At 33.1% G+C, this 144,179-nt stretch overlaps 2 protein-coding genes across 2 annotated transcripts; one reads left to right on the forward strand and one right to left on the reverse strand.

Moving 5' to 3' along the window:
* Positions 1 to 37,930: 37,930 nt before the first annotated feature.
* LOC127728954 (uncharacterized) lies at positions 37,931 to 102,628 on the forward strand. Its single transcript, XM_052236533.1, has 16 exons — positions 37,931 to 37,943; positions 39,780 to 40,487; positions 42,403 to 42,812; positions 43,282 to 44,022; positions 45,811 to 46,051; positions 46,416 to 46,668; positions 49,375 to 49,515; positions 53,793 to 53,839; positions 55,542 to 56,231; positions 61,921 to 62,417; positions 65,033 to 65,685; positions 76,387 to 76,471; positions 81,919 to 82,153; positions 93,850 to 94,102; positions 95,836 to 95,961; positions 102,443 to 102,628. Exons 1-16 carry the CDS (start codon positions 37,931 to 37,933, stop codon positions 102,567 to 102,569), a joined length of 5,220 nt encoding a protein of 1,739 aa, XP_052092493.1. The 3' UTR covers positions 102,570 to 102,628.
* Positions 102,629 to 120,774: 18,146 nt separating this feature from the next.
* Positions 120,775 to 123,593, reverse strand: LOC127728955 (uncharacterized). The gene is made up of 4 exons (XM_052236535.1): positions 123,329 to 123,593; positions 122,956 to 123,103; positions 122,701 to 122,743; positions 120,775 to 120,789 (listed from the first exon to the last, which is right to left on the reverse strand). Exons 1-4 carry the CDS (start codon positions 123,591 to 123,593, stop codon positions 120,775 to 120,777), a joined length of 471 nt encoding a protein of 156 aa, XP_052092495.1.
* Between the last annotated feature and the right edge of the window lie 20,586 nt (positions 123,594 to 144,179).

Genomic DNA, 144,179 nt, shown 5'->3' on the forward strand with positions numbered 1-144,179 from the left:
AGCTCAAACACATCAAACGAATGGATAACAACTGTCATATTCCTGACTTGGTACAGATATTCTCTTATGTAGAAAATGGTGGATTAAACCTGGTTTTATAGATAGCTAAACCTCTCCCTTGTATGACAGTCGCATAAAATTCCATTATATTGACAACGGTGCGACCAAACAAACAGACATAATAGGTAAAAATGTCAAAAATAGGGGTACAGCAGTCAATATTGTGTTATAATCTTAATAATTTTCTCATTGTTAATGTGTGTGAAAAGCAGATCTTTAGAAATGTCATTTAAATGTCACAATGCACACGGTTTGGTAAACTAAATGCTACACAAAGACATACCAATGGCACTATGCCTGCCCTTTTCTGACTTGGGACAGGCTCATACAAATGTGGCGGGCTTAAACCAGTTTTGCTGACCTCAAACGTAAAATACATTATAGTTACTGGTTATCCTTGTTCTTTGGTCGAAAGATTGCAATTATACCACATGTCCTTGTTTTTATAACCAAATTAAACTATAGATTATACAGTAGTCCACATCAAAACTGTTAATGTATAAGCAGTAACGCGTGGTCATAATGATTAGGCTGTGTACTTGTTTGGACCACTTACACTGCAAATGAAGTCTTAAATGTAAAGTTCACATATTTCCTTAATAGATAGAACTTTTTTTTTCTAGCATAGGCGGATCCAGGGGGGCCTGGGGGGCCCGGGCCCCCCCCCCCCCTTTCGTTGGAAAAATTTGGTTGATTATATAGGAAATCACTGAAGCATGACTGAAGCGGCCCCCCCCTTAGATCAGTCAGCGCCCCCCCCCCCCTCCCCCCTTATGAAAAGTTCTGGATCCGCCACTGTCAGGTACAATGACTATTTTGTATTGTTATATTTTCAAAGTTACTTTTAAGAAAGTACACACCTTTCAAGGTCTCTTTACATACTAGTAAGTCTTGGCCAAGTTTAATCAATTTTAGGATAACACATTTAAAGTGACAGACGTCGTCCTTTAACATTTTATTGTCTAATCTTTGCAGAGTATTTCCATGGATTATTTTCCGCAGACGATACCCATGTTGACTCCATATCCATACAGATGAAGTTATCATAATATTTTTGTTATGAAATTAAGCATGCAAGGAGAGCTTGACAAATTTAAAAAAAAAATGTTATTATGTTCAAGATTACTTTGCATTTCAGATAGCTGACAATTGGTTAATTTTGTACAAGAACTCCTTCATATTTTTTAAAAATGTTTTAAAATACTCCATATTGATATTTTGTATTCAACGAGAAGAAATTGTAAACTGAACTTGATGTTTTTTCTTTTCTTTTTATTTGTGTGGATTTAATTTTGACAGCAGTAGATTTTGAATGAAGAGCTGAATAATTTTTAGGGTATCAAGGCATAATTCCGTTGTACTAGTAATACATAATTTGAATAAAAGGAAATGCTAGGTAAATGTACATACACGTCCTCTTTTAACCAGGGCATTTAAGTCAATTACTTCTAAAGGTTATTGTACAGTTTGAAGGCATCCAGACTATGCAAGGTCTTGAATGTCCACATTTGAGGACAGTTGTAAAACAAGCATCAACATGATTAAACATCTTAGATGACATTAATCCAAATAGTCCAACAACAATTTGTTTCTATTTTCTATTGTTCTCTGCCCTCCCTCCTTATAAATCCTTGGTAGAGAGAAAGTCTTCTGTCTTTTTCCTTCCCCTCAATCTCAGTGTAAAGATCTTCTACTTTTCTCCAAAACGTTCCTTTCAGAGGATTTTCTCTATGAAGAAGCCTCTATAAAATAAATGAATACAAGAATTGATTTAATTCCTACTAAAAAAGAAACAATGTTCCGGCATAACATTTTAATAAAAATAAACTGTGAAAGAATTTTGCAAATGTTTGAATAGATTTGTTATCAAAATATATGACTTAATCATTTAACAGTCATTCCAAGACTGCGTTCAATGAAATCCGAAAAATCGCTGCATAAACAGCATAGCGAACACAATGTGAAATCTACATATCGTAAAAACGGATAAAAGGAACATTCCAATCTCAAAATGAATAATTAACAATTGGGAATGAAATATAAATTCTTTTGTAGTACCACACAAGGGTGACTTGGGAATAGAAATATGGTCACTTCAGACTTCTGACTGGCAGTTAAACCCTAGTCTAAGTGAGGCGTCCGTTTGGCTGTGCGGGATGCACTTGTAAGTACGCAGTCATGCACGTCCGGCCAGAATGGGGACTTTAAATCCGATGCCTCGTGTAGAGAGAGAGTGAAACGCTTTCTGCACGTTCAGAACCCTGGAAACAACTCTTTGAGACGTGTCGCAAGGCAACATTTCTGTTCCTATCAATTATATCCTCATTTTCCGGTGGAACTCTTAATTGTCAAGTCTATTACAGGACCTACCTATATTTGTTCTTGTCCGGAATATGCATGAAATATTTGCCACTGGACGTTAAGCAAACAATCAATCAATCGATATTTGGTGTAAATTTTAGTTTCGCGTCTGTCTTATGCAACAGAAATAATCATAAAAGAAAAGTCATTTTTGTTTGTCAGTACATTTTATATATGATTGATTTTGCTACTGGATGTAGTGGAGTTTTTTTTATGAAAAAGTCTTCTTATTTACCATTATAAGCATCATTTCTTTTTCTATAGTCAACCACTTCGTTGTCTGAATTAGATGGATCTGTATAATTTCGAAAAAGATGTTTCAACTGTTTCTCCTTGGTTTTGTCCATAGTTGCTCTTAGCTATAATACGAAATTTCAAAATTGATCATGTGACAGCCAATATGAAAGCAATGCTGATTATTGAATACATAACAGATTTAGCACTTAGCAGTCAAATGAGTTTCTACGGTTTTTTTTTCTTCTTCAGTTCGAGTAAATGCAGGTCAACGGATGTTTTGCTTAGTCTAAGCTCAATTGTAGCTTTCATTGTTAAGTGCTAATTAAATTTAGTCTCAGTTGATTCAGATAATATTCAAAACATACATCATTTGGTCTTGTGTGTTTTTTAATTTTAGTTCATTTATATGTTTTGGAGTTTAGTGTGATGTCCATTTTCACTGAGCTAGTACACATTTTTGTTTAGAGGCCAGCTGAAGCCCGCCTCCGGGTGCGGGATTTTCTCGCTGTGTTGAAGACCCATTGGTGGCCTTGGGCTGTTTTCTGCTCTTTGGTCGGGTTATTGTCTCTTTGACACATTCCCCATTTCCATTCTCAATTTTATCATGTTATTGTTTGGTTTATTCAATTTTGTTGCACATATCAGATGTGTATTATTCATGACTTGTAGGATAGTAACATAAACTAGTTTTATTTAAACTACATTTGCCGTCATATAAATGGCTGGCCTGTATTCCGTAAAAAATTTTCTTTTCATGAAAGACAAAGCTGTCTTTATGTCAGACATTTTAGCTGGCCTGTCTATTTCCTCACGAATTAATTCACTAACGTCAGTCTATAATAAGTAGAGAAAGTTTTCCTCCTTATCTTAAACAAGAGTGCACACGCTGAAATGTCTCGCCTTCCTTACTGACCTTTGATTGTATGTTTTATAGTCCTATATAAAGCTTTACTACAACTATCACATAAACTTACATGTAACATGATCCAATAAAATGAGGTCAAGGTCAGATAAAACAAACTGGAAATACATGTACACCTTACAATATTTTCATACACCAAATTTGCTTTGAATAAAGTTGACCTGTTGCACATAGTATCTAAGAAACAAACTTTTAACCAGAAAAATTTAACATTGATCTATGAATCATGAAATTGAGGTCAAGGTCAGATGAACCCTGCCAGACAGACATGCACATCTTATAATCATTACGTGCTTTAAATATAGCTGACCTATTGCATATAGTATCTTAGAAACAAACTTAACCAGGAAAATTTAAGATTGACCAATGAACCATGAAAATGAGGTCATGGTCAGATGATAATTGCCAGACAGACATATAGACCTTACAATCATTCCATACACCAAACATAGTTGACCTATTGCTTATAGTATTAGAAAAACAGACCAAAAAAAAAACAAATTTAACATTAAGCAATGAACCGTAAAAATGATTTCAAGGTCAAATAAAACATGCCAGACTGTACATCGTAAAATATTTGTATACACCAAATATAGTTGACCTATTGCATACATTATTAAAAAAAACCAGACCAAAACACAAAATCTTAACTTAAACCACTGAACCATGAAAATGAGGTCAAGGTCACATGACACCTGCCAGTTGAACATGTACACCTTACAATCATACCATACACCAAATATAGTAGACCTATTGCTTATAGTATCTTAGATATAGACTTGACCACGAAAACTTAACCTTGTTCACCGATCCATGAAATGAGGTCGAAATGAAAACTGTCTGACAGGCATGAGGACCTTGCAAGGTACGCACATACCAAATATAGCTATCATATTACTCACAATAAGAGAGAAATTAAGAATACGAAAACTCTTAACTTTTTTTCAAGTAGTTACTGAACCATGAAAATGAGGCCAAGGACAATGGACATATGACAAACGGAAACTTCATAATATATGGCATCTATATACAAAGAATGAAGAATCCAGGTCTTCTACCTTCCAAAATATTAAGCTTTTAAGAAGTTTGTTAACGCCGCCGCCGCTGGATCTCTATCCCTATGTCGAGCTTTCTGCGACAGAAGTCGCAGGCTCGAAAAAAAAACATTTTCTATATTTTGTACTTATATTTCAAACATCCATAATAAATCAACAGAAGTCATTTCTTTAATTACCGGTACAACTCTGTATTGCGTGATGTATATATCAACGAAGTCATACTTGAAGCACCAACAGTTCCTTTTCTTTCCCCTACTTATATAGTCCTTGTTACGTTATGAATGGGGACTGTAAACATAACTAAAAACGAATAGCGGGGTAGCTAATTGGTCAAAGAACCAAAATATCGTAAACCTCAATACATCAATCGGAAACATATTATCAAATATATGCAGTGAATAAACTATTATTTTGAACGTTTTCCAATAAGATCAACTCCGAGAAGTTGTTGATACTGGCCAGAATTCTACATCTAAAAGGGTCAATGAGCACTTAGGCACAAGGTACTTTCAAAGACTGGCAAAGCTGACAAACCACTGGCACTGTCATGTCTCCCATTTAAAAGCTGACAAGGTTCCGAACACTATAATATTTATGTGTAAAAGAAACTGCATCGACTGTTTGATGAAGCATTGACAGTCCTTTTGAAAACCCAATGTTTAGCCTTATAAGTTAACCAAACGAGGAGACACTGAAAAAGCACACACGGATTTTGTTATCTTTTGACTTTTCGATGGACCACAATAACAATAACTTTCATCCATTTATTCGACCCGTTAATTACACAAGTCCCCCTAGAACCACCGCTACTGTAGAGTTTGCCTTCAATATAGTATATAACTAAAAGGTACAACACAAACCAATGACATTATCAGATATCAAAGTCCTGAGGAAAATACTCGAACAAGACAAATAACAAACCAGCATACAAATAAACAAGCAGATACGTGTACGAACAGCGAACATTTCAAATTAAAGATTTAGGCAATACGAAGTGAAATAAAAAAATCTGCATTGATACAGCGTGTTCTGGAAGAGTATGAATATCCTGTTTCGAATACAACACCCGTCGTGACTTTATTGAACGAGCAAGGATATAGAAAAGTATACAGTCATTGCTCATGCAATATATCTAGCCTCAAATAAAGTAATCCATCGAACAGTTTTACAATCAGATGTATAATTAATATAAAAAAAGAAGATGTGGTATGATTGCCAATGAGGCAATTCTTCACAAGAGACCAAATGACACAGAAATTAACAACAATAGGTCACCGTACGGCCTTCAACAATGAGCAAAGTCCATACTGCATAGCCACCTGTAGAAGGCCTCGAAATGACAAATGTAAATCAATTCAAACGAGAAAACTAACGGCGAAATTTATGTACTAAAGAATGAACGAAAAACAAATATGTAACACAGCAACAAACGACAATCACTGAATTACAGGCTCCTGACTTGGGACAGGCACATACATACCGAGTACGGGTACAAAACATCCCACTATCAGCAGATGAAGGTAAAATTGACAGAGAATTAAGACAAAGAAACATAGAGGTTCTCACTTTAAACAGAGAAAGACTTAGGGTTGATAACTTGATTACCAACTGCTAGACAGGAGACAGAGTAGTAATATGCATAACATTTGACAAACCGCTCCCAACGTTTCTTACAATAGGTCAATACACAGCAAGAATATATCACTTTGGTCAAATGAAAGACACAGACATGGTCTTGTGCAACAAATGTCAATTGAAAGGGCATAATATAAACAACTGTCCAAATGAATGGAAATGCAGACTATGCAATGAATATGGTCATAAGATGTTTGACTGTCCTACCTTTTTAACTTAGAAGATGGGAAAAAATTCTGAAACAGAAAGAGATGAGCAACAAGAAACAACAACAGCTAATGTTGATGAAAATACAAACACTGAAAAAAGACAACAAACTCAAGCTCTTACAGAAAATGACAAAAAAGATGATGCTGATGAACAACCTGAACTAACAGATGGAGATGAGAAAGACAACCTGACACATTATATGTCATTAAACAAAGAAGCACCATCAGCAAATGCAAAAAAAAAAAAGAAAAAAAGAAAAAAAGAAGGTAAAAAAGTCTGCAAAAAAGGAAGGAAACAAAAATTCAACTGATACTTCTAAACAACAGACATCAAAACCGGCAGAAACAAAAAGAGATTCTTCATCAGCACAATCTGACATTTCAAATTTTTTAACCCCAAACAATAAAACAAAGGCAGCTAAGGAAAGAACCCCACCTACTCTCAATCAACCAGATGGGAAAAGACAATCGGTGCATCTATAAATGATAAAAACATTTTATTTATAACAAAACAAAAATAACAAAAAAAAATATGTATGTTTATATGTCTTGTCTCTCCTTGTATTTATGTTTGTGTGTATTTAGTATTTATAGAAAGATAATTGAATGGAACAAAGATTCAAAGCAAAATGTTACAAGAGTAAATATCAAAAAAAGGAAAGTGAAATTTTGCACATATTGCATTATAACATATATTTTCATGTTTATGCTACTATTAACAGATATATATTTGATAATTTTCAAAACAAAAAAAGGCATCCATAACTATTTTCCTAATAGAGTTAAAAAAAAAACTTATATTAGAAAAGTTAAACAGTCTTTTTTCTATTTTAAACCCTTTGTGTTTACTACTTTTTTCTATAGTAGACGTACACACGATCAAATCAAAAGTAAAGATTTACTCACCTTGATAGCTATTTTTACATCGCGATGACCTTGGGGTCATTCAGATGTATTGCTATCGCCTAGATTTCCATTATGTAAATTAGTTTTGGGTTTGTAACCGATCTATAAACATGGTAAATATGCGCACATAAACGAATGCAAAATAACATTCCTTATCGTTTGATATAAATACATCTCTTCAATGAATACTGATAAAAATATTTTTGTTTACAACATAAATTAATAATATGAAAATGTTTTGTAGTTAGATATATATATATAAGTAAAAAATCATTGATAATATCAATGCAGACGTACCGAAAAATTGTGTTAAAGCATGCGGAAGAATATCTCAGAGAACTTTTTGCGAGGACCGGTAACTCTGTAATTGTTTTTGCGGGAAAATATGAATGCCTTCTCGTATCCAATCTTAGAAAAATCGAATTTTTACAGAAAAGTGTCCACCATGTATACTGATTTGTATCACTACAATATAATAGTTATTACGGTGAAGTTGAATTTCCTGTCATTTATTCATCATCCACGCACGAACTTGTCTCAGAAAAAAATATATCTCTGTACATTAACCTCAGTTTCAGGTAAAGAGATATGTTGTTTTTTTCTGAGACAAGTGCTTTTGACCATCCTCAAGAACTTGTGGTCATCCGATGTTCAGTACTTCAGTACTTTGATTAGTACATCTTCACAGCATAAATCCCATAAAGTAACTGAAAATAGAGAAAAGGAAAATAGTATACAAAAAGCAAATAAACAATGTAAAGATGTTATGAAAAACAAAATATCAAAAACAAACAGATCCGTTACATCAGAGTTTCAAATATATGACCACATTACTAGCTGAGAAAATTAGAGACAGTATATTATTTTTTTTTTCAGTTAAAACCATACATCTGTTTTATTTTGTCCAAAGCAAAAAGATGTGTTAATTTGTAATTTCATTAATAGTTCTATATGTATGTTGTGTGATTTGTATATCAAGTATGTAGTAATTGTGTATGAGTATATATTATATATGTTTCAAAATCATCTCAATATTGCATTGTTAAGAATCAGTCCGGTCTGTAATGCGCATGCGTCACTGGCCACAGCTTTTATCCGTATCGAATCGATATATAGAATTGAACGTGGAATATATTTCAATTGACGATTTAAACATTTTCTTCTAACAAATAGTTTTGACCTTTAACGTTTTTACGTTCTTCAATATTTTAGCAAACAGGTGATATTTTATATTTTTATCTCGGATTTTTCTTTCTTGATTCCAATTTTACTTTAGAAACAGTCATTAAGGCTACATTGTTGTAAATACCAAGGAATTGCATATTTAAATATACAATTCCTTGTAAATACTTACATAGTAAAAAGTAATTGATAACCAATAAGGTCACATCTTTAAAAAATATTTTAAAATACTTAATCAATGTACATTTATTTGACTTTAACTTCATATAAAAGTAGAAACATTGCAGAATCTTTTAATATAAGTTTCGACATTTAAAAAAATTCTTGCTTCCAAGTTTAATGCAAATGTGAAAATTTTACCATATTCAATGAAGAGCATCACGATTAGTGTAAAAGGATACACACAAGAACTAAGATGTCACGCGGCGCTGTATATCATTATTACAAAATAGATTTGTCGTATCAGAAGTCCATTACTAGTCTAGTAATGGACTTCTGGTCGTATTCAACATTAATACTTTTGTAAAGTTTTAATTTGTTATTTTTTTTTATTTTAATACACACGTTATCTGCGTTGTAACTTAAATAATATACACATGTATAAATATAATGAAAAGGTCGATTTAAAAGTAATAAAATTAAGGATAATTGAAAAAAATAATACTTTTATTACTATAATCATATCAGAAATCCTTTAAATATAAATCGTACATTTTAATTTTGAAAGTTGCACGGCTGATTACTCTACTTTCTCAATTATTAGTTGGTTAATAGCTACACCAAAAGTCGTCGATGCGCTTTAAATCGCGTTATTAGATAATTAACGAACAAGACTTACAATGAGATTTATTCACTCCCGGCATGCAAAAAGACTTAAACTACGTCACATAAGTCAGGAAGTTCGAATAAATTAAATTATTAATTCCCAATTTTCTTCTTTATTAGTGTTCATATCCAGATAAAACTTGGTGAATATGTTTTTTATGGTATTATGGACATAATAAGATGAAAAGTAAAAAATCGCGAATTTTCCCTTTAAGATCTTAATTTTTTTCTTTGCGAGGAAAAGACAAGTTTTAATACACAATTAATCCATGATGCACTATGATATTCAAATTAAAATAAAACTTAAAATAGTCGATGTGTTTAAAATTTATTTAGATGAACATTTTATTAGCATCTTACTATACAAATCCTTGAGATTACCTCTATGATTAGACTCGCACACAAACCAACAAGTTGCCCTTTGTCTTGAAATTTTGACAATTTTTAGCTGAAAAGTGACAATCTAAGCCCTCCGTAGATATCGAAGATGACATTTTTCTGAGAAATCCTTTTGATACAATCTTTAAATATACAGAGTCTATGAATTCGTCGAATTTTATGGACATTGAAAGAACAGGGGGGTCTCACCGTCATTTAAGCGGTCTCAGGTAGGTTTTCGCTATATATTTTGAATATCCAACTGGCACTTTGGGCCCTCCGTAAACATAGAAGACAGAAAGTGTACCCAAATTCCTTTTATTAACGTTTGTATCTACCTATTAACTAACTCTCTGCTTAATATTAGGCAGATTGAGAGATCAAGGGGCTCTCATCATTGCCCTGTGCCCTTTGTCTTGAAATTTTGACAATTTTTAGCTGAAAAGTGACAATCTAAGCCCTCCGTAGATATCGAAGATGACATTTTTTTTCTGAAAAATCCTTTTGATACAATCTTTATTTATACAGAGTCTATGAATTCGTCGAATGTTATGGACATTGAATGAACAGGGGGGTCTCACCGTCATTTAAGCGGTCTCAGGTAGGTTTTAGCTATATATTTTGAATATCCAACTGGCACATTGGGCCCTCCGTAAACATAGAAGACATGAAGTGTACCCACATTCCTTTTATTAACATTTGTATCTACCTATTAACTAACTCTCTGCTTAATATTAGGCAGATTGAGAGATCAGGGGGCTCTCATCATTGCCCTGTGCCCTTTGTCTTGAAATTTTGACAATTTTTAGCTGAAAAGTGACAATCTAAGCCCTCCGTAGATATCGAAGATGACATTTTTCTGAGAAATCCTTTTGATACAATCTTTAAATATACAGAGTCTATGAATTCGTCGAATTTTATGGACATTGAAAGAACAGGGGGGTCTCACCGTCATTTAAGCGGTCTCAGGTAGGTTTTCGCTATATATTTTGAATATCCAACTGGCACTTTGGGCCCTCCGTAAACATAGAAGACAGGAAGTGTACCCAAATTCCTTTTATTAACGTTTGTATCTACCTATTAACTAACTCTCTGCTTAATATTAGGCAGATTGAGAGATCAGGGGGCTCTCATCATTGCCCTGTGCCCTTTGTCTTGAAATTTTGACAATTTTTAGCTAAAAAGTGACAATCTAAGCCCTCCGTAGATATCGAAGATGACATTTTTCTGAGAAATCCTTTTGATACAATCTTTATTTATACAGAGTCTATGAATTCGTCGAATTTTATGGACATTGAAAGAACAGGGGGGTCTCACCGTCATTTAAGCGGTCTCAGGTAGGTTTTCACTATGTTCTTCTTTTTTGGGGGCTTTCCATATATATTTCTATTTATATTTCTAAATTTTTTTTAGAGTGATCGGTTTTTGTTTTTTTTTAAGAAATATTAGATATAAAATTACAGTTTTGATGTCGTTTTATTGTTAAAAATCTATATTACATAAAGACAAATATGCAAATTACATAAGCATTGATAAGGGTTTATATTTGAAGGGGTCATAAAACGATTTCCTACGTATCTTTTCACTCCTTTCAACTATAAAAATCATGCTTTTAATGTTATCAAATATTATATTTTTTATGATTTTCAACTAAATTTGAATATCGAACCGACTGCTAGCAGCCGGTTAGATATTGAATATCGAATATCGAATAACGAACCGGCTGCTAACTTCACATCCATGATAGAGCAGATTGTTACTCTGAGAAAACATTGTCAACCGCGGCGAAGCCAAGGTTGACAATGCTTTTTCGAGGGGTACCAATCTGCTCTATCACCCTCTCAGCTATGTGTTATTTAATTTATTATACTGAATGTCCTATCATTATTGTCTTTTACAGATGAATTTTATTTAAAAGTATTTTCTATGACGTCACGTACATAACACATTATTGGTATTAGAAAAATCAACAGAATTGAAGCGATGTTTTATTTTTTTATTTTGACAGTCAAATAATAGAATCTGAGCCAAAATGTAGAACTTAAGCATTGTCTTTAATAACTTGATGTAAATTCAATTCATTGTCCTTTAACTTATCGATTTTTGATTGGTCTGGACGAGAGGGTGACATTCAAAAAAAATGTCACCCGCTCAGCCATGTGATAGAGTAAATTAACACCCTCGTATCAGCCAATCAAAATATGGCATTTTAACGTGAAGTATAATAAAATTAATTGACACACAGGTGAATATACTTTAAAGATTCTCAACAAAATAGATTTAACTGCATTTGTTAAATTAATTCTTAGAAACAATGAATTTGAATTTAATGGACTGTTATACAAACACATTATAGGAGCGCCCATTGGTGGTATATTTTCACCAACATGCACAAATCTGCATCTGTCTGTCCTATTCATTAAAATCTTAGATAAGTTCCAATGGAGAGAAAACATCAAATTACACTGTCAATAGGGATGACGATTTTATGGTCTTCACAGGCAAATTCGAGCAAGTTGAAGATTAATTTTCTTTAACCTAGCAAACGAAATGGACCATCTACTTTAGTTCTAATATTAGGTGTCGACATCTAGTATGACCTATTTAGAGGGTGGTAAAGGGTTATTTTCGTGCAACGTTTTCGGCCTTTTTATTTCACGTGATTTTGTGTTTCGACGTTTTATTTCTCGTTTTCTCGTGTTTGCTTCGACGTGCGTGCTTCGTGTTTTCCTTTAATTATTTTCCGTGTTTTGTGTCGGTACTCTTATTTTCTCGTGCTTGTCCCGCATTTGATTAAAAAGTAAACCGGGACTAATTCAAAGTCAGCCCAGATATTGTTTTAAATTATAAACTAATTAACTGGTCCCAAGATATTTATTAATAGCCTATTGTATTACTATGATAAATCGTATGCAACTAGAGGACGCTAAAAAGTGACCACATGCAGGGTCGCCATGTCAATTTATAATGACTGCATGATCTCCAAGAACGGCTGAGTAATAACTTTTGGTACTTTTTTCCTAAATATTTACGATTTTATTCCTTGGCTTCTTTTTTCCAGAGTGTTTTTTTCCGTGCAACGTTTTTACGATTTGTTATTTCACGTGTTTCCGTGTTCAGACCCCCCGCCCCCTCCCTTGTTTTACCACCCTCTATTTAGATACCGAAGTGTACAAAGGTGATCGATTCCATGATAATGGAATTCTTGATGTTAAGTCACGTATATTAAAAACACAGAAACGTATCAATATTTACAAATCACTAGTACACATCCAAAACACACATAAATTTAAGAGTTACTGTATTAATTTACAGTGTGTTAATAATATAAGAAATAATAGTGACATCAATGAATTAAATAAACATTTAATTAGCTTACAAGATAACTTAATTGATAGAGAATACTGTAAAAAGAAAACAGAAAAAAGTTGTAAAAAATGTATATTAACGAATAGTCTTTAAAAATTACTTGTTTTATTTTCATTTGAAACAGATTTTTTTTTATCTGATTTGTCAAAATGACAAGTATGCATAATGATTTTATTGTTATAAATCAAATCCCAAAGCCCACTATAACTCATTATGTAGAAGCCACAGCACTATTTTAAAATATCTGTGAATATCTAGATAGAGATGTTTGATACCATATGCATACATGTAGGTCATATAGTTAAATCTTGACCATTTATCTTTCACTTGTTTATCAATAGGTACAACCGTCAACTTTGCTCAAGTCAGTAAACCCTTGCAATGCATAAAATGTAGCTTTACAATATATATACATGTTTGAAAAGGATCTATAGATTGTTTATTATCATATATCAGAAAAGTGAATTAGCGATCTGTGAAAATTCTTTATTGTCATGTTTTAAATATCTTAGATACCCCGTATGGAGGTGCTCTTAATTGCAGGAAGCTAATACAGATAAGATGAATAGGTGTTCCAAATGAACAATAATTTAGCTTCCGATTATTCCTCCATAGACTATATTTCTAACTAATTTATATGCGTGAACCCTCAGGGGTTCACGCAATAAAGTTAAGATGTGTAAATTAAAAAGATGTCAAAGAGAGCTGCAGGTACATGTAGACATACTAAACAATAGTAGGTGGTCGACTCTGGTAGAGAGTTGTCTTATTGGAAATCATACACCATCTTATATTTATATTTGGTCAAGAGATTCGGTGTACGGATCAATGAAAATGATAACATAAATGACTGTATATTTTTCTCAGAACTTGTTTAAAATGGTGACCAAACAGCACTGTATATTGATATAATAATAATTTAGAGCTTCTCGGTTACCGGTTATACAATATGGTAAACGGACAGAAAGTCACAGGACAAAAAGTCACAGGACAGAAAGTCACAAATTTGATAGGACAAAAAGTCACAAATAATTTGTTGACAATTGTTTGAATATTTAAGAGAAAGATCTTGAAATAATTCCTTTTTATTACATATATTCATTTTAAAGTTTTGGAAATTATTCATTAGCCTTGATAAATGAAAAATTATTAAATTTTGTTCATGAAAAGGATATATTCCTTGGCACAATAAAGCCGTTTAAGTACCAAGCCACTTTGACGTTTTGTCTTCTCAACAATTATTTGAACATTATTGATATTTATTAAATAAATTTTAATCACAATGATGCCTTATATATAATAGTTCAAGCAAAATTTAAAAAAAAACAGTTTTTTAAAAATAAGTATTTTCTTATTGAAATAGAATAATCTCAAAACTGTCCTGTGACTTTTTGTCCTGTGACTTTCTGTCCAACCAAAAATATAATAGCCATATGGCTATTATATCTATGGTCCTACATTCATACAATATATAGTGTCTCCTTCAAATATATGAGAGTTTTGCGAACGAATATCTTCTTAAATGTTGTCATGATAGAAAAACAAAGGACATGGGGTATCCATCCATGACATAAAATAAATAGTTTAATGACAAATTTCTTGAAAGAAATGATTTGTTTCAAGAGGAGAAAAAAAATAAATACAGCATTACTCTTCACAAAAGAAGAATCGTTTCTTTAAAATTGTTAAGAAGAGTACGTTTGTCATTTATTTAATACTTTGTAGCATGTTTTGTAGATCACTTTATATGGAATGGTTGACCAGTTTATAGAATACCCTTGTATCTGTAGATGGAAGTAAAATGTCAATATATTACTTCCATGATCTGTACACAATATGCCATATTTATTTGCATTGTCCACTTGTGATATTATAAAGTAAGACCTTTGATAACCTCCCGCGGATTACATGTAAAATAAGGAGATAAACCACATGTAGTCGATCGATACAATATTAATACTTTTTGCTATAATAAAGTTTTCAAGGCACCACATCTCATATATTTGTATCAATGTGAGGTTTTTTTCGTTCTCTACTATGCACAATAAAGATTGTTTGGTGTGGAAACATAACGCGTATATTCAATAAGAGTTGTTTATAATTATGCAAATATTTTTATAAATATAAATTGTGAAATTCTTTTGTCCAGATAACAATTCTCTTCGTTGGCGCTTTTGGTATATATAGAACCCCAACCCCCCTTTCCCCCATTTTCTCGATGTAAACATTTTGCATGTAAATTTTCTTTCTTATTTCAACTAATTTATGCCTTGTTTGCCATGGCGTTGTCAGTTTATATATATAAAAAAAATCGACTTGTGCGCATAAGTTTTGGGTGTCCCATTGGTGTCTCCAGTCTCTTTTCTTTTTTTAAAGAAAGACCCCACGGACTACACCATCAAAATAAGAATATAAAATATGATTTGTCATTTTCATCAATCAACGAAGGATCATGGCTTTGCTTATGACCGGCACTAGGCTTCTTAATATGTTATGATCTATAGAAGTAGTTGAAAAAGTATTGTTCCGACTTCTCGTGTATCCCACAACCATTTTTAAGTATATTTTGCATACTAGTATTCACAAAGTGCAGAGGCTTAAAAGATATAAAAGTTTGAACATTGTATATAATATTGTACTGTTATGGTTATAGCCCCTGGATAACCTTAGCTTGCGTTCATATCAGAAAAAACTCAGTGTCTTTATTGTCACCAGCCGACCATTTTTGGTCGTAAGCATTGCTTTATATACATATATAGACATTTCTTTTATAACATTTTTTAAAGTTAATTCTTAAAGCTTTCAATGGGATGAAATTGTAATATCATAGATTACCAATGTTTCCTACATTAACATATAGTCTTGGATTGGGTTAAAACATTGTCGTAGAGAAAAACATACGTATTTTCTTAAATACCCACTTATGTTTATGAACTATTTATATAAATAATATAATTGCATTACATATATATCCGTACCAAGTAAGGACCATCGTCAGTGTCCGTTTTCGTATGTCATGTGTCAATGTTTTTCGTTATTTTTTATATATATATTTAGCGGTGATGATAGTTGTTTTACGGCAGGTCATTGATTTGTTCTTGTTAACTTCTTTTGAAACTTTAATCGACTTGGGGCTATTTAGGGCCTGGTATATTGTGCAGTATAGACTATTGTTGAAGACTGCATGTTGCCTCTAGAAGTCTTTTGATTATTTCTGTCGTTGGGTTGCTGTCTCATTGACGTACCCATCATCTTTTATTCTAAAATCAAAAAACACATACAACTATATCATGCTTGTGAAATGCAGACTTTGCTGAATGTTGCTCGGGTAGACGGAATGCTTTATTGGATAAGCTATAGAAGGAGAGCTATAACTATAAAAAAAACACTTTATTAACCATACCTTAATTCAAATTATGAAAGAAAAAACCCGACAAAAACCGACCTACAAATATTACAAACGAAATGTTAATGAATATCAAACAAACGCACATATAAAATTATCATATATACAAAACAAATCACCATCATTCCTCGAAAAACAGACGTTAATAAAAAAGGTATCAAAGTTATATAAAAAATAACATTTGTAAAAATTTTAAATAAAAGACACACTGTAAATTGTTAAAGCAAGTTTACGTATCAAAACCGAAAGAAAATTGAGAAAGAAAACGAGGAATGTGTCAAAGAGACAACAATTTTTTATTCTACGTCCATGAACGGTTTTTTAGAACTTGCATGCTATATCCAGAAACAGAATCGGTTCTTGATATATCACCAATTTCCATGATAATATCAGCAAATTAGTTTTGTGTGTTCAGTACATGGATTTAAGATAAGAGACAAAAAGTACAAAAGAGGGACGAAAGATACCAGAGGGACAGTCAAACTCATAGATCGAAAACAAACTACAAGGTGCTAATTGTCAGACCTCGCTATTTCACCACGCACGCTGGGATCGATTGATAACAATTGATATCCTTTGAATAAATTTATTGACAAGATTGGATTACCTCCCTTAAACCGGACTAATACTTGGCAATGGGACAAAACTCAATTGTGAAACAGACTATAACAATAGTGTTGCCATCCAATTACACAAAAGAAAATTGATAAACGTAATCATTTTCATAGGTAACTCCCACGCTAAAAAACGACGATGAAATGTAGATGAAATTAAGTGTACTTTAAAAATGCGACCCAAATATAAAGTACATTCGCTAATTTAAAGTAACATAAAAAAATCAACTTATTTTTTTAATTAAAACATGTTGAATTATAACCTGCACCCATATATGCTCCGAATATAGAATCTGAACGAAATATTTTTTACAAAAAATTAAATGACTTTATAAACAAAAACGCAATAATTTTAGGAAGAGACACGAATGATGCCCTTAAAAATGTAGATAGAAAAAATTCAAATATTCGTAAAAAAGTAAGTAAACAAGTCAATAGCCTAAAAAATTTAATAAAATCAAATGACTTAATAGATATATGGAGTCACAGGCGGAAACCCAGTTGAAATAGAACAAAAGAATCGAAGCTCTTTGTTAGAGAAGGCGATAAATGCTTACTGTAATGTTTACTATAGTAACAAAATTTTCAAAAGTTAATAGAAACAAATAAAATGACATTTTTCGGCTAAATTACGAAGTATTTTATCATAAAAACACAATTTGCATAAGTTTTCAATTTATCTATTACATAATTAAGCAAAACAATTAGATATCAAGTCGACGACATGGGTGTCTATTCAGTTGGATCTAAAAAATGCATAACCTCTGATGGTGGAAAAATTAAACATAAAGGGCCAGATTATACATTTATTAATAAGACATCAATGATTGATTATATTCTTATGAATGATAGTATATATAGGCAGCTTAAGTCTTATGAAATACTTAGCGAGGGTTCGGTTAGTAGTACATCCGATCATTTACCAGTTTTAGCCGAAATAGTGTTGCAACATAATCCTCATCAAATATTGAATTCATTTAGTAAGCTACCAGCATGGCACAAAATAACGGATGATCAAATCGAACTGTATAAACAATTTTTTCACGAACCTTTACAAATTTTGATAAAGAAAATGGACTCGGATAATGCAGATATTGATACTATATACAACGATATGGTGACTATTTTACATTTTGCAGCTGATAAAAAAGTCCCGAAGTGTGGATTTAATCCTTTTACTAAACCGTATTGGACATCTGGTGTTAAGATTGCCCACGAGAAGGAACGATCATTACGAAAAGCCTGGGTTATTGATGGTCGCCCTAGAGGTATGCATCACGATTCATATAGGTTATACAAGAGAGCAAAACATGAATTCCGAAATATACAACAGGCTGCGTATGAACAATATATACAACAAACTAACGATGACATTAATAAGGCAGCTGAATGCGATATCCGTCTTTTTTAGAAACTCATTAAACGTAATAAAACTGTCTCGTCCAAAATTTATTCTGAAATAATCCAAGATGACAATATATGCAACACTCCCGAAAGCATCGCTAATGCGTTTATGGACTACTTTTCGAAACTCTACCAGCCTGACAGTGATTAACTGTATGATAATGACACGAAACAACAGATTGAACTTGATTACAATAAAATATTAAAATCTTGTTATGAACAAAACGTGTATTTACCAGGTGGTATTATCCAAGAAAGTGAAGTCGATGGTATAATTAAACTCTTAAAGCGTAGAAAAGCTAGTGGCCATGACAAAATTCAACATGAACATCTGTTGTATGGTGGAAATACTTTAGTTCGATGCTTAACATCGTTATTCAATCTTGTTGTGAGTAAAGGTCGTATCCCTAATGGCTGGAAACTTGGTCTTCTTGTTCCATTATTTAAAGGCAACGATAAACCTAAGACTTCACCGGACAGTTACCGACCAATCACCTTACTTCCATGTGTACTCAAAGTGTTTGAGCATGTTATTAAGTCAAGATTGTTGTTATATGTCTTCGATGAAAGTGTCTTTCCGAACCCTCAGCAGCAAGGTTATCAGAAATATCTCGGATGTCTTACTGCATCCTTTAATTTACATGAAACTATATTTCATAATATTGAATTGTTTAGTAAAATTTTTGTAGCATTCCTGGATAGCAGGAAAGCATTTGATACGGTATGGAGGCTATGTTTAATGTACAAACTGTTTAAACTTGGTGTAAATGGCAAGCTATGGTTAATAATTAATGACTGCCATTATAATACGAAAAGTACAGTTGTTGTCAATCAATTTCAATCAGATTTTTTCTCTGTATTAGAAGGTGTACGATAAGGAGGTGTGCTCTCAGGTTCATTGTATTTAGTATTTATAAATGATTTAATTTGTGATCTGGAAAAATTTAATCCAAATACAGGTATTTTCAATATCAATTGTTGTGCACCAGCTCTTGCAGATGACATATCATGTATTGCCACATCTCCAGTATCCTTACAACGTATGCTTAATGTGTGTAACCAATATTCAAAGAAATGGCGTTTTCGTTTCAATGCAAATAAGTCGTGTATTATTCAATTTTCTGTAAATACAAGAGAGATCAATGTCAATTTTCTATGGTTAATTGGTAATGAACGTATCCCGATAGCAAATAACTATCTGCACTTAGGTATAGAACTAAACTCTAGATTTAAATCAAATCAAAGAACTGAAAGTTCATGCAGAAAAGGCAGAAACGCATACTTTGCGTTGAATGGTATAAAGACAAACGCAACGAATCCGTGTGTATTACTCAAACTATATACAACTGTGATACTACCCAGTGTTTTATACGGTTGTGAGATGTGGAATAACATGAAATCTTATGACAAAGCTACTTTAAACCGGTTTCAACATTTTATAGTGAAACATATTCTCAACTTGAAAACGTCGACACGATCTGATATGTGCGAAAGTATTCTTGGTATTCATCCAATAACAGGATGTATTGACAAAAGAAAACTCATATTCCTACAAAAACTGTGTATCTTAGACATTTCCTCTCTTTCCAAGAGAATATTTCTCACCAGATTGTTTACTTTCTTTGTAGACTCTCAAAGGAAACACTACGGATTTATTCCTGATATCATTGACATTTTAAAACAGTATGGACTTATTAGTTACCTTCTTGACTATATTGAAGATGGAACATTCCCATCAAAACAAATTTGGAAGTCTATCGTTTATAGCGCAGTTGATAGTATACAGTTAAACAATTGGTTAAACCGTGTTAATTCTGATGACAATTTCACACGTTTCAGGAATATTCACACGTCAGTGACTATTACGGAATTTTGGAAACACTCAAATTCTTTTAAGGAGATTAAAAATTCCTTCACTAAATTACTAACTGAAATACCAAATACAACAAGTAATACATGTGATATATGTACAATGAATTTCAAAGATGTTTATGTACACGCGTGTTGCAATTGCCCAAGTACTAATGTACAGCGCGAAGTCTGGTGGGACATTTTAGGTGACAATTTTCCAGTGCAGCTTTACTGTGAATTAAGCATGTATGACGACGAAATCCTGTTTCAAATGTTACTCGGTTGAAAACCACTGACAATTTTTTCAAACATAGATGGCTCGGTTCAGTTTCTCAAGCTGTGTCATGCACATGTTATCCAGTGTGTAGCAGAATATAGTCGATCTCTTAGACAGTGTTATTAGATGTGCCAATACATGATGTGTCATTGCATCAGTATTTCAAATATTGCTTGTATAAACAGTCATTTATCTTTTGTGTATTTACTTTATTATATTTTGCTCTTATACTAGTATTTTGTGTGTACTTATGACGTTTACTTATATTCATTAATTATATGTTCATTGAATCTCATTTATGAGGAATTAAAGATATGAATGAATGAATGAATTATTTAACTCAAGAAAAAAAATTAAAAAATGGGTAACAATTGCATCGAAAAGATAAAATCGAGTGCACCTTTTTATGTTAGGGCATATTTGAGTGAAATATACTGTCTTGAAAACGTATAATGCAAGAGTATTTGATACATCATCTCGCTTCAGATTCTATTATTTTTATATATCAAGGCTACAGGTTGACTTTATAACATCGAAAGTTCACAGTACTAAAAAATTAAATATATATGGGTTAAGTGAAATACCTTTCTAATAAATCACAAAAGCAGAGTAGGTTTGTTCGAATAGCAAAATTTTTACTAAAAGTACTTGACGACTGACTTTTAAGTTGGATCTTAAAAATGCATATCTTCGAAAAAACTTCATTTTTTGTGTGTGATAATTAGGGTTTATAGTCTTCAACCACTGAAAATTTTTAGTCTGCCCTTCCACGAAATATTTAATTAGAATTTTTTTAAATGTTTATGAATTTCCGAAAATTCGACCTGACAACCGATCCGACAATAGTTTTAAGTTGACTGAATGCAGACAAGTACATTAACTGATGCTCATTAGCTAGTAGATACATTTGTCTTTTAAAATACACCTGGCATATAAGGATCGTAATGGTGCTATGTGGATAAATTTATCGGTTTTCAAGAGCTGAATTGGAAGTGCGTCATCCCTACAATGGCTTCCATTTTTACGATTGTAAAAATGAACTGGCGTAATGGGGAGATAATTTTGACGAAGTAGAATCCTGAATGGTCACTTAAACCCCCAAAAGATTTAATATACATGGAGAAATCCAGTCCAGTCTAGTTGAATTGACATGTTCCTATTTAAAAAGATTTCGTTTTAAACGTTAAGTCGTGTGACATTAGGCCTATTCTTATTAAAAGCACTGACCACCAAGCAGTTTCCATACAATTACAATATGTCTCAACTGAAACTAGAGGCCCGGGATACTGGAAAATTAATAACGATATTCTCGACGAGCAAGAGTATGAATGCGATATACGTAAAATAATACAAAAACATGGTAAAAAGATAGAAAAAATGAAATAGATCCAAGACGTCTGTGGGACTCCTTCAAATTAGAAATAAAGGAATATAGTATTAAGTATAGTTGAATTAAAGCAAAAAATAGAAAAAATGTAACACGTAATTTAGAATCACAACTAAAAATATTATATAAGAAATCAAATAATGAGGAAAATAATTTTATAAAAGAAAAAATATCCACATTAGAAAAAGAGCTAGAAAACCAATATGAATACAAAGCTATTAAAGGAGCACAAATAAGATCAAAACAAGGAGACAAAAATAACGCAATTTCCTAGATCTTAAAAAATCTAAACAAACGAAAAAGACAATACTTAAAGTGAGAAACAATAAAGGTGAAAGAGTAACAGATCAAGATGAAATATTAAAGCTTGAAAGGGTTTTTTATGCTAATTTATACGACACTAAACAAAAACCGGATATAGATGTTCAAAAATACATTACTGAAACAAAACTTAATTATAAATTATCAGAAGAAAGTAAATCTTGTGACGGATACGTAACGCTAGAAGAATCAACTATTGCAGTCATTAATCTAAAACTAAACAAAAGTCCAGGAAAAGACGGGATAAGCATTAACTTTTATAAAAAAATTTAGGATCTTCTTGGACCTCTACTTGTAAAAATTTTTAATTTTAGCTTTGAAAATAAACAACTGCCATTTACGCAACGACAAAGCTTACTGAATCTAATTTATAAAAAAAATGATCCGTTGGAACTTGCAAATTACAGACCAATATCATTATTAAATAGCGATTATAAAATACTCTCCTACACTTTAGCTTTAAGAATAAAAAAAATCCTTAATCTAATCATTTATGCTGATCAAACAGGATACATCAAGAACAGATTCATAGGTTTTGATCTACGCCAAATACAAGATGTAATAGACTACGCAGATAAATTTAATATAGAGGGTGCTATTTTATTCATAGATTTTTCGAAAGCTTTGGACACATTAGAATGGAATTTATGTATCATACTTTAGAATATTTTGGTTTTAATAAAACCTTCATAAATTGGATAAGAACCTTGTATACAGATATAAATAGCTCTATATTTAATAACGGGTGGATACTGCCCCTTTTAGACCCCTCAGAGGTATCCGGCAGGAATGCCAGTGCTCTTCTCTACTTTTCGTAATGTCAGTAGATATAATGGCTAACCAACTAAGGCAAAACAAAAATATAAGAGGCATAGAATTAAAAATTGATAGTAAAACACATAGCTTGAAAATCACGCAAGTTGCTGATGATACAACTCAATTCCTAAAATCGAAAAAAGAAATCCGAACAGCTAAAATATAATCGAAATTTATGGAACTTTTTCCGGACTACATCTAAATAAAAATAAAACAGAAGGAATCTGGATTGGTAAACTCAAACATTGTAGGGATAAAGTAGATGAAATTAATTTCACAGATAAATCCGTAAAAGTGCTAGGAATATATTTCGGCATTAATAAAAAAGATTGTGAAAAAATGAATTGGGATACTACAATGTAGACATGAAAAGAGTAGAAATCTAATTACATCGTGGAAAAAAAAAAGTAACAATCTTAGGTCAAATTCTTATAGTTAAAACACTCATTATACCACAATTTACCTTTTTAGCGAACGTTACAGTTTTAAGTAACTCAAGTATACTTGAACTAGAAAGAGAAATCTTTAGTTTTATATGGGATGGTAAAAAAGATAAAGTTAAAAGATATACATTGGTAGCAGATTACAACCATCGAGGGCTAAACATGACCGACTTAAAAAGCTACTTCTCCTCTCTTAATATACGATGGGTATCTACCAGACTCAAGCTGGCAGCCACTTTTAGCAGCCAATCAAGATAGCAGCCACTTTTTTTCCAGCAGCCAATTTTAATGATATGTCTAAAAACCAAAAAACTATATAAGACTCAAACGTTCCAAAGATATCAAAATCTTAGTTTAATATAATAGCACCTCTTTTGACACCGGGATTCGACATTTTCACGGCTTGTCGTGATTCTCAAAAGATGACAATCCGTTTTATATAACAATGATGCTAGCAGCCACTTATTTTTCGGAGGACACTGACTGTTTAATAAAATAATGTACAATTTAAAATCGGTTTTTTTTCCGTTCTTCTTCTCGTTTTTTGATTCATTATGATTAGGAGGAATAGAAACAATGTAGGAATATAAACTAAAATATGAAAGCATAACTACCATTGTTTATATTTGATTTAAGTAAGATGTGAGGAATCGTGTTTTATATGGCAAGTCCCTACGGCAATATTCCGAACCGTACCTTGCTCATTTCAAAGGTGTAGATCGAGGTTATTCGCCACTTAAATATCTATCTGGGATCCGGGCCCGTCTGGACACCATAGGGATTCAAAGTTATCCCTTAACGCATTTCCCTTACCAAACACACATTCTGTACTCCTTGGCAAGTCCCTACGGCAAAGTTCCGAGCCAGACCTAGCTCATTTAAAAGGTATTGAGCCAGGCTATTCTTCACTTAAATATTTTTCTGGGATCCGGGCCCGTATGGCCACAACGGGGATTCAAAGTTGATATTTAACGTACTTCTCATATTAACCACACACTCGGTACTCCTCGGCAAGTCCCTACGGCAAAGTTCCGAACCAGACCTAGCTCAATCATCATTGAGCCAGGCTATTCTCCACTTAAATATTTTTCTCGGATCCGGGCCCGTCCGGACACCACAGTTTTAGTTGTATGTCAATTATTTGTACGGGCACATTTGACATGGAAAATTTTAGTTATAAATTAATAAATTGGAATGTCGCATGCCGTACAAAATAGTCCACGTAGGATTTTTATAGAAAATACTTGTTCACATTAAAAAAAAGATTATCATTACATGTATATCGAAATGTTTTCATTTGATATATATAGAAATTGATATTGAAAATAGTTTCAACTGAAATGTTGGATATATGAGGATGCCAAGTGTATGGAAAGCCTGTATGTAATTTTTCTGTCGTACATTGCATCTTTTTTTATTCAGTTCATGGAAATATATATATAATATCAATTTAACCCATTAGCTAGAGATTGGTTACTATAAATAGGAAGATGTGGTATGAATGCCAATGAGACAACTATCCATCCAAGTCACAATGTGTAAAAAATAAACAATTATAGGTCAAAGTACGACCTTCAACACCGAGCAGCAAGCTATAAAGAACCCCAAAATGAATAGTGTAAAACAATTCAAACAGGAAAACCAACGGTCTAATCTATATAAAAAAACGAGAAACGAGAAACACTTACGCATGAATAAGTCTTGTTCAGCTATTAAAGGGAAAAGAATGTCAACATTAAAAGTGAAACAAAGGTGAACCATTTTGATGACTGATTTGATCCACAAAAATTCATTTTCATACAGGTAAAAACGTTGATATATTTTTTTAACCTATAACATGGAATCAAACATACCTAGAAAAGTCCAATTGCAGGTCGAGATCTATTCATATTTATGTTTATGTTAATATCGGATTATGTGACCGTCGGAAGTCTTCGGAGGTCATGTCGATGGTTAATTAGATTAAGATTCACACGAAATGCTGATATATATTATCGATTCCATGCATTGTTAATTGTTTATTTCAGACTTATTGTAATTTGGATATACGTTTTAGTATGTTATGAATCAAATATGAGAATTTGAGTCAAATCGATGAACATGAATTTGACAGCTAATGCCCCTATAAGGGGAGATTGAAGCATTGTATTTACATTTGAACCAAAATTATTTTTTCCAGAAGCCATAAGACAACCACTTGCAATATTCCCAAATAGGAAAATGCATGTGAAAGCAATTTATACAGTAGGCAAAGATATTTGAAGTTGTATATAAAAGTTTCCAATGAAACACCTATTCACCAGTGTCCAAATTTACAAAACAATGCTAATCGTGCTACTAGCAATATGATGCTAGGTGGTTTCCCAACCCTTTTTCCCAACATCTGTACTGCCTACTGATGAGTCATGAGTGTAAATGGTCATTCACTGATACATTATGTTTAATTCTGTAAAAGAAAAGGACAAAATTCACAAGGCCTAATCGATTTCTATGATTATCTTTTATTGTTCAACATTTATCATTCATTCATTAATTTCTAATCTGTGTAAACGTTAATTATAGCACTGTTCATTTTTATACCACAACAAAACTGCATCTTATATATTATATTATAATTACTGTACCGGAATCACTTATATTTTTATCCATATTGTTATGATATTGTAACTATCATATTTATTTAGTTGGCCTTATTTGTTTTGTGTGGTCTAATAATATGTTAACATAATTTGTACTTGTTTACAAAATGATATTGTAACTGTGCAGTTTAGAAATCACTGGAACAATCATAGAGACTGATGAAATGATTAGAACTTTCTATTTTACTCACATAACGTTTCCAGAATGATCATAATAAAAGATGCGTAATTTAAACGTCAACAATGTTCGAGAAGTTTCCGTTTCAAAGTTTTTGAGTAGTTTCCTTTCTACAATGTTCTAGGTTTGATTTTATTTGATTTTTTGGTGTTTTAACGCCACTTTTAAGCACCTCTTTTGGGCTATTTTGTGGCGGCCAGTTTTTATTGGTGGAGGAAGCCGGAGTGCCCGGAGAAAACCACTGACCTTCGATAGGAAAACTGACAATCCTAGTCAATTAAGATTGGATTCGAGTGCACAATCTCAGTGTCGACTGGCTAGTGATTACAGTTGTAACTACTCATACCACTCGGCCACCGAGGCCCCTATCAAATTAAAACAGCTTGAATTAGAACATGAATTTAAATTAAAACAATTTGAAAAAGAAGTTGAATTAAAAAAATTGGAAAAAGAAGAAAGGTTAGCGATGGAGAAAAAAGAAAAAGAAGATGAATTTAAATTAAAACAGACAGAACTTGAAACGAGGGAAAGGTTATAGATGGAGAAAATAAAAATTGAAATGGCCATTGAAAAAAGCAACACTTAGGTAATGTCAAAATCAGAACATTTTGATGCAGCAAAAAACATTCGTTTGGTTCCCAGATTTTGTGAAAAAAAACAGTCGATAAATATTTTCCACAGTTTGAGAAAATTGCTCATAATCTAAAATGACCAAAGCCTTATTAGACTACAATGCTGCAAAGTGTTTTTCATGGCAAGGCCGCTGAAAATTACTCAGCACTTTCGTCCGAAAGAAGTTCTTATTATGACACGGTAAAACAGGAAGTTTTGAAAGCTTATGAGCTAGTACCAGAAGCATATAGACATAAATTTAGAGCCAATAAAAAGTTTGATTCACAAACCTATGTTGAATTTGCTAAGGAAAAAGAAGATATATTTGATAAATGGATTACATCAAAGAAAATAGATAACAATTTTGACAACCTAAGACAATTGATGTTATTATAAAAGATCAAACAATGTGTTCATTTGGACTTAAAAAACACATTTAGATGACAAAAGTGTGGAGACATTACAAGATGCAGCTGTTATTTCCGATAATTATACCCTTTCACATAAAAGAAGTTTCAAGGGTCAAAAATTTAATACTTCGAGTGGAAATTTCATGAATCAAAGTACTGAGCGTACTGAAAGTAAGCCTGTTGCACTCATTAAGAGTCAGTCTAGTTATAATATGTCTAGTCTAAAATTTGATACTTTTGAGAAGAAGTCACTGACTTGTGCTTATTGTTAGAAAAAATGGTCACCTTATGGCTGATTGACTTGTTTTAGACTCAAAAAGAAAAATGAAAGAGATAATAAGCCCAAGACTAGTGCTTCTACGACACCCCGTGTTACCAATACGTTGGAATTTCCTGCGAGTAAGGCTTTTAAGTCCTGTTTTGTGATTACATGGAGGATTATAAACCTTGTATGTCTGATGGGTTTGTTTCTATTGTTGATAATACTACTCCTCAGCCTATTAAGATTTTACGGTACACTGGAGCTTCTCAGACTTTATTGTTTAAAGGTGTGTTACCTTTGTCCGAGGAGACTTTTGTTGGTGCCTCCGTTTTGTTACAAGGTGTGGAGTTAGGTTGTAAAGATGTTCCCGTCCATCGTATTTATCTGAAGTCAGATTTGATTACTGGACCATTTGTTCTGGTTGTTCGTCCTAATATCCCTGTTGAGGGTGTTTCATTATTGCTAAGAAATGATCTACCTAGGAACAAAGTGGTTGCTGAACCAATTGTTACATGCAGTGTACCGGGGGTGGATGTTAAATAACCTGAAGATGATGCTGAACTGTATCCAGCTTGTGTTGTTACTAGGGCGATGGCTAGAAAACAACAAAATGCAGATTCGCAAGAAGACTAGTTTGATTACATGGACCTTTCTGACACTTTCCTAGCCGACATTGAAGGTCCCAGTAACTCAGAGAAGGCCATAATAAGACCACCTAGTATTAACAAGAATGTACTAGTAATTGTGCCATGGCCAGACGTGAACAGCCATTCATTAGACCGACAGAAATTTGTCGAAGAACAAAATAAAGACCCTGAGGTTCTTCAGCTACTCAAGAAGGCTCAACCACTGGAGGAAGCAGACAAAGTGGCCGAATTCTATTACCATCAAGACGGCATTTTAATGAGGAAGTGGAGGATCCCTGATGCTACCCCAGAGGAGGAATGGAGAGTGGTATACCAAGTGGTGGTGCCTAAAGTTTATAGGCAAGACATTATTGGTCTTGCCCATGAAACCCCCTTGGCTGGACACTTAGGTATAAGAAAGACATGCCTTAAGATCTTGCAGCATTTCTACTGGCCAAGACTTAGAAATGATGTCGCAGAATATTGCAAATTATGCCATATATGCCAGGTTGTTGGTAAGCCTAACCAGAAAATACCACCAGCACCACTTCTGCCTATTCAAGCCTTTGAAGAACCTTTCAGCAGAGTACTAATTGGCTGCGTTGGACCTTTACCAAAGACCAAGACTGGAAATGCGTATTTATTGACGATAATGTGTACATCCGCTCGCTTTCCTGAGGCTATTCCGCTAAGGAATATCAAGATACCAACTATTGTCGAAGCTATTATCAAATTTTTCACAATAGTCAGACTTCCGAAGTCTATACAGTCCGACAGGGTTCAAATTTCATGTCAGGTTTATTTCAGCAAGTCGTCTACTAGTTAGGGATTGCTCAGAATAGGTCAAGTGCTTATCATCCAGAATCTCAAGGTGCCTTAGAACGTTTTAATCAAACATTGAAGAACATTATTATAACTTTTTGTCTTCAATTTGACAGGGACTGGGATGATGGTGTTCACTTTTTACTTTTTGCGGTTCTAGAGGCTGTTCAAGAATCCCTTTGTTTTAGTCCCTTTGAGTTGGTATTTGGTCATACTGTAAGGGGACCTTTAAAATTGGTTAAGGAAAAGAGGCTTACTGAACACAATGACTTGAATCTTCTAGACTATGCATCTAGATTTAAGGAAAAATTGTATACTGCTTGTCAAATTACTCAGAACAATTTAAAAACTGTTCAGAATAAGATAAAAATATGGTCAGAATAAGATAAAAATATGGTAAGATAAAGAGTCCACGGACAGAGTATTAAGCCTGGTGATAAGGTACTTGTATTTTTTGCCAGTCCCTGGACATCCTTTACAGGCTAAATATTGTGGTCCTTATACAGTAGAGAGTAAAATCAATGATTTGAATTATATTGTAAAAACTCCAGGTCGGCGCAAACAAAGTAGAGTGTGTCATATTAATATGTTAAAACCATGTTTTGAGCGTACTAATGAAGGTGAGAGTAAACCAGTTACCACTTTAGCCATGGTTAAATTGCAGAACAATCATGACAAACCAGATATAATTGAACAATCTTTTAATTCTAAAACTATGGAACAAACAGTAAGATTGAAAAATTCAGAAATTTTGTCAAATTTATACTCCAAACTTGTACATCTGACTTTTGATCGTAGAGAAAAATTGAAAACTTTGGTATTCTCTTTTAAAAATCTTTTTCCAGATGTGCCAAACAAAACCACTGCTGTTTGTCATGATGTCGATGTAGGTGATGCTTCTCCAATTAAGCAACATCCTTACCGGCTCAATCCACTCAAACTTGAATTTATGAGACAAGAAATTAGATATATGCTTGACAATGATATTATTGAGCTGAGTAACAGTCAGTAGAGCTCTCCTTGTCTCCCTGTGCCCAAACCAGATGAAACCTTTCGTTTCGTGACCGATTTCAGAAAAGTAAATTCAGTTTCAAAATCTGATTCCTATCCGATTCCAAAGATAGATGATTGCATTGATGATATTAGGCAAGCAAAATTTGTGTGCAAATTTGATTTATTTAAAGGTTACTGGCAAGTTCCATTGACACAGAGAGCTCGTGAAATATCAGCTTTTGAAACACCAGACGGCTTATTTCAATATACCTTCATGCTGTTTGGTATGAAAAGTGCTCCAGCTACATTTCAAAGAATGATCAATAATGTTATAAAAGATTTAGACTGTTGTTATGCTTATATTGATGATCTTATTGTATGTAGAGATAGCTGGAAAGAGCATTCAACACATTTATATGATACTTTTGATAGATTGTCACATTCAAATTTGACTGTAAATCTTGGTAAAAGTGAGTTTTGTCAGGTCACTGTTGATTATATAGGGCATGCAGTTGGCCAAGGTCAAGTGAAACCTATTATGGCTAAAGTGGATGCAATTACCAAATTTCCATCTCCTACAAATAAAGAACAACTTATGAGATATTTAGGCATGATTGGATTTTACAGAAATTTTTTTCAAATTTTGCTACTGTGGTTCAACCATTGACTCATCTTTTACGGATAGATTCTAAATTCATCTGGAGTGATAATTTTCAAAACGCTTTTGAAAATAGCAAATCACTTTTAATTAATAGTCCAGTTCTGATCACTCCAGACTTTGAAAAACAATTCAAACTTGCCGTTGATGCAAGCGATGTAGGAGTTGGAGCTGTTTTGTATCAAGAGACAGATGATGTTGAAAAACCTATATCATATATTTCTAAGAAAACTGATCATAATCCTCTCACCTTCATACATAAAATGAGAAACAAGAACCAGAGGTAGACTAGGTGGAGTTTATTGTTACAGGAATATGATGTTATTGTAAACATATTAAAGGTAAAGATAATGTAATAGCAGATGCTTTATCTAGACCTTATTAACACAATGTATACATACTATGTATTTTTGTATATATTGTTCATGAAAAGTTCTCGTTACACTCAATCTTGTTTAAGAGGGGAGGTGTTATGACATTGTAACTACCATATTTATTTAGTTGGCCTAATTTGTTTTGTGTGGCCTAATAATATGTTTACATAATTTGTACTTGTTTAAAAAATGATATTGTAACTGTGCAGTTTAGAAATCACTGGAACAATCATAGAGACTGATGGAATGGTTAGAACTTTTTATTTTACTTACGTAAAGTTTCCAGAATTATCATAATAAAAGATGCGTAATTTAAAAGTCAACAATGTATTAGAAGTTTCCGTTATAAAATTTTTGAGTAGTTTCCTTTCTACAATGTTCTAGAGATTTCCGTGACAACTATATATATATATACAGACACTAAAGTTAAACTTTCAGACTTAGACATAGACATTGATATACATAAATATTCTCAGCAGTTGGATTGACACTTTTATTTACAAACTACATCATACTAGAGTGTGATCTATTGGACGTAATATTCTGCGTGGATTCCCGAGAAAATTTCCGGATAAAGAAATTCCCGAGAAAATTTCTGGATAAAGAAAAGACAAAAGATCGGACATATATTTTGACAGTTAAGTGGACATTTCTTTTTGTGCAATACTTCTTGAAAACTTGTGTATAATAAATCGATAGGAAAACTGACAATCCTAGTCAATTAAGATTGGAGTCGAGTGCAACCGCACGAGCGGGGTTCGAACTCACAACCTCAGTGTTGACTGGCTAGTGATTACAGTAGTAACTTCTTAGACCACTCGGCCACCGAGGCCCCCACAATGTTCTAGAGATTTCCGTGACACATATATATATATATACAGACACTAAAGATAAACTTTAAGACATAGACATAGACATATACATCGATATACATTAATATTCTCAGCAGTTGGATTGACACTTTTATTTACAAACTACATCATACTAGATTGTGACCTATTGGATGTAATATTCTGTGTGGATTCCCGAGAAAATTTCCGGATAAAGAAAAGACAAAAGATCGGACATATATTTTGACAGTTAAGTGGACATTTCTTTTTGTGTAATACTTCTTGAAAACTTGTGTATAATAAATCTTGTTAAATTTTATTATTGATTTGTGTCTTTTGTTGGCTACAATTAAAAGGCGATTTTCTGGCCGTAACAATATAACAATGAATGATCATGAAGCAAGAAAAATAAATCAATACTTTTTTCATTTCAAATACTAAAGAATCATAGTTGATTAGTCCATATTTCTTCAAGTCTACACTATTTGTCATAATTTATTTCTAGAAATTAAGAAGTATAAACATATTCATTAGATTTACCAAGTTGTTATACCCCACACAACAAAGTAAATAAGTTTTTTGACCTGTCAGTCTGTTTGTTCATCAGTCCTGTTCTTTTTATTGCAACTCCTCTGAAATCATTCAACAGAATTTCAAGAAACTTTGTAGATAATTAGAACATATTATGTAGATGTTCATATCTACAAGAAGTTTTATCAGTTGACTTTTGTAGGAGTTTTGAGTCTTTGAATCATGATCACTTAGGTTCTTTTAATAATTGATATCATTTTTACACTGGTCATTTTTTTTTTACTTCCACCAGGCTTTGGAGAAGACATTTAAAAAAAAGAACTAAAATAACACAGTAGTGTACTTTCTAGCTTATCTAGCCCCAAGCGTCATGCCAGGTATATTGTCATCACCTAAAACTGTTAGATATCTTTGTATTTCTCTAAATTAATTCTTATCTTATCATTGATACTTCTAAATTCTTCAATGATATAATTATGTTCTATTATGAAGTTGAAATATATCAATTTTTGTTTTTTAATTATTTATTGTTCTTAATTTGCACAGTAGGTCAACAAAATATCACAAAAACAAATTAAAATATGTGAATACCATCTTTTCTCCATTTGATTGATTACCACTTACACAAATAAATTACAATCAAAACGATTGTCCAACACTTTAACTTCCCAATTGTCCAACAAACATCTTCCAAATTGACCCACATAATTTCATAACTTTCTTACCTGTAATTTTTTAAAGTGGGACAATCGGGAGGACAACACTGGGTCAATAGAACTGAGGACAGGTCTCTCTTGCACACTTGAAATAGTTACATAAATATTGTGTATTGGTATTGTTTTGTGTTTGTCACATGCTTGAGTTATTTAGTATCATAACAATAAAGATTTGTTCAGTAAAATATACTACAGTATATAACTAGAATATTAGTTTGATCGTCATCTGTGCTAATTCAAACGTTACAAAAAGTAACAGTTTGTAAAATAAAATACATTAAGGAATATTACACAAATATAAATTTTGCATAACAAATATTTACCTTACGGTGTCAAACTTTTTAGAAGTAGTATACCGTATATTTGAATATGGTGACTTGTGTACATTAATCAAGTTGACTGGAAACCAAACAATTTTACTTCGTACATGTTGATATATCATTGTAGATCTGCAGTTCTTACAATCGTTTGGGTGAAAGGTCAATACTGTGGAATGTATTCTCCCATTTCATCCCTGCTATAAATACGTTGCTCTAAGTTTTTTTCTTCAATATCCATCCCTACACTGGAAAGAACATGACACATGGGATTAAGATTTCCTTCATTATTGTATTGCTGTATACAGGTAAGACTTGGTTTTAAATCTATAGACAAAAATATTGAAGTTATCACTCGTATGGTAATTAATAACCTTAATCATTGGAAAGTATTATTTCGTACTTAATGTGTGTATTAAAAAGATGGTTTTTGAGCAGAGATTCCTTTATCACCGTTAAATATACAATGTTGCACATACCTATACACGTCTACCAGTTTGTGAATCTGAAGAATATGCTTTGCTAACTTTTAAACTACACAGAATATTGTAAAAGGCTGTAAAGATAGTCATAAAAACAAATTAATCGGCAAAAATATACCCAGGGTTCTCTGTTGTGCAACATAGAACAATATCATTATGAAATTAATTAATAACGGATTTGCCTTTAGAAAAACAACAAGTAACGCTCAGTAACATTTATCTGAACACATGTCAACGTGTATGACGTACTCTCATATATCATTGTTTAAGCGATGTTTTCTAATGATAATGCACCATTAATAACTGTTGGGGAATATTTTATGTTTGTTTATTTAAAACAATTTTTAAGGTGGCACTATAGTATTTCTGGGCCATAGGGATAATGATAGCCTTTTCAGAATTTTCACTTTCTAACACTGCCCAAGAACCTACATACACAGTTAACTGAAGTAATTTCATTATAATATTCAGAAATAAATTTGAATATGTATGATAGCCGTTTATCTTTTCTTGTATCTTTATGAACCTAAGATTATTCTACACCTGATTCATCCCTCAGCTTGGAAAAGTACAATGTATGTTCATTAGATACTGTAGTTTTTGTCGAACCACAGTGTTCAGTACATTGACTTAAATAGGGTACACAAAAAAGCAACCTAAGTTCCGGAATGTAACTACTACAGTGCCACCATAAACTAAGTTGTATATATAAAAGGAGAAAAAAAATAGTCGGAAGATATAAAAGGACGAAGCAAAACGGGGCAGCCCCGTTATTCCGACACCCCATTAGTCCGACTCCCGCAATAGGACGACACTCCAATAGTTCAACATCCCACTATTCCGACATCGGAATATCTAAAAAATATATATTTTTCTTAAATAGAAAGTCATATAAAAGGTTCGTTCAATATTAAGAGGAGGGTATTGTCCTTCAACGGAAACACAGCATACTTATTAAAGTGTTGTCCAAAAGGGAAAGACTACTGTTTTTCTTCTGATTATTATTAAGGTCTTTCCTTTTCCAAAAGGGAAAGACCTTACTGTATTTCTTCTGATTATTGTTACGGTCTTTCCTTTTCCAAACGGGAAAGACCTTACAGTATTTCTTTTGATTATTATTATTAAGGTCTTTCCTTTTCCAAAAGGTTACTGTAAACCTTCACAAGTTATGTCTCTATGAGATGAAACATAGAGATCATATCTGGGAACCAGTACGTAAACAAAAAAAAATATCTATGAATATTATATATCTCCCCAAAAGAGGCGTGGTTTGTGAGACAGCTTTATTTAGAAAGTGCAACCTATACTAACATTTATTCAAAAAAACCAATTATCTTGAAAAAACAATTTTTCTCTCAACAATACTTATTTATCAGAGTCATAGTATAAAAGAAATCACTGCATATACTTTAACTTTTCTTTTACAGTACATTTAATACCCCCACCCCTGTTTCAATTTTTAAAGAATTTGAAAACAAGACTTTAATTATTGTAAGCTTATCCTATGTGCATGTTTTCTGACATGAAATGCCTAGAACCTGTATGAAACTATTCTGATAACAAATTGAAAGCATTTCAGAATACTATAAATGTAAAGTTTAGTAGTTAATCATTCCAACATTCAAGATTATATAAAGTATCCAATCCTGCCTCTGTCTCCAGTCCATATCTTACTGTATACCTATTTATATATAAAAGTTCACAATTTCTACCTCAAATGATCAGTTTTAAAATCTTGTCGCAATAATATCATCTCAAACCATATATCTAACATAATTAGGCTAATATATGAACTAGAAGTGATTTAACCAAGCCATATTTGCAAATGTTATATGTATGAAGTTACTAGCCTGATATAATATAATACTGGTAACATTCCCAAGTTATGTCTCTATGAGATGAAACATAGAGATCATATCTGGGAACCAGTACGTAAACAAAACAAAATTTCAATGAATATTATATATCTCCCCAAAAGAGGCGTGGTTTGTGAGACAGCTGTATTTACAAAGTGCAACCTATACTAACATTTATTCAAAAAGAACAATTATCTTGAAAAACACTTTTTCTCTCAACAATACTTATTTATCAGAGTCATAGCAAAAAAGAAATCACTGCATATACTTTAACTTTTCTTTTACAGCACATTTTATACCCCCACCCCTGTTTCAATTTTTAAAGAATTTGAAAACAAGACTTTAATTATTGTCAGCTTATCCTATGTGCATGTTTTTTGACATGAAATGCCTAGAACCTGTATGAAACTATTCTGATAACAAATTTAAAGCATTTCAGAATACTATAAATGTAAAGTTTAGTAGTTAATCATTCCAAGTCTCCAGTCCACATCTTACTTTATACCTATTTATATATAAAAGTTCACAATTTCTACCTCAAATTGTCAGTTTTAAAATCTTGTCGCAATAATATCATCTCAAACCATATATCTAACATAATTAGGCTAATATATGAACTAGAAGTGCTTTAACCAAGCCATATTTGCAAATGTTATATGTATGAAGTGACCAGCCTGACATAATATAATACTGGTAACATTCCCAAGTTATGTCTCTATGAGATGAAACATAGAGATCATATCTGGTAACCAGTACGTAAACAAAACAAAATATCTATGAATATTATATATCTCCCCAAAAGAGGCGTGGTTTGTGAGATCACCCCCAGTTTTTGGTGGGGTTCGTGTTGCTTAGTCTTTAGTTTTCTATGTTGTGTCATCTGTACTATTATTTGTCTGTTTGTCTTTTTATTTTTGCCCATGGCGTTGTCAGTTTGTTTTCGATCTATGAGTTTGACTGTCCCTCTGGTATCTTTCGTCCCTCTCTTGTGAGACAGCTGTATTTACAAAGTGCAACCTATACAAACATTTATTCAAAAAGAACAATTATCTTGAAAAATACTTTTTCTCTCAACAATACTTATTTATAAGAGTCATAGCATAAAAGAAATCACTGCATATACTTTAACTTTTCTTTTACAGTACATTTTATACCCCCACCCCTGTTTCAATTTTTAAAGAATTTAAAAAAAAAGACTTCAATTATTGTCAGCTTATCCTATGTGCATGTTTTCTGACATGAAATGCCTAGAACCTGTATGAAACTATTCTGATAACAAATTGAAAGCATTTCAGAATACTATAAATGTAAAGTTTAGTAGTTAATCATTCCAATATTCAAGATTATATAAAGTATCCAATCCTGCCTCTGTCTCCAGTCCACATCTTACTGTATACCTATTTATATATAAAAGTTCACAATTTCTACCTCAAATGGACAGTTTTAAAATCTTGTCGCAATAATATCATCTCAAACCATATATCTAACATAATAAGGCTAATATATGAACTAGAAGTGCTTTAACCAAGCCATATTTGCAAATGTTATATGTATGAAGTTACCAGCCTGATATAATATAGTACTGGTAACATTCCCAAGTTATGTCTCTATGAGATGAAACATAGAGATCATATCTGGGAACCAGTACGTAAACAAAACAAAATATCTATGAATATTATATATCTCCCCAAAAGAGGCGTGGTTTGTGGAGAGCTGTATTTTATATTTACAAAGTGCAACCTATACTAACATTTTTTTCAAAAAGAACAATCTAGAAAAACACTTTTTCTCTCAACAATACTTATTTATCAGAGTCATAGTATAAAAGAAATCACTGCATATACTTTAACTTTTCTTTTACAGTACATTTTATATCCCCCACCCCTGTTTCAATTTTAAAGAATTTGAAAACAAGACTTTAATTATTGTCAGCTTATCCTATGTGCATGTTTTCTGACATGAAATGCCTACAACCTGTAAGAAACTATTATGATAACAAATTGAAAGCATTTCAGAATACTATAAATGTAAAGTTTAGTAGTTAATCATTCCAAAATTCAAGATTATATTAAGTATCCAATCCTGCCTCTGTCTCCAGTCCACATCTTACTGTACGCCTATTTATATATAAAAGTTCACAATTTCTGCCTCAAATGGTCAATTTAGAAAATTAGGCTAAATATATGAACTAGAAGTGTTTTAACCAAGCCATATTTGCAAATATTATATGTATGAAGTTACCAGCCTGATATAAAAAAAAATACTGGTAACATTCCCAAGTTATGTCTCTATGAGATGAAACATAGAGATCATATCTGGGAACCAGTACGTAAACAAAAATTGACAATACGAAAATAGGGGTGGCGTAGTACCTTAAGTTGATTTTGGAGCGATTTATAGAATTTGTGACGGGCAACAACGATCAACAACTGCATATTATGATGTAGAGGAAACATTGGCGTATTTATTAGGAAAAACTCCAGAATGGTTTATTTTCAAAAATCTGAAGTTAGGGTAGAAAACTGAAATTGACGAAACGAAAATGAGGGAGTGGTGTACCTTAAAATGATTTTGGACCAATTTATAGCGATTGTGACGGGCAAACTATACAGGTGATGTAGGGACGACATTTATGTATCGTTTATGAAAAACTCCAGAATGGTTTATGTTCGGCTACGTAGGGGAAAGACCTTATTAAATAAAAATTTCCTCAAAGCTGGATTATAAAGTAAAAATATTAAAGCAAAATCATGATGTTTAGAAATACGGAAGTACACATATAATTGATGAACACATTATAATACAAGAACCTTTGTACAAAATAAATGTATTCATGTATTATTCTGAAAACTAATGTTATTAATTTTAATGCATCAAAATGAGGGTTTAACGTTATCAGTTATGTGAATACCACAAGGTCCTGATAATAAATCAATGTTTAAAATGCCCGAACCGTTTATAATACAGTGACCTACATTTCGGTACATTTGTACATCCGAACGCGTGATGAATTCCGTTATCCAACATAATTATGATTATTTTCTCAGCAATGCATAATATGTAATTTATGAATTTAACCTCTACCCGACGTATAATCAATTATTCATTAGAAATCATGATCTCAAAGCAACTATGAACTTATGAAATACAGCGTTTGGTTTGCGCAGGGGTAGGCCGTTCTTTGATTTTTCGGTTGTAAACCGGTACGGCATTAAAAACCAAAAAGTAGTGTGTAAAGTCTTGTTGATTGAATTACTACGGATTTTATCCTCGTACAAAGGCATATCCGAAGAGTCAATAAAAGTACCTAACACGGAAATAATAAATATAAACTAATATCGCATTGACTCGAGTTTCCCGAACACAGGGTGTATTTGTTAAACTGTCTATATTTACGAACAACGTACAGTCACTGGCTATATTTACTCTATAGCGATTTGAAGTAATTTCGGGTTAACAACAGTAAATCACCAGACAAGCTTTGCAATACGGAGTAAAATAGGATTGTTATATATATGTTTACTTCAATAAAAATCTAGAAAAGCGCATCGGACTTTTAAACAGCGTTACATGTATTTTCATTTTGGTGCAACATTTTTTCTTACATAGAAACAAAAGGGATTGTGTATTGCTCACCTGTTACATTTGAGATTGATTACGGCATTTATATGGACATGTACTTATCAATTCCAGTAAAAATGTTCCCTTAATGTTTAGTCAAGAATTGATTACATTTTTTAATATATTCAATTAATACTGAATGTTAAATCACTTTCTTAGTATATTTTTATGTCATCTTTTTCATCTTACAGATTTTATATATGGCCAAGTGTCAACTCAAGAGGAATTAGATGACATTGCTAAGAATTTACGAGTTGAAGTTCACGTTGTTGACAATTTGCAATTCAATGGGAATAAGCACCTTTTCCGAATAATATTTGAAAATAAAGGGTTCCATTCTTTATCAGGGTTAAACTGGAAAATCTACTTCTTCAGCTTTTTCCTTATTGAAGCAGAACATATTTTATCACCAGATGGACACAACATTTTACCCGGGGGATACATACTTCATGAATCAAAACTTAGAATCGATCATGCAAAAGGTAGTTTGTATTCACTCACCCCAGTTGAAGATTTTTCGGAAATTAAACCTAATTCTACAAGAGAGATACGTTTCTTTGGGTCGAACTGGGCAATATCAAAATCAGACATACCTCCAAACTGGTATATAACTGTCGATGGGTTATCGCCTCGTGTCTTTGAAAGTACATCAGGTGATTTTGTTGGGAATTTTGATGAACCAAATCAATGGAAGAGAATAAAAACTGATCTTTACAACCCTTACACACCTTTAGACCGGTTTGAAAAATATAAGGATATGAGGAAAAATCCTAAGAAAAAAATTGCAATACCAACGCCTAAATCTGTGACTCATCATTACGCCTCGGAAACATTAGATATGAATGGAGACGTTAATATTGTTCACAATGGATTCACAAATGAGGCATCATACCTAGCAAGTAAGTAATCAACGATTTGTACTGGTATCATATATTATTATGTCAAGATATTTGAATATAAATTATTGTAACGTGTGGGAACCCAAATTGCACCTATTTTGACAGTTTTTTCACCTACGTTTATTTATCCATACAAAAGTTTCCATTCTGTGTTTATTTTGTAGATGTATCCTTATTTACTATATAGTTACAACAATTTAATTTTGAATCCATCTTGAATCATAGAAAAATGGGTTTGAACCATCCTCCAAACGATCTATGATTCTGTAATGAGGAGTACCCAAATTGCATCCACGCTTAAATTCACATCCTTAAAAATCGATTAACAGATGTTTTGTTTTATTTCTTCAAATATTTAGAACAACTTGACATTAGTCCATGTTTATTTATTTTTTAAGAAATGGATGCTTGTTACATATTTTATTTGCTCATTTTTAAAAGGTGACTTTTTGTGGACGTCGCATGGCGACGTTCCGTAGATTTTACTTTTCTAGTGAATACATCATCTGTTGATATATACTATGAACGTTTTGTGTATATTCAAATATAGCCTACCTATGTTGAAAGACGTGTATAATGTCAAATCATGAAAATACAAATTGTTTAGTTTCAAGAAAACTTGTAAGATTCCCGCTGCTATTTTTATTGAATAGGTGTAGTTTGGGTACTCGGCGCAATTTGGGTACTCTGACGTTAAAGTGTTTCTGCGAAGAGAAATCATATACAAATAATGTGTTCTATTTGAAGAAGAAAGTTTTGATTTAGACTCGATCTCTGTTAAATTGAGAGAGCGGCATTAGTTATTCATTTACTTACATTTGTATGATGAGCACAAATAATAGAGAAGTATACATTTGATAAGGCTTTCCATGCTTAATCGGAATGACATGTGAATCATACTAAGTTTCTTATCAATTGGTAACGACATGGAATATAACCAGTATTTTGTAGCTAATTTCACTCAAAAAGATTGTGTAACAAATACAGAAGAACATATCCGTCGTCTTATTTTTAGCGTTTTTCTGTATTGATGCCCCGGTTTCAGTGTTTCTTGAAAACTGTCACCAGGTATGCTCTAGATTAAATTTAAGGAAGCAAAAAAAAAAATAGAAGACAATATAAAGCCTTTTTGCATTTAGTAAATTAATAAGGGGCCTTAAGAGAATAGCAGAAACAAACCGATTCCAGGTTTGACCGAGGGAGTGAAACCCTGAGCTTTTGACCGGTATTCACGAATAGTCGATTTACAAAATATAACATTTGCTACATGGGAGATGGTATTTGAAGCCAATTAAGTAATGACTGTAATAACATAAACGGTACCAATTTTTCTGCACCAGATGCGCATTTCGACAATCAATGATGTCTCTTCCGTGGTGCTCGAGGCCAAAATATTTGAAAATCCAAAGCTTATTAAAAAAAGATGAAGAGCTATAAACCAAAAAGGACAAAAAATTAACATTTTTTCTGCCTATGAAGAAATAACCTCAAAAATGTGGTGCACACTGAATAACCCGCGTACCGGGTATTTAAAAGTGTGCACCACTTTTTTGAGGTTATTTCGAATAGACGGAAAAAATAGAACAGTCATTCCTTATAATTTAACTCAATTCCATTTTAAGGAGTAAATCATGAAAAAACGTTGATGACGTCACGGTCACATGTATAAATTCTACTTTATAACATAAAATTGTAAACCACAGATATGAAGAAAAAAAATATATCGAGAGAATAGAGTTTGCACTTACTGTCTAAAAACTTAGAGCAAAGAGTATTCATCTCAGACCACAATAAAATTAGAAAGGTATGCACGGCGTTAAAAACGTGTTTGCAAAATGCACAAACAAATTCAAACTATATGCATCGTTGAATGCACGGTAATGACGACAATTAACATTCCTTTATTTATAAACAGATAAAACAACATTCAAACCTGTGAACACAATTGTGACAGGCACAATAAATATACATCTTTCTGCTAACGGAACGATGACTGCATTAGAGGGATATACTCTGGAAATTGATCCTTCATCCAAAACCATACGTATAACTGCTAAAACCCATGCTGGGATATTTTATGGAGTTCAAACCTTATTGAGTATACTTGCTGATGGATATAAAATACCTAAGCTTCTCATAGAAGACGAGCCTAGATATGAATTCCGTGGTATGCATCTTGATATTGCAAGAAATTTCAGACCAAAATCAACATTGTTAAACCTTTTGGATGCTATGGCAACATATAAATTGAACAAACTTCATCTTCATGCAACTGATGACGAAGGTTGGAGGTTAGAAATCAAAGATTTACCCGAGTTAACGGAGGTAATAAATTTGATTACCGTTTACTGCCAAAAACTTAACTCTTTGTCCGCATGGAAAAAAACAGTTCTGCATATCTAGTCTTTCCTTTAGTTACTTATCTATATTTTTTTCAGAGACAAAAAATAAAATAATGTATCGTATTTTTAATATTAACTTATGTTGGTAATACTTACGACTAATTCCTTTTGTCAGTTTACTTTGTTCGCTTTGACAAATCTCTTAGAAAAAAAAGTATAACAAAAACTCCAAGGAAAAATCAAACTAGGAAAGTCCATAAAACTGACAGAAAAAGTGAAAATTAACCGCCACATTCTTGGCTTGGTACAGGCATTTTCCGAAGAAAATGGTGGGTTGCACTTAGAACTTAGACAACATTGTTGTTTTTGCTTTCCATACATTTTGTATTCTATAACTTGGGTAGAATATAGATCAAATCCTCAAGTTGTTTATGATATTGTGTCTTCTTCAGATTGGTTCTAACCGTTGTCATAGTTCATCTGAAAATGACTGTCTAATTCCACAGTTAGGGTCAGGGCCTGATAACAGTACTTCTGGGAGTGGATATCTTTCAATTCAAGATTACCAAGAAATACTAAAATATGCCAAGGATCGTCATATTGAAGTAATACCAGAAGTTGACATGCCAGGACATGCACGCGCAGCAATAAAAGCAATGGAAAGTAGATACAAACGGCTTATGCAAAATAACCAAAAGGCAGATGCTGAAAAATTTAGACTTTTCGATCCATCTGATTCCTCAACATATTTATCAGTTCAAAATTTCGGTGACAATGCTCTTAGTCCCTGTATTGAAACTACTTTTAATTTCGTTGACAAAGTGGTGAAAGAAATAAAAGCTATGCATGAAAGTGTAGGACCACCATTAAAAATATTCCATTTTGGTGGAGACGAGGTTGCCAAAAATGCATGGTCAAACTCGGCATCGTGTAGAAGGCTTGGCTTTAACAGCACGAAAACAAATGAAATTCGAACGAGTTTGAAAAAAATGTTTGCACAGCGTGTTGCCAACATTACACACAAACACGGATTAAATCTTTTAGGTTGGGAAGATGGTTTTTTGGAAGGAAATGGAAAGCCTTTTGACAGAGAGTTATTTCCTAACGCTGATGTCTATAGCAACGCTTGGGATAATGTATGGGAATGGGGTGAAGCAAGGAGAGCTTACAATTTTGCAAATGCTGGATATAAGGTAAGCATCACTGAATATTATATTTTATCCTGCATTCTACCTTTTAACTATACAAATACAGGTGTACAGATAACACGAAGCGATAAACGTATAGTTATAGTCTCCTGGTATCCTGCTTCTGTTGCGAATGAACCATTAGGTTCAAATTAATGTTTCCTCTACAGTTCACTTTTGGGTCCGCATTTAATTCATAGATATAAGAAGATTATTTTGTGGTATGAGTGCCAATGAGACAACTCTCCATCCAAGTCAAAATTTAAAAGAGTGAACCATTATAGGTCATGTCGATTTTATTAAAAAAACAAAGTCATAGGTTGGAATGGAAAAAAACTATACGTTTAGGCTGAAAGCTGAATTGCAGGATAAAAACAACATTTGTACAGTGTAGGAAATATCAAATTTATTTGTTGAATCAAGCATCTGCTTCCTTTTTGTGGTTACAAATGTACCATGAAGTATTATTAACTCTATCGATTTACCTGTCGAATTGGCCAGTCTTTAAGTGTTTTTAAAAACATTTTCTTGTAATGCATTTGCTTTTGCACTCTACTGACCCTGTTTCCCGTTGGGTTTTGAAAGAAGTACTTTACAAAATACACGAGTTCAGAACGATTAGTGATCCCTCACTGCAGGCGCTCGATGAAAGAAAATAAATGTTACAGCCACCCTCTTCTGTAGATAAATTAGTCCTCTACCGGCAAAGCTGAAGAGTACTTTAGGTTTGCACTCCGTCCGTCCGTCCGTCCGTCCGTCTGTCTGTCTGTCTGTCTGTCCGTCCGTCCGTCCGTCCGTCTGTCTGTCTGTCCGTCCGTCCGTTCGTCAGTCCGGCAAATTAGTTTTCCACACTTGTTTTCTTCGTGCTAGATTTGATATTTGCTATATAGTTTTATCATAACAAGATACAGATCAAGTTTGAATGTTGTTCCAGTCTGATTATTTTGTGCAGAGTTACGATCCTTGGATTAGAAAATTCATGCGAGTAATCAGTTTTCCGCACTTTTTTCGTCATGCTTGAAGATATTGATTTGATATTTGGTATACAGTTTAACCATGACACGTTACAGATCATGTTTGAATTTTGTTCCGTTCGGATGATTTTTTTGCAGAGTTAGAAAATCACGCGAATAATCAGTTTTCTACACTTTTTTTCTTGATGCTTGAATTGATATTTGTTATACAGATAACCATGACAAGTTATAGATAAAATTATCATTTTGTTCCAGTACAATGAATTTTTAACCGGGAGGGGACTATGTATTACCGTGAAATACTCTCAGAATGCTTGTTTTTATTTCTCAATTGACTAATGCAAAAATGGGTGAACGTCAGGGAAACGCGATTCTGTCTTAGGAAAAAGACAGAGTTAGACTGTGGAAGGTAAATTTACACTAGTTTTGAACGTCTCAAATTAGGCAAACCACAGATTACAAGGGCACTGAGACTGCACCACATAATTTACAAGAATGAAAAGTTTTTCTTAATTTGTCATATTTTATTACATTGGAAACATTAATATGAAATTCAACAATTTAGTAACCGGGTTTTGATTTTCGAAATGAAGGTTTTCCCTGCACATGTTTTTTTAACACAAAGTAACAAGGAAAAGATGTAAACAAACCCGACTACCAATCTATGACAGAAAATGTATGAATAGCATTGATATCCAATTCATAGTGCTGGCATTTGAAGTCGAAGTCACAGTTTTTTCATACTGCCATTCTTTCTTTTCCATTATGACCTCTTAGTTTATTGTTTTCCCCGACCTTTCATAACAGCTTCATTTTACAGATAGTCATGTCACATGCAACGCATTTGTATTTTGATCATCCTTATGAACCGGATCCGGAAGAGAGAGGACTTTACTGGGCTCCTAGATTCACAGACACATTTAAGACATTTGGGTTTATGCCAGATAAACTATATGAAAATATGGATGTAAGCAGAATGGGTGCAAAATTGAATCGATCTAAAATCTGTGGAGAGAATGATGTAAATTGTCCGAGTCTGCAAGAGCCAGAAAATATTATCGGTAATATGTTTCTGATTCTAGCAAAATGAAAAATCATGTATATATTTCTGACCATTGAATTCTTATTTTATTTTTTAGTTTAGTTATATCTCATTTATCGGTTCTCTAAAAACCAACTGGTTTGATAAGAACTCAGAGCTATTTAGATTAAGCTATTAAGCTATGTAAAATCATGCTCTTTCTGGATAACTTTTTCTTCTTGGGCAAGGACAACAGATAGCAAACATATATTATTACTAATATTATTTAATATTTAAGGAGGAGGGAAAGAAAAATGCATCTTTTAATATTTGGTCATAAACTTTTATTAACCTCATGTCTATTGGCATACACCTGTTAAAACACGATTTTATCTTTTTTGCAGGAATGCAAGGTCATTTGTGGAGCGAAACAGTGCTCACAGAGTATAATTTTTATTACATGGTATTTCCAAGGTTATTAGCTTTGGCAGAACGCGCTTGGCACAAGGGCTTATGGGAAGATGAAATCTCGAAAAATAAACGAAACCAGAAAATGAAAGAAGACTGGGATGATTTTACAGAGACACTAGGAGACAGGGAATTGAAACGGTTAGATGAAATGGGTATTGAATACAGAATTTCTCCTCCAGGAGCAAGGTTCGCTATTCTTACTCATTATTACTACTGAAAGTAATAAGATTTCTTAAAGTACAATGTAAACTGTACGTATACGTGCATTAAACAGTATGTAATGCATAACATGTAAGTATCTTAACAAAATGAACAGATGATCATTCGAAAAATCTGATTGGAAATGTATTTGCCTCAACTCATACAAAGTCTCTTTTAATTATGAAAATATATATGCTAGATAAGCCTGCTTGAACTGTGATCAAAATGAGGATGAAAGCTGTAAATATTTTTCTTTGACAACATCAATGAATGTTTCGACAATGCATTGTATAAACAGGTTTTCCTATGAGCAGCAATTGTGCCCTTTGATTAGCAGACGTGTTCTTGTAGTGTTACGAATCACAGTGTATGATCTAAACCAGTAAAGACCTGTCTATGTTCAATTCAATACTAGTAAAACATTTAATAACGCTTACAAGATTTTTAAATGCTTTAAATAATCAAGAATTCTCCGATTATACTGCAAAATATCCACTAGAGAACTGACTTTAAATAAATCAAATACTGACAACAATAATTGTTACTTGTTAGATATGAATATTTCATTTTCACACGGGAAATTCTATGACTATACAAAATTTGACGATGAAAGAGGCGAAATCGTTCCCTATTTTTTTTAACTTTCCTGTTTTAAACGGTGATGTTTCCTGGGACCCTTCTTACTGTGTATACATGTTACAGTTGAAACATTTGAATTCAGTAGGATCCAGAATCCTCCTAGTATATAGTTTGATTCCAATTTCTACTGGCGTTAGTTAATCTAATTTAGTATAATGAAATAAGATTTTAACCATTTGGTGTATGAATAAAGAAAAATTCAATTAATTCAATATCTGCATTTCTTCAAGCACAGCTCGCTTTATTCTCAACAAAATGTTTATTGATGTGGTATGTTGTTGATATTTCTGAACCTAGACACAATGTGGTCATGGAATCAGCATCGATCAATTACCTGAGAAAAAAGTATTTGGAACCGTATCTGACTAAGAAAAACTGTAACAGGTGACACTGTTTGGATCAACGTTCATAAAGTTGACAGAACAAATATAGATTAAACTTTGATGCCTAAAATCAATCTACGAGATTTTATATGAATCGTATTTAATAAAATTATTTTTCAGATGATCATCTTTTCGATTTACCTGCAGTCAGTACATTCATTAATTGTTATGCAAACTGAGTCAAATACTCATCAGTAAATAACTTAATGTTTTCAACGAGTGTGATACAATATTGTTTTTCAGCCCACTATATGAATGTATGCTTATCCTACCAGCTTTTTGTCCCCATAGGTTGTTCACGACAAATCTCAATATCACAAACCTTAATATCATAAAATAGATTGATTGATTGATTATTTGGTGTTTAACGCCACTTTCAACACTATTGTGCTATTTCGTGGCGGTAAGTTTTTATTGTTGGAGGAAGCCGGAGCGCCCGGAGAGAACCAGCGTCCTTTGGTAGGATGACTGACAATCCTAGTCAATTAAGATTGAGTCGAGCGCACCTGCCATTTGCAGAATTCGCACTCACAACCTCAGTGTTGACAGGCTAGTGATACAGTAGTACGACTACTTAGACCACTCGGCCACCGAGGCCCCTTCATAAAATAGAAATACATTAACAAAGATATTGGTTTTATCAACTATCTAGTGTTTTTATGCCTTCCTATTTTGAAAACATATACATGTAGCCTCCTATTATGTCGTATACAGGAAATAATGCCCCTTCAACATGAGACTGAGAAACATCGAAGTTTAGTTGATCCATGTGGCCATGTTTTAAAGGGGATCTAAAGGTTAGTTTAAGGGGAACCACTTATGATAAGTTTAGTATGCAGTTGTATTTGCATTGACAAATCTCCTTTCCATGGGAATTGTTTGGTCCTGATCCTTCAGTCATGGTTCATTGGCTGTTTTTAAATAGGTTTACATGTTAAAATATTGTCATTTTAATTTCAATTTATGCTTCAATGAACGCAATCTTTGTACGACAGGTAATTATGAAGTCAGGGATTTTGTTAACACAATGTTTTTAAAATCTTTACCTTATTCTTTCATAGATACAAAGATTTGGTTTGGAAGTATTACTGTACGTGTAGAAATCTTATTACAAACGGGGTACTACATAAAAAATTTTACGATTTGTTTTATAGAGCATATGGTCATGCTTTTTTCATGTTAATGACATTTTTAAAATTTGTTGGAGATGTACTGATTGCTATGAATGTCTGGGTAAAAACGGTGTATTTATAGGTTGAAATTGGACTTTGAACAAGCTTTCAGTAGCTGTGTGATCTCTTAAACCGGTTTGTGTCTTTTGAATTTTTGTTATTTGTTAAATGCTGATCTGATTAGTCAAACCCTTTCTAACTGATTTTTACAGTTTTTTGTTATAATGTGATGTTTCATCACTGTGCATGTCTGTCTCAAGCCATGGACTTGTAATTAGGTGGTTGTTGGTGAATGCTGTCTGCCATATATTTAATGTTTAAGTATAAATCAAATAGTTGTGTTTCTCTTGTGAGTGTCATTTTAGCTTGATTTTTAGTATTTTAAGGTCATACGGTAACCTCGAGGTGTTAACACCCTTTTCATTTGGTCTTTGGTGGATAGTTGTCTTATTAGCAATCATACCATATCTCCTTATTTTGATATTGTTTTGTTTTAGAGTGTCAGGAAATACAGCGATAGTAAATGGAGAATATAAATCATTATATATAGAGTACAGTCATGACAGCGGCAAAACATGGAAGATTGTTCCAAAAAAATGGAATCTAACTGACAAATTTGACGTACTGTTACGAACAAAGCAAGTATTGCTATTTATTTTATACTAAAGTACTTAATAGTAACAACAAATAAATCGTATGTGTAATACAATTAATGGCAAAAGTGCTGTATCAGCCACGCGTGATGATATCGATATCAGTCACGATTACAAAAACTTCATCAAAACCCTTATTTGTATGACGCCATGTCATTCATATCAGTCACGGTTGCATTGTTAAGGCTTTATCAAACCCCTAATCTGCAATACATCATCTTACGTGAAAGGCATGTACTAGAGTTAATGGAAACGTGTATATGATATGTATTTTTTAATATCATACCCCGTATCAACCCGCAACCAATGTAATCTCTCGAATAGAGCTCTTGAGATTATATTGATGTCTCGGGTTGATACGGATGTGATATTGAATAAAGCCATATGATATTCACTATTTATTTACAAGTATGACCGTTTATCTAAATGTACAATGTTGATTTCCATTCCTAAATGTTATTAAACTAACGTCCCCGTTTCTTTTTCTTGGTGTTCATGACAGTGTAATAAATGGAGACATAATGTTGCTTTCGCACATGCGTAAATTATCGCGGGTTCGTGACTGAAATGAATGTGTACGTTAATTCTTAGCCATGATCTTTAGTGTTCGTATTGTCATCTGATGAAGTCGATCAAGCAGTCAAGCAGTCAAGCAGTCAGTTAGGTGTATATCTGTCTCTGCTTGCAATAGCTTTTTGTCTGAACCCGTGTTTTCTTACTAGGTTTCTTTCTATCGGACTTTTACCGTTGCAGCTGGAAGGGTGTCAGAGTGGAACAGATATCGCTTATGGAATTTTGAGCCGTCAATGCTTTGCAACTTCGTACTTTATTTGTTTTTTAACCTTCTTTTATTCGAGCGTCACTGATGAGGCTCTTATAGACTAAACGCACGTCTTTTGTTCTAAAATATAAGCCTGGTATCTTTGGTGAGTTTTTTTTTTCTATCTTTCTGGAGATCCTAATTTTGTCTCTAGTTTTATTGGGGGTGAACGTTTGCCTCTTGTTATCACTTAAGTTTCTAACGTAAGTGCTGATATATTGAATTGGGTACGTCTGTCCATAATTAATAATTCCTTGTTCATTTTTTCATATTCAGCAATGGCTTGGTTTTTAAGTAATCATTCTGTTGTCACTTTTATCTGCAATTCTTTGTAAGCTTGAACGCATGCATAAACTTTCACTCCTGTACTCGTACTGAGAACAACAAAATTATTATATTTAAATTTACCTTTGTACGTTGTTTCATTTAACGCCATTTTGTCCTAGGTTAGAGTTGTCTTTTTGACACGGTTCCTACATCTTTTTTTATTAATATTGTATTTATATTGTGTCACAGATCAAACTTATTCGTTCAGTGTAACTATGTTTACTTGTTTCTGTTTCAATGTCTTTTTGATCGAGTTAAGCCATTTCAATTGATATTTTATAGTGTGTTTTTTAATGTTGTTATGTTACACTACTGTCTCGGGTTAGGACGAATGTTGATACCTGATAAAACGTTTAAACCCGCTGCATTTTTATGAACCTGTCCTAAGTCAGGAGCCTGTTGTTCAGTGGTTGTCGTTTGTTGATGTGGTTCATAATGGTTTCTCGTTTCTCGTTTTTTATATAGATTAGGCCGGTGCTTTTCCTGTTTGAATTGTTTTACGCTAGTCATTTTGGGGCCTTTTATAGCTTGCTGTTCGGTGTTAGCCAAGGCTCCGTGTTGAAGACCGTACTTTGACCTATAATTGTTAACTTTTTAAACATTGTGACTTAGATGGAGAGTTGTCTCATTGGCACTCATACCACATCTTATTTATATTGAAAAGATTTCGTCAAAGCATTACCAAGTTATTGCACGGACAGCGCTCTAAGTATCACTATTAGATACTTAAAGGTCTACAACTCAACAACGATAAAAGATAAAATCGTGAAAAGTGAATTTGACCTTCATTTAGTCACAAAAAACAACATATATAAATTTGAAAAGATTTCGTTTAAGTGTTTTCAAGTTAATGCACAGACCCTCTTTGGTAGCCTCCGGCCCGACCGCCCGGCCGCCGTACATCGTCATTAATTACCGATATTTTCCTTCGGAAATCCGGTTAAAAATGAATTATAAATGTTTTAGAGTTCAGCTTTCAGTAAACCTTTTATGGTGTATCAATTCACAAACTTTTACAAACTAAACGTATTTCACCTCAAATTTTAGAAATCATAGAATAGACAGGAGAAAAACAGTAAACATGCACTAATTAAATACAATATCTTAAGAAAAATGTTCAATTAATTACGTTTTATATCTCTTTTAATCATATAGCTCCTAACATTTCTACGTACTAGAAATTAGAAATCCCTGGCTTTCAAATGTTTATATTTGAACGTTCCCAATGGTGGGAAATCAGGAAAAGTGCTTCAGGCATACGAAATTTATGAAGTTTTATTTTCATATACTGTTATTTTAAGCTCCACCCTTCCAACAATGAATTATCTACATCATTTTCCATGTCAGAATATTAAAAGAGAAGCGAAGGATACCAAAGGGACATTCAAACCCATAAGTCGAAAATAAACTGACAACGCCATGGCTAAAAAAGAAAAGAAAAACAGACAAACAATAGTACACAAAACACAACATAGGAAACTAACGACTAAGCAACACAAACCCCACTAAAAACTAGGGTTGATCTCAGGTGCTCCGGAAGGGTAAGCAGATCCTGCTCCACATGTGGCACCCGTCGTGTTGCTCATGTTAGTACAAACCCGGTAATAAGTCTAATTCGGTAGGTCACATTCGGGGAAAAGGGGACGGGATTGACGTTACGACATTTAGAACATATCCACTATCATATGTGAAACGGATATTCCATAACGGTCAACCAACTCGTGGTGGCGTCCGTGAAATTTAAGAAGGGATGATTTCAACTTTACCACTTGGAACTCTTGGTTTAATAGCTTCCTTGTGAGCAGCAACCTCTATTAAGGAAATCATGATAGGAAAAACAAGCCCTGAAATATCGTATCAACTGGGAGATATATACTCTGCATGCAGGCGCTGCTGGAATGTTGCTACATAGAAATGGAAAGTTCACAATTGGGAAGCTAAAAGGTTGTATAAAGAATAAAACTGGTTTTTTCCCAAGTTTTCATAAGACAACAAGTGACACATTTGAAACTTTAAAATAAAAAATCAATCCAACTTGTTAAAATGTATTATGGCAACTTTTTTGAATGGTTTTGTCGTCTTGATTTTTAATATGAAATTATATACAGTGTCCTCTGTAAATGGTCAAGCATAGCTTTTCTTTCAATAACATACTTGAAACTTGAACAGTTATATTAATTTATTGAATCATTATTACGTACTGTGTAAATAATCTTAGTAAATGACAAGATGTAAATGACAGTAAAGAAATTAAAAAATTTAACACATCTAAAACAATTGAGGAATAGGCATACAATTGACATCAGATTGTATATTAAGATTGAAAACTTAATTTTTAAGGACGTTCAAAAGTGGTTCCAAAATGTTAATAGTATGTCCATACTTGTTCTCTGTCTGACTATCGACTTCTTCTAAAGAAAGGTAGTATCCGAACTTATAATGATTTCATAGTTCAGCTACCTAGCAAATGTTTTTGTTTTGTTTTGTGTCTACACACTCAAGATTAGGCTATAAATGCCGCTGTTTACTTTTCTTGATGGTCAGAAGAAAATGGTAATAAACTGAGTTATGATGTTGTTATTGTTCATGTATTCGTAAATTCTATTTTGACGAAATCTCTTTGTTACAAATCAACACATGTGCTGGGAGCAGAACACCATCGTTGACACCAAGAAAACCTCCAGTACAAATTCACAACTATAGGTCACCGTAGGGCCTTCAACAATGAGCAAAGCCCATACCGCATAGTCCGCTATAAAAGACCCCGAAATGAAAAATGTAAAACAATTCAAACGAGAAAACTAACGGCCTAATTTACAAAATAATGAACGAAAAACAAAAATGTTACACAGCAACAAACGACAACCACTGAATTACAGGCTCCAGACTTGAGACAGGTACATCAAATGTGGCGGGGCTAACCTAAGTTTGTTTTTACATTTTTCATGATAACTTCTGTGTGGCATGTTTGGAGAAATTGTATGTTTCAATTAAATGTTTAATAAAAAAAATATATTGTGAATAAATTAAAAACATCGGGACAGCTTGATTACAGATTTTAGATCCAGCCATTTTGAGGTATCAATTTATTTATTATAAAACAGTTTTTTTCCAGGTCGGCTGATGGACGCAGAAATAGCAGATCAGTCAAGTTTAACCCAGGTATTGATATGACTTGCACTTAAAACCTAAACTGATATAATTACTTAAGTACAAACAGATCACTTCAACTTAGCAAGTAATAAATATTGTATAAGCATTCTTTTAACAAGAAAACGGATTGCACTGCCAACTGGTGCTCCCCAAACTGCATATTCATTGAGAGAAATCTATTTTATTTTAAGGGTTCAAAATACTAGTATGCTTGGATGGACATGTACTATAATTGCTAAATTTTCACCTATGTAAATGTGTTACATACCATCCCGAAAACTAAATTTAAAAAAAAATCTATATAATATTTGTAACAGTGACCTTGAACTTGACTTTTGACCTTCATCTTCCATGTGTATAAGTTTAATTCCAACCAATAAAGGAAACTCAAGCTAAAATTTGGAAACAGTTTTTCAACTACAAAACAATTCAGTAGCAGTGACATTGACCTCACAATCAATAAGCTTTTCCCCCTTCTTATTATATTTTTAATCTATAAAAGTTTCATTCCAGTCAAAGTAGAGAAACTCAAGTTACCATTTGAAAAACAATGTTTCTAATTTAGTTACAGTGACCTTGACCTTTGGCCTATTAACACCAAAATCAACAGGCTTCTCTCTTTTGGATATATCTTCATCTTTATAAGTTTCATTCCAATCATACAAGGGAGACTCAAGTTATCATCCAAAATAAACCCACGGACGGACAAAGGGATTACGGTATGCTTCCAACTATTTCGGGGGGCATAATAAAAATATAATAATAATATTAAAGCAGGTTATTCATCCTTGTAATTTTGAACGGAAGCATTATCAGAAAAATTATGAAGATTAAGATGTAAGCACATGTCTTATATCGTTGTTACATGAAATCTAATCGGAAGAACGGCATGGTCCCATGCCTCAAATAATCAGGTTAGGAGTTTTGTCAAATAATTTGTTTACTCTTCGTTCCTTATTATTTAAGCTACTAATAAGCCTGTTATTTAACCTACATTTTTTTTATTTTCAATTTCAATATAATAACATGGTCACATTGAAAAAATTATTTACAATACACGTACTGTTTATATTTTTGAAAATGTTATTTGATGCCGGATGAACGAATTTAACGACACCAATAATTGATATTGATGACCGTCTGTTGACCTAGAAAACGATGCTTGCTGGTAAGTTCGTTCGACTTGTTAGTCCGCTTATTTAACGCTATGAAATGCATGGACTGACAGGACGACCAAAATTACAAGACCTGACTGCAAATTATTAGTAATACAAGTAAGCAATGATATATGCCTCCAATTATTGAAAAATGGCTATTACAGTAAGAACGTTAACTTCAAAATCATAGCACTATAACCCAACTTATATCAAGCGTTTTCACATTTAGTTTTTTTAAGCCAACTTTGCGGCGATTTCTATTATTTTTTAGTATTCGTGTGAGAGATGATCCAAGTTGGCAAAACAAGCGACGATATATATTCGCGTTATATTTCTTCTCGCGAAAGTCGCGGATAAAATAAATTGCTAGCGAAAATTAGTTGGTTTTTAGTTATCCGATATGAGGAAAGACAAACAATATTCTGGACCTTCCTACAAGCACATCATGAAAAATATTGATTTACTTGGAAGCAATGCTTTTGAACGCAGTTGTTCGTGTTGCAGTTTAATCTGATAATATTTGTTTTGCTTAATATTTTTATCGTCATTTTCAGTCGACCAAGAAATGATCGATTATTTGGCTGAAAATCTCGACATATCATTCAACGTTATAGACAATTTGGTGGACAATGACAAGAGCTTTGTACAAAGCATTTCTTTCACCAATATTGGGTCAACAACAATACTTCCAGGAGATTGGAGTATATTCTTTTACCATATTCGATCTATAAATAGTTTAAAACCACTTCTACTGCCGGTTTGCGGAATGTTGTTGGAGCATATTGCCGGAAGTTTGTATAAGTTAACACCTGATAAAAACACATTTGTTAAAATAGATCCTCAAGGACAAGTTAATTGTGAGTTCCATGCAAAGTACTTTTCAGTCGCCGTTACAGATAACATGCCGAACTGGTATGTATGGAGCCATGGCACTCAGGCCAAGACAACACATTCTACATATGGGGAGGACCTAGACTTTATAGGACCATACGATACAAGAAATAAGTGGAAGCGATATCCAAGTGATAGATACGATCCTTTCCTTCCTCGCACGCGTTATGTCATGAATAGTGACGTAGCAAATCTTGGCAATGCAAGTGAAGTTGTTAAAGAAGGAACATACGTTATTCCAACACCACAATATATGACCACAGATACGACAAAATCAGTTCAGATCAGTGCATTAGACGGGTGGGTTGTATTAGAAAGTTCTGATTTTCTGAAAGAAGTAGAGTTAATTTCAGGTAAGAAAAAAAATTAATTTCGCTAATCTTGATAAAAGAATTATTCTTTATTCGGTTTTGGAAAGTGTTTTTACTGCAGCCATTGACAATGTTAATTCTTACTCAACTAAAATAACTTTCGCCACTCACCTAAACAGTAAACGATAGGGTTTCGTTTTTTGTGTCCTTAAAGGAGAAACCAAAGATACCAAAGGGATATTTAAACTGATAAGTCGAAAACAAACTGACAATGCTATGACAAAAAGCGAAAAACGACCAAAAGACAAACATCAGTACACAAAACACGACATCGGAAACTGGAGACTGACGAACCCCACAAAATACCCGGGGTGATCTCAGTTACTATATAATCCACTGGAAGTTAAAGATTAATTGGAGCTTATATTTTCTCTAGGTCATGATGTTGATCATCTTCGCTAGCCAAGGGTTACGATCCACTTCCCTCCTCCCCACCCTTGGCGGATAGAGATAGAATTTCGGAGACACAAGGTAATGATTTTCATTGGTTGCAGTCGAAACTCGCTGCATCCAATCAAAAAACGCCTATAACATGATCACGTGTAAATGTAGAAAGTGTATGTAAACAATTGCCACGTGCTTATTGTGCAACAAGTCTTTACATCCCTAAACATACGACTATATTTAGTGACAATTTGAATGTTTTTAATCAATTAGAAGAAGTTCCTTTGTATGTTTCTTGCACAAATGCATGAATGTCAACGTATATTTTCGTTTCCTGCTTTACCAAGTGTGTAGAATCTAGACGCTACCGTGTTTTACTTCCAAATTGAAGAGTTCAAGTGCTACCATTGTCAAGAATAATATATTCGGAATTGGCGTGACTTTAATCTACCGATAGATGGCGCAACATTGTTATCACAAATGTTGGCTTAATCTGCCAAGGATGGAGATGAGGGAAGTGGATCGTAACCCTTGGCTAGCGAAGATTGATGTTGATTGTCGTTGCTTGATGTCCATTAGCAAATAGTGCATGCATATTCAGGACGAGAACAATGTAACAATAATTCGAAAGATAGTTTTGGTAAATTAACCGACCGTGATGTAGAATGGGGAATATTGATAGGGGCATAACTTTTAACTTGCATCAGGAAACCTACATATACATTAAAGAGTTATTGGAATGGTTCTTTAACCTGCAGAGAGCGCAAGGGACCCTTCATGAAGCATCAGATTTATTATCCCTATTTCGACAGGACGTGGCAGCGTAGTTTTGTATTCCACACAACCAAACGTACTCTTGCATGGTTGTACTGACGGACAGGAGACTCCTTTTTATGCCTTGTTCAACTTTTGTTCCTTTCAAATAAATTCAAGGTGAAAAGTATCGAATTTGTACAAATTGAAAAACTGCTGAACCGATTAAATAATTATGACACATAGCAAACACAATCTTTGTGATGACCAATAGTCAATACAAATATATATAGCCTATGAGGAATTTGTGTACTGATATCAAATAGACCACAAGTATATCAGAGATTTTGCTAAAACACAACAATTAGATACACGTTTTATAGCTTATTCTTTAAGTCGTAAGTAACACAAAGTTGTGCCAATATGTCATTCAAAAATATAGTTCTATACTAGGTTTTTTTGGAGTACTCAAATTTACAATTTGACCTCAAACATAACTACCCTCTCTGATAGTTATGCCCCTTTGATTGCTGTAAGAACTTGATGAAAATGGTAAGGCAACATGCATTGCATCCCGATTTTGAATTATTAATCATTGAAGTTTTAAAACTCAATAAAAAATTGAGCATTAGATAGTTCGTTAAACTTCTTTTTGAAGGATACTTAAAAAGAATATATATAAACAAAACTTGTTATACATATTACATAGACAATGAAGACGGTATTTCTTTTTCTTCAATGTTTCTTCCAGAGACATATACATGTAATACAATATTTGTATTATATGTCTCTGATTCTACAAAGAGTTCTTCATTTATATGTATCGCTGTATTGTTCCTTTTAAATGCATATTGATTATTACAATAATAAAAACTAACGAACTACTTTTTGAAGGACATTAAAGAATATATATCGCCAAAACTTGTTATAAATACCATATAGATCACGAAGACTGTAATTGCCGGACCATTATGTATAAACCATGTGACTGAATCGCAATCTCGCGAATATAAATCTAACTTGTTTTAAAAATTGTAATTATAATAATATTACACCAGAATGGTTACAGTAGTCAGAGTATTGGTAAACTGCAATAAAGCAAAACTCAATACTTACAATGTGTATGAATAGAACATATAAATGTTTTTAAATGCAAATATTATATATAAATCAATCAATCAAAAACGAAAGCAGAATTTTCAGTTCAAATCTCGTATATAAATAACTTACAGCTCGTATGCTTTTCACTTTTCACTATTCAAAATTCATGAACAGTGAACTGTGTATTTTTTCACTATTCATTATTCAAATTTATTCAAATTGAATAACTTTGATATCTACTTGTTCAGTTTTGTGTAATATTTGTTTTAATTCGATTGAAATCCTATCAGCTAAAAACGTTGAGGCCTAGTGTTATAGTGTTAAGGTATTATAAGAGATAGGAATTTTTTTTAGCCCGGGCCTCCCCCTTTCGTCTAAAATTATTTATTTTTTACTTAAAATTGCACTTGATAATTATCAGATGAATCTTTTATCCACTTCGGTCAATGATACATAATACATTTTATGCATATCTAGAAACATTATACATTTTATGCATATCTACACGCTTACAGTACAATTGTAGCACTTAATTTGTTACATATTTTTCAATTGGGGGAGGGGACGGGAGGGAGGTCAAACTTTTATTCATCAAGCATTGAAAAGGTAAGCAGTCGTTTCCGCCATCATTCCTCTATCGGTATGTCCATTTAATGAAATATGCCGGCTAAACGGTACGCTTTGTTCGTGTCAGGGGAGGGGAAAAAGAATTATTATATCTCAAAATGCCAATAATTCTTTCTAAATCTCAATTTCAAATTAAATATATTAACATATTTAAACATAAGAAAAACATAGATATATAAAAAAGGCTAAGAAGTAATAAACAGAAGTAATGAAACTTTCGTAAAAAAGACTACTAAGGGGTGTTTTCCTAAAGAAAAATCTAATAATAGCACTAACAAATAGGAGATCTGTGTTATGGAGCGCCCGAATACCGAAAACGACCGAAAATATAGTGTAAGAAAAAATACACCACCAAGCACCTTTCGGTCGAGTTTTGAACCTTTGAATCCCCTAATTACAGGTATATCCTATATATCATAACAAAGCTTATAGACTGGACAACAAAAGCTGTATAGTGAATATAGCGCACAGATCCGGTTTAGGGGGTAATGGAGCGCCCGAATACCGAAAACGGCCGAACCTAAGAAAAAATTTACCACCAAGCACGTTTCGAAGCACGAAAAAAGTATAGACCAGAATGGACATCAGAAAAAAATAGGTTGAATTCGAGAACATTGAGTTCTAGTATCAATGGCCATGTAGTTGAGAACTAATAAATAATCAACAAGAGATACACAATTACAAGAATTTGTGCATTATATTCACTATATACATTTTGTTGTCCAGTGTATCGGATTTCTTGTGATATATTAGATATACTTGTAATTAAGGGATTCAAGGGTCCGACGGTCGATCGAAAAAGTCATGGTGAAGTATTTTTTTCTTAGCTTCTGTAGTTGTTCGCTATTCGTGTGCTCCATGACCCTATAAACCGGATCTGTGTCCTATATTCACTATATATGTTTTGTAGCCCAGTCTTTATCAATACTTGTGATATATAGGATATACCTGTAATTAGAAGATCCAAGGGTCCGACGGTCAATCGAAACATGTTTGGTGAAGTATGTTTTCTTGGTTTCTGTCGCTTTCGGTATTCGTGTGCTCCATAACACGTTCAACCGGATATGTGCACTTTATTCAATATATACGTTGTGTTGCCAAGTATATAGGCTTTCTAATTATATAAAGGATATGCCTGTAATTAGGGGATTCAAGGGTCCGATGGTCGATCGAAGCATGTTTGGTGAAATATGTTTTAACAGTATCGGCGTTTTCGGTATTTATGTGCTCCATAACCAAATAAACCGGATATTTGCACTATATTCATTATAAACGTGTTGTTGTTCAGTCTGTAGGCTTTATATGTAGGATATATCTGTTATTAGGGGATTCAAGTGTCCGACAGTCGATCGAAGCATGATCGGTGAAGTATTTTTTTTTTCAAAATATTGGTCGTTTCGGTATTCCAGTGCTCCATAACCTCTTGACCCTGATCTGTGCACTGTAGTCACTATAAATATTTTGTTGCTTAGTATATAAGCTATCTTATGTTATATAGGATATACTTGTTATTAAGAGTTTCAAGGGTTCGGCAGTCGTTCGAAACGTGCGTGTTGGTTTTTTTTTTCTTTGTTTCGGCCGTTTTTGGAATTTGATTACATTAAGCTTCTAGAAATAAATAGGTGTCAGTGACTTAAGTAAATATTAAACTCCCACTTTATATATCCAAATGCAATTTATAGTATAATTATGTAATTAAAAAAATATATATACAATTTCGGGAGAATAGGGGAGGACCAAATTATCATGTCCCGAAGTACCTTAAATTTACACTATTATACCATTTGTATAAGTTAATTTAAAAATGGCAATTTAAGCTTACAGAATTTGAAAATCTTGCTATCGAATTAAACAAATTATTATATACAACGACATATAGAGGTATCAAAGTTATTCAATTTGAATAAACTTGAATAGTGAAAAAAACACAGTTCACTATTCATTAGTTTTGAATAGTGAAAAGTGAATAGTGAACGTACTTCAGCCCGGTGTACAACATTCAATGAGTCCCTCGTTTATTCTATCAAAAATTAATTACGATAATTTCTCAATTTACTTAAAAGTCATATGAAACGAGTTTCTTGAAATTTTAATGTTATCGAAATTATTGAACCAATGCATGCATATATACCAAACTAAGTCTTGTATACACGTTTTTTTTTTTTATATTTATTACGAATCTATAACATATTATCGACAAATAATATTTCATTCAGTGATTGTTGATCGCAAGCTAATTAACTTTCGAGTTTGTTGTCGAAGTTTACCGGATCGTGAAATTGATAAACAATAAACACAGAGCATGTGGAAAACTTGACAAATAAGTGAATTGAAAGAGCCATGCCATTTGTTTATATATATTCCATGCGTTCCCATTTGTTAATTAAACTTTTCCTAAACAGTTGTTAAATGAATTATTGTATTAAATGTGTTCTTTAAGAATCTGTTATTACTATTTACCTTCCAGAGCACGTTTGTTTAGATTCTTTCATCACGGTTTTCCTCTCGCACTTGCGCTGTTCGGTGGCCGAAGTTATAACGAGAGGTCTCGTAGTTAATGTCACTGCATACGGGAAATGTCGGCGAAATAGTATCTGGGAAGTCAATAATTCAATAGTGGTACATTTCTGAAGATTTTGATAATATAAAGGATGTTCTTTTAAAAGAAAGTTCATGTTCACTTGTTTTATAGTAAAACTTTGCCATTCAAGTATAATAAACATATTCAACTTTTTTTAAAATTTGAAGTTTCATATGACTTTAAACAGTAACTCTTAGATGAAAAACATAGGGTGGTCATGATTAGTAAACTTATGGGAGCTATATAAAACATACATAATTTCTGTATTGTATTGTTCGATTACAGATTTTTATGCTATCAACATCAGCTTACCCTATCAAATGTCTAAAATCATTAGATTCATAAAGAGAGATATCTCAAAATTTCCAACTTCATTAGCAAAGACTGAAGCATACTTTCTTGAAGTGAAACCAGAACTTAATGAAATAAGAATAACAGTAAATAGTCCCAAAGGAGCCTTTTATGCGGTGCAAACTTTGAAGAGACTAAGTGTCGAAGTTACAAAGAATTCCTACAGAGTCTACAACATCTACATAAGTGACGCACCACGGTACGACTACCGGGGAATGTTTCTTGACGTAGGAAGGAATTTCCACACTAAAGAAGAGATTGCAGTTTTACTTGACTTTATGTCAGTTTACAAATTGAACAAATTTCATTTACATTTATCGGAAGATGAAGGTTGGCGACTAGAGATACCTGGTTTAGAAGAATTAACTACGGTAAAGTATTCACTTTGGGATATAAATAATGTGAATGTCGAGTACAAAAAATCTTGAAACACCCTGTTTAATATCAGTCACATATTTTTAGGAATTTGTAATGGAGAACTCACGGTAAGACTCTTTCATTTGAAGGAAACTCTTAAAGTCTATCTTTTTATCTTTTTTATTCGAGCGTCCATGGTGAGTCTTTTGTAGACGAAACGCGCGTCTGGTGTACACAATTTTAATCCTGGTATCTATGATAGGTTCATTATTAAATGCGTTTATGATCGATAAACGGCAGATGTGGTATATACTTGAAAAATCAGCAAGCTCAACAACTAAAGAAAAGCTAGAAAGACTTGGGGGTCCACATAACGTCTTAAACAATAGACAAGTATATATGATTGGTCAATCTCTGAAATTGTCCCAATTCAACATCGGTTGCTTTTAACAGATACTACCAATGACCTGCATCAACACAACGATAGTATAAACATCGACAACCAGTGACGCTGTTCCTGACTGTTCATTTCCGTTATCAGACATAGTTTCTGAATGAATTTTAGTGCTGCTCTTTTGAATTCAGACAATTTAAAACATCAAACAATATTGCTATATCTTTAAAGAATTTTTTGATGATTTATGTACAATAAGGAGATGAAGTATGATTGCCAATGAGACATATATCCAACAGAGTCCAAATGAAGCGCATTTAAGCAAGTATCGGTCACCGCACAGCTTTCAACCATTCAAAACCAATACCATATAGCAGCTACTAAAGGCCCCGAGATGACTTTCAAGATTCCATTCAAAAGTTTTATTATCCTCAGACACAACAGTGTACAAGAGGTCAATGTACATACATACATACATACAATGTACATACATACATACATAAATACATACATACATACATACATACATACATACATACATACATACCTAAATAGACGATATATTTATACAATAAGTATAATTATATATAAATGAAAACATTACATGTACGACAACAGGAGCTAATACTGACACACATTTAACAATCACGTGATTCTTATGGCACTTTCATATACGTATACAATACAGTCAGTTTACAGTAAATCGTTATTTGGATTTAATACACTGTCATAAATGTGTGAGTATTTACATACATTTTTATAAATACTTGATTATGTTTTTAGTATTACAATATAACTTTACATTGCAATAGGAAAAAATTCCGATCATCTTGATCTCTGATGGATTTGTATTGTAATAACATGGAAGACATTTTTTGTGCAGATCCACGATTTGTAGATATGTATAATGTTCTTTTTACATAAATGACATATTCTATTTTGTTTGTGGATCTTTGCCCATCTTCCTGTCTCTATGGGAAGTTTTAAATTTGAACATCTCAGTTTACACATATAAATTATATTGGGTACAGATAATCTTAGTAAATACGGTTCAAGCTTAAATTCTTGTTTAAAGTCAATAAAAATCTCCCCTATATGAACTATTTATTTGCAAAAACCAGTTTTAAATAGAATGATCAGTCAAATTCTGTTTTAGAATAGACTTGAGAACAATTTTATCCATATGCATTTGATCATTCCATGTAAAACTAAGCCCTGTTTCATCAAAAATAGATTTACCATAAGCAATCCATTTAAAATGTCCTTGATTACTCTCGTGAAGTTTAAACATAAGTCTATACAAAATACTAGTTATTTTGTTTCTAACAAGGTTTCTCCAAAAGCCATTCTCAATTTAATGACAATTTCCATTGGAAAACGTCCCAGTTCTCCATATACCATATAATATAGCTAGGAGTGTCGTTTCTTAAATTGAGAAATTTCTTACAAAATTGCAAGTTTATTTTTTCTATACCCCGTTTATTTTCAAACCCACATACTGCACTTGAGTAGTAAAGAATTTAGAGTAATAAGTGAATCAAACAATTTTAATTACAAATCTAATGGAATTGACAGATTTCTTGTTTTTTTTTCAAATAAAGCAGATAATGCTTAAGTTTATTTGCCTGATCCAGTAATTTCTTTTTTGCAATACAAAAACTGATGAAATACGAAACAATTTAAACGAAAAAAAAAACCAACGGCCTGATTTATTTGAAAACAAGTAACGGAAAACAAAAATGACAGACAGATCAACCACAACCACTGCATAACATCCCCATTATTTATCTCCCTTTAATAGACACAATTTAGACTATGAGCGTTCCTGTTTAAATGTAATCTCGAGATGTGTATAGAATACAGAACCAGCTACAAGGAGATAACATAGAAATGAATAAAAAAAATTAAAAAAATATATAAAAAGTACGTTATGCCTTGATGTGTTTGTAGTGTATTAGATGATATTTGATTTCTACATACTTTCTATCCTTATTTATTGGTATCTTTTCATATTAATATACGATCATGTTGGATATTTTGACCTTTTAAACTGATGTTTTTCGCGTTACTTGATGATATGCAATGAATGAATTGATACTTCAGTTACCACAGCCCTGTGTTGAAATTAGTAGGCACCGATGATTTTTTGTTAATCACTGTCTGATGCTCAATGTAATAGAACACGATTGATAATGGGTATTTTTTTCTTTATTTATTATATATACATGCATGCAGGTTGGATCCCATCGATGTCATGATTTAAAGGAAAGAGTGTGCACAGCTTCTCAACTAGGATCTGGGCCAAATAAAAACAACTCTGGAAGTGGGTTTTATACCGTTGCCGACTATCAAGAAATATTAAGATATGCTAATGACCGATACATACAAATCATTCCTGAATTTGACATGCCTGGTCATGCAAGAGCTGCCATTGTTTCAATGAAGGAAAGAAAGAGAATTTACGATATGAGAAAAAATAGTTCAATGGCTGAGCAGTACCTTCTACATGATCCTGATGACGTTTCAGAATATATGTCAGTTCAATGGTTCGTAGACAATGCCGTCAATCCTTGCATTGAAAGTACATATACTTTTATTGATCACTTAATTACAGAAGTAAAAGCTATGCATGATGGGATACAAAATTTGGAAATTTTCAGTTTTGGAGGCGATGAAACTGCAAAAGGTGCTTGGGAAAGGTCTCCGAAATGCAGAGAATTTATAGCGACTAACATAGGCATAGACTCCGTCAGTGATTTAAAAGAGCATTTTGCACGACGCGTTGGAAATATAGCCAGTAGAAAAGGATTGGATATCTCCGCCTGGGAAGACGGGCTTATGCATGGGAAAACGCCTTTCAATTTGACTCATCTTGTACCAAATGGAAGGTATATATTTTTAATTATATCATTTATGAAATTTTTATATTTTCGTGCACATTCTGAAGTAAATTAATGTTTCAATTTTTAGTTCGTCAAAATTTGAATATTGTTAAATATTATTTTTAGTTTAAAATTGTTCCTTCCTTAATTGTGTATCTTTAAAACTTGAATTATGTATATATAAGTGTGTGTCATCCCATTGCAATGTGTTTTTGCATTGAACTTCAATCCGAGTTTTTTTAATTTTTATTTACTTTTTTCAGTGCCGTCGCTCAAAAGGCTTTTATTTAAATAAATTTCTTTATCGGGAATGTATTACCGTCAGCATACGGTTCATTTGCCTGTCGTGAGTGTGTGAACAAAGACAATTCATTTTTTCTAAATAATGTTATATATATTTTTTAAAGGAGCATATAGAGTTGCATTTCCGTCTAAATTTTCTTCATTTTGATGCAGAAAATTATGGTGGCATATATCTGACAAGTCGATTTATATATTAGACAAGTCGACTTATGTATTTGACAAGTCGACTTATGTATCTTGTCAGATACTTGTCAGATGTACATGTCGACTTGTCAGATACACAAGTACACTTGTCACTTAATTTAGTCTACTTGTCACTTAATTAGGTCTACTTGTCACTTGGTTAAGTGTACTTGATATATATATATATATGTATGTTTTTACATGTCATGAAAAGGTCGAAAACGCTAAAAGATGTTTTATTTTTCTACAAAACAGTTTCATTTTATTAACTGACAAGTATTGATATGTGTTTCTTTATTCTACATTGGCTAGAGGTATATGGGGAGGGTTGAGATCTCACAAAACATGTTTAACCCCGCCTCATTTTTGCGCCTGTCCCAAATCAGGAGCCTCTGGCCTTTGTTAGTCTAGTATGTTTTTTAATTTTAGTTCATTTATATGTTTTGGAGTTTAGTGTGACGTCCATTTTCACTGAACTAGCACACAATTTTAGTTAGGGGCCAGCTGAGGACCACCTCCGGGTGCGGGATTTTCTCGTTGCATTGAAGACCCATTGGTGGCCTTCGGCTGTTGTCTGCTCTTTGGTCGGGTTGTTGTCTCTTTGACATATTCCCCATTTCTATTCTCAATTTTATACTTAACTAAGTGACAAGTAGACTAAATTAACTGACAAGTCGACTTATTTAGTTAATTAAGACGACTTAACTATGTGACAAGTAGGGGCAGATATATGCCACCATAGAAAATACATTCTTTACTTGGTTTGCATATTTTCAAATTTTAGCTCTAATGACTTGCTACATAATCGGGTTATCTTATCATTTTGTCATGAAATATCCCGGTTATACTGTTTATAAATATATTGAGCATTTAAATTAACTGAACATTTCTTTTGCAAAAACACAAGAATACCATGATATATCTTAATTACAAAATTTAGGAATACTGCCGTCAATGAATTTCATTTTTTTCTGAATCTGGCTTGGTATAGCAATGTCGATTAAAATACAATACTTCTGCGCAGTAAATCAAAGAAATTACTAAAAATAACTTTTAGAAACGCACAAAATGAAGTCGTCTCTCACGTTTCTGGCTAAGTTTCAACCAAGTCGTGCATGGATTCAAATTTTGCAAGATTTTGTTCACATTTCAGTTTAAGGGCGGATTCAGCGTTGCATTTGGTATGTTGGGAAGGAAAAAACGCTCTAAAACTTTGAAGTTTATATGTTTGCCTGTTAATCCTCCATATCTTCACATTAAGATAGTTGTGCCATGATTACTTAGGTTAAACAATAGCACTTAGTTGATTGAGACTCCTAGAGAAGAACAATCCAATTTATTGCTTCGCATCACGGTGCGAAGCTATTAATTTCATACGATATTCACACCATCTTGAAATAATTACGTAGCACATATCAGTTCTCATTGCTTGCCTGATGATGTTAGAAAGATTCAATTGGCTAGAAAGAGATATAGAATTGGGAACATGTTCCGGACAGGAGAATATATTAAATACGGACAAAATTACAATATGGGGGTATTCGAGATCCGATCCGATTCCCGATCAAAGAATAATTTTGCCTTTACTGGTTTAGCTTACTCATGCAACGTCGAGTCAAATTAAGATTGATAAATAGGTAGAAGGCCAAAGATGAACAAGTTTCTGAGTGATCATCTGACTATATATGCATATACAACAACACTTAAAAATGATCACTACTGCCAATGATCTTCAAAAAATTTGTCAGACTGCATGTCTTCCATCTTATAAAACCAAATGATATATAAAAAAAAACAGCTACGCAAACAGCACATGATACACCGAAATGTGCATTTGAATTGTCATGAGAATGATCTGGAATATTTAGGAAGCATCTAATAACAAGTTAGTAAAAGGGCTGTGTAAGAAAACATGTTTGAAATATCCATATGAAAATAATTATTGCGTAAAAATAGTGAATGTTAGAAGTCCCATAGCTCTGGAGTGATTAACCATAAAATTTACAATTCTAAAGCGAGTCTAGATTCACCAATACCAAAAATAAAGTGTAAAATATGTTAAATTGATCCAAAACTACTTGATCTATTGTAAGACATGTAGAATAATACCTTTCATTAATGTGACCGTCAAATGTCCTGTTACTGTGGAATGACAAATCTTAGAATGACGCCAACAAAGAATTTAACAATCAAGTGGAAGCTTCCTTCTTACAATCCTGATGTTCCGTTTAAATTTTTAAGGGAATTGGTTAAAGCAAATTTGAGTTATTGTAGGAAGTGTTCATGGACAAACTAAAGTTCCCAACTAAGACGGGCTTGTAATACCACACTTATGAGTATCTACACAAAGGAGATAAATAACACATTTCCCATACTTAATAATCACATAGACCACATCTTAATGCATAAAAGTATGATACAGCGAAGCACTCCAAAGCTTTTTAGAAAGCTAAATAACTTATATCAATTAACATTAATCTATAGCTAGAAAAGCTTTTATATAAGACAGATGCATCCAACATATTAGAAAGTTAATATAAATGGTTTTTTTCAATATGCATATTTGTATGTTTGTGACTCAGCCTCATATCTCGCATGTATGTGCGTTTTTTTTCACCCTTTTTACGCAAGACCAGTTGATAATCCAAAGATTAAAAAAATATTAATCCAAACAATAATAAAAAATTGTTTACTAGCAAACGAAAAATGTATTAAAAAAATGATAAGAAAATGCTTGTCTCATTAAAGCCATTCTACATGTATCATCATTGATTCATTCATGTTGTAGCGGTGTCTCAGCTACTGTGACTGCTATGCAACGGCTAACGTAGAAACACTGAACTGCTGGCAAAACAGCTGTCTATTCAATGAGCATACAGCGCAACTGTCGCCGTTGTCTTTTTTTTTTTATTTATTGGTAATAAATAGCCAAAGGATGGAGTGGGGTAACCTAACCTAACTATAGAATTGTAGCCCGGGCAATAATAAATACGAAGTTGTTTTTTTTGTTTTTTTTTGTTTTTTTTTTTAACATTTTATACTTTATTTCATTAAAGCTGTGCATAAATCTTTTAAGGATACAGCTTTCTCCTTAGAAGCCCTAAATACTATAAATAATAGGTTTAGGGTTACCTGTTGATACTAGTAATACTATAAACATAAGTATAAATTACAATTTACAATTTTCCGGAAATATAACAGTGTTTTTCCGTATATTTTAATTTACTAATAAATCGTCCACATATCTCCCTATATAATACAATACTACTATAACAAGTTCCACAAATAACTTTCATTTCCTAGACTTTCCTATAACTTTAATATAATGAAATAAACAGTCAGCAGCAACTGGTTACTTCTCTGGTACATTTGATAGTTACTAAAAAAAGGGATGATAGCTCTTATTCAACTATAGTGTAAATGGACTAATAATAACAAAACTGCGTTAAGTAAGTAAATAATAAGAAATCCAATTTCTCATGGAATTTAGAAAATCAACTATAAAACTAAAAGAATTGAATAATTACCAGATTGACGGAACAGTAACATTATCCCCTCTTCAGAACAAATGTTCTATTTCGAGCATAAATACCTGATAAAATTCATAACTACATGTGAAAATATATAGGTTATCTTTACATTTTATTTCAATTTAAAATAATAAAGGTAAAATAAAAATTACATTAAAATTTGAAAATCAAATTAAATATATAAAACATTACAGTCCAAATAAAATATAATGTTACACTGAATATTTTTATCTTTCGTATCTATGGTATCTTGGACTTCGTGGTCTATTATTTCCTTGTTTGGGACTATTGCTGGTTCTCTGTTTACCATATGTGGTTACTTGCCTGGCTTGCCATGTTCCTCCTCACTATAAATGGTCAAGTATCCATGTGCTTTTAAGAATGTAGAGAGTGTCGTCCGTAAACAACTTTTTCTTCCTTAAGTAGTCTTAGGTAGCCATCTGGGACCACCTTGGTATCAACATCAACTGGCCTTTCCCTAGCTCTAATTATAGGTCGTTAAACACCCCCTAGTAGTAGAAAAACCTTAATTGTATGTACTGCCTGACATGTAGCTGGACAGTGGACAGCACAACCGGAACGGTGGGTCGTTTAGTGACTCATGTGTAGCTCCAGTCATTAAGCCTTCCTCTTCCTGTGGGGGTTAGGTGTATCATTCTCGGTGGATAAAACGGCATCTCTTCCTGAAACAATACGTGTCTTCTATCACTATCAAAAAAGCCTCCTCTCTGGGTCATAACCCTGTAGGTTCTGTTGAGGGGTAGCTGGATCCTCTAGATGTAGGACCCTATTTGTTTTTGTGTCTGCTTTCACTTGGAAGCTAAGGGTTCCGAACCATCTGTGAAGTCTGGGGTGCTGGCATCGTAGCTGTGTTGGACTGACTGGAAACAGTCTGGTTTATTATTGGTCTTTTCAACAGACGCGTTAGGTCTACCTGGCATCCAGTCTGTATTGGTTTCCCAAAGAACAAAAGTTCTTCATCTGGGGTTAAGCTAATGACTGGTATGTCAATGGAAACTGGCGTTGGACTCCAAACCGGTGTCATCTGGAAATGCTGTACTTTTGACTTCTGCGTCTCTGCATTTTTCACCTTCTAGACCACTGACTTCACCTGGTTCTTCTTTACTTTTTTACCTGTTGTTTTCTTCACACCATGCCTCTTTTCTACGTGGAACTTCAGTCTATGTTTTATATGAGCTGGGACCTCAATAGTGCAGAACCGGCACTGAGCTGATGACCATGAGCAAACCTGATGTGTCTTCTTAAGCTCTGACGATCTTTACATGTCCTTAAACATAACTGACAAGTATTCATCTGCAGGGTTCTACATAAGCAGCTGTCAGATCTTCATTTACAAACTGCAAAACAAATATTGTATTTTAAATATTAATTCTTCCAAACAATTCTCATGTAAAAAAGGACTTGTACTGTAACATTACAGTTTTAAATTGGGGGGCTGTAACGTTGGGCGTTTTAATATGTCTTGAAGCGTATAATATCTGCTTTTTCACATTCAGCAATCGGATCACCGGGAAATTCTTCATGAGGATTATTTCCGATCTTAACTAGCCAGTTGTTGAAGTTGCCAATGAATTTGCTAAATTCTATAATGATGTATGTCTCTGTCTCTTGAGTTAGATAAACTCTTCACCATATCAAATCTGTATATGACTCAATAATAAGGAAATGTCTTGTTCACTGACACTGCAATTTTGGACTCTTACCTTTAGTTTTTGTTGGGTTAAGAATCCACACAGCATCTCCAACTTTTTATATTTTCGAGCATTGATCTTATCATCGTATTGTCGTTTTTGTCTGTCGCTGGAGGCAATCATTTTATCGTATTGTCGTTTGTGTCTGTCTCTGGAGGCAATCATTTTATTCCAAGCTATGGTATGAACTCTGAAAATATTGGATAGGAATTCTTTTAAATAATCGTTACTGGAATCAGTATCGTTCTCAATTTGAGGATGTAGACCGTATATCTAATCTACCGGGAATTCAATTTCCCGTCCAAACATTAACATACTGGAGAAAATCCTGTACTTTCATGCACAGAGGTACGTTAGGCCATCATTGCCAAAGATAAATGCATATCCCAGTCTCTGGTCTTTTCTATAAATTTGCTCAAAATATTTTCTATTGTCCTATTAAGTTGCTCCACCATTCCGTCACATTGTGGATGTAGACGGCTTGTAAACAGTTTTGATTCAAACTGTCTACCTTGGTCTATGTGTAACTGTTTGGGTACACCAAAACGACAAATAAATTATATATATATGAGAAATGGTTAAGGCCTCTTGGTTTGGCATAAGGTATGCTTCGAGCCACCTAGTGAATAATCTGTGATCATAGCAGGCAGAGGATCAAGAATGTCCGATGCAACACATTCTAAAGGTGCTCCTACTGAATACTGTTTCTTTGCCCCCTCCCTTTTGACCGTTTTTATGGACCCTTACGTGAATTGCATATTTCACACTTTTTCCACCACTGTTCTATATTTTCTTTATATCCTGCCCAATAAAATATGCTTAAAACCCTAGCAAATGTTTTGTGAACCACAAAATGAAATACCTACTGAGTTATCATGCAACATTTAAAAGATTTCCATCCTTCCAATATGAAGGAACAGGAACCGCTTTTCGTCACTCGCTGATTTCATTTTCCATATCAGCTTTATCACTTTATAATTTGTTTTGTGCTTCTGCTATTTTATTTGTGTTCTTACTTTGTTAGACTTGGTTGCTTCGTTCGAATTTTCAATATCGACCTTTTTGCCTTGTAACTTCGATAGGTCTGCAATTCTAGTTACCCTTAAGTGACAATCGACAACATCAGATTCATTATTTTTACTTTCTTTTGAGTCCTGGTGACTGCAATGAGTACAGTGGTTACAGGGTCGTCGTGAAAGTCCTATTCCTGAGAAAGCACTGCTGGTCAAAGTCTGATCCCGTTTGCGTCTGTATCTAAGGAATGACCCAGGAAAGTAAACTTTTTCTTGCAATAATTGACATTTCTTTTGAGAAATTTTCAATCCTGCTTTTCAATCTTTGATATTACCAATTCTTACCATTGGATGTGCTGATCAAAAGACTCCAATAAGATAATGATATCATCTAAGTACAGTAAACAAAATATGCCAATTCAAGCATGCTACGAAGCACTCCATTAATTGTTTGAAACTAGGGCCTGCATTACAAAGACCAAACAGCATATTGCGGAACTGAAAGAGTCCTTGCTCTGTGACAAACGCAGTCTTTTCTTTATCACCTGGGTCAACTTGGACCTGCCAGTTACAACTTTGAAGGTCGATAGTAGAGTACCAGGAGCCGCTGGTTTTGTTTAACCGGAGCAGCATCCCTGTCTGTATCGTGTGGTGTATAAGATCAGTACAACTTATGTCATTTTTGACTTTGCGAACGCATTACTGTGTGTCTGTAGCAATCTTGAAATTGTATTGTATGCGTCTCCGAGAGCAACTTGCTTCTTGCTTTATATAAGTCTATCAGATCATCTGGTAATCTGTCATGTTCGTTGTCTTATCTGTAAGATTGAATACATTTAGACTGACAGCTTAGGGTCCGCATACTGATTTTGTAACATCTGTATATGCTTGACATTCAGCTAAACTTGTATTCTTTTGAGCCGTGCTTTTTCAAAGTTACTTGTATGAGCAATCTATAAAAAGATTTGGCCTTGATTAGGATCGACTTAAGATCTAGCGACTAATGAATTGTCTGTCGTGACAACAGGCTCTACTGTAGCCTGTACTATATGAAAGGAATCTTCTATCACTTTTGTAGATAACAACACTTTCGATGTTGGGGATAAAACTGTAGTTTTTTTTGTTGCAAGCCTAAAAATATTGATCATATTACTCTCTTTTTGACATATAATTTCTAAAACTTTACTGCCAATGGTTATTTTACTTTCTCTTAGTTTAAGTTTACAATATTTGTTATAACAAAAAATTAGCTGACTATAGCGAAACGCGCGTCTGGTGTACAAAACGTTAAGCCTGGTATATATGATGGGTTTATAGCAGAGGCATCGGTATTTGCAATTTCAAATCGTTGTTGAAAATGTTAATCATTGATTTCAATATTAAAGTCGATTTGTCCGAAAGTTTTTATTATTTCTCCATTTGCCGAAATTGTACTTCCTTGTAAATTGTTTGGCCTCTGTTACTCCGGAATAGACAAAAAATTTCTGACATGAATAACTGTCAAGGTAGAACCGGTGCCTCTCAAACAATTTACAAAAAAATCCATTAAGTTTTATCTTAAAGTACAAACTATCGTATATTTTATTGTTTAATTTACATTTTTTGTGTGGCCCGTCATTAAAATTAAAATCGGCTAAAGGAGGACCTGCCTCTGTAGCCATTAGTAGTTTCCCAATTTTAATAGTTCCTGTCTGTGTCCCCTGTAAGTATTTTGACGTTTGGAACATGTTTGTTCTGCAAATCTAGAAACTTTCTGCAATCTCTTATAATACCCCCATTTATGCACAAGTAGCATGAAACTTTGACTTTTGTGATTGATTCGGACCTCGCTTACTTTTTATCTTTGCTAGTCTATTTGTGATGATGTTCATCTGTTGACAATCATTTTGCTTGCCTGAGTCCATGATACCTGTTTGCATTCGTAAACCATAGGGATTATTAAGTTTCTGCATGTGTCCGTTTGCTAAAGCCTCAAATTCGAACCCTATTCTTACGCTGTCAGTTATTAAAATAGGCTTCCCCTGACAAATTGCCACTCTTAGTTTGCCTCATTTAGAGAATCTATGAACCAATCCCTGGCTAACTGCTCATAAACCTCCATAGGGACAGTCGTACTTGCTAACCATGTTAATCTTTTGATATCCTGAGTGAATTCAGGAAGTGACTGACTTTTTTCTCGTGTTTAATTTTTCATCTGCGCTCTACATAGTTCAGCCTGATTGCTTGTCTGAATTCTCGAAGCAAGGGCTGTCACTAAATGAGTGAATATTCTCCTGATAACTGGACTTAAACCTGTATATGTGTATGTTATGTGTGCTGTCGCATGTGCATTCGTCCAATATCCTTTCTTTTTTCTTTTAACTAGCCTATATGGTTTTATAGACATTTTTATGACACAAGACTAGATTACAAGTTTAGCCTCAATCTACACATACACCGATTTTCACTGGAAATTGAAGAAATTACAATCAATCAAACAACCGAGACAAAACCGTCAACACTAAGGAAATAGAAACGTAATTCGCAGGAGGGATTCTTAAGTCGGATATTTTGAAAGAATCTAACACCAATAAAGTTTAAATATTTTTATATAACAGTCATGTTTTTTTTTCATTATGTTTGTACGTTAAATACATGTACATATGTTTTGATACATATAATACGTTTATATACTGATTAATTTTTGTTTGCTTAACGTCCAGTCCCAAATATCTCGTGCATATTCAGAATGAGAACAAACTAAAAATATCTTAAAGGAAGGCTCTTCAAAGTGGGCGACCAGGATGAAAGGCTGGACATTTGGATTGTTTATAAAAAACGAGGGCATATTTGATAAGGGCAGCAGAACCTTTGTTTTGCAATGTGCCACCTAGTACCCTTCGAAGAGTAGTTTAAAGGATATTGTAAATTGCAGACAGCGTATATGACACTCTCATATACTCCCAAACAAGTAATTGGATTTAACATCCCCATTCCGACCGGACGAGGCTGCGTATTTATACACCCCGCTCATACAAATGGATGCCCTCTGCAGGCGAATCAAACCTCTTAGACTGAGAAACTTTGACCCATTTCAATAACCATGTGTTCTTTTGGGAGAAAGTCTACCTACTGCCTTTAACCTCCTCCTTATAAAGCATTCTTTGTTGGGTATTTATATATTGTATTATTTTATAGAAACCATCATGGGTGCAAAATCATTTATCGAATTAGCAAGTAATGTAATTGCAAAATTATGTCTTTTTAGATAAAGCGTCTGTTAAAGGGGCATTAGCTTCGAATTAGACAAAACAATAAAATATGATTTATTTGTTTTAAACATTTATAAAAGCGAAATATAGAAATATTATTTTACAAATACAGTTCAATTTAGTCAAAAAATACTAAAACATCGCTGAGGTATTATTAGCTTGCAAGTCAATAATTCAACCGCATTTGAATCTGTATTCATGCAACCTTTGATTCAAACCTTAGTGGAGATGGGTTGCTCATGTGTTCAAGCATGTCGTCAGCGTGTTCATTCGTTAAAAAGAAAAGAATGTCAACAATTGAAACAAGGAATAACCATTTTTGTTAACTGATCCGGTCTACAAAAAAATCGTTTTTTACATATGTTTTTAATCTAGAACATAAAATCAGACCTAGAAAAATCATCATTATACGATTACACGTGTTGTCTGTCTACTTATACTAATATTTATGTTTATATCGGGTTAAATGACCATCGAAGATCTTCGGGGGTCATTTTTATGGATAATTTTGGATAGATTGCGTCTTGTCTATAATACGCACGAATTGCTGATACAAAATAACGAGTCCATGTTTTGTTAATTGTTGCTTTTGGACTTTCTGTCATTTGGATATTTAGTATGTTATAAATATAAGATAAAAGAATTGGGGTCAAATCGGAAAACATGAATTTGACATTAGTCCCTTTAATATTCAATAGAATACTTTCATTATTAGGAAAGCTTTCACTAGTGCATGGGATAATGTCTGGGAAAACGGAGGTGGTGATCGTAGCTATAGATTAGCTAATGCGGGCTACCAGGTAAGTATATATATATACATATGAATATATTAAAGGAAGGTAAACTTCACCTTGAACCGGTAGGATTATAAAAAAATATGCTTATATATGAATGTAGAAAAGATATCAAGAAAATGCAAATTCAAATATTTGTTCTTAAAACAATAAGGCCGCTGGAAGCTTTTTGCATGAACCAATTTAGCGGTTCCCTCCGAGTATATTCGTGAATTCAAGCAAAGAATAGTGTATCTAAATATATACAATTCCTTGTTTAAAGCTATCAACCATAGACCATTTAAATTCCATCAGAATTTCTCGATTTTTTTTCATTGAATCATACATGTTGTAACAGTAACTGTAAACGTCTTTGAAAACTGTCCCAGTACGCTAGGGATTCTTAAATGGATTAAGGCTTTGTGGTCGTTGATACAAATCAGCATTAAAAAATGAATGGGTCTATGAAAACACATGCTACATCAATCTTTAAAAACCCAAATGCACCAGTCCTACCTCCATGTCAAATATGCCATTTTCACCGTAGATAAAGCCCAAACAACATAGTTTTTGTGTGTAAATCACATTACATAAACTGCTTGATAAATGAATTAGGTATTGACAATTACCTTGGAAATTCAACATATACCCCCCCCCCCCACGACACTTACCAAGAAGAAAATCCTGGATAATAATAGGTCTGATCTATGTTCCTTTGGAATTTCAACCAAAGATGAAGAACTGGATCTTCCTTCATTGTATTGAATACTAGTACTTAAACGATATATGTGTCCTTACAAATAACGTTATATTGTTGGGTCTTCCAAGTGCTCTATGAAACCTCTTTGTTACTTATTAACAACAATTTCATCAGCAATGAAATCCGGGCTTCAAAGTAATTTTGAAACTACCTTTTCTAGAGTGGCGTGAATCAGTTGTTGGTACTAAAAAAATCAAAAGAGTACATACAAACTTGGACTCTTTCATCTTGCAATAGTATTAAAATATTTTAGCTTTCTAAACTTTACACAAGTATTCCCAATTCCAAACTAAAAGACAAATTGAAAGAATTGGTTCTGCTTTGTTTTCTAAAAAGAATGACCAACGTAGAAAGAAGTATCTTGTCTTGCGGAGGGATAAAACATACTTTGACATTATCAAGCTGCTTGATTTTTTGGTTGACAACATATTTGATACGTTTTTCGGCAAACAATCGGCATGCATATGGGAACCAACTGTGATCCTCTTCTTGCCGACTTTATCATTTATTCATATGAGGCCGACTTTAATAGAGGAGTTTCTTAGGAAGAATGAAAATAAGCTATCATTATTTGACTTCGCTTTCCGCTATATGGATGATGTCCTCTCACTAATAGAAAATGAATTCAAAGTTGGTTGACTATACTGAACGCATCTATCCCATCGAACTTGAAATAAAGGATACAACAGATACAGTTAAGTCTGTCTCAGATCTTTGCCAACATCTAGAAATTGACAACAAGGGTCGGTTGAGAACAAAACTTTCGACAACGAAATGATTTCAGCTTTCCAATTGTGAACTTTCCATTTCTATGTAGCAACATTCCGGCAGCGCCTGCAAATGAAGTATATATCTAACAACTGGTACAACATTCCAGAGCTCGCATTTCCTATCATGATTACCTTGATAGAGCTCACAGGGAAGCTATTAAACCATGTGTTCCAAGTGGTGAAGTTGAAATCATCCCTTCGAAAAAATTACGGACAACATCACGAGTTGGTTGACCGTTATGGAATATCTGTTTCACAGATGGCGACGGATATGTTCCAAATGTGGTAACCACAGTCCCGTCCTCTTTTCGTCGAATGTGACCTACTGAAATAGACTCATCACCGGGTTTGTGCTTATATAATCAACACGACGGATTCGACAAGTAGGGCAGGATCTGCTTACTCTTCCGAAGCACCTGAGAGTATCCCCAGTTTTTGGTTCGTGTTGCTAAGATTTATTCATTTGGAGAGCACACTCGGCTTGTATTGAAGTACAATCCCGGAAAATCTATTTTATCTAGGGATAATGAAACACCCACCTGTTTGACCCTCTTATATCTTAGGTTGTTACTGACAATAATGGGAAAACAATTGTAAGAGTTATGTAATTTTTATCTTTGTCAGCTTAATCAAAATATGTTATTAGCTACGTGTGTACGTTGTCGAAAAAAATGATCATTAAAAAAATCGATAGTAGGACATGAACAAATTATGTACCTCTATAAAAAGGACCACATAAGGGAAGCAAAGTGATTTCGGATAACACAAAAAAAAAAAAAAAGATCAAAATGTATATAATTATGTATGCATCTCAAAAAAATTTTTTGAGACAAATTCGATATACTTCCATTCAACCTTTTACAAAACTCCTCGGTGTTCTAAGTAGATATTAATGAATTTATAATGTCCAGTCCAAATAGGAATGTGTGTGATCCCCATAACATTTGTGACGGTTTACATGGTAAGAAATGAATACAACACTTTGTACTTCGGTACTGGCATGAAAATACGGATTTTGTGTTATTACAATTTGCTGTTACAAAATTTTTGGAATTATTTAAAATTAAGGAATGTATCTCTCTCATGCAAAGCTCTGATTCCTTGCCCGGCTTTGGCTATACCTTTTTTTCCTTTTTGGTTAATAGCTCTTCATCCTTTTAATAAGCTTTGGATTTTCAAATATTTTGGCCACGAGCATCACTGAGGAGACATTGATTGTCGAAATGCGCATCTGGTGCAGAAAAATTGGTACCGTTTATGTTATTACAACCACTAGGTCGATGCCTCTGCTGGTGGACTGATAGTCCCCGAGGGTATCACCATCCCAGTAGCCAGTACTTCGGTACTGGAATGAAAATACGGATTTTGTGTTATTAAAATTTGCTGTTACAAAATTTTTGAAATGATTTAAAATTAAGGAATGTATCTCCCTCATGCAAAGCTCTGATTCCTTGCCCGGCTTTGGCTATACTTTTTTTTCCTTTTTGGTTAATAGCTCTTCATCCTTTTAATAAGCTTTGGATTTTCAAATATTTTGGCCACGAGCATCACTGAAGAGACATTGATTGTCGAAATGCGCATCTGGTGCAGAAAAATTGGTACCGTTTATGTTATTTATAAAAGAAGGCTACACTGTTACATAAAGTAAACACTTGCCTCCAATAAAACTTTAATAAAAAGATATATTCCACTAACCTTCGTTCCATATTTCGTGTATATTTTTTTACTTTAAACTTTACAACATGCAACATTTTTGGCTTAATGAGATCAACAATGATAGTGCATATGATAATATATGTACAAATGTACATGGTTATAAAAAATGAAATGAAAAATCTCCAGATGTGTATTTTTATATACATTTAATTACGCGCGCGTATTGAATGTGTATATGTTTAAAATATGTTCTAAAGAACGTTGCGTTTCTATATATCTATACACATAACCTTTGCCATTTAGATGAACATGTTAAGAAGTAGCACTCATTAAAACACAACTATATGTATTTCCTTTTGATCAAAATTGGACACACACTTCTTGTAAATAGTGTATTTAATTCAGTCCATGCACTCTCCAAAGCAGATAAAATGTGTTTTGTTGTACGTTTATATATATACGTTTGATTTGGTTGCAGATTCTTTTTTTTTTTTTTTTGCACTAGCTATTTCAGAATGAAACAGGAATCAAACCATTTAATAGATATAAAATGATCAAAACCTTTCGGTGGTCATTCTGCACGTATGAATAAAGCTTAATAATTTCATTTTTAAAGAATAGAGCTGATTGAATTTTAATGCTTTAATTGTTTCGTTTTGCAAATAAATAACATTTTCACATTTTAACAAATAAGAGGAAATGTGTGATATATAAGTCAATGAAACAGCAATTATTTCTCCAAAGGTTGAGAGAGAAAACAACCGGTCTGTCGTCTCGTATGTTTTCACCGATAAATATAGAAGTATTTCTTACAACTAATGCGTCATTTTCTGTAGATGATTAACCTAATCTTTATTCTGACACCAACTGCTATTAACAAACGTTGGTCATCTCTCATTGTTCTTTTACACAATAATGATCGATGCAAATATCAATCTACTGAAATAAGAAAACAATTATCCGAACTCAACACGTAAGGTTCACGATTGTTTTTTATTTTTTTAGTTAACGGATCATCATACGTTTCTTAATAAACAGTCTATTCCAGGAAGGTTATTGTCTATCTATGCACGTCAAGTGTCACTCTACATATAGATTATATCACTGCATTAAGTGGGATACAATATTTATTCACTCGAGACAGTTAAATTTTCAAATTTAAAACGCGAAGCTTGCCGAGCTTTTTTAAATATTGAAAATGTAACTGTCGAGAAAATTTGAGGTCATAATTGAATTTTAGTCAATATAGAACTGAGATCAAACGACCCACACGTTAGTTACATAAAAATAATCTACAGGTCAGGAAAAGGGTAAATCGGCTTAGAATTAGAGAAACAAATTTACAACTGATCTAAAAAAAATATAAATTTAACAAAATGTTTTATATTTTATTATTCCATTCCTGGTCTTGTTGTGCGATAACTTAGGCAACTTTGGTCAAATATGGGCAAAGTTGGAATGAACACCGAACAACAGATTTATTTTTAGCTCACCTGGCCGTAAGACGAAATGAGCTTTTCTCATTACTTGGCGTCCGTCGTCCGTCGTCTGTCGTCGTCGTCCGTTAACTTTTAAAAAAATCTTCTCCTCTGAAACTACTTTGCCAAATTTAAACAAACTTGGCCACAATCAATTTGAGATGGCTAAGAATAGAACATAGGGGTAAAATGCAACTTTTCCCATTATTTTTGAAATCCGCTATAAATAGAGGAAATCTGACAGGGGCAAATATGTTTAAAATGTTAAGTTCTATCTATTTTGCATTACGTCAAAACTGTTAGACGACTTATTATAGGAGTTATTGTCCTTTAATGACGATTTTTATCATTTTTTGCGTTATTGCCTAATATCTACAATTAATAGATAGAATCTTTAAAAAGCAAAAATTATCAGCACGACAGGACACAAGTAAGACTAAGTCATCATAGCCAAAATCTTCAGCCGACTCTTTATTTCAGTTTTAGCCCTTAAATGATATTTTTTAACATTTTTATGCATGTTATAGCTATTATCTTGTATCTATAATAGATAAATAAAAACTTTAAAAAGGAAAAATTATCAGCAAGATAAGATCTACAAATATGTCAACATGACTGAAATTGTCAATTGACTCTTAATAGAGTTATTCCCCTTTAACGATGATTGTTACATAAAAGTGGTCATTTTTTAAGATGCATTTGAGCGACACAGGCTCTTTAGAGCCTCTGGTTTTAGAATTCAACAAAATAGTTATCATTCATCCATGTCAGTGGTGCCTTAGTAACAAGTATATTTGTATCGGTTTGCAGGTTATACTTGCTTTAGCAACCCATTTATATTTCGACCATCCTTATGAACCTGATCCTGCTGAGAGAGGATATTATTGGGCAACAAGGTACACCGATACTAGAAAGGCATTTGGATTTATTCCAGATAATATATATGCTAATGCTGACGTGAAAAGAAATGGAGAACGATTGACGAAATCTGAGATTTGTGGAGACAATAGATGTTACGAATTGGAAAAACCGGAAAATATCATAGGTGAGTAATATGTCATGGACATTTTTTGGACCTTAACTAAGGTAATTTTCCGGTTATATTAGTTAGTTCATCTTATTGGTGTCTTCAACCTATGCCAACATTTGAAAAAAAATTATATGTTCCACACCATAAGAGTATATGGACCGTACGCGTACGGTGTGGACCGTATGCGTACTTTTTCAAAATACGCATACGGTCAGACTGTACGCGTACAGTCTGCCTAATTTTTAGAAGTTGGTCAAGTTTATTAGATACAAATGTATATACTGAAATTTATTTAAAAAATATAAAAAGTTCAATTGTAATTGAAATAAAAACTTGATATTTTAACTATTTAAAAATGTCACGTTAATTTAATCTGTTAATCTCCTGTATTTAGCATGTCAGTAATACATGAAATTGAATTATACTCACTGAAATTCAAGTTATCGGAAGTAAACATAATGTGGGATGAAAAGTTTGTAGAATATTTAGGAACTTTACTACAAAAACCGTCAAACCAGCTGTTTACTTGTGGGAAGACTGATAGAATTTAAAATGTTTTGATAAATGGGAAAAGTGATTCAGCGAGATTCCGACAATATGCTAAGGAAAAGAAATTCGCATTGATTAATTGAGTTTTAGAATGGAAAACGAACTCTGCATTCCCGCAAATGAGGGATTTATTTTTATTTAGTTTGCATTACGTATTAAATATTACATATTACGTTATCAACTTATTGTGATTTCCCCTATAATTCTTATATCCAATTTCGTACCAGACCGCCTCGGTGGTAAGAGTTTAGTGGAACAGTTTCATGACTCACTTCATAAACTGGCGGCATCAAAACGAGCAGATAAACCTGGCTCAGGATAGCTTGAGTGTCTGTATGAGATACAGCATTCACTACACACACAGTGCGATCTAGTATTAAAATGACGCCTTTTGAAGCTGTATTTGGTCAAAAGGCTAATGATGGCATTTGTGTAGGTTCACAAGAGACTGACGAGTTCATTGACGACGAAAAAGTAGAGTACATGTTTGAAGCAGACGGGAACCTAATGACTGACGCAGGTACAGACAACGAGACCGACTCACAGACAGAAAACGAAACCGACTCACAGGCAGAAAACGAGACCGACTCACAGACAGAAAACGAGACCGACTCACAGACAGAAAACGAGACCGACTCACAAACAGGAACTGTTCAACAAATCCGAAAACGACGACGAACTGAAACGTCAGAAATAGCTACTGAGACCTACGATGTTACAGACTACAGACCAACACAGGATGAACTCATGGCAGTTGATGATTTTATGATACTGAATGACATTATAGCTGACACTCCTGATGACAGAAACTGTACCATGACAACGGACGACGGACAAATGACGACTCACGATAGAAATCGAAAGATAGTGGAGAGAAATTATAAAAAAAACTGTTGAAAATACAACGAGAAAATATAATAAAAAAGTGTCGAAAACTAATGCAAAGATTGAACAAAGGTAGCTTTGTTACTGTAAGAATACCAGTTGTTGATAGGGCATCAGGGAATCTTCTCCGAGTATTATGTAGGGTTGATGATATAATTGGTAAAGATACAAGTTTGTACAAACTATTATGTGAATTTGGCATATTAAACTCTTGTTATGATATGGGTGATATAGAACTTTTGACACGCAAAATTGAAACTGCACATTGGAAAACAGAAGGAATTTCATTTCATGCTGCCGCAAAACAAGCAAGCTTTTGTCTTGCTAGCAACTGTTGCAAATGTAAAGGAAAATGCATGAACAAAACATGTAATTGTAAAAAAATCTGACGTTCTTTGTGGCACCAAGTGTCACCCTGGGCGAGAGTGCCAAAATAGGATTCAGATTGATAAATATGTAATTTCAATTGATTGAATTGTAATATTATTAATTTGTAAAACTCAATAAAAGATTTTAATAAATGTTTGTCTAAAATTAACCCATATGGTCCAAATACATGTATGGTCCAGCTCGTACTAGACCGTATACTCATACGGTCCGATCGTACATGTATGGGCGGACCATACGAGTATACGCATACGGTCCAGACCGTACGCGTACGGTCCAAATAATCATATGGTCTGGAACATATATTCAACCTATGCCTAAAAACAAAATACAATAGGTGTTGTTATAACAATTAATAATTAATTACAGGTAAAATACAGTCAGTATTTTAAAGCTTTAAAAATTACTCTTTAAGAATTAGAAACAACAGTTAAATACTTGCAATATTATGTTGTAGTAAATATGATATTTGAAAAAGATAGACAAAAATAATACAAAAGAACACTCATGTATGGTAAAAAAAAACCCAAACAGATATAAATAAAAAATTACAAAAATAACATAAAATAAAGTAAAAAAACACCTCTTTATTTGTGCTTTTTTTAATATACAAGATTTGTTCACGAATGACATGTTGCTGAGTCTCCAAGCTAAAAAGTGTATTAAATCTGATTTGTGTTCTATATTAAAATTGAAATTTTATTTTTGTAATCAGTGGATTCAATCAACACTGTGATAACTGGACACATTACAGAAAAGTCGGAGCGTCCCATGTAAAATGTTCATAACTCGAAATACATTTACATCAAAATTTAGATGTATACTCTTTATCTAAAAATTTATCGTTCTGAATGACCTTGGTGCTTATATGACTGTTCCATCATGGGCTAAGTGCAGTTTCCGGAGCTTAGTGCACTTAGGCGGTCTAGGTGGTGTTTAGACGCACCGTTTAAAAAGTAAAATAATAAAAATACCGAACTCCTAGCAAAATTCAAAACGGAATTCCCTTATCAAATGTCAAAATCGAAAGCTCAAACACATCAAAACAACTGTCATATTCCTGACTTGGTACATGCATTTCCTTAAGTAGAAAATGGTGGATTAAACCTGGTTTTATAGCTAGCTAAACCTCTCACTTGTATGACAGTCGCACAAAGTTCCATTATATTGACAACAATGTGTGAACAAAACAAACAAACATAATAGGTCAAAATGTCAAAAATAGGGGTACAGCAGTGAACATTGTGTTATAATCTTAAACCCTATAAAAACAAACAAATATGTCAACAAAGACATAACCCTGGTTCATCAACTTTCTGTTCAGACTGGTGACGTTTTATAAAATCTGAGTAGCAGCTGCAAGCTCTTGAATACCGAATGAGTTGGGAAATATATATCCCTTATACAGGTGAAATTGGTATATTGCTACTAAGTTTTGGGAAATAGACCAGTTTCACATAAGCGACTTATCAACGCTGATCTCGAAATCCTATGCGCGTTTGAGTTTAAATCCCGCGATAATTAACGATATCATACGTGACAGGGGGCTACATCAAATTGACTCTGATATTTAGCAACACAATAATAAATCAACTAATAATACACATCTCTCTCTCATGGTGTATGCTTGAGATTATTTAAGTTTAAGATATTAATAATCGTTTATTTGATTTACCAATTTAAAATAGAAAGATGTGGTATGATTGCAAACGAGACAACTATCCACCAGACCCAAATGATAGATGAAAGCAACTATATATCACCATACAGCCCTCGACAATGAAAATATCCATACCGAATAGTAAGCTCTAAAAGATCCCGACACAAAACAATTCAAACCTGAAAATAAGTCTTCTTGTTACTACTAGTTGTGTTTTAATATAAGCAAAATGGTTTTTAAAAAAGTATTAATCTTGTAATTGCTTTCTTTTGCCTACTGCGCTATGTACATTGCAGAATATCAGTTTGATTTTTCTTGAAAAGAGAAAAGTATTTGATAATAAGAAAATACATTTAATTTCAGTTCTGTTCCAGTATCAATTCGCAGTTTTTCTGGAATATTTTTTTGCATCTTCGGCTTGTGACATGCATGTAAAGAGGTTACGGCCTACATATAGGTTTAGTATCAAAGACTCGAACTTTTAATTTTCTTTAAAAAAAAACAGGTTACTATATATTATGGTGACTTTTACGTGAAATTTTATGGGTACAAGGACAAGTTACCGGCATTACTAAATAATCGAAATTTCCACTTATAGTAGTATGGAAGTGTAAACCAGAATTGTTAGAATTTGTCCTTATATCCTTTGTCAAAGATGTAGTATATATTGTGATATGTTAAAAATACGAAAAACACAATGATAGGTCACCGAGCTTTGTTCTTAAGCTACAGGCTGTAAAAATATGAAACATTTTGTATGGACTATACAGAGAAAAAATTTTAAGGTATCATCATATGAATATTTGAAGGTAAAATGAATGATAGAATATCAAAATAAAATGTGGGAAGATATAGCTCTTATAAAATGCTTTCAGAATACCAACAGAAAAATTGACATGTAGTAGACAGGGCCTCGGCCTCGGCTCCGTGTTGAAGACCGTACTGTGACCTATAATTGTTAACTTCTTATACATTGTGACTTGGATTGAGAGTTGTCTCTTTGGCACTCATACCACATCCTCTTATTTGAATGTACATTTGTTTCAAATATTTCTGCGTCAGTGATATTCTAAACGGCCATGATAATGAAGAGTCATGCCATTAAAATTAATTGAATATACTATATTTACCACGCTTTGCCATAAAAAGAGATCAAATTGCTGAATGACCCCCTCCTAAATTATTAATTTATCATGGCCAGTGGCATTAAGGTCCGTACTGGCCATGATAAATAAGTATAAATTACGTACTAGGGTTAACATTTTGTATAAGGGGATGACCATTTAATTTTTAGGGGGGGGGGGGGTGTTTAGAAAATTAATATTCTAGTAGGAGTTAAAAAATAAATAAGTATGACCATGCAGGATGGAAAAGAATAATCTGCAGGATGCAGGAAATAATTGTGTACAAAAGTTAAATAAATCAATCAAATAGTCGCCCTTTATCAGTAGCTGTATGTATAGATAAGGGTACGTTTTTATCAATTGTCACCTGGTGAGATTGTACAAGGTAAAACGAGGATTCCACATGGCTAAGGTGTTAATTGACTTCTTAATTTATGACCTAATACTATGTACATGAAGTGAGCCCCGCTTATTTATCTAATTTATTCTTCCCGTTAAGTGAACGACCTCAGCGTGAATTTGTGACAATTAAAGGTACAATTAAAGCCAGGCGGCATATCAGATCGTATATTACCGCAACCAATAACACAGCAGTAGTCCGTTTTAAAATCTTTAAATGTGTCATTGTTAATAAAGTTGTCTCGTCAATATAATTTTTATATTTTGATATGTAAACGCAAACATTTAATCAGATGATTTTTTTCCCCAAGTCTGCATGGTCACTGCTTATAACCGTTAGCCCCCAGTTGATAAACCCTCGGAAATTATCGCGTGATTTCATAGTTTGGCTAATTAGATTAGACATGCGCAGTTAAATGTGAAACTGGTGTATTGATAATAACAAAATTAAAATCGTCTCGTTTGTCATAGATTCTGGTACTGAGATGACCGCCTATGTCAAATTCGAGGTATAAGTCTAAAACATGAGGCGGAAAAGCCGTGTCTGTTGTTTCTTTAATTTCTAATTCTGGGTGATATATTAATGGAACCCAATCAGAAAAGTTTGGATTGTTAATGGAAAGAACATCATCAAAATATATCTGAATGTGAAGTTAAATGATCTGGCTTCTTTGATCTTCTGACAAAGTGTCTGAAGGAACTCCGACTCATGTGAAAATAAGAAGAGGTCGGCAAGGAGAGGCGCACAGTTCGTTCCCATAGGAATGCCGACAATTTGCTGAAAATCTACCTCCAAGTTCAACAAATATGTTGTCAATAACTCCAGCAAACTGTTCACTTATTCCTCTGTGTAGCATGTTTTACCTTTTTGTTCACTATTAACAAAATATGCCGTATGGCATCCCAAAGTAATAAATTTAAAGCGAATACTACCATTTTTGTCGAGCCTGCGACATTTATGTCGCGAAAGCGAGACATAGCGATCCTAGATTCCGTCGTCGGCGTCAACATTTAGGTTCAGTCTGTGGTTAAAGTTTTTTTTTAGACATCAATAACTTTGTTGAACCTTCATGGAATTTTAAGAAATTTTGACAAAAGCTTGTTAATGACCAAAAGACAGTATCCAGAGCAAAATTTTGAAAATGTTTATTTTCATTAATTCGGTATTTTACTGATAAATGGACATAGTTTTTTTTACAGTTAAAATTCATATTCAGTCTGAGGTTAAAGTTTTTCAGTCATCAATAACTTTGCCAAACCTTCATGGACTTTAATGAAATTTGGACAGAAGCTTGTTTATGACCAAAAGACAGTATCTAGAGCAAGATTTTAAAAATATTTATTTTCATTATTCTGTATTTTACTTATAAATGGACTTAGTTTTTTTCACACTTAACTTTCAGATTCAGTCTGAGGTTAAATTTTTTTCAGTCATCAATAACTTTGTCAAACCTTCATGGAATTTGTAAAAATTTGGATAGAAGTTTGTTAATGACCAAAATACAGTAGCCACAGCAAAATTTTGAAAATGTATTTCATTTTTCCGTATTTTACTGATAAATGGACTTAGTTTTTTTTTTTACATTTAACAAGTAGATACAGTCTGGGGTTAAAGTTTGATACACATCAAATACTTTGTCAAACCTTCTTAGAATTTTATGAAACTTTTTTATGATTAAGAGATAATGTCTCAAGCAAACGTTTGAAAATGTATTTTCATTTTCCGTATTTTTCTGATAGATGGACTTAGTTTTTTTACAGTTAACATTTACAGTCTGGGATTAAATTTTTTTGACATGATAAGTTTGTTAACCTTCATAGATTGTTATGACACTTGACAGAAGCTTATCTTCAAGACCAAGAAATAGCATCTAAAGAGAAAGTTTGAATTTTTCTTGTAATTCTGTATTTAACTGATAAATGTACTCACTTTTTAAGTAAACATTACACTTTTACACTGACTGCAGCGATGGTAGGCGAGACACAGGGTTCCGAGGAATCCCTTTCGAATTTTTATATTGAAAAGCATTGTGGATTATTTCTTTTAGACGATTTTTCAATTTCACATGGGGAATGGTGGTATAAAGGGTTGAAAAATCAAAAGTTCTGATAGAATTAATTTCAGAGAAAAATCGAGATTTAAAATTATCCAGAAGTTCTTAGTTTTTTAGAATCCACATATGGTTAATACCACTTCGCGAGTAAACAGTTTCACAGTATTTCCGAAGACCTTCTTTCACTACGGACAGATTTTTTGTAAATCTAATGGACAATTCCTACAAAGAACATGCAGATGAGCCGGGTATGTTGTTTGTACGGAATTTTGTGAGGCTTAGGTATCCAATACAAACAAGATAAGTCCTCAGATTTGCTGTTCAATGTAATGTTCATTGAAGCCATGAAGGACTTATGATTAGCCAAAATCTCATCCTTGTCAAATGATAAGTCCGTTTGTATGTGGGATTACCTGAGCGCTCATTTATTCCTAATTCTTTTACAAGACACTCATACTAGTACGATTTACATACAAAGACAATATTATTTGAAGCTTTGTCCGCAGGAAGAACAACAACATATTTATCGTGAAGAGATAATAGACATTTCACAGCTTTTTTGTCTCTGAAAAACGAACTTAGGTCGATCATTCACACAGTTTTTCAACTTACGAATTCGACGTTTTATCAGAGACTTGATTGTTTTTACCCATTTCTGACAAAGTGTCCAGTTCAACTTCTTCTCGTTTAGCCCATGCTCTGGCGTAGTCCTCAATGGAATCCATAATTATTTTGAAGTTATGGTTCCAATTGATGTGTTGGGGTTCTCTGAACATAGGACCATGAGATATCACCTTTCGAAGATGATCATGTTGAATTATGTTTAGATCCCCAGTAATAACATGGCCAGAGGGGCTGTAAATATAAGGCAAGTAGGAACAATACTTGGAATTAAAAACCAAATATTTACATATTATCACATTAAATGAGAGAAATGAGCATAGAAATTTTGATGTCAACAGATTTAAGATTTGAGTGGAACCGTACTTAGCTAAATCGTCACATTGTAAAAGTATTATATTGACAATAAATTCTTCCATGGTCACATATAATGAGAGTAAGATACAGTTGGGATTAGTTCTAACCTCTGTTTATGACTTAAAGAATAATCTATATTCTTATCAGGTCTTCCTTATAACAGTTCTAGGGTAGAAATGTCAGAATCAGTTCTAGGTTAGAACTCTCCAAATCTGATCTAGGGTAGAACACTTCTAAATGACGTAAATAAGAGCAGGCATGGTTAACTGGATTTTCCTTGTTTGTCATATTTTAGAAACATTTATGATTAAATAGTAAAAATAATTGCAGTCTTGAATGTATGTTTTAGTTCTGTTAGTTCTCCGTGTTAATTATTAATTTTTAATCAAACATATGTTTATTTGTTTATATATATAATAGTGCTTAAGCAATAATGAAAAATGCTTCTATTATTTTCGTAATTATTCTAAAAAATAACAGTAATATCTTCTCTTTAAACAGGTCGAGAAACTGTTTACTACACGTTAATATGGTGTCTTCCCGATTGTCCCACTTTTTGAAATTACAGGTAAAAAAGTAATGAATTTTTGTGGGACAATGGGGAATATGTTTGTGGGATAATTGGGAAGTTTAAATGTGGGACAATCGGGAATTGTTGTTATAGTAATTAATTTGTTTTTATAGTGTGTAGCAGGTAATTACAGGTAACTAATCAATGTAACATATAAAATATGAAATCAACATGAACAAATAATAATATCAACATATTTTATTTTGCACATACAAGGTACAGTTTTATTGTCTCGCCTTGACGGAGTCAAAAAGCGAGACATCGGTATGCTGTTTCCGGCACACATACTGCTGAAGGTACAACAATAAAGCACACACAATACATGAGTACAACAATAAAGCACACATAATACATAAGTACAACAATAAAGAACACATTATACATAACATAAACACAACAACACAACAACACAACAACACAACACATCATATGATTGCAAAAAATATTTTATAACTCGGAAATGTTATATTATTTAATCAAAATTTCATTAATCTGATGATTTAAAAAAAAATCATAATATTTTATACATTTACAAAATTGAAATTAAATAATAGTTTGAACATGTTATAATTAATTCTTGTTTATTTAGCAATATAAACAACAGTTATTTTGTTTATTTAAGAACATTTTACTTCGTAAAATAATGTGGTACAATCAGAACTTTTCATGTGGGACAATCAGAACTCTAAAATTTTAAAAAGTGGGACAATCGGGAATAAACCGTTAATATTTAGATTACGCAGTTACTATACCAGAGTTTACCTGACATTATAAAATCTTATGTTCTTATGTAATAGTACATATGTGGTTTAGTTTCATTGTGTAATTGTTAGTAAAGCTTAAAAAAAACTTTAAAAAAATAATAAACATTGAAAAAATGAACACTACTAAAAAATTAGCCACAAAAAAGGTAAGAACAATATCCCACATTATTTTGTTTGAAATGAAATATAGATAAGATTAAAAACATTAAATAGATTAATAAATTTAAGGAAAGAAATAAAATACATAAATAAATATATAAATGAATAAATAAATGAAATTAGAAAATAAATAAAATTAATAAGATTAATGAAATCATTGACATAAAATACAAATATATTATATGGGTCATTTTCAAAAAAATGTGGAATTTTGAAATATCAAAATTGATTTAAAGTTACTAATTCAATCAACCCTCTTCATACGCAAATCAAAACATACAGTACTTATGGAACAACATATAAAAAGATGCAATCTTGATAATGTCATACAATTATATATTGAAACATGTTTTGATAGGTGGTGCAATATTTTGTCTCTCCTGTTACCATGTTCAAAAGACATTTCGGGTTATTTAGAAAAGGTTTCGATAAAATTTTAAGCTACTTTTTCATAGCCAATAAGATGGTTTTCAAGATTAAAAACTTCTATATATTTTCATTCTGTGAAATGACAGATTATTTGTCAATTTTCCATGTTGTACTGAAAAATGCCTCTAAAAATGGTTTTCAAATGTTATAAAAATAACAACCAGTAATGCAAGACTAAGATAGATATTCATAATGTTCAGCATTTTTTCTCTTTCTGATAATAAAACCCAACATCAAGTAATTCCCTCGCATTTTGGTTTACTTTTGTCTTTATTTTATTGGTAACAGGGACGTACGATAATGATATATCACCGTATCAAGTTCTATCCTGTAACCCTTTTTGTCTATACTGTTACCGATAGCAGTATTGCATGTAAATGCTAAATTGCGAAGATTAAGACGTTATAACCTTTATATGAGTTCAAACAACGAAACATTTCATTAAGTGTACAACTATTTGCAGTTTTAAACTATTTAAGGTCGTTTCTGTCAAATATTGTCTATCCTGTTACTGTAACCATTGTAACCAAAGTAACTGGATAGACAAATTTCTTCATTTATGAATGCTGTTGTGAATAAACTGCTTCCTTTGATGAAGTGATAATGTTTTTCTGTTGTGATTTTGGTTTCCAACACGTTATTGAACTTTTTACAAGTATAATATTGGTGTAATTAATAAATATGTTGGTAACAGCATAGACATGACAAAAAGGTACCCACTAAATTTTTTCACTAACTGTCTTGATTTTATTTTACTCTGCACTGTTACGCAAGAAACGTGCTGTGTTAAATGTTTAGGTTGCTTTGGCGCTTTTGAAATCAACACGGATTATTTCAATATTCATAGGGAGAACAATTTAATGGTTGATTTAAGTAGCGGTCACAGGATGGACATGAACTTCATGTACGCTGATTGGATTTAGTTTGTAGAAAAAATGTTACATAGAATAATAGAGAATCTGCGATTTTTCATTAGAGTTATTATTTACATTCTTAAAAAGTCCCTTTTGCAAATACAAGGCAATCAGAAAATAGGAAAAAAATCATTTGAAAAGTGTTACCCTGACACTGTACTCACATAAATTACGCAAAAATCGGACTTAGATATATTTTAATCTTATCAAAATAAATCTAAATCGGGTTCATTATTAATGTTCTAACTCAGAAATTCTACATACTTTCATATAAATACTTACAACTGCATTTTCCTTTAGAAATAAATTTTTTAGCATAGGTGTACTGAAAATTCGACATTTTTTTTAAAATGACCCACATGTCTATGATAAATGAATAACTATATTAAAGATAAGGATGTCCAAAACTGTTCTAGAGATAACACTATCAAGATCTGTTTTAGGTAGAACTGTCATAATCAGTTCTATGTTAGAGCTGTCATAATCAGCTTTAGGGCAGAACTGTCAGAATATGTACTAGGTTAGAACAGTTTAAATCTGTTTTATGTTAGAACTGTCCAAAACTGTTCTCGGGTAGAACTGTCTAAAAACGTGTAGGGCAATACCGCTTCTAGCATAAACTGTTATAAAGGTATCAGCAGAACTGTTCTATAGACTATGACATTTGTGCAAAATTCGTCGGATTGGAACAATACTTATTTTGTCCGTGTTAATTGGATATTGATATTGGCTGCTTATAATTATTGGCATCCTCGTAGAAAGAAGTTGAGGCGTGGGCGTGATGAGACTGTTTTCTAATTTAGTTTTTCATTGTATCTTCTATCTGAATTTCATTTAGGTATGATGGGACTCGTATGGTCAGAGACATCCCGAACTAAAGATCAACTTCATGACAGATATTTTCCAAGGATGCTTGCAGTTGCAGAACGTGCATGGCATAAAGCAAAATGGGAAAACATTTCGAAGAAAAAGGATAGAATGATGGAACTAAATAAAGATTGGACAAATTTTGCTAATCGTCTTGGTTACAGAGAATTAGAGCACCTAGATAATATCGGGATTAAATACAGATTACCACTACCTGGTGCAAAGTTTGTAAATTTTGTTGTTGTTTTCAAATAATTTGCAATAAGGATAGATTCTATGTACTCTTAATTACATGTTATAGTGTTCTTTTAAATTGTAAATTCTTTGTAAATTATTAATTTTTACTGTTTAGTCCATTTTTTGTAATATCCTTTTGGCGTGGCTCGGTACTTATACATCCCGACATTGTGTTATTGTGCTATGGTCATTTTTTATATTCTTGTCTTTCATTTTTGCTTATGTGCTTAGTCTATAGGCCATTTTGTTTTTCTCTGTTGGCATATTTGTTATTTTTAATAGGGTTTAAGATTATAAAAAAAATGTTGATTGCTGTACCCCTATTTTTGACATTTGTACCTTTTATGTCTTTTTGTTTTGTTCACACATTGTTGTCAATATAATGGAATTTTATGCGACTGTCATACAAGTGAGAGGTTTAGCTAGCTATAAAACCAAGTTTGATCCACAATTTTCTACATAAGGAAATGCCTGTACCAATTCAGGAATATGTCAGTTGTTTTCCATTCGTTTGATCTGTTTGAGCTTTTGATTTTGCCAATTAATATGGGACTTTCCGTTTTGAATTTTCTTTGAAGTTCGGTATTTTTTGTTAATTTACTTTTTACTGGAATCAAATAAACCTTAATCAGAACCAAATAAATTTCAGCATGTTTAGCTCTTTTGCATTTGCAAATAATAGTCTCACAACATGATTATAAATCAAGTACATAAGGGACCGGATTATCATAATCTCGGGTGTTTGTGGTTTGATACAAAACGGCTAACTTATTCATAATTGAATTGTTAAAATTGTTTTATGCTATTTAATTAGTGAGAATCAATATTTTTTAGCATGCAATCGAAATTATAGAAATTTCAAACACACTTTAAAAAGCAATACATACTTTATTCAAATAATGTGTGATATCATTATACTACATAACAATAACAACAAAATAAAATACGAATCAAGGCGAACGTGAATCAGGACGAATGTACCCGGATTCCTTTATGTCTATATTGTCGTTCATGTACAAATCATTTTTAGACAGCAAAGTGAAATATAAATGTCAACAATTCACCAATTGAGTTTCGAGTAAACCGAATTCTTGTTTTGCTATTAAAAATTAAATTGAAAAAGAAAAGAGCAAATGAAGATCAGGAAGTATATGCTATATATAGAGACTATAAAAATATGATACGTTACTCGAAAACAGCACACATATCGGTATTCCCTCGCATCTGATTCTAGTTGAACCTTTTCTTTGTGCTTCTAACTATCAAAATATGATAGGTTACTCGAAAACACGAATATCAATATTCCCTCGCATCGGATTTTGGTTGTACACTTTCTGTGGGCTTGTTATGCAAAAATATTTCCAAATATATCCAAAAGAAATAATGAAATAAGTTACAACTCCAGCGGAGATGAAGATGACCCAACTTTTGTTTAAAATATTTTTGGACACAAATTCAAACCGACTCCATAGCATATGACGGAGCTGAATTTCCGTATAATATGAATCGAATGTTTTGTAAATACAGATGCGTCAAATTTTGTAGAGTTCGGTAAGTAGATTCATTTTATACTAATTTTCCCAGGTGTTCCACACTTAACTATATTTTCAAATAAAATATATGTCCCTCCCGCCCGCGGTAATCCACAAAAACTATTTTGTTATGTAGCGTTATATTTAATTTACACGTACCAAATTATATGCAACATGTTTATTTCTAGGATGTCTGAAGATACATTGAAAACCAATACAGCTTTCCCAGGGCTTGTTGTAGAGCACAGTCAAGATAACAGGACATGGAAAATAGGAAAGCTTGATGGGTTTTCAAAGACGTTTTTAAGAACCAAGTATGCATTTCACTTTCTATTGTATTATTTTTGGGAAGTTTGCAATATGATTCGGCAAATCTTTCCAAAAGCATCGGCCTTAACCGGAAGATAGACGGGTTAGATACTTAAGAAATGTAGTCTACTCCTAAAAATAGAGTACTAATGTTTAAATACTAATTTTTGGAAGATCCTTTTAAATTTGAGTTACACCTTTTTAATGAGCTTATAGCTTTAATCAAAATGGACTTAATGTTTACCGACAACTCAAATGAATTCAATTCCATTTTGAAAAAATATATCACAAACATTACTTCGCGGATGTGTCGTGCGCGGAAGGGAATATCAAAACAAAACTACACGAGACAGCAGTTCCCACGTTTTATCCATAGAAAATGTAGAAGGCCTAATATTCATTTCAAGGTGAGTTTTTTTTTTTACATTATTGCATGAAATTAAAGTATTACCGTTTGTTTATGATCTTGTAATCTTTTAAATTTTTAGGTTTGTACATGCTTTTAGGATAGACTTTTATAGATTATGCATGCTTTGAACTTTCAGTCATTTTGTATGTTTATGTTACCCCCGTGCTTTCCTCTACGGGATTCCCCAGACATGGGCATTGAAACTAAAACTTCCATGTGTGTGCATTACGCATGCAATAATCCGACTAGATAAAATTGACATGCTAACTGATTCTTTCTAGTTAAATTTGAGAATAATGATAAGAAATATTATCGTTGTGCTGTGTCATAGTGTGTGCATATTCATTATTTAGGCACAATTAAGGCACATGAGAATACAGTTTGTCCCGTTATCGTAAATGTGTTTTAAATGTACAGTACATTATTTACGGTTTGTCATTTAAATTTCTCATTTGTCAATAATCAAATCTATTTAAAAACAACCAATGAAAACACGTTAATCTCGTACATGCAGTAAACATTACTGCAAAATACCCGAGATTAGATTATGAATGAAAAATCTTAGAATTAAATTTAAAGACCGCCTAGATCTTCCCAATTCTGTTCTCCACTTGGTCACTGGAATGTCGGCAGCCACTTTCCGTCTGTGAATAGCCCGACTAAAATGTATTCCCAGGTAACAACCCGTGGCCTCAAATTCCCAAGTAACAAGCCACCTGTCGAATACAAGTTTGTAACACATATATACTCGAATGAAAATGTCGAACTACGGAAATCTGTCAGAATTCCATTCTAATTTGTATGCCCCCGCCGGATGCATTAAGTTTTACCCATGACCGTCCGTCTTTCTGTCCGTCCTTCCGTCCGTCCCATTTTCGTTTCCGCACTCTAACAGTGAGTCGCTTATCGTTCTAGAGTTATGCCCCTTTATAACTTGGATAATTACAATTTTTTAGTTTCCGCACTCAAACTTATAATAAGTTTGCCTCATCCAAATTTTATGAAACTCATACACAATGCCAAGAACCACAAAACACAGACACATTTTAAATTTTGGCAGTTTGTTATTTACCTTTCTAGAGTTATGCCCCTTTTTAACTCGGAAAATTGCAAAGCTTGAGCATTGTCCTCAGACAAAATTCTACTTTTATTTAGTTGTATTACAAATATTTTTTTTATATCATTTGAGTCTGGTACCAACAAATAAAAATACTAGGCCCAGATGCACACAAAAACGTAGACAAAAGAAAAAGAATCATGCCCCCCCCCCCCCAAAAAAAAAACAAACAAAAAGAAGAAAAAAGTGCCCTTTTTTACAATCCACCCTCCCTTCCTCTCATAATCAATTTTTTGCTCCCCTAGTTTATTTTTTTAGTTTGCATGGTGAACAGATGAATGTGTATGCAATGTACCCTTAAGACGGTCTGGTGTCATCATTATTGTCAGAGGCTTCAACATTCATCTACAGATGTAATTCGAAAAACAAGGAGTTTCCAGAAATTCGCGATTAAGAATATGTCTATCATCATGGCATTCAGTTCTATAAGTGCATTGAATATCAATATCAACATACATGCAATTCAATAGGCAGTGTTTTTTTCCAAGTTATATTAATTGAGCTATTATATATCAGCTCAGCAGCTAAAAGAAATTGTTTTACATTCACTGTTGATTTTTCCTTCGGAGATCAATTGTCATCAAGTTTTCACTTGCTGATCGGTTTGTTGTTGCTTGTTGTTTAATATACAATGTTGAATAAATGAAATGACACATACTAAGCTACATTTCAATCAATTTGTTTGTTGTTTATATAATACTTACGAAAGGAGGAAACAAAACAAAACAAATTCCGTTAGTTCTATAAATTAATCATTGCACACATTAAATATGCAATATAGCTTAAAAATGAAATTTACAGAGTTTGTGAAACCACTAGACTGTGAATGAACTTGAGGCTTAGAATAGTTAACTGAGAACACATGACTAAGAAATATTTTTACAGAGAATTCACAAAAATGTATATTATTTGCTAACAAACTAAGAACTTGGGAGTCTCATAATTTGATGATCTTAGAATCACCATGCTAGCTGTAAACATTACGTGTTTGACAAAATTACTTAAAATAAATGACTCGGAAACAGTTTTATTGAAAATTCACAAATTTTTTTTGCTTCATGCTTTATAATTACCCCTCCCCCCCAAAAAAAAAGTTTTGGAGAGGGGGAGGTCTTATATAGGAATCACCATGTCCATCTGTCCATCCGTCCCGCTTCATATCCGGTGTATTACTTTTGTACCGTAAAACTTAGGTTAACCATACCTTCTAAGGCTGTGGGTAATATACAAAGTCAGGTCGCTCTGAACTTGACTTTGACCCCTTTGATAGTAAAACCATGTCCAATTCTTATTTTGCTCATTACTTTTGCACCGTAAAACATAAAAAAAGTCAGTTAACCTTATCAAATTAGATAGAACAGTTGATTGGATACTAGCAGAAGTCCATTTCTAGGACTTTTGATACATGTACAAGTGACAGTTTGACATCATGCCTTCATAAAATGATGAATGATCATGCAGCGGCTTGTCGACGTTCTCTAAATATGTTTATTGTGATATATTGTAATAGAGGTCTAAGACTTTCTTCGAAAAACAAAATTTCAAATGATTTCGTAAAAATATTATAAAGAATCAGTTCGCTGTGTATGTAAATGAAGCCGTGCGATATTGGACTACGTATTTTCACGTCAGACAAATTTCTTCCTGCATGTACTTATTCGATTTAATATTTTCAAAAGGGAGTGGAATGCCTATCGATAAATAAAGGGGACAGTAAAAGATGCCTTTGGGTAGTGCAAATTGTACGTAGGGATTTTGTGTTGTTGATTAATGATTTATACACTATGTTCCTTCTTTTCCAGTCGATAATTATTTGAGGAATAAGATACATGTAAATTGACGTTTGTTCGTTTTGTTTTATATCGAATAATTCATGTGCTATGGGAGCAGTTTGGGTCATATATATTATTGATCAATTTAGCCAGTTAAACATGCATATTTTCTTTCGATTCAAAAGAAGAACGGACATGGGTCTGTATTTTGATCAGGTTGTTTTACTGAAAAATAGAGAAATTCGTTCAAATCGAAATGTTCTTCAGAAAGAAAAAGTAAGATATCGCTTGCTCGTAAAGTTTTTGTCGTCCATAGAACAAAATTTTTTAAATTAATCAAATTTCAAGATTTGAACAATTTCATAACTCTGGGCATAACATAATTTTTTCCTTGACTGTGTTTTTTCCAGCGCAAGCTACTTTGTACTTGCGGTTATTTTTTCTAATCGTTGTTTTATTTTCAACAATAGAGAATTTAAGATTGAAACAGTTATTTTTTTTTTCATTTATAATGATTTTTAAAGAAACTTTGATGACATTTTAAACGAAAATTGTGTAATTCATTAACTAGTCTTTTCTTTTATTTGTATTGATGGTCTACAGCCCCATTTACATATATCCTAAATATCTTGATCATATATAGAGAAAGATAATTGCATCCGAGATCGCATTATGTAATTTTATCATCTTTTACTATCCCCTTTATTTATCGATGGGAATTCCACTCCCTTTTGAAAATACTAAATCGATTATGTACAGACAGGAAGAAGTTTGTCTGACGTGAAAATACGTAGTCCAATATCGCACGGCCTCATTTACATACACAGTGAACTGATGTTTATGCCCAATTTATGGGCATTATGTTTTTCGGTCTGTGCGTCCGTTCGTTCGTCCGTCCGTTCGTCCGTCCCGCTTCAGGTTAAAGTTTTTGGTTAAAGTTTTTGGTCAAGGTAGTTTTTGATGAAGTTGAAGTTCAATCAACTTGAAACTTAGGAAACATGTTCCCTATGATATGATCTTTCTAACTTAAATGCCAAATTAGAGTTTTGACCCCAATTTCACGGTCCACTGAACATAGAAAATGATAGTGCGAGTGGGGCATCTGTGTACTATGGACACATTCTTGTTTATAATATTTTTACGAAATCATTTGAAATTTTGTTTTTCGAAGAAAGATATATATTACAATATATCACAATAAGCATATTTAGAGTGCGTCGACATGCCGCTGCATGATAATTCATCATTTTATGAAGGCATGTCAAATTGTCACTTGTATCAGAAGTCCTAGAAATGGACTTCGCTAGTATCTAATTAACTGTTCTATCGCACATAGATTGACGTACGGTGATGCTTGAAACAATGTAATTTATAAAATGTCATAGTTTTAGGACACTGTTGTTATCTGTATATGTATACTTTTACAAATTGTGACTTGGATGAAGTGTTGTCTCATTGGCACTCATATCACATCTTCTTATATCTATGTATCAACATCAACATCAACATCAAAGAGTAAATAAATGTACTTTATTGTCGGAGCGGTGGACTACTGATTCAAAATAATGTTGATTTCGACAACGAGATTTGTAACCGCGGAGAAAAGGTTGAGTGTAAGGTTTTCTATTGTTTAACTCGTAAAATAAAAAAACGGACATATTCCATCTCAACCTGAGAAAGAGTGACTCGTTTCCTTCTAGCAATGTTTATCTTTTGTTAGATGTTGTACTTACAATGGTATTTATAAACGCAGAGTAAAATTTTTAATGTTTGGTATAAATATGTTAAATCATTTATCTTCAAAACAACATTTCAGAAGATAATTGGAAATATCAGAGAATAATAATATAAATTTTAAAAAAAGAAGAAAACCCAACAATCTTTGAATTAAATTGAAAATATAACTGATTAAAAGTCAAATTGACCTCTAAAATTCTTTACACAAAAACAAGTACATCACTGAAACATCTCAAAATGTTCGAAACAAGCCCGTTTTTAAACGCGTACTGGACAACCGTTAGTGAACCATTTTTAAGGTTATGATTCAAGGCTTCATTACACGTTCAATGCAAATGAACTGAATTAATATTTTTGCTTTGTTTAGAAAATACAGTTACTTGTGTGTGAAATAGTTTTAATGGAAGCTCTGTGAAGGTCGTTAATAGGACGCGAATTCATTCGGGCTTGACAAATTGTCACTGGTGTCCAATCAGCTTTTCTGTTGTACAGAGTTTGACGTGCGGTGATGCTTAAATTGTCATAGTTTAAGACATTGTATTAGAACATCAAAATACTATTTACTATGCTATTGTGACTGTGTCATCCTGATTCCAAACTAAATTAATTTAGAAAAAGTGCTTTGCAACCGTTGAGAAAAAGTTGAGTGTAATAATGACTTGTGGTAAAGTATTCTCTTAGTAACGGGAATAATTCCAGATTCAATCATACCACATCTCCTTATTTCTTAGTTGTCTAAGGTATTAGAGAAAACAGACAACCAGCTTTTACAGTCATAACATGTATTATTATGTATTAGTGAATGATTATCGAATGAACGATATAATGAACATAGTATTGAAATCATAACAGCGTGGTTTTTTTATGTGATATAATTGAGTACTGTTTTTTTCTTAAATATGTGATTCTTTGATATCTTTAATCTCTGATTGTCTCTGATAAATGAGGCCTATTTAAAGCTTACATTTTTAAGGATATATTTATTGTAAAGGGTCTTTTGAAAGCTGAGATATTAATTTTGCAGTTGCTTATAAAAAAATAACTGTACTGTTGTCGTTGGGTTGCTGCCTCAATGACGTAAATCCTTCATTTCTTATTGTTCGTATAATTGTACGTAGAAAAATAGAAAGTGGAAGATACCAAAGGAATATTCAAACCATAATGACAATGCCATGGCAACAGACGAAAAACGACGAAAAGACACGGGTGACAGTCTACAAAACACAACATTAAACTAAAGACTGAGCAACACGATCCCCACCAACAACCAGATGTGATCTCAGGTGCTCCGGAAGGGAAAGCATTACATGCTCTACATAAAAAAGTAAATCTATTAACAACGAAATAAGCTTCAATTATAATAAGTATCCATTAGAAAGAGTATATTTTCCTTTTTATTCTATAGTTAAAAAATGTATACTTATTTGATCTAAATGTTTTTTTTTTGTTAGATCTGCTGATGGATCAAGAACAAGCAGAATCATTTCAGTCTCAAAAACCACATCTTCAGCTATTTCAGAAGAATATTCAATAACAGTTTTTGTTGCAAGTGTTATTTTATTGTTTTTGCTGTTGTAAATCTAGTATAAAATTTGTTATTCAGTATGATCAGTATTAAAAAAAATCCTTTTACCGAGTTTCAACGTTTTCATGTCTCTTTGTAGCTAATACAAGATGCCAATCACCAATCAAAATCTTAAGTTGAACTAAACTTTGGCATTTTTACAAATATACTTAAATTTTACATAAATTTCGAGCGTCCGACTTCAACTTCAACATTTTAAAGACATGGATGTATAAATAGAAATGGTAGGAGTTGTATGATCAAAAGGGACCTAAAAATAGCGAAATTCGTCTAAGGTCACTTTTTCGTGATGAAATTGGATCCTTAGTTTCTTCATTTATAAACGGAGAATTTTAGATAAAAATTATGATAAATATCATATCTTTACCGAAGCGCAGACTTCTGAGCTCATGATTCCTTCGGGTACTGATAGTCCACCAGCAGTAATATCGGTCCAGTAATAGATAAAAAAAATAATAACAGTTCATAAATTTTGTGCGACCAAAGCGCTTTTCTGAAAAATTATTATTTAAAAATCTTGTAACGGTCAGTTAACTTCTAAACTTCCCCTGTGGAAATGACACTTTTGTTGGCACTATTATGGCTGACAACTACTGCCGCTCTCAATTTATACAACCCCTAAAAAAATAGACGACTGAACGAAAACGTCAAAATTAAAATTCTGAAAGCCTCTTCAAAAGAATAAACAAGTGAAACTGTGAGCTACTGCTCACTGATGATACCCCCGCCAAAATATTTCGGTAAACAGGAAGTTGTTGAGTGATGAATCTGAAAACGCATCACACGGTATAGCTGACTTATATAAACCCTGAAACCAAATTTCAGAAATCCATGTAATGTAGTTCCTGAGAAAAATGCGACGAAAAATTATCATGGGAATAACGGACGGACTGACGGATGGACTGACGGATGGATGAACAGACAGAGGTAAAACAGTATATCCCCACTTTTTTAAAGCGGGGGTATAATCATACAAACGATTCATTGAATACAACTTATAATTTTCTTCAAGAATAATGGATGAAGACGTCAACCGACATCAGACAAAACCAATTTTCACTTTATATTGATAAACTGACTGTTGTATATGCAAATGTGTTTTATGTATTTTGTATTTTGTTAGTCCCAAGTTGTTTTCATGCTTTTATTACAAACAAGATTATTATTATTATTATTATTATTATTATTATAATTATTATTATTATTATTATTATTATTATTATTATTATAATTATTATTATAAAATACCTTACAATGAAATAAAATCTAAAAACAGTTGTTGGGAAAAAATTGAAACCGGATTTAACTGGAATTGTATCTATGACCATTTGAAAATGATGTCACAACTACTTGCATTAAAATATAAAATAAACTGTTGAACTGTAATAAAAAAAAAGTCAGTCTGCTAAAATAGTTCTGTGATGGTGGTTATCTATCAAAAGTATAAAATGAATAACAAACTCAACCTAGCAAACCAAGTAACTATCATGAATTTAAATTGAAAATAGTTTATATACAATATATGTACACTGTTGGAACAGTATAAAATTTATTTGTATGAGCTTTAGAAACAGGACGAAAAATAATTTCCTAGTCACACTTTTGCTCTAGGTGGCCTGGAAATGTGTTTATTTTTGGTACGCTCTTTGGACTCGTAACTAAGGAAACATTTTTCCTTAGATACAAGACGTAAGGACATAATTAAGAAGAAAATTTATGTCTGTAACATATTCTCTATGACACAGCAAATCATTTAAGAACATTTTAACCTGAATTTATGTTTTGACACATTCAAGGTTTATACAGTATGAAGCTCAATGCTTATTGACATGGCCTCTTAAAATTTACAAACAAAACAGGAAAAAATATCATAAGTCTCTGTCTTGTCGGTGGTTCCTCTGACGATCATGGTTCCATAATACTGCAAGGTTATGGTAAAACGAACTTACAGAAAGTTAACATATTGAAAAATATATAATGTATTATATATAATATATTTACAAGTACATGTGCACAGTTTAACCAAACAATGTCATTGTAATTTCCACCCTCAAAATCATCTGTACGCACAGATTTGATTTTGAAGTCATTCCTAGAGAGACGATATTACAACTATTTGTTTACATCCGTTGACGACCATGCGCCTAACAATCTATTTTTTAAATCTTTAGGCGCCTAACATTCTAACCACTACACCAGATCCAATCCTCAATGGAGGAAGTTTCACGGAGGTAGTGTTACCTTTGTTTGTCACGAAAGCTTTCTAACTTGTCCGTTACATACACAGTGCTTGATGCGATCAGGGGCTTTAATTACTATGACTTCAATCCGCTGCAGGCATATGGCATTCGGGACTATGTGAAAATTGCATCGCTCTTTTGGCCTCTATGAATAACTGTGGCTCAATAAAACACAAGTCTGGTAGCAATAATTCAGTGAATTATTTTGTGCAAGTTTGATTCAGCTTCAAACTAGATAAACATATGCAGAGTAGGTTTTTACGGTTATAAGTATATTAAAATTTATTCGAGCAGCAGTCTGGAGGCCGATCATTGTCTGAAATTCTGGAAGTGGATATTTCAGAACAATTCATGACAAATCAGGAGCATACTTATTTGTATCCTGCAATCAGCCAACTATTGTACAAATAACAGGTACACAAATTATATTTTGCTTAATTTGTACTTGTAAAAATAGTATATCCTGTTGCTCCACTTCAATATTGAGCAAACTGTAATACGAATATTTCTTTTTGTGTGACAGTTCATTTTGGGGTCCTCTTCGCGGTCCGCGTTTAAATTATGTCGATTTCTTTGAGAAATCAGAAACAACTATTCGTATTTAAACCATTAAACCTTAAAGTGCCGGGTGTAAATTGCAAACTAATGAAAAAAATATATGTACATTGCCGGAAATATAAAATGTATTTGTACTTGCTACGAAACAGGAGTAAAGTTAACGTTGCCAATCATATAAAACATTTTTATTAGTGAAGATGTTTTTTGTAATATGTTGCTATGGCAACGGGAAAATGTAAAGGAATTTGAATTGGAAATATTATAGAATAAGACCTTAGGATGGATGAGTTATGGCCTTTAAACTACTTTCGTCTTCAAGCCATTGTTCCACTACTAAATTGTCTATTCTTCTTACCAGAACACTTGGTACAATCAAAAATCTGATAATAAATTGTTCAAATAAGGCCTTCGAAAATAGTGGAATTAATTACTTTTGGAGTGTCAAGAACTCGTTGGAAGTACTTGATAAATTACATGCATATATTGGTGATTTTGAATCTGTTCAAAGTTTTGATTTTTTCTACCCTATATACCACATTGCCTCACATTCTCATTAAGAAAAAATTCACACACCTAATTAAATGGGCATCTAAAAAGTCAGAATGTGAATATATATGTTCAAACTCTTTTAGGTCATTTTTTAGTAGCAATAAACAAAAAAACTATGTCAATTGGACATGCTTTGATACTATATATGCCCTTGAATTTTTACTAGATAACATTTTTGTTCGCTTTGGAGATTCCGTATATCGTCAGGTTATCGGAATTCCAATGGGGACTAACTGTGCACCACTTATTGCGGACCTTTTTTTGTATTGCTATGAGTTACAATTTATGACAAAAATCAGCAAAGACCCATCGAAACAACATCTGATACACAAATTTAATAATACTTTTAGGTATTTGGATGATATTTTGGCTCTCAATAATGACGACTTCAGTATGTATACTAAAGAAATTTATCCTGTTGAACTTACTTTAAATAAAGCTAATACTAACAATGACCACTGCCCTTTCTTCGATCTTGATATCTATATCATTAATGGAAAGCTTAATACTAAAATATATGATAAAAGAGATGATTTTTCATTTCCTATCGTTAATTATCCATTTTTAGATGGTGACGTTCCCTTGTCACCATCTTACGGTGTTTATATATCTCAACTTGTACGATTCGCTCGTGTATGTAACAATGTTTTAGATTTTAACGAGAGAAATTTATGTATTACTGAAAAATTATTACACCAGGGTTTTCGATATCACAAACTAGTCAAAACATTTACTAAATTTTATCATCGGTATAAGGACATCATTCGTAAATATAGCTCAACATGCAGACTTCTTATACGTTCAGGTATTTCACATCCAATTTTTTTATGGAAATATTCTTTATAACGCACAAAAATGTCAGTATTCACCTCTGAAGCTAACAAAACCTTTAAATAGACTTATTAAGAAGGGATATAGTTACGATACTGTTGTCAGGTCATTAAAGATTGCATATTTTGGCGTTAATATTGATTCACTTATAGGGTCTTTGCATCGGCACTAAACACATTTGTTTAAAAACCAGTTGTTGGCATGACACGGGTTATGTTCTTCTCATATATGTTATGATGGTATGATACTAAACCCCTAACGGGAAGGATTGTGCCTGATATTCATATGATGAAGACATAATCTTTCAATCAGTTTAATTGAAGTCTGGAGCTGGCATGTCAGTTAACTGCTAGTAGTCTGTTGTTATTTATGTATTATTGTCATTTTGTTTATTTTCTTTGGTTACATCTTCTGACATCAGACTCGGACTTCTCTTGAACTGAATTTTAATGTGCGTATTGTTATGCGTTTACTTTTCTACATTGGCTAGAGGTATAGGGGGAGGGTTGAGATCTCATAAACATGTTTAACCCCGCCGCATTTTTGCGCCTGTCCCAAGTCAGGAGCCTCTAGCCTTTGTTAGTCTTGTATTATTTTTTAAATTTTAGTTTCTTATGAGTTTAGTATGGCGTTCATTATCACTGAACTAGTATATATATTTGTTTAGGGGCCAGCTGAAGGACGCCACCGGGTGCGGGAATTTCTCGCTGCATTGAAGACCTGTTGGTGACCTTCTGCTGTTGTCTGTTCTATGGTCGGGTTGTTGTCTCTTTGACACATTCCCCATTTCCATTCTCAATTTTATTAGTAATGCATAGCTTCGTTGAAAGTATTTTTCTAAAGATTAATGCCGATATATGGTATAAAGTTACGGTTGCCTATAATTGCTTACATCCGCTTCATTTGAACTTTGATAGATAGTTGTCTCATTGGCAATCTTACCATATCTCTTTATTTTTATATAAGTTGTAAACGATAGAAGTTGCAATACTTCAAGACGAAGATTTTCCATTGTTTTAAGACAATACATAGAAAATATTGTTGTGTACGGATAAACAAAATCCAGACAAAGGAAAAAACAGGTATCGGGTCCGTTCGCTCCCATAACACGTTCGCCCCCTATTTTTATTCAAATACAGGTTGATTTATCAGATTTTTTTAAGATGTATATGTCAAAATATTTATATTTTCATGAATACAAATTCCTGAATTTTTTTAATGAGATATTGTTTTTTTGTGATAAGTTGATTAAGTATTAAATGTTAATTATTTATTATAACTATTAATTGTGATTTACAAAGCTCATTTGGTATAAACTGATAGCTGTAATACAACACCAAATAAGCATAATTACATCTATATGTTGGTACCTTCAATATTCTTTACACATGGAAAAAAAGTAAAATCACAAAAATCCTGAACTCCGAGGAAAATTCAAAAATGAGAGTCCCTAATCAAACGGCAAAATCAAAAGCTCAAACACATCAAACGAATAGATAACAACTGTCATATTCCTGACAGGGTACAGGCATTTTCTAATGTAGAAAATGGTGGATTGAAACCAATGCTCTGTAGCAACTTATAGCTGAAATGCAACACCACGAACACGTACTAAAGATGTTCTTTGTGGCCCGGTTTTTATGTTTTTCGTTGGTGTCGTGGCAATGTCATTGTGACGAGTTTGATAGCAGTTTGTATCTTCCGACTTTCGTATACAAGTATTAGATGAGTTAGGTTGGTTCCCTCCGTAAAATGTTCAGTATGTCTTCGGAATATACAAATATTGTCAAAAATGTCAAATAATGGCCGGGAACCAGACTATAGATGAATGTACTTTGCCTTTGATCATCTTGACAATATTCATTATTCATTTCAAAATAATTCACAAAACACTAAAGCAAACCTGTTTACGTTGTTAGAATGTCACTTTATTTTAAAACAATGAAACATAATCATTATCTTTATTATTTTATCAATACACTAACTAAAACATGATTACAAAATTATTCAACACAATACACTTTAAAAGGGTGCGAACGGACCCATGGTGCGAACGTGTGGGATGCGAACGTGAAATGGGCGAACGTGAATGGGAGCGAACGTGATTTTGGGCAAACGGACCCGGATTCGAAAAAACATGGCCGCCTCCTATGCTGAAGCAGCTAGTGGTGACAACAACAAACAAAATGAATATAAAATAGGTCAAGTAAAACCAATCTTTCTCCTTAAAGAAGACGTTTTTGGGGAAAACTTTGTATATTCTAGGGGAATTCGCTCCTTTCTGATAGACGCAGAAGTTTACAAAGCAATTAATGACCAAGTACTGGCAAGAGCGTTGATTGGTTTGCAGAGAGTTCGTGGTATCTGGCGAATATATTTTGACAAAGAATTTGCTAGAAAAGACATACTGTCCCCTGAGGGTAACTATCAGCAGAAAATCCATAACTCTATGTTCTAGAAACCATAAAATCATACTCAAAGAACAACAAGATACAATGATAGTTCGGGTGAAAAATGTGCCTTTATCTGCAGATGATGACGAGATAATAAGAACACTTGAAACCTCATTTAGCAAGTGTGAAGTTATTATTGCGAACCAAATGATACTTTTCCACAGATTCACCTGCAAGTTACCTGTCGATTTAAACTTTTGTAAGTTCTTTTGTCGCATCTAAAAAATACAATAGCTATTGTTCTCTGTGTAGTTTATTTGATGGGACCTTTAAATTTCTCTCAAGAGAAATCTATTACTTTTTTTAAGGACTCAAAAAAAAACTGCATGTGGTGTTGTATTTATTCAATATCAATAATTCATTTTTAATAGTTTCAATATAAACACTGATTCAAAAATTAAAAGTTGATTTCTGAAGAAATTTTTTATATTATCCCTATGAAAATATGCTTTTTTTTGTGTGTTTGACAAATAAAAACTTGAAATTTATAGTGTTTAAATTAAGGTCTTGATAAATGTATTCTATAACTGAACAACAACAAAAACATGCCAATTCATTGGAACAATACTAAAAATTTTGTCAGAAATAAACTTTATGATTAAATCAGTGTTTATATTGAACAGATTGAAAATATATTATTGATATTGATTAAATACAATATTGCATGCAGTTTATGCGAGTTTATACAACTATTTCCCCCAAAAAAGAAGATAATTTTTTGGTCAGGTAAATTAATCAATGAGTGATAGATTTCTCCTAGAAGAAATTTAAAGGTCCCAGTGACAAAAACTACACAGATAACAATAGCTATTGTATTTATTCAATAGGACAAGAGAATAGACAAAAGTTTAAATATCCTGGTCAAGAGCAGACGACTCTGTGGAAGACTTTCATTTGGTTTGCAATAACTGTTACAGAGAAAGACTAAGAATCGACAATCTGCTAACTAACTGCAGAACAGGTTATCGCATCATGATATGCAAACCTTTTGATCCACCTCTACAAAAGTCGCTACAGATTGGAAAATATTGGGAAAATATACAGCACTATGGTCAGGCCTTCCCAAACAGACCAAATACAAAGTGTGGTAAATGCTTTACTGAAGGACATACAGCAAATTACTTTCCTAACGGCTGGAAATGTAAAAATTGTGGCAAATATGGTCATAAACAATATGAGTGTGCAGAAAACAAAAAATCAGATGATGAATTTGAAGGTGATGATAACTTTGTTACAAACATATATCGTGTAGAAAATCAAGATATCAGTGAAAATCACGACTGGAATGAAGAACAATCTGACGAAATGAACAGGTACATTGAGGAAAGCGAAGTCCACTCCTATAATTCAACACAACCGCTCATGAATAACGAGGAAAGGAACAAGTCGGACAAGGATGTAGAACAATCTCAGTAGATCCTCGGTAACTATGAGGGTACGTTTTCTAGAAAAGACAGTAAAACAAACGGCAAAGTGTGAAACAAAAAAATGTAACAAGCGCAGAAAATGAACCATATATGACAACGAATAGGAGTGCTCATAGTAATATAAACAACACTCCTAAACAGGCAAGAGGTACAACTCGGAATGTCGAAAAGTCTCCTGTGACTCCTATCGACAAGAGATACAGCAGCAAAAACGCCCCAAAAGAAACGTTTATTTACCATTTGAATGATGCAATACACAACTAAGATTTAAATACTTTTATTATAAACTATAAAAAAATGTATTAAAAAAACAAATAATTCACAAAATTGAATATACATGTTTATACACCTTTCCTAAGTCAGGAACCTGTTGTTCAGTGGTTGTCGTTTGTTGGTGTGGTTCATAAGTGTTTCTCGTTTCTCGTTTCTTATATAGATTAGACCATTGGTCTCTGTTTGAATTATTTTACACTAATCATTTTGGGGCCCTTTATAGCATGCTGTTCGGTGTGAGCCAAGGCTCCGTGTTGAAGGCCGTACTTTGACCTATAATTGTTTACTTTTTACACATTGTGACTTGGATGGAGAGTTGTCTCATTGGCACTCATACCACATCTTCTTATTTATATTAGCACTGGTCTTATTTATTTTTTACTGTATATATAAGCTTAATATGTTCAAGTGATATAACAATCAATTGTTGTTCACATGTATAGAAAAATATCAATCGAAATGAGAGTCAAATACACACAACTATTGTCATGATTGTCGATGTAGATCGAAATAAATCTTTTCTTTGTGAGGTTTCAACCCTGAAAAAAAACCATAAAAATTAATGTATTTTAAAAGCATCCACATAATAAAATAGTAAATTTATCATAATCAGAAAGCTTAAATGAAATAATAAGTCGCAATGTAAAGCAAAATGCGATTATTTTAATGATAATGTCAAAATCGTGTCAGTAATACATATACATGAATTTAAAACTTGTTATGGCTCAATCGGTTGTTGTAAAACTTTTTCTAACTTTATATAGGTCTATTTATGTGAACAAGTTTCTTGGTAACCTGAAGCAAAAAAAAAAGAAATGCTTATATTGTTACATATTCACTTTGTTTTTTTTTTTGTATGGATATGTATTAATGTAAAGAAATACCAAAATGCAGTATGCGATGTCATCAAATCTACACACTATGTATATGATACAGAAAAAATGTATTGTTTCAACACGTGATTTTGTTTATATTCATGGTCACGTGGTTAAAAATATGTAGGTCATTCCATCTTATAGATAGAGATATTGTTGAACATTTAATAACAATGTCTACTTAATCTTTTTTAAAAATATGAAGAAACAACTGTTTTCAAAAAAGGGGACAAACATCATCCTGGGAACAATAGACCAATCTCATTAACATGTATTTCCTGCAAATTACTAGAGCACATTCTTGCAAGCAACATCATGAAACACCTTGAATCAAACAACATACTTTATGACTTGCAACACGGTTTCAGGGCAAATAGATCTTGCGAATCCCAGATAATTTCCCCATCTGTCATCAAATAACGATAAAAACATACAAACCGACCCAATCATCATGGATTTCGCAAATGCCTTTGATAAAGTTACAACCGACTACTATATAAACTTAAATTTTATGGCGTATCACAATAAGCTACAAATTGGATAAAATCTTTTCTATCTTTTCTATCAAATCGTACACAAACAGTTATACTAGAAAACCATTCCTGTGACAAAATACCAGTTACATCAGGTGATCCTCAATACTATTTTTTAATATACATTAATGACTAACCTGGCTATATAAAATAGTATATCATAGTCAAATCAGGCTCTTTTCTAACGACAGTATCATTTACCAACAGATAAAATTAACATCATTCCATAGTGTACCATTGATATCTCATCTAATTGATATGTACTGAAATATAAACTAATCTTGAGTCTTGAAATTTTAGGTTACATGCACATTTCAATTTTTAAAACATTTCCTGTAGTTCTAAGCATGAAAAGTTAAGATTGGGAAATATGCTTCAATTTAATTACCTTGTTAAGTATATTACTTTGTAAAGCTTATTTATCACAGTGTACATGAGTATCTGGTTAATTTAATTTCTAAAACTATACAAAACAATATCAAAACCTAAGCATTTAGGCATTTTACAAGATTTGCATAAGAAAATTCATGAAAATTTTATTGTACATTAAATCTATACGTGAAGATTAACCTCTATAAGTATGGCATAACATATGTAAAGATATCGGGTTTTGTACACAATGATATTGTAAAATATCAGCAGTGAGTCAGCTTTTTGGCAAGGGAATGCAGTCAATGAGCTAAAAAGCAAAACAAACACACATTTTGTATTGATTTGTATAATGGAATGATGGTGTTGTTGACTGTCTGTAGACACTATTGTTTCTGTGTGATTTATTCAGTTATTTTTTCCCAAAATATATGAAACTTTTATTATAACAGGTGTAATACCACCATTGATTTTCCCCTATTAGTCTTTGTTAAATTTGCACTTTTCAAAAAAATGTGCAGAATTTATCTTTGTTTTAAATAAAGAAATACTTGGCATGAGTAAAGTTTTATCCTGTCCAGTACTATAGAAAAAATTTCACATAACATTTCATTGCAGATAAGAAAATAACCATCACTGGAAGTTAACCAATCAAATTTTCACCCCTTTTTTTTTCCTGTGTACAAGCTTTAGTAACCATGTAACCTCAAGTTTCCAAAATATTCTATAGAAACACCAAATAAAAAAATAATTTTGCTTTGAAACACCAAAGATATATGTTTATGACCTAGAAATGTTTTACTGCAATGAAATGTAGGATTAATTTCCTACAACTGTCAAATTCAAGGGAATATTTTTTTCGACCCTGTTTCGTATGCAACCGGATGTGACGTACTATGATTTGGTGGTATTACACCTAAAGAAAATTTTTTTGTTGAATAAACTGAATGTGATTATTTTCCTTTGTAATACTGGTTATTTCAAGCATTACTGTCAAGTCTTGTCATAATCAGTTCAATAGTTTGAGAAAAATCTAGTATAATGTAAGACGACATCTACAGCGATTCGATCAAAATTTCTTTGAAAAATCCAAATCAAGCCGCATCATGATAGAATATAGTGTGGACCAATAAAGGATCAAATATTTATCTCATCTGCCTATTAAAACAGTGGAATATGATACAAAAGATGACTCCAGGATGATAAGTACCACTAATGGACCTCTTTGTCGTCATTTTAAGGTCTCTTTTGGTCCATTTATACCTCTCATTTCCTCAAAATTTCAACTTTTTAGTCCAATAGATAAAACTTTTGGGGTAACTTTCACTCATTTATGAAAGAAATGTGATAATAAATGAGTAATTGGAGTATTCAAGTTGTATGAACTATCAATATAAAAGTTTACTGACTATCGAGGTTTCAATAAGTCCTTACGTAAAACTTAAATTTACGCCGAGTTCCAGAGAGGGACATAAAAAGCTTCACTTTTAGTGAATAATTTGTTGTTACTGCTTCAAAAATTATTTCATATACTAAAAACTATATATTTATTAAAAAGTAAAATCACAAAAATACTGAACTCCGAGGAAAATTCAAAAGGGAATGTCCCTAATCAAATGGCAAAAGCAAAAGCTCAAACACAACAAAGGAATGGATTATTAAAGTATTTCATAGGAAAAAGTTTTCTATTAAAGCAAAATATAAGAAATAAGGAGAAAAAGTCAGAAAAAGCACCGCGAAACACTGAGTATGGCTTGCTCTGTCTACTAATATTCATGGTAGAGTCCTATTTCAAGGCAATTTTCTCATAAAAATGTGTTTTTGAGACTCAATCCACTCAGAATATTTATTTTTTGTAATAGTTCACTTAAAAAGCATGAAGTTTTAACAAATGAGTGTACACACAAGCTTAAAGGTGCATGTGCAGCTTTCCATATTAGATGTAATACCACCATTGATTTTCCCTATTAGTCTTTGTTAAATTTGCACCATTGAAAAAATGTGCAGAACTTATCTTTGTTTCAAATAAACAAATACATGGCATGAGTAAAGTTTTATCCTGTCCAGTACTATAGACAAAATTTCACATAACATTTCATTGCATATAAGAAAATAATCATCACTTGAAGTTAACCAATCAAATTTTCACCTCTTTTTTTCCTGTGTACAAGCTTTAGTAACCATGTAACCTCAAGTTTCCAAAATATTCTACAGAAACACCAATTAAAAAAAATAATGATGCTTTGAAACACCCAAGATATATGTTTATGACCCAGAAATGTTTTACTGCAATGAAATGTAGGATTAATTTCCTACAACTGTCAAATTCAAGGGAATATTTTTTTCGACCCTTTTTCGTATGCAACCGGATGTGACGTTCTATGATTTGGTGGTATTACACCTAACAATGTTCCATAAAAAAGCCTGTTCTAGTTCCTCCTGTTCCTCAAAAAGGGCAAAAAGGGGCTCAAAACAGTTGTTATAACTATTATTGCAATACAGCATTTTTTTTAAAAAGTATGATGGAAAGCCTTATCCTTGTATTCCTTGTATTATTTCCAATGTGATATAGATGGCAGATTTAATATAACATTTATGGTTTATGAGTTACAAGTTCTCTATGTAGTGTGTCGACCCTAAGTATTTGAAGTTGAAGTTTCTCTTTGTATTTCTTGTAAAAATTCTGGCCAGTTATATTAGTGCTAGATTTTATGAGGTTTCTGAGGTCAAGGCCAAAATTTCCACCCAATTTTCCATAAAAAGCCAGTGCTTATTCATAACTGCTTTAAATATTAAAATTTTTCCTTGTTGATATGTTGTGGATGAATTATGGTGCATGTATCACAGCCCTTTATTTACTCTTTAGTGTCTTACCAGAGGTACACTTGATAAGTCCTTCTCTCACATTGTGACATCATTGATTAATCCTCATCTCGCATGATGATAATGTTGCTGATACCAGAAAAAAAAAGTAATTAAAGAAAAGAAGGCTTTATCTCTCTATCTCTTACAATTTTACAGGCAAGTGAAGTACATCTAATCATATTGCTAAATCATGTAAAAATGTTTGGTCCTCAATGCTCTTCAACTTCGTACTTTATTTGGCCTTTTTAACTTTTTTTTATTCGAGCGTCACTGATGAGTCTTTTGTAGACGAAATGCGCGTCTGGCGCAAATACAAAATTTCAATCCTGGTATCTATGATGAGTTTATTTACATATGTAGGATAAACAAAATTGTTTGATTTATTGTGAAACCATAAGATAAATAACGAAGATATTAACTATATGGTGGTGGGAAGGGGGGTGTGGGAGGTTGGAAGGCATTTTTTCTTTGGCCATCACCAATACAATTGCAATTCACTTTGCACACAATTTGAACTTTGTTACCCATACAAAAATCAAATTGATGGAAATCATTCATGGAAAGATTGGAAAAATAGTTTGAATAATTTCAAATCATATTTAGGTATGGTGTGGACAAAAAAGAACATTAATAAAGCATTATTTCTGACAATTGCATTAACTGCAGGTCTTTAGAAGGAAAAGCACTTTTCCAGTAGATAAAATGAGCTAAATGTGAATCAAATTGAATGATAGGGGGTCCTTTAATTTGCACAACAATTTCATTTAAACTGCAGTTTATATCTTAACCAAATAATGTTCCCTGTTACATGTTTCAAAAAAAAAAGAAAAAAAAATGCAAATCAAAGATTCTTCTAATAAAGTTTACCAGTTATCTTTGTAAGACATAGGACCAACAGATAGACTTGAAGCTAAGAACTTTATTGTGTCAAAAAATTAATCGAAAAAGGTTGTTTTGGAGCATTTTGTAAGTTGAGACATAGGTTTACTATTTTTCTCCTCTGAGAATTGCTTATTAATTTTGAAAACAATTATCATGATTATATGACATTGAAGATTAAAAGTTGTAGAGCGTATTTTAATCAATTTATAATTTAAATATTTTTCAGCAAAGGGCGTTGAATATGTACTTTTTCAACATAAACAAATTAAAAAACTTATTTTATTGAAAAGTGGATTCTTTCTTGATTGCTAAAATATATATACACTTCTTATATTCAAATGACTAAAATTGTTAACAGACATTTGATGGGGAATAAACTTTACAAAATTTTGTTTTGTTCTAATTAAGAGTTTTAAAATTTTACTAACTGTTTCAAGCCAATCACTGGAAAAACAAATAAGTGAACTAACCTAAATTGTTGATTAATTAGGGCCCAGCCGAATGGCAGCTCGCCCTAAAGTGATCAGTCTGTCCGTCCGTAACAAATTGTATCCGCTCTATATGTAGAGAACCGTTATGATTTCATACTTTATACTTGACATGTATATAAACTAACACCAGAGTGTGTGTCATAAGGTTTGTACAACTTCCGAGGTCAAAGGTCAAGGTCAAAAACTTTGGTTTCAGTTGACAACCCCATGTCCTATGGTAAAGATCGTGTCCGCTCTATATCTTGATAACCGTTATGATTTCAAAGTTTATACTTGACATGTATATTAACCAACACCAGAGGGTGTGCTATAATGTATGTACAACTTCCTAGGTCAAAGGTCAAGGTCAAAAACTTTGGTTTCAGATTACAACCCAATGTCCTATGGTAAAGATACAAATTTTGTACACGTTATTAACAGCGGGGCACACAGAGATGGCTCCCATCTCAATGATGTCTAGTTACAGATGATAGTTGCAGATTTATCAAGTAAATTATAGGCCTTACTTGAATACCTTTTTTTTTATTTATATTTCGATTTCATTTTTTTTTTTTTTTTGAAAAAAAGATCTTGTTAATCCTTAATTAGTCATTCATCTTTTAGACATAATTTACAGGATCACTTTATGTAGTGTAGATCAAAAGTAATAGGCAATTAATAAATCTATCATCTCTATATATCAAACATCTAATATATACATTTGTGTATTCAATTATGAGGTCTAATATTTGTATATTGAGAGTGTATTGAGATTTATATTGAGAATGTGTATAATTATGTAAGACTGAGGTTGATAAGTAATGTGGTCAATATGATTGGCATTTAAGGAGGTGAGGCATTGTAATTGAGGCCCCACCTTGTCTATGATTGTTTGGTGATCATGACAGTTGTCAATCATACTAGTACTGTATCATTACTCAATTACCTAATGAAAATGATTAAAAAAAGCCTGCACATCAACACACCTTAAGGACATACATACTTGAATGAACTGCTCCAAAAATATATCCAAATTTTTCACAGTTTATGTGTGCATATGTGCAAAGACATAAGAATTATAGGGAACTATATTTCAGTGTGTGTACATTTTGTAGATTTAGTAGCTAACCTGTGCTTAGATACTTGTTGTTAGAGAGGCCAGTGCCTTAGGAAAGATAGAAAGATAGAACAAGTTCCAATTTTTCCAATAATTTAAGTGCCTTCTTACCCCCATACATTTTTTTTTCTAGAATAGCCTTAACCTGATTTGAGTAATGCTCAAAGGTTGAATATGTGATTTTGATAATTCGAAAATTATATGTAGAAAGATACTGTACACATATGCATATAAATTATCGATTACAATGTAAATAAACTGCTTCGCTGAGCGCAGCTGGATACGCCCGCAGAGGTTCAACCCTGAACAGTTGGGGCAAAAATGGACACAATATTCAAGCTTGATACAGGTCTGAATTTGGATTGTAATTAAATATTTGACATATTATAGGTTTCTGAATAAATGTAGTCAAAGAACTTGAAATTGGTTATATGAATTGAATTTACATTCAATTAAAGAGTTCTTCCTGTTGTGCAATACACTATGCTGTTGCGCAATACTTACTAAAACTGTTGTCAGACATTAAACAAATAAAATTTATAAAATTCTAAAGGGAGCTTACATCAATAGATATAAACAATACACCAAAATTTCATAAGAATTGCTGAAAGCATTTTTGAGTTATTGTCTGAAAACTGGAAAATCCCCCTTTTTAATGAATAAAACCCCATAACTCGGAAATGTAAAATCTAAAATTTATAAAATTCTAAAGGGAGCTTACATCAATAGATATCAACAATTCATCGAAGTTTCATGAGAACTGCTGAAAGCATTTTTGAGTTATTATCCGAAAACTGGAAAATCCCCCCTTTTTTATGAATAAAACCCCGTAACTTGGAAACGTAAAATCTAAAATTTATAAAAATCAAAAGGGAGCTCATGTCAATAGATATAAACAATTAACCAAAATTTCTTGCAAGTTGGTGAAAGCATTCTTGAGTTATTGTCCGAAAACTGGAAAATCCCCCTTTTTTTAATGAATAAAACCCAACTCGGAAACGTAAAATCTAAAATTTATAAAAAACGAAAGGGAGCTCACGTCAATAGATATAAACAATTTACCAAAGTTTTATGCAAATTGGTTAAAGCGTTTTTGAGTCAATGTCCGACATGTTGACGACGGACGGACAGACGGACAGATGGACAACGGTATACCATAATACGTCCCGTAAACGGGCGTATAAAAACAGGTGTAATCATGATCACTTTTAGATTACTTTAAGATTACATTCATATGATTACTTGCTGATGACAAATTTTGTATAGGAAAATAGTTTTGATATCCAATATAAAAATAAGAAGATGTGAAGCTTAATCGAAAAATTATCAAACTAGTAACTAGTATTCACTACGATGGATCGTTGTTCAATGTGATTGATCATATCATCTATATAACAAGTTTAGTATAACCAAGTTAGGTATGCAGAGTGAAAATCTGTGATTTATTTTGTATAAACAGTTAACTAAAGGAATTTACCTTTCCAAATGTTTCATTCTGAGATTGAGTTCTTGTAATACAAGACTATGCTTTGAAAGTGTCTTGTGTTTCTTTATTGAACACTTCTGATAATTACTGCTAGGTTTATTGTACACAATATTTTGGTATAACTACGTGGAAATCCAATAGCATAGCACGTTAGTTCCAATTTTGACTTTCAAGATCGACATAAATAAGCCCACTTGATTAATAATTTAGAACCAAATTTTGTTTTTTTTACAATTTGTAGGAATTTTGTTTTCCATAAATAATTTGATATGTGCTTTCTTACTATATCAATTATTGACATTTTTCAAACAATTATATAGTTTTTTACATAGAAATTAATCAACTTATAACTTTATAGATATTGCAATTAAGACAATTATTTTTTAATACCCAAGCTCACCTATTGTTTGCCAAAATACATGGGGAATGTGTCCATGGGACACAGATGATGCCCCCGCTTGCATATAACGTTATAAAGGGACATTACTCAAGAACCGTAGAAGTGATGCTACCAAAATTTGTACTTGATCAGAGTTTTGTGGTAATAAGCATTGTGTATAAGTTTCATAACATTTGATTGAGGAAAACTTAAGTTAGAGAACGGAAACTAAAAATTCAGCAATTTTTCCATTTGTAAAGGGACATAACTCTAGAACGGTAAAAGCGATGCCATCAAAATTCAAACCTGATTTGTGTTTTGTAGTAATAAGCATTGTGTATAAGTTAAATAACATTTTATTGAGACTAACTAAAGTTAGAAAACGGAAATTTTTCAGCAATTTTTCCATTTGTAAAGGGGCATAATTCTAGAATGGTAAAAGTGACGCCACCGAAATTCGAACCTGATCTGTGTTTTGTGGTAATAAGCATTGTGTTTACGTTTAATAACATTGAGTTGAGGCAAACTAAAGTTAGAGAACGGAAACGAAAAATTAAGCAATTTGTCCATTTGTAAAGGGGCATAACTCTGGAACGGCAAAAGTGACGCCACCGAAATTCAAACTTGATCTGTGTTTGTGGTAATAAGCATTGTGCATAACTTTCATAATATTTGTTTGAGCAAACTTAAGTTAGAGAACGGAAACCAGTTTTGGGACTTACGGAGGTACAGACGGACAAGGGTAAAACTTAATGCCCCCTCCGCTACAGCGGGGGCATAAAAATTGAAGTAGTGATTAACACCTGTAAAAACGTAAAGACGTGTCAATCATATCCCAACAGACAATAAAACTACTTAATTGATTTTTCATTATATGTTCAGGTTTTTTGTTTATTGGGCAGTAGGCTAAAAATGTTATAATAACAATGTTATAACTTTTACAAAGAAAAGGACACTTGTTTATGCTATCAAACCTTACACATGTTACACTGCTCCTAGTAGTCCAAATTCTTAATATTAATGAGATGAATAAATTAAGATTATAAAAAAAAACAGACTTTCACAAAAATTAGCTTTTTCGTGAGGATAAAAAGTTTATATGAAATTCTTTAATATTACAACATACAATGTAATCCAAAGTAATTATGATGGCTGAAAAAAGTGATCATGTAACGATTCATGTGTAATCGATTACATTTGAATTTAGGTGTAATTGTAATGTAATCGTTTACATTAAATTAGCAAAGTAATTGTTATTTAATCGATTACATTTTAAAGTAATCGATCCCATCCCTGGTTGACATATTTGTAGATCTCATCCTATTAATATTTTTTCCTTTTATTGTTTCTATTTATCTATGATAGTTTTCGAGACATGCTATTAAATGTAAAAAAAATATCATTAAAGGGCATTAATTCCAATTACAATTTGGCCAAAGATCTCCGCTTATCATGTGTACTATTCAAAGATTCTATTCTATCTGTTATCATTTTTAAGATATAAGGCAGTAATGCAAAAAGTTGCAATAAAAGGGCATTAACTCTAATAAGGAGTTGTCTGACGATTTTGGTCATGTGACTTATTTGTAGATCTTGTATTGCTGATCATTTTTGCTTTTCAAAGTTTCTGTCTATCTATTATAAATTAATTTCCATTAAAATAGGCAAAAAAAATTAAAATGGTAAAATTTGTCATTTTAGGGTAATAACTCCTATAAGAACTCGTCTGACATTTTTGACGTACATTTGTAAATAGACAATAGGTAGAACTCAACAATCTGAACTTTTTTGCTCCTGTCAGATTTTTTCTATTTATTATGGTTTTTAGGATAATAGGCAAAAGTTGCCTTTTATTCCTATGTTTTATTTTTAGCCATGTCAGCCATCTTGGATGGCAGGCAGGGTCAACAAAGATATTTTTAAACTAAATACTCCAATGATGATTCTTGCCAAGTTTGGTTAAATTTGGCATAGAAGTTTTAGAGGAGATGATTTTTGTAAAAGTTAACAGACAACTAACAATGAGAAAAGCTCACTTGTCCCTTTGGGCCAGGTGGGCTATATTTGTAAAATAATTCAAACCAGAACCTGATTTATACAGACAATACAAAGAAATTACAGACAGAAAACAACGACAACAACTGAACTACAGACTAATGGCACATGTGGAGGCATCAGGGGGTCAAACTTGCCCTCTCCCCCATTACAATTTCTACATACAAATGCTTCAGACAGGGCTCATTATGATTGCAAAATGCTTTCCATGTGCTCGCCATAGCTTCAATCTCAAGAACATTGTTTCCCATTTGCAATTAAAATATTTGGTCTTATCCGACAATAAACCAATCAGAAAAAAGAAAGTGTTTCTTTCTAACATCCATGCTTTATATATATATATATATATATATATATATATATATTCATTCAGACAAAAACAGTGAATCTTCATACAATGTAACACATGTTTTTCCTTTTAAATATGGTTTAGATTTGTTTCAAAAAATGGATGCAGAGAGTATAAAATGCAAAAAATTGAAGATGAATAACTGATGCCAAGAGATGAACATAGTGTACTGTAAGGTCAGATACTATTTTCTCAAAAAAATCTTATAATAAAAAGTGACCGTAAGTTCTACTGAAATTGTCATTTCTTTCAAGTTACTTTACTTGTTATATATGATTAACATCTTTGTAGTTTATGCAAATCTGAAACATTATCAATAAAGCCTGATCATCAATCATTTCTATCACGTGTCCAATATCACATGACAGTTTCCTTCTAAAATGAACTCAAACTTCTGGAACAAGATGACTAACCTGTCTATATTTGTCACCCTCCTCAAGATCAAATTCCATATATCTGACATCATTTTCAAGGTCATCTTTCAATACAACACAATTTTTCGTTTCAAATATATTTAAAGCAATAAATAATTCTTTCTGAGCATGTGCAGGGAAAATTGAATATGGCCACTGTCTGGTATGTAATGAACAAGAGCTCGAGTATGACTACACTCTTTATCTCCGGTTATGGTGAATTCTTGAATTTTATTTCTTTGATAAATCTCATACATGGCGTAAGCATCTGCTATAGATCTGCCATAAAGTATTTGTGTCTGAAAATATTTCAGTAACCTTGGTGATATGATGTATCGTCCATTGATAAATGAATACACCTCTCTCCCTTTCCCTTTAAGAGATTCAGAAGTTTCTTCACCTACTGAATTAAAAGATACATTCCAAATACTGCTAAACTACTCTTCTTTCAACTGTATGTCTTTTCCCAATTCTAATGCATATGCATGAAAGCTAGCAGCAAAGTCTGTTTCCAATACTATCATTTTGCCTTTTTTTCTGAAGACATTTTTAATCTCATTCAGCAACGTGAAATTGTCCAATGAACAATGATCAATTATCAAAAATCCCTTTGAATTGGAAGCATCACTTTCAGTAAGACTCATTATTTTGTCAATATCATCTTTTACAACTTCAAGATTTAAACATTGCAGGACAAAGTATATTAGAGAAGTGGTTTTCCCCATCCCTTGAATTCCATTCATGTATTCTATCTTTTCGTCTAGATTCTGTTTTTTCGTTGTCAATAAAGCCAAAATCTTTTTATGAAAGCTAGTTTTAATGTAATATTTAGTACTTCTGAACTTATCAATGTTAGCATATTCTTGTAAAAATGGGTCTCTATCAGCAAGCATTAAAACATCTTCATCGAATAGATCCAAGTTCTGTTCAATCTGTAACAAAAAATATACAGGGGTTAAAATAAATTAGGATCAAATGTACGTGACCTGTTACTTCCCTGGGAGGGAACCTTTATTTTTTTTTTATACAAACAATTGAGGACCTCCCTTACTTTACACTGAAGCTTTACAGGACCTATGACTTTCTTAAGGAGGGCCTTCACTTAAAAGAAATTATTCCTTTCATGGCATAGAAGGCAGCTACCATTTTATTTTTATGGGGGGGGGGGGGGGGGGGGGGGCTAGGATGAAATTTGAAAAAAAGGCAGGACAGGAGTTTTGAGTAAAAAAAAAAGGCAGGATGAGCAACTTGGCAAAATGAAAAGGCCGGATGAGCAACTTGGCAAAATGAAAAGGCCGGATGAGCAACTTGGCAAAAAAAAAGGCAGGATGACAATTTATGTAAACAAAGTCAGGATAAACTAATAAAAAAAGGCAGGACCAAATAGAGTGAAAAATAAAAAGGCAGGACAGAGATTACAACTAAAAAAAAATGCAGGACAAAATTTTTCATCCTAGCCCCTCCATAAAAATCAAATGGTAGCTCCCTAAACTCAAAGGGGTGTATTAGCCTGGCTATTTAGAGAATACTGATGGAGAACTCATTTTCAGGATGAAAAGAGTTTTGACTGATAATATTTGTAATAGGATAAATTTTGATATCAATTATAATGTGGCTAAAGGGAAATAACCCAAACTTGAGTAGTCTTTAAAAAAAAAGAGTAAAAAGTTTTTTTCTGTAAACATGGTAGAGACATAGCAAAAATTTTAATTCAACTTCTGTATTTAGGTAAATATCATCTTAAGCATCAATGTTAAAATTCAGGATTTATAAATTTAGACCTGAAAAATTAAACATTTTCTACTGTACATATAAAAGTTTAACAGAACCTTATTTGATTGATTGATTGGTGTTTCATTCCTATTTCAGCACTATTGTGCTATTTCATAGACGTCAGTTTTTTTTTTGGTGGAGGAAGCCGTATTGCCCAGAGAGAACCATGACCTTCAGCAGGAAAACTGCCAATCCTAGTCAATTAAGATTGGAATTGAGCACACCTATCACATGCAGGATTCGAACTCATAACCTGAGTGTTGACAGGCTAGACATACTTTTGAATATTACAGCCAAGTTTGGTTATTTCACAGAAGATATTTTAGTAGACAATCTCACAAATCCCTAATTATTATTTTAAAACTATTTTTGCTGTGATTGCAGTACTGTGATCAGAAAAGGTGAACTATTCCTGAGAAATCTATTTCAAATAGGCCACACCAGTAACTAAGTTTTCCTTGAAAGGACGGGAAGCTCAATAAACAAGAGGCACAGGTCAAGTGGCACACCTGTGCCCGTACCCTATAAATGGTGACAACATCACCAGTATACTAATTAGGACCTTTAAATGCACATACTATAGTAGCTTATATAACTTTGTGTTGCTGGACATTTTTGCAATTTTTCAATTTATGCGTTAACCGAGCTCCTATAGTTTTTTAGTTATCAGCCAAAACTATAAAAAAAAACCAGTAAAATGAGCATTTCAGTGGCAATAACTCCAAAACAGGTTATAAAATTTTCAGAGAAGATAGGTCTTATCACATGTACCATGCTGATCATTTTTCAGTTTACAATTTAAACCTAGCTCTGGATCCGATAGTTTTCAAAATAAAGGCAAAAACATGCAAACAACTGGATAAAAAAATATATTTCAGGGGCAACTCAAAAACAGGTAAACAGATTTTTCAGAAATTTTCAGGGTTGCAATTTACCCATTTAACCTAGCTCCTCAATATTTTCAGAATAACATCCAAAAACTGCAAAAAAATGGATATTTCAGGGACAATAACAGGTCAAAAGATTTTTCTGGGTAGAAGAGCAAAAGCTCACTTGCTAAAAAGTTAAAAAATCATCATTTAAGGGGGAGATAACTTCAAAAAAGGTAGACAGATTTTTCCAAAATTTTAAGGGTAGATAGAACTTCTTGTGTTGATCATTTCTAGCTGTCAGTTTTTTCTCTATTTGCTATAGTTTTAGAGATATTAGCTGAAACTGTAGTCTGAACCCTATAGATGTTCTTTTTTTAGACATGATGGTCATGTTGGTTGATCAACCATGACAAAAATCACAAACTTTGTAGTTTATATCCAACAGATGAAGCAGACACATTTTGGTTTCAATCCATTGAGCAGTTTTGAAGAGAAGATTTTAAAAGAAGATTTTATGTATGACCGATGAATACAAAGCAATGGCAAAAGTTCGCATGGCCTATTTTCAGCAGATTAATTTATCTCAACTATTTTAATACATGTATATATAAAAATAAGAAGATGTTGTATCATTGCCTATGAGACAACTCTTCACCAGAGACCAAATGACATAGAAGTTAACAACTAAAGGTCAACATACATAATCATCTGCCCTGGCTAGTGCTTTTGTATTGACATTATTTAAATGATACATTCTGTCTGTTAATTCCCAGTTTGCAAAATTATATAATTGATATCATGGTTATAAAACCAAGGTTGTGATTCTATCAGGCAAACTTGATCTTAGACAGATTTGGCTGTTCTGTTTTAATGACCTTTTGGTGTTTATGCTTAACCATTCTTTTAAATTTTTAGTTTTCAAATTCTTTTAAAGTGGTCAGTCCTTTCAAGCTATTACAGAATAACAGAACTAACCTTTAACCCTGACATTTTACTTTTCAAAGAAAGTTATCACCTAATGCTACGGCATGGATTACAGCTGAAAAATTCAAAACATCAAAAGTTAGTCTTTCCATGTCATAATTTTGCTAATATCATGAATATGCAAAAGCTGATTTTGAATTGATAGAAAGGTACCTGCAGTCATGCTGCACTCATGCATCTTGTTCATGGATCTATAATTGTACTTTTGTATACATATATATTTATCGTTATGACTTGGAGTGAGACGTCAACCTGTAGCCAACAATTGAATGATGTTTAAAATTTTTATCTCTTGTGAAACTGATGCATGTTTAGGTACATGTACAACTGAAGTAACGTTAAGAACATTCGATCCTTTCTCTCTCTGCTCCTGTCACTCATGTCAGATGTAAAAAGCTTTAATTGTTGAAACCACGAAGCCTAAATAATTGTCCTACAGTAAGGAAAGCATTATATTTTCTGGAGCGGAATTTGTTGAAGCTAAATTGTCTTCTTTCTTACATGTACAGTTTACACTAAATATGTCTGTTAATTTTCTTGAAACCTACCGTCTTTTGATTGAGTTAAGCCATTTCAATTGATATTTTATAGTGTGTCTTTCTATGTTGTGATGTTACACTATTGTTTCAGGTTAGGGTGAAGGTTGGCGCCTATTAAAACGTTTAAACCCGTTGCATTTGTTTGCACCTGTCCTAAGTCAGGAACTTGATGTTCAGTCGTTGTCGTTTGTTGGTGTGGTTCATAGGTGTTCTCGTTTCTCGTTTTTTATATAGATTAGACCGTTGGTTTTACACTAGTCATTTTTGGGGCCCTTTATAGCTTGCTGTTCGGTGTGAGCCAAGGCTCCCAGTTGAAGGCCGTACTTTGACCTATAATGATTCACTTTTACAAATTGTGACTTGGATGGAGAGTTGTCTCATTGGCACTCATACCACATCTTCTTATATCTATTTCCTTTTCAATTTGTCTTGTCAAATGATTATAAAATTCATTAAGATTCTTTTAATCTAATAAAATTATTGATGGTATGTATGTATGTATCTTTTCTTACTCATGTTACTGTATGATTCTCCTTTCTGATTATGTGCAACATCAAAATGAGATTTGGTGTAAAGATATTTAGGAGGTTTAGTACACTGTAACGGTACAGTTTTAATGTGAGCATTTGTACACCCAGTGCCCCGCAAAGCATGACTATGACAGATCTAATTACCAGAAAGTTAGCCCAAAAGATGGATAAATGCTCTTCATAGCAAGGTATGAACACACATACTCTCGCATGATTTGCTCATCCTCAAAATATAAAAGTGTTAAAGATATATATATAAAATAAGGGACAAGGTCACCTCAGATTCTGCACAATGCCATGACAATGAAAGGGAAACAGTTAGAACAAAATTGGAATCCAAAAGATATCATTAAATGCCAAGCTGTATTCCTGGTAAAGGAAAGCCAAAAATTCTACAATAAAGGATTTTTAAGATTTACTAGTACTGATTGTTGGTAACTTTATGTCCAGTGGCAAATGTGTTGTGCATGCTCAGAACGAGACAAAATTAACAGTGATAACAAAAGATATGACCTGCAATAGTGGGTCAACTGGGATAAGGAGCTAGAATGTTGATCACTACAGGAAAATGAGGGTATTTTGGATAGGAACAGAAATTTGGCCATGCAGCAGGCCACCTACAGGCCCCTCAAAGAGTTGTTGATAGCTTAAGGGTTCTTTACATGCAGAGAGCTTGGCACTCTCTCTACGGTCGGAAGGAAACTTAAGTGATAACCATCATGACCATATTTCTATACCACGGTCCAAACTTTGGGTTATCTCAGGAAGAAACTACCAATTGATTAGGGAAACAGCTAATCCCCTTAGACATCAAAAACCATGAAATGATACCCCAGTTCTGAAATACAGTATTTAGTTATGACAGATACATCTGTCATCATGTGACTTCCATCCCCACGTGACCAAAATGTAGGCATCGATACTTCCATTACATGTTGAGCGAATGGGTGAAAAATTTTGTTTGCTATACTGCAAGAAAAAAATCGGGAAAATAAATTCTAATTAGTCACCCTCTCTTCAGTCACACGGGAATTGAGAAAATGTACATCATAGGCGGATCCAGGGGGACTGGGGGACCCATGCCCCCCCCCCCCCCCTTTTCGTGGGAAAAATTTGGTTGATTATATAGGGAATCACTGAAGCATGACTGGAGCGGACACCCCCCCCTTTAGGTCAGTCAGCGGGCACCCCCTTTTTGAAAAGTTCTGGATCCGCCACTGTACATACAGAACATTAATTATTTCTAGACTACCCGGCGGAATGATGATCCTGAAGATGCTTGGAACTTTAAAATAGTGCAAGGGTACAGGTGTCAACGTATATTTGTTCCTAATAATATTTATTCCTGAGGGACACAATATTATAATAATATATGTTTCTGCGGAATTTCTGTCATGGAATACTTTTTCCATCTGTATTATATTTTTTACACCTGATTGATTGTTATCTAAATCAAAACAGCTTTTTACATGCTGATTATGTAATTATTATGTAATTTGAAAAGTGTTAATGGGTTAGATATTTTTTTGTAACATAAAATATTGTCCCCCATGAAATATTGTCTGTCGGACAAAATTTCATATAAAATATTGTCTGCGGACAGTTTTTCATAATGAAATACTGTCCAGGACAATTTTTCATTATGAAATAGTGTCCTTGTCCATGAAATTTTTTCACCTCCTACTGAACAATATTTCACTATGAAATTCTGTCCATAAAATTGAGAATGGAAAAGGGGAATGTGTCAAAGAGACAACAACCCGATCAAAGAGCAGTACACAGCCGAAGGCCAACAATGGGTCTTCAACTGTTACTGTTACTGTTACTGTCAGCGAGAAAATCCCACACCAAATACTTTCCATGAAAATATTTCTTAATTAAACTATTACAAAATAAATGGGCAATGTGTCCATGGGACACAGATGATGCCCCTACTTGCATATCATATAAAGTTATAAAGGGACATAACTGAAGTATGGTAAAAGTGACGCTACCCAAATTTGTACTTGATCTGAGTTTTTTGGTAATAAGTATTGTGTATAAGTTTCATAACATTTGGTTAAGGCAAACTTAAGTTAGAGAACGGAAACAAATAAATCAGCAATTTTTATAATTGTAAAGGAGCATAACTCTAGAACAGTAAAAGTGACACCACCAAAATTCAAACTTGATCTGTATTTTGTGGTAATAAGCATTGTGTATAGGTTTCATAACATTTGGTAGATTTTTTTAAAAACGGATATGTCAAAGCTATGAACTTTTCAAACACTTTAAGGTAAAATCAAATGGGGGTCACCAGGCTTTTAAAAAAGTTACGAGCTTTTGTTTAACCCCTCTACCCCATGAGGTCTGATTAAATGCACTCCATTTATTACTTTCTTGTGAATTTTTTATTGATGTCTTTAATAAAATAATGTTTGTAATTATATCAATGGACGATAGCTGAATATAAATGTGATTAACATTTTACTGTTTGTTATAAAAAAAAGCGATTTTTTTTTTATTATTTTGGTGAAATACGGTAATTTTGACTGCCGCGAGTTGCTTCCCTCTAATTTGGCGCCATACTCGGACAACAGAAATTTCAGGGTCGCTATTGTTGAGCAGCATACTGCACTGATAAATCAGGCCTACCTAACTTCTGGATAGACGCCATGTTGCAAAATTCCGGTCATAGTCAAACACGTAAGTAGTCAATTTGATGGTATAGGTATTCTATCTAGTCCTTCCTGTAGCTCGGTGAATGTGATGAATATTTTCAACTCTACTCCTCGACGTAGACGCAGTCATGGTCATCGTCATTATACATCACCTACTTTGCATGATGTCTCTATTAATGACTTGCTGCCATTTATACAAAAGCCGTTAGGTATTCATCACATTCGCACGAAACTGTATTCATTACCCCTTTCAAAACTTCATTCTCTGTTCAATTTATGTTTGGAAACCACTGTTACAAACCCTCATTCAAACCAATACAAACTTACAGCTATCATTTCGGATATTGCAAGTCACAGACGTGTTTTTCAACAGACTGTCGGAATTCCAATGGGAACCAATTGTGCCCCTCTTCTTGCCGACTTGTTTCTTTATTATTATGAGGCTGACTTCATACAGGAACTTCTTAGGAAGAAAGATAAGAAGTTAGCAATATCCTTTAACTCTACGTTCCGCTTTTTAGATGATGTTCTTTCACTAAATAATACAAAATTTGGTGACTATGTTGAACGAATCTATCCCATCGAACTAGAGATAAAGGATACTACAGATACAGTTAAGTCTGCCTCATATCTTGACTTACATCTAGAAATTGACAATGAGGGTCGGTTGAAAACAAAACTTTACGACAAAAGAGATGATTTCAGCTTCCCAATTGTGAACTTTCCATTTCTATGTAGCAACATTCCAGCAGCGCCTGCATACGGAGTATATATCTCCCAATTGATACGATGTTTCCTATCATGATTTCCTTGATAGAGGTTTGCTGCTCACAAGGAAGCTATTAAGCCAAGAGTTCCAAATGGTGAAGTTGAAATCATCCCTTCGTAAATTTTAAGGACGCCATCACGAGTTGGTTGACCGTTATGGAATAACCGTTTCACAGATGATATCGGATATGTTCCTTATGTCGTAACTACTATACCCTTCCCTTTTCACGAATGTGACTTACCGAATTAGACTATTTAACGGATTTATAATAACATAAGCAACACGACGGGTACCACATGTGGAGCAGGATCTGCTTACCCTTCCGGAGCACCTGAGATCACCCCCAGTTTTTGGTGGGGTTCGTGTTGCTTAGTCTTTAGTTTTCTATGTTGTGTCATCTGTACTATTATTTGTCTGTTTGTCTTTTTATTTTTGGCCATGGCGTTGTCAGTTTGTTTTCGATCTATGAGTTTGACTGTCCCTCTGGTATCTTTCGTCCTTCTATTGAAAGACTGAATTTAGAAAATCGAGCAATCCAATTTTATATTTGATTAGTGTTTATGGTACTGTGAGTTGAGAATTTTGATGTTATCATATTTTGATAATTGAAATTTTTCAAGTTTTTGGAAAATACTGCGATGTTTCTAAAAATGATGCGAAAACACATGTCTGGTAAAACCAAGTCTTGGTTTTATGAATTTTTGACAATTGTTCCTTTTTGGATAAGATATTTCTTAAAACATAAGGTCCGATAAAAGTTTAATAGGTTTTCGAATGTTTATATGACAACATCATTGCAGATCGGATGCAAATTATGCATTTTGACGCACATGTTATGCCTCTACATTGTTATTCAAATGAGCGACCATAACCAGTTGTTTGTGTACTTCAACACATGATGTATCATTGAAAACGTGTAAGCATTGTATGGTATGAATATTTCAATATATCTGTTTTAATTACTACATTATATAAAAAAAAATGACATGATTTTACATGTAAATAATAAACTACATCTTGTATCAAGGGTATATATGTACATGTATGTTTGTCTTTAAATTTTATTCATATGGTAGACTCTACAGTGATATTGTTTAAATACATGTAAATTATATTAACTTATTAATATATTGAAAACAATAAAGTAGTAAAAAGAAACAGAAGGCATAAAAAGGACCTGTAAAACCTAAGTCAAACAAAATCTACAACACCATATATAAGACATGTAAGACAAAAAAGACAAATGAATGATGTAAAAACAAACACATTTTTGAAACACTACATAGAATCATAGTTATAATTATCTGCAGAAACGTAGCTCTTAAGGTCCTTTATTTGATATTTTTTAATTGTTTGTGGACCATAGAGTCTGGTGGACAAATAGTAAAAAAAATATAATACAGCAGTATTTATAATATAATAGCCATATCCATAATATAATAGCCATATCTATATTATATCTATAATATAATAGCCATATTTATATTTAGATCTTTGAAAGACCCATTTAGATAAACTGTATGAGTTTGATATCTAGAAAAGTAAGCATATACACATGTATCTTATTCACCATCATGTAAAATATGTGGAATTAACATTTCTAATTGAAAGTAAAATGTCTCACTAGGGTGTATAAACTAACTGATGAATAGTGTTGGTTATTTTTATATCTGTATTTGCATATAATGATTTACCATTGCAAAACAATATCCATCATTCATGAAATTATATCACTCTAGATATGTGTCCTACCGTACAATATTTATTTTTGCTTTGAATGATCCAATACTAGTCATGTTCATATTCATATTATGTCTTCATATAATTTCAGTCAATGGAAATACATGGAATCCAACATCCTAGCTGATTTTGCAATTTTTCATACAGACTATGAAAACACTACTATAGTGTTCTTTAATTCTTTAAAACGTTGTACATGTTGTAGTGTTGTAACAAATTACTTTTCATCAACTATATGTACAAAAATGAATGAAAGAAGGTAAGAAATTAAAGTTATACTCAAATAGTTATTTTTACTTGTGAGAAAAGTTGCATTGTAATGTTTCATGGAAAATATTCTTTCTTCTTCCTGTTATTGACTTACAAATGTAACTCTGTCTCAAATAAATTGGAAGTTCAAAGATTTAAGAATACAAACAAGTGCACATGTACATAAACAAACATTAAAATATTATTGTCTATATTAATTAACATTGCCAAGTTCTCAAAATATTTTTTATAGCCTTCAGCTATTGACCATTTTAACAACACATACTACAAATTGTGTGGTCTCAGTGAAATTCAGTCATGTATTTGCAGGTTTTTTATTCTTATAATATAATTTATGTAGGTGTAATTTAGATTGAGCCAAACTGCCTTACCCCCCCCCCCCCCCTCTTTTGAGGAAAAAAAATGGTTGATTATATAGGGAATCACTGAAGCATGACTGGAGCGGCCCATCTTAGGTCAGTCAGCGGGCCCCCTTACAAAACTTAAGAAAACTTAACAAAAGTTAAACGTGTATACATTATATTTAAATTTGATTGGACATTATCAAATAATCAAATTTACCTATATACAGGTTTAACTCCGCCTACTTATATTGTTTGCAGATTACAATGATTGAGCAAACTTTAATACAAACAAAGCAAGCAAGCAAGCAAGCCAACCAAACCTTTAACTTTCTAGCATTAGGATAATAGCTGAAACAAATGGCAAAAGCTCAAACGAATGGAAATTATAATAAACACAAAACACGGACCGAACGTGGTAGAATATTTATACATCCCCAAAACAAAAATGACACTAAGTACAGATCTGAGAGTACTCGCAGTTACTCTCAACTAGTTCAAAGCCAATAACAACTAATAAAAAATCATGCATTTAAGACTAAGTTATCAATCCTTAACAGTCAGAGAAAAACAGACCTTGCGCAATGCCAAGATTCATTTATCGATAGATTGTTGACTATCAAAATTAGCTATTTTAGGTGTACATTTAAATGTCATTGAATATCTGTTTGTGAGTTTAAAAAAAAAGCTATATACCTGTTTATATAAAAGATAAAAATGCCGTAATTTTTTAGTTTTATTAACATTATTAAATAAATCGATTAAAAAACATAAACATTAAGGGGGATGGGAAACAAAGATTGCTCAATTATTGGGCGTTATATTTTACTATCGTGTAGTACAGGATGTAAAGAATCCTTACTATTCTTTCTTAAATATGATATTTTGATATTACATATTATGGTTGTGTAGTGACTTGATATAGTTTTTATTACTTAATATGATTTCAACTTTATTGTATGTGGTTGAGTCATTAGGCAAAGAGATTTTAACCTTCTTGATGTGTGTGTGTGGCCTTACATAATGTAGTTGTTTCATTACATGATAATGTTTTGTTATTTCGTAATGATGATTCGTCAGTTCTTTAAATGGCTTTAATATATCATTAATTGATAAGACTTCATCACTTCCCAATGTTGTATAGACGTTACTCGATGTGGCTTTAAAATTAATTTATGTGGATCTCACATTACATAATGTCGTTACAACGTGATGTGTTCGTTCCAGTGTTTGTGGTTCTCCATTACTTGATGTAGTATTACCACGTGACTATTTGGGAAAACGTTCTGTTTTTAATCTAATTTCGGAGGCATTATGTGCCTCGGCTTAAGATGCATAGACCGCAGTATTACACGTTTTTTTTCACTTAACGTTTTCGAGATGTGAAAGGTAAAACAAAAAGCATCACACTCGAATTTGACATTCGTGCCAATATATATAACCTGATTTTGGTGATTAGTGTCTTTGACACACGGAAACATATTACATTAATCGGAGTATGAGGTACTTTATAAAACAAAACATAAAACTAATACTAAGATACAATGCTATTTATTATATGAATGATATGAGACAACTGATAATTAGCTATAATGAAGAGCATAGGAATATATGATCTTATATATCTTGAGCACGCTTTTTCGTTCTAAAATTATAACTAGGGCTACAGGTGGACAGAACTGGATACAGCGTTATTTCTACACAAAAAAAAATAAAGAAACAAGGGAAACAGGCGGAAACAACTGGAACCTGTGCTATTTCTTTATTAACATTAAACAAACAATTGTCGCGTGATGGAGAACGTTCTCGCTTGAATTCGATCTTCAGCTGGGCCAAACAAAAGATTTGAAAATTGGTATATGCCACTTCTCCGCAAGGCACACAGCATTAAAGAGTAAGAGCAAAGACCGTTCGGCTCAGAATCAGAATAATGAGTCCAGGTAGTATAACATGTCTTCCAGTATACTGTTACATTCTGAACTAATAATAAATTTGAAAATAAGAATCTAGTCAGTCTAGTACAAACTTTGTGCAGGGTTCGTATTCCTTTTACTTCAAGAGGGAAGAACGATTTTTTGCGAACGTATTCATTATCACATGTTGTTTGCGGTATTATTTTAACCTTTGTTCACAGTTATTTCCTGCATTTTGTTGGGTAGACTGCATGTTATCTAGTCTAATGTAAATCCCCCCCCCCCCCCTCGTTCTTACAAGGCAACAGTAATAATTTTCATACCCCGAATAATAAATGGTAATTTTCTTGTCCTGATATGCAGTAATAACTGCCACTGGACGTTAATCATAAATTAACCACTATCATCAAGTTTGCATGGTAGTTAATAAGGTAATGGTACACAGGAAAACATCCTAGGATTAAGCATTCTGACTAGGACATCACTGGTCTTTGTTTCTACTCCTTTATGTTGCTTGCTTAAAAAGGGAAATAAAATAAATTGAAACACTTGTTAGGACAAAGGATAGACAAGACTGTTACCGGTATTAAGAATACAGACATTACCAAGCACAAATAACATTGAAACTAAAGCAAGAGCAACACGAACTTTATTTAAACAAAACTCGGGTTAACTCAGGTTCTCCACAAGTGTAAGCAAATCCTGCTCCACTAATGGTACCCATCGTGTTGCTCATTGTAAGTACAAATTCTGTGATGAGTTTTATTCGGTGATGTCACAATCGAGACAAAGTAGACGGGATAGTGGTTATGAAAGTTGGAACATATACGTGGTCATCTGTTGCTGACGGTCAACCAACTGGATGGCGTCCGTAAAACTTTCGAAGAGATGACTTATTTTTTCCACTTTGAAACTTTGGTGCAATAGCTTCCGTTTTAGCAACAACCCTCTATCAAGGAAATCATAATAGAAAAGGCAATCTCTGGAATATTGTATAAACTAGGAAATGTATACTCCATATGCAGGCACTGCTTAAATGGTGCTAGTGATGGAAAGTTCACAATTGGGAAGCTACATCATCCCTTTTGTCGTAAAGTTTTGTTCTCAACAGACCCTCTTAGTCAATGTCTAGATGTAAGTCAAGATATGAGGCAGACTTTACTGTATCTATTGTATCATTTATTTCAAGTTCGATGGCATAGAAGCGTTCAACATAGTATCAAACTTTGAATTACCTAGTTGGAGGACGCCATCTATAAAGCGGAATATAAAGTTAAAGGATCATTATAAAAAAAGGAGATGTCGTATGATTGCCAATGAGACAACTATCCACCAAAGTTCAAATGAAGTGGTTGTAAGCAATTATAGGCAACCGTACGGCCTTCAACAATGAGAAAATCCCATACTGTATAGTCGGCTATAAAAGGCCCCGACATGAAAATTATGAAACAATTCAAATGAGAAAACTAACGGGCTGATTTATAACAAAACAATTTACGAAAAACAAATATGACATAAACCAACGACAACCACTGAACTACAGGCTCCTGACTTGGGACAGGCATATATAGAATGTGGCGGGTTAAACATGTTTGAAGACGCCCCCCTTCTACCCTAGTCTGGGACAGTGGTGTAACAGTACAACATATTAAGAACAAACTTTAATCAAAGTACTGAAGTACTGAACATCGGATGACCACAAGTTCTTGAGGATGGTCAAAAGCACTTGTCTCAGAAAAAAAACAACATATCTCTTTACCTGAAACTGAGGTTAATGTACAGAGATATATTTTTTTCTAGACAAGTGCGTGCGAGTATGATGAATAAATGACAGGAAATTCAACTTCACCGTAATAACTATTATATTGTAGTGATACAAATCAGTATACACTGATTTGTTGTTATATATTATATTAAAATAACAGTTACATATATATATGATTTGCATCCGTTTGTATATCATTCTATTCTACTGTTCTAATAATAGTGCAATGCAAGTGCATGGTGGACACTTTTCTGTAAAAATTAGATTTTTCTAAGATTGGATACGAGTAGGCATTCATATTTTCCCGCAAAAACAATTACAGAGTTACCGGTCCTGTCGCAAAACGTTCTTTGAGATATTCTTCCGCATGCTTTAACACAATTTTTCGGTACGTGTGCATTGATATTATCAATGATTTTTTACTTATATATATATATCTAACTACAAAACATTTTCACATTATTAATTTATGTTGTAAACAAAAATATTTTTATCAGTATTCATTGAAGAGATGTATTTATATCAAATGACAAGGAATGTTATTTTGCACTCGTTTATGTGCGCATATTTATCATGTTTATAGATCGGTTACAAACCCAAAACTAATTTACATAATGGAAATCTAGGCGAAAGCAATACATCGAATGACCTCAAGGTCATCGCGATGTAAAAATCAGTTGAAAAGGGCTTAACTCATCAGATTGATACAAATCTGAAAAAAATATCTAACAAAAACACAGACCGGACGTGGCAGGGTATTTATACATCCCTAAAAACAAAAAGCATTCTTCCTTAGAAGCTCTTGAATGAAATCAGCCTCATATGAATAACAGAACAAGTCGACAAGAAGAGGAGCAAAGTAAAAAGTAGACCATAAAAATTTATAAATTTAACACATGGCCGTTAGAAAAGCAACAAATAAATGTATTTTCCTTTTAATAAAAATAAACCGATTGTTTTAGAAGATTTCGCTGATTTCTTAGAACTTATTATATAACACATATTGTAACAAACCGCCGCCACAGGCCGAGTAATTGTGGAAGGGTCTGTTGACAATTTTAGGGCCCATTATGCTCTCGTCAGGAATAACTGCATCTTGGATTTCCTACCTCCGAAGACGAAAGGATGCCAGGCAATACACTCATTATACTCCATAGTTGGGTTGTAATATAAAGTTCTAACGTATATTATATTTATTTACATATATATATATATACACACAATAGCAGACGCCTTAGTTAGTAATCATTTTCGGGACATTTAGGTCACTCAGTGTGGTGGGGGATAACTGCCGCTACATTTCATTCCCTTAAAAATACTTCATCTTATCATAATGAATTAAAGTATATTAACCTGGCTTTTCTGTTTGGAATTGGTCTGGTAATGATAAACTTTCAAGTAGATGGTTAAGCTTACTAGTTAGGCTTGAGCTAACAAGTTATCCACCATTTCACTGAGCAGAGACCTATTTATACTCTTTTGAGATCCCTGAAAGCCAATCGAAAATAAGGGATCTAGCCAGGGATCCCTGAGGGCCAATGAGAACCCTGTCAGGACTGACAGGAAAATGTCCGACAAAATAGGGGCTTGACAGGAAAACCTGCACATTAAGAAATAATATACAAAATGGACATTAAAATGCTTGTCCATTAATTATCAAAGGGATGGGACTTAGTCTTAACTTTTTCTTTATTAAACTTTATAGTTAGAAGCTTAAAACTTTGTAACTAGACTTATTTCCAAGTTCTAGCAGTGCGTAGTACTAGCAGACGCCGGGAGTACTTCAGTTCCAGCGGTAAACTGGTTAACAATATAATTCCTATAAACTATTCTTTTACAGGTATAAACATTGAAGCTTTAATAAAATTATTAATACAATGCCTTATTTCTTGCTCTTAAAGACTACTTTTGATATTTAAGGTATAACGATACAACGAAAAATATATTTCCTACTGCGGTCACATGATCAGTAAAATGGCTCTTCACAGAAAAACGAGAAACATGGTTTTGACCGATAGTAAAATCTTAAATATTTATTTACTTAGACACTTTCAGGACTTATAATGGGTTGAAATATAATTTCAGGTATATGAATATTTATGCCAGACACCTTACGATCTTTAAAAAATATGTTATCAAGTAAAACGAGTTTGGTAAACAAGTGGAAGGGGGCACATGCCAAACAAAATGGAAAAAAGTTAAAAGATACAAATGTTACAATATGTGCAGTTCAAATTAATGTTCATAAAGTCAATAATAGTTTCTGTTCCAGGTTATCACCAAATAAAGTTTATATCCATCTGTAGTTGATTTCTTTCTTCTGTTGGCATGGTAAATTCCAGGTTGTAAAAATTATTAAATGTTATTTGTTCCAGTTATTACAATATTTTGCAATGTTCAGAGATTTTCAATGTTGTTTTACCAAAAATTAAAAGGCAATAGCAAATTTCGACTATACTTAACCCATCTAGCAAGACATTTATAAGTGACGCAGTTAGATTATTTTCTTTTGGATTTTGTAGGGTAAATTCATTTGGATAGAACAGTTGTGAGTTTAATCATACCTGTTTCAAGTTGAAGAAATACAAAAGTCGATGAAAGTAAAGTGTAGTCTAATGAGTTTTAAACATCTTTAGTACATAATAATTGTATTGTCATTGTGTTTTTCAAATTGATTTTTTTACAGCTTTTGTGTATTTAGCTAAATTATAACTTTATTGAAAAAGTACTTTACGCCCATATGGGCAAATGGCTTAAAAACATGTATATAGTCATATATAACTAACAATGAAAATAATTGATTTAAGGTTTTCTCCATTGACATGATAATTTAATGTCTATCTGCTATGGTAAAGGTAGTACGTTATTTTTACAATAGGCGTAACGGAATTTTGCTACGGTTGCAAATATCAATAATTTTGTCAGTTGACGTGTTCCTTAAGTCCCGTGTGGTGTACAGCTGGTCTACAATGACTTGGAATTCAGGTTTGTCTTTATTGACGATTGTTCTGAGGATTTCATAATTGTAATATCGACATTTCCTTACTAGATTTTCTTTGCCTTTGATTTTCTGTTCTTTTGTGCCAGGAAGGGCCATGAAATTGTATTTATCTAACAAATCCGTTCTGTCTAGTTTTGGAAATTTCGCAGTGGAGTGATACTCCAATTGGGAAGCTGCAAATTCCCAGGCCAACAGCTTACGGTCTGGTGTTAGGGTTTCCCAATCCCTAGGTGGCCACTCCAAGTATGTTGTCCCAGTTGGTATTTTAATGGATGTTGATTTCCAATCCCTTCTGGCAGGTGGTATGGCTGGCATGGAACCCAGGGTTAGGATCTCCCTGGCCTTCTTCTGGGTAGGGGTTTCCTCTGTGGTGGTCAAATCTGTTGAAGGTGGTAGGACCACTGGAAGGCTGGGTGTATCTTTGTGATGAACATTAGTTGTTGAAGGCTTGTTGGTTGAAGATTCTGACCTGGATGATGAATATGATGGCTCGGATGCGGAAGATGTGGGCTTGGTTGTCAAAGATGATGGTTTGGTTGTCAAAGATGATTGTTTGGCTGTCAAAAATGATGGTTTGGTTATCAAAGCTGATGGTTTGGTGGTAGATGCTCTTTAATGCAGCGTAATACTTCTCCACCATTCTTATTACTGGGTCGATCTCTATCCGGTACCATATCATCTCTTTGGATCTTACCATGAAGAGGGCAATCAGGGGTCCATCTGCGTTCATCTGAATGCTGTGGAGTGTGAGGACTGATGGCAACAGAGGGTCATACTCTTCCATGGGTGCATCTTCTTCCAAGCTTATGGTGGGCTCATCTTGCTCCCACTCACTCACTGCTGACTCCACAGATGGTTCCCTGATTCCCTGTCTAGGTGTTCCCACCACATCCAAATCTCTTGGATGGCTTGCCCAATCCTCTACCCAGCTCTGTCTCAATCTACGAATGGATTTGCATTTCCCCAACCAACTGGTGACGTTGCTCCGTGCCTGGACTGCAGTAGAACTTCCTTTTGGTGTTACCTTAGTGACCAATCTCCTGTAGTCCTCTGGGAATACACTGAACCAGTATCCATTTGCCTCTGACATGAAGTTTTTCTCCAACCTTGGCCCTATATCTGGGTGTTTCTCATCCATGTGGCACTTCAGGTCACTGATCCGTGAGAACCTCTTCTCATATGAGAAGCACCACAGACAAACAACAGATAGGCGGCCTCCATGTGTTCCCTTACTGGCTAAATGTCTTTTTAAAGTCTTCAGGTCAGGAAATTGTTGCTGACAAATCCAACATTCGTCTAGGTTCAGTGGTCTCATTCTGAAAGATATAGATTTGAACCGGATGGTAAGTTAGGGTGTTTACATGGTATTTTATTTTAGCATGGAACAGTAAGATATCTATTTCTTGGTTCTTGTGTCAACTTATAAAGTTAAAGTTTTCAATTGGTTATAGATATATACATGAATATCTTCTTATACAGTCTCTCTTATGGCTAGGTTAGTTATTTTTCTTTAGGTAGGCAATCATGGTTTGTTATTTTGGTACTGGTCTCTCTTAGCAACTTCTGTGGCCGGTATACTTAGTGGTTTCTATGCGGTAGCAATTAAATTTTTTTCTTTCTCAATTATCTCCCCTTAACTGTACATCAATTTTCTTATAATGTTCATTATAAATCTAACTCATGCAAAATAAATGGCTGGAACAACTGGGATCCTGGTAATAGGATGGTTTAGCATCAGGGTTTTGGTTTTGTTTGTTTGGTTTTTTTTCTCTCTGTTTATGTATAATATAGCAGTTCAGCTACTTCTCATTGGGAACTGGTAAATGATACAGGTATATATTATACATCTAAATATTTGTACACAAAGGTATTACTACTGTAATGGATACTGGCAGTATATCCACACTGAGTACCTGGCTGAAAGGGAGGCTTGGACAGGACCTGCCTTTTATACAAACAAAACTAATTCAGGTAAACAAGTGAAATAACTTTATTTCTTTTGTCACATTTCAACACTGGTACAAGGATTACAATAGAGTTATCTTTATATATGGCATTGGTAAACTGATTATATGCATCATCAGCAGTCTCTCTGCTGACTGGACAGGACTTCTCTTCTTCATCTCTCTCCTACCTTCAGGAGTATTAAATATAACATAAGATATTTAGCGGAATTCCTAGGATGGCCAATCCCATAATTCCACTCTAAAAATAAAAGATTATCCACACGTATCCAATGAGTCTAGACGTCACAGGATCTATAATAAAAACATTTACTGGCAAGTGCGCATCGTCACCAGTAACTCTTCCTGTCTCTCTTCATAATACAAAATTAACAATAAACAGTATATACATATGTGTCAAATCTTCTACCAATTACTACAAGTTTCATTTCTCATATATTTTTTTCTACTTTATCCTTGTACCAGGTTGGTGGGCTTCTGTCCTTGTACGGTATTAGCCGGTCTATATGGTAAACTTTTACTGGTTGCCGTGGTGACTTTTTCACCATATATATCAGATCATCAATTTTCTTCAAAACTATGAAGGGTCCTTTCCATTTAGGCAATAACTTTGAACAAACGCCAGGTTTCCTGGTTGGTTCGTGTAGCCATACAGGTTGTCCTACAATTAATTCTCTCTTCTTGGCACTTTGGTCATAATATTTTTTCTGATATTCCTGACTTCCTTTAAGATGTTTTCTTGCATGGTGATGGGCTTTGATAAGGGAACTTTGGAGTAATTCTACATATTCATGGGGTTTAGCTTTGTTTTCATTTTCTATTTCTGGTTCTGGGATAAAGGCTTGGACTGGAAGAGTTATCTCCCTCCCTAACATCATTTTATTTGGTGTTACACCTGTGCTTGCATGTTTTGATGACCGGTACGCCATCAGCAACTGGGGTATAAACTCATCCCAACAGTCTTGATGTTCTTGGCAATACATTTTAACCATGGATACTAATGTGCGATTAAATCTTTCCACAGAGCCATTTGCTTGTGGCCTCATACTGGTCGCTCTTGTTTTTTCTATTTGTAACAGGCTGCATACTTCTTTTAAAAGTTTTGACTCAAAATTCCGACCTTGGTCTGAGTATAGTTGGAGAGGTGTTCCAAATCTGCTTATAAATTCATTGGTTAGGGCCTGGGCCACTGTTTTTGCTTCTTGGTCTGGGAGAGGATATGCTTCTGTCCACTTAGTGAATAGATCTGATAGAACTAGTACAAATCTATTGTTGTTTTTAGATATTGGGAGAGGACCAAGTATATCCATGGCAACTCGCTCCATGGGTTCACCAGTGAGGAATTTTCCCATAGGGGCTTTTCTTGCTTGTAGTTGCTTTTGGGCTGCACAGTTGTCACATCGTTTTATGTATTCGACAATGGTGTGTTTCATTGAGCGCCAATAAAAAGTTTTCTGAATTCTATCTACGGTTTTATCTATGCCTAAGTGACCTCCTGTTGGGATATCATGAAAATATCTGATAACTTCCTGTCTTTTTGATGTTGGTACGATTAGTTGCAGAAATTCTTTTATCTCATTTTCGATCCATTTCCTGTAAAGAAGACCTTGATGTATTTCCAGTCGATCCCATTGTCTCCATAAGGTTTTAATAACTGCGGATTGATTGGAGATTTCGTTCCACTCTGGGGGCTTTTTGTCTTCTATTCTCATTAAAATTTCAGATATCTCATGGTCATCTAATTGTGATTTTCTCAGTGTGGTTTGGTCCCAACCTTCTATCACCAGGTCTTTAATTTTCATTAATCCTGCACTTGAATTAACCTGTCTGGATCTGGTTACAGCTCTGATTTGATTAAGTGGGGTGCATTGGGGGATTGCTGTCTCTTTGCTGTCTTCTTCAATATTTTGCACATCATTCTGGGTCTGTTGGTTTAGACAGGATGTACAAGGCACTCTGGATAGGGCATCTGCATTAGTATGTTTCAGGCCAGGGCGATGAATAACATTCAGATCATAGGTACCTAGCTCCTGGAGCCATCTTGCAGTCTGTCCTGTAGGTTTCTTTAAATTTTTCATCCAACTAACTGCGGCATTGTCTGTTCTTAAAAGTACATTTTGACCGTATAGATATGAATGGAAGTGTTTTAAAGCTGAAATGACTGCAAGGAGTTCTTTTCTAGTTACACAGTAAGATTGTTCAGGCCTTGATAAAGCTTTACTCATGTAAGCTATCACATGCTCCTTTCCTTCATGTTCTTGTGAAAGTACAGCACCAACAGCTTGTTGACTGGCATCAGTATCTAAAATAAAAGTTTGGCCCGGTACAGGATAAGCAAGAATGGGTGACGTTGTAAGT

The sequence above is a fragment of the Mytilus californianus genome, unplaced genomic scaffold (genome assembly GCF_021869535.1).
Source record: "Mytilus californianus isolate M0D057914Y unplaced genomic scaffold, xbMytCali1.0.p SCAF_2, whole genome shotgun sequence".
NCBI classification, from domain to species: Eukaryota; Metazoa; Mollusca; class Bivalvia; order Mytilida; family Mytilidae; genus Mytilus; species Mytilus californianus.

Excerpts from the sequence above, each read along its gene's own strand:
- LOC127728954 (XM_052236533.1), top strand. Across the intron at positions 56,232-61,920 it reads AGAAGTAGAGTTAATTTCAG|TAAACTTATGGGAGCTATAT; the intron begins GTAAGAAAAAAA and ends GGTCATGATTAG. Across the intron at positions 65,686-76,386 it reads CATCTTGTACCAAATGGAAG|GAAAGCTTTCACTAGTGCAT; the intron begins GTATATATTTTT and ends TTTCATTATTAG.
- LOC127728955 (XM_052236535.1), bottom strand. The coding sequence starts at position 123,593 with ATGCTTGCTGATAGAGACCCATTTTTACAAGAATATGCTAACATTGAT. Across the intron at positions 123,104-123,328 it reads AATAATGAGTCTTACTGAAA|TAGGTGAAGAAACTTCTGAA; the intron begins GTGATGCTTCCA and ends CTTTTAATTCAG. Across the intron at positions 122,744-122,955 it reads ATAGCAGATGCTTACGCCAT|ATATATGGAATTTGATCTTG; the intron begins GTATGAGATTTA and ends AAATGATGTCAG.